Source organism: Phragmites australis, chromosome 24 (assembly GCF_958298935.1).
Source record: "Phragmites australis chromosome 24, lpPhrAust1.1, whole genome shotgun sequence".
Lineage (NCBI taxonomy): Eukaryota > Viridiplantae > Streptophyta > Magnoliopsida > Poales > Poaceae > Phragmites > Phragmites australis.
The window spans coordinates 3385180-3528539 of record NC_084944.1 but is presented as its reverse complement, the minus strand read 5'-3'; the positions used below and the strand labels follow the sequence as shown (position 1 = coordinate 3528539).

The 143360-nt window shown below is 43.3% G+C and overlaps 9 protein-coding genes and 1 long non-coding RNA gene across 15 annotated transcripts; 5 read left to right on the top strand and 5 right to left on the bottom strand.

Annotated features, from left to right (window-relative positions):
• The first annotated feature begins 15728 nt into the window (after positions 1 to 15728).
• Positions 15729 to 17299, top strand: LOC133907711 (glycine cleavage system H protein, mitochondrial-like). The gene is made up of 4 exons (XM_062349786.1): positions 15729 to 15965; positions 16268 to 16356; positions 16794 to 16964; positions 17069 to 17299. The coding sequence occupies exons 1-4, from the start codon at positions 15857 to 15859 to the stop codon at positions 17192 to 17194; spliced, it is 495 nt and encodes a 164-aa protein (XP_062205770.1). The 5' UTR covers positions 15729 to 15856; the 3' UTR covers positions 17195 to 17299.
• A 221-nt stretch (positions 17300 to 17520) lies between these two features.
• Positions 17521 to 18536, bottom strand: LOC133908007 (uncharacterized mitochondrial protein AtMg00810-like). The gene is made up of 2 exons (XM_062350141.1): positions 17649 to 18536; positions 17521 to 17541 (listed from the first exon to the last, which is right to left on the bottom strand). The coding sequence occupies exons 1-2, from the start codon at positions 18534 to 18536 to the stop codon at positions 17521 to 17523; spliced, it is 909 nt and encodes a 302-aa protein (XP_062206125.1).
• Positions 18537 to 22916: 4380 nt separating this feature from the next.
• Positions 22917 to 24957, bottom strand: LOC133907812 (salt tolerance receptor-like cytoplasmic kinase 1). The gene is made up of 2 exons (XM_062349905.1): positions 24185 to 24957; positions 22917 to 24084 (listed from the first exon to the last, which is right to left on the bottom strand). Exons 1-2 carry the CDS (start codon positions 24561 to 24563, stop codon positions 23396 to 23398), a joined length of 1068 nt encoding a protein of 355 aa, XP_062205889.1. The 5' UTR covers positions 24564 to 24957; the 3' UTR covers positions 22917 to 23395.
• Positions 24958 to 32625: 7668 nt separating this feature from the next.
• On the top strand, positions 32626 to 38579 carry LOC133907093 (electron transfer flavoprotein-ubiquinone oxidoreductase, mitochondrial). 2 transcript variants are annotated; one of them, XM_062349115.1, is made up of 18 exons: positions 32626 to 33064; positions 33161 to 33237; positions 33627 to 33733; positions 33835 to 33916; positions 33988 to 34096; positions 34318 to 34364; positions 34454 to 34528; positions 34889 to 35005; positions 35408 to 35476; positions 35734 to 35826; positions 36166 to 36268; positions 36546 to 36670; positions 36837 to 36886; positions 36976 to 37042; positions 37143 to 37222; positions 37571 to 37699; positions 37823 to 37889; positions 38218 to 38579. In XM_062349115.1, exons 1-18 carry the CDS (start codon positions 32773 to 32775, stop codon positions 38299 to 38301), a joined length of 1773 nt encoding a protein of 590 aa, XP_062205099.1. In that variant the 5' UTR covers positions 32626 to 32772; the 3' UTR covers positions 38302 to 38579. The 2 variants fall into 2 exon arrangements, with proteins under 2 accessions (XP_062205099.1, XP_062205100.1); XM_062349116.1 differs by having other exon boundaries at positions 32928 to 33060.
• Positions 38580 to 43637: 5058 nt separating this feature from the next.
• On the bottom strand, positions 43638 to 45068 carry LOC133908026 (protein CDI-like). The gene has a single exon (XM_062350162.1). The coding sequence runs from the start codon at positions 44737 to 44739 to the stop codon at positions 43930 to 43932; it is 810 nt and encodes a 269-aa protein (XP_062206146.1). The 5' UTR covers positions 44740 to 45068; the 3' UTR covers positions 43638 to 43929.
• Positions 45069 to 48276: 3208 nt separating this feature from the next.
• LOC133908027 (TATA-binding protein 2-like) lies at positions 48277 to 50836 on the top strand. The gene is made up of 7 exons (XM_062350163.1): positions 48277 to 48591; positions 49272 to 49359; positions 49512 to 49634; positions 49776 to 49820; positions 49908 to 50000; positions 50209 to 50387; positions 50491 to 50836. Coding segments are annotated over exons 1-7 (681 nt in total). The 5' UTR covers positions 48277 to 48439; the 3' UTR covers positions 50492 to 50836.
• Positions 50837 to 51674: 838 nt separating this feature from the next.
• LOC133907945 (uncharacterized) lies at positions 51675 to 57785 on the top strand. Its single transcript, XR_009908057.1, has 3 exons — positions 51675 to 52002; positions 54621 to 54710; positions 55876 to 57785. It is a non-coding gene; the product is annotated as an uncharacterized LOC133907945 (long non-coding RNA).
• A 7929-nt stretch (positions 57786 to 65714) lies between these two features.
• On the bottom strand, positions 65715 to 70343 carry LOC133907124 (trihelix transcription factor GTL1-like). 2 transcript variants are annotated; one of them, XM_062349154.1, is made up of 3 exons: positions 69268 to 70343; positions 66966 to 68550; positions 65715 to 66837 (listed from the first exon to the last, which is right to left on the bottom strand). In XM_062349154.1, exons 1-3 carry the CDS (start codon positions 69651 to 69653, stop codon positions 66493 to 66495), a joined length of 2316 nt encoding a protein of 771 aa, XP_062205138.1. In that variant the 5' UTR covers positions 69654 to 70343; the 3' UTR covers positions 65715 to 66492. The 2 variants fall into 2 exon arrangements, with proteins under 2 accessions (XP_062205138.1, XP_062205139.1); XM_062349155.1 differs by having other exon boundaries at positions 66680 to 66833.
• Positions 70344 to 104150: 33807 nt separating this feature from the next.
• LOC133907891 (uncharacterized) lies at positions 104151 to 112387 on the bottom strand. 2 transcript variants are annotated; one of them, XM_062349992.1, is made up of 4 exons: positions 111240 to 112387; positions 109926 to 110474; positions 109580 to 109847; positions 104151 to 104751 (listed from the first exon to the last, which is right to left on the bottom strand). In XM_062349992.1, the coding sequence occupies exons 1-3, from the start codon at positions 112098 to 112100 to the stop codon at positions 109737 to 109739; spliced, it is 1521 nt and encodes a 506-aa protein (XP_062205976.1). In that variant the 5' UTR covers positions 112101 to 112387; the 3' UTR covers positions 104151 to 104751; positions 109580 to 109736. The 2 variants fall into 2 exon arrangements, with proteins under 2 accessions (XP_062205976.1, XP_062205977.1); XM_062349993.1 differs by having other exon boundaries at positions 104151 to 104748.
• A 3296-nt stretch (positions 112388 to 115683) lies between these two features.
• LOC133906929 (sphingoid long-chain bases kinase 1-like) lies at positions 115684 to 123977 on the top strand. 3 transcript variants are annotated; one of them, XM_062348893.1, is made up of 10 exons: positions 115684 to 115921; positions 116778 to 116995; positions 117089 to 117620; positions 117733 to 118101; positions 119139 to 119232; positions 119307 to 119344; positions 120107 to 120253; positions 121646 to 121745; positions 121843 to 122828; positions 123205 to 123977. In XM_062348893.1, exons 3-10 carry the CDS (start codon positions 117213 to 117215, stop codon positions 123358 to 123360), a joined length of 2298 nt encoding a protein of 765 aa, XP_062204877.1. In that variant the 5' UTR covers positions 115684 to 115921; positions 116778 to 116995; positions 117089 to 117212; the 3' UTR covers positions 123361 to 123977. The 3 variants fall into 3 exon arrangements, with proteins under 3 accessions (XP_062204877.1, XP_062204876.1, XP_062204878.1); XM_062348892.1 differs by lacking the exon at positions 116778 to 116995; XM_062348894.1 differs by lacking the exon at positions 116778 to 116995 and having other exon boundaries at positions 115685 to 115921; positions 121870 to 122828.
• The last annotated feature ends 19383 nt before the right edge of the window (positions 123978 to 143360 follow it).

Sequence of the window (143360 nt, the reverse complement as noted above, 5' to 3'; positions counted from 1 at the left end):
CCGATAGCACTGAAATAGCAGCGTGAGTATGAAGTTACTCGCAAAATATAATTCATAATGGACACTTATAAATAACCCGACTCCAAAGATTATGTATTAGGATGTTAGCAAGAATACGATCACATAGTTAAATAAATTCATATGCGAAAGCAAATTTTGCATAAACATGTGTGAGCATCTATACTTGACCAAAGTAACAAACTAGCCCATAAAACATCAACTAAACATAATGTAAAAGGAACCATAATGATAATATTTGTAAAGCACCATCTCAACCCATCAACCACCTCAATCTATATTTGTAACTTTGCGACTGCGGCAAATGGACAGAAGCAAGCTTATGATCAAGAGTGTAATATTTCGAAATGTTTTTATACCCCGCAGGGGGTCTAACTTTATCCACAAGACTAGAAGACCATATGGCTTGCACGACCACACAGGTCCATACAAGGAGTACTCATATTGACATTTCTCAATAAGCTCCAACCATTTGAATCGTGCATCACTCGATGCGGAGCCCGCTTTGGTTAACTCCTGAAGCAACCACAAGTATCTCTACAAGCCCGTCCGCTCACACTGTCGATATTCAAGCCCAAATGATCATAGCTATAAAGGTAGTTTGTCAGTCTTACCATTAGATTGATATGTGGTAAGTACGGTAAGTGCTAGAGTCAACTGCTATAATGATCGATGGTTACGTGACGCATGTGGTATACGGTATCCGAGTTCCTCTCCTGACCTAGCCAGGGGAACTTCATATCCTGGCAGGAGAAACATCCCTAACACCTCCCACATCTCGTCTCATCATCGTCACTCATCCAACCAACACCATCAACCCATCATTGTGATCATTATACAAGTAATTAAAGCCTATGCTCGCAAATGATAAAACATTTCACCGCTCAACTTTTACCGAGGACTCGAGCACTTGCTAAGAATCATGAATAACATTTTAAGTTAGACAACATCATATTAAACCCAGGCTACAAGGATACGGATCAACAATTATTCATGACAGGATAATTAGTGCATCAACACTATCCATCATAAACCCGACATGGACTCGAATGCATGTAACGTACATAAAACATATTTATCACATTAAACACATGATCCAAATTAATGAGAGAAGTATTCTTAGATGCTTACCTTACTGCTTTAGGGTTTGCCTTATACTACCCGCGCAACACTTACAAAACTCGGGTAGATTAGCGTCGCCTTCAACTATGGTTGTGACACGCTCCGGTTCTTCGTTCGCTAAAGAATAACATGTGCAATGATGAGTATAAATGCAGCGCATAATGTATGGTACAATATGTATAACAACAAGCTAAAGATATAAGACATACAGAGGAATAATGAAACTTGTGACCTAAACAACATCAGAAAAGTAACAGGAGGCCGGAGACTCCGAGTTGAACTCGGAGTATCCGGGTTCCGGAACCTCCAGGTGACGGCTCTCGGTTAGCCACTTTTTAAATAACTCAGAACCTTCAGGTCGAGTCCGAATACTCCGGATTGGGTCGGACACTCCAGGCGAGGCTCCGAGTGGGGCTCTCAGCTAAATGTAAATTGAATTTACCTAGACCCTCCAGGTTAATCCGGAATATCCGAGTTCCGGCCAAGTTGAGTTCTAAAGTGTGTTCTTCGGCCGATTCAACTCACATGCTAAATCTATACTACATCAACATGTATATGCCATATACAAAAGGTTCTAGCCTTAAATTGCACCCTAAACCCTAACGATTTCAAAAACAATTCAATGGGGTTTCTTCAGGTTTACCCAGACTATACGGGTCAATTCGGATTATCTGGGTTGTCCAGAGAGGCTGCTTCAAGGGAGAAATCTCGACCGATTTGATTTGTGAGCCTCTCCAAACCAAAAAGAGGGACATATTTGAGATAGTTCATAAAGTCTAGAACTCACTCACCAACCTAGCAACATGATCCCTAACTCAAATCTCACCCAAATTCTCATTTTAGCTCAAAAGCTCAAAAACTCGGGCACTTGGCAACCGAAGGCTCAAACTCGAGATTCATCCAACCAAAACGTGCATATATACCATGGGAGCTTAGGAGACTCACCCAAGATGCTTTGCTGAGCTTGGGGATCATCGGTTGAAGGAGAAAAAGCTCGGAAAGAGGAAGAACACCGGTGCTCCTTGTGCTTCAACCAAGAACACCAAAAAGATATCAAAATCGGCTCGAATCTTCCGAGAAAACGAAAATAAATTGGATGGATAGGAAGCGTGAGTACCACATATGTACCTCAATTCAGCTTCTAGAGTGCGGATTCGAGGGCGAAAGAGAAAGGAAGCTTGAGAGAGGGGGAGTTCCTGTTCCTTGGCTTGGCCGGTTGATGAGAGAGGGAGCATGGGAGTGGAGTGAGGGAGAGAGAGAGAGATGGAGCAGTTGGGTGCTGCTCAAGTGAATGGAGAGGTGGTGAGGACGGCCAGGTGGGCCCACGTGCTAGAGAGAGAAGCATGTTTTACAGCGAAATCGATTTTGCTCTCTCCCAAATTTCTTTTTCTCGTCCGATTGACTTCAAATGAAGTGCTCTAATGCGCCAAAATAATTTTCCTCGAATTTAATCATGACACTAATGACACGTAAATAGACTTAAACGCATGATTACAGATTTGAGACGTGACGAAGGGTTGTCGCTGGTGGGGATTGTAGAGTTCATACTTCATGAGACCTGCAAGTATTTCAGGGACCGCTATGCGGTAGCGCACACGGCGATGAATGATGCTCATCTGATTTATGGGGTGAAGATGACTAAGTATACAGAAGACAAGGCGGAGACGTCAAAGATGCGCTGGGTGAAGATCATAGGAACTGCACAACACATATACGAAATTCTATGTAGGGATAAAGGAAGGAGAGTAGGCAAGCATGAGAGAGTTATCCACGTGTGCACCATCTTCGATGATAGATGCGTTTGTACTTACTACAAGCCAATGCTATTACAGAAGTCATGCTCTCATGTAATTATTGTGTGTGCTATGACGGGTATGAGAACTCTGAGGTACGTCTCCGAGTACTTCAAGAAGAAAGCTCTGTTCTGCACCTGGAACCATAAGATCTACGGTTTCGGGATTTATGGTTCTTTCACGAAGGAACATATGCTCGATTGTGTATTCATTCCTGATCCCGACAAGATGAAATAGAAAAAGGGACGCTCTAAGACTACGAAGCTCCGTAATGACATGGATAAAACAGAAGTTGAATGTCACGTGAAATTGTGCAGCAAGTGCAACAGAACAAGACACATTTACAAAAATTGCATCATTGGTGTTCCAAGTATGAACCCCGTGGAAGCGGATCCTTTCAGGTTTGGTGCAGATGAGAGATGTCCTCGGCGTCATCGGTCGTCGGCTCCGTTGGCTCATTGAGATCTATTGATGTTATAATTCGTGGTGCGATGGATATTCATATGCACAACATTGTACTTTACTGTATTAGTACTGAGACTGTCACTATGTGTGAGATTGTAATGTGTTAGATTGTAATTTGTTCATATATTCATGTACGATTTGAATAATCTATTATATCATGTTATATGTTGGATGATTACCTTTTTAGTTCTTATAAATAAAGACTAGTTTAGATCAGGTCTAGTGGTCGACACTTCTTACTTTGTGTTTGTTTTGTATATACAAATGTAAATAACTTGTGAACATGCATGTATGGCGCACCTAAAGCTGCTTGACCCTAAGCTTAACGTTAGCCACCGTTCGTACCGCACCGCAGTTCAGGCTGAGGAGCTCTTGGTATTATGACATCTTGTGTCGAATGAGCTCATGAGGATTGACAAATGTTGGATCTCGAGGTTTGTCTATTTTGAATTTAACGTTTCATACCGATTTTTATCGGTATTCGTCTCTAACTGTATTATATTTGCAGTTTGTGTGTTGCTGGCCTATTTTCGCTGTGCCAGCTAGTGCCGGCTAGTGAAGAATGTTTGGTTAGTTTTATCTGTTTGAACAAGCTGAACTGAGTTTCTGTCTAGTCGGCCAAATGTGAGGTCGCATGAGCGGATGCAAAAGTTGAGATTGTGATTGGTTATTCGCATGAAAATGATTTTATAACACTGACAAACTTGCATGAGCGGATGCAGGAGCTTGCATCAGTCGGGTTAGACTATGAGCGTACATTTGCATCCACTGAGCCAGACTGGAACGATGCATACGGGCAACCAAACACGCATCTTCCTGAGATTATACACATCTTCTAATCCATCATCTAACCGTATGGGCAACCAATCACATCCTACGTGGATACGAATGTATGACTTATCAGGAGTGCTCATTTGGATAAAGATTTATATCAGGATTGGAGTTCATCATAATAGTCTCATATCCAGCCTGTAAAGAGATGAAAAAAAGATTAGTATCATCAACAGTTATAAAGAAAAAAATAGGGCTGTATAACAGAATGTGATTGACTAAGAAAACTTGCAATATGACCTTGCTCATTAAAAGAATCCCATTTATATGGATACGGACAATGCAACTGAGGAAAAAGATGGAAACTAATGATCCAGAAACAAACCTCTCGAAGTGCAAACGAAGCATGACAACAGCAGTAGTCAAACTCGATGCCCTGGCCTATGCGATTAGGTCTGCAATTTCTGCAATTGCATGCGCTTCTCCTATCGCTATTGCTTTTTTGTAAGGTAATAATTAAAGAAAGAAATGCATGACTAGGAACTGGCTCTCTTCACTAGCTTCTTTAGAGCTTGGGGAATTTTTTACCCTTTATACTTAATAGTTCAGACCCGGAACGACAGTCGCTTGACGTAAGGAGAGGAACAAAATATCAATAGAGGAACAAAAACCGCAGGGTATGAAATTAGGGTAGGGTTTGGCAGGGAAAATGTAGGTGAAAAAAATTATAATATATGTAATAGAATCAATCGATAGATGAGTATTCAGTGAGAAGAATGGACCGTGCATGCGTAATGTGTTTTAGGTGTGAATGGTTGCCCGTATGCGAGAAATTTGGCTCGATGAATACGTATAATACCATAGAGAAGCATGTTTGATCATCCACATACACTGTTTTATTCTGACCCGGTGGATACAAATGTACGCTCGAAGTCTAACTCGGATGTAAAGCTCGATTCGAGTTTCCCTCCGCAGTCAGATCTGACGGATGTAGAATCCTACATCCGCTCATACAAACGGGTCCATTTGGTCGATATCAAAAAAAAAATTCATACGAACAATCGATCACAGTCTTAACTCTTACATCCGCTTATACAACCTCAGATTCGATCAACCAAACAGAAACACAACTCAGCATATTCTGATAGATTCAACCAACCAAACATTCTTCTTTTAAAAAATATAACACTACTAATATTTTTTCTCAACCTACCTATAAAATCCATACAAACAAAATTCATACCAGAAACCAACCACACCCTTGTTTACCTTGCGCAGCCAACGAAAGCAGCGGAGTGTACCGTCGGCAGTGCGGTGCACGTTGTCCGGGTCGGGGCTGCTATTGTACACTGGATCGGGACGCTTGTGACACTCGCTCCCTTCCCCACCTCCGAGGCACGGCACGCCCTGGCGCACTGTAGCCAATGATTGCATCGGACCAGGTACTGGATCCGTCCTCGTTCGCGACACGTGCCCGTGCTGCGTCACCCGCCTCGGGAGCATTCGCGTCGGCAGCCGTGTCTGTAAAGATGTCACTGGGTGGTTAGAAAATCGTTCCGCCCTCTTTCCTCTGAAAAAGTTGCACGCTCTTGTTGTAAAGCTAGACTGACTGCATGCATCGAGCACCGTCCATTCTTTTCAGCTCCCGTTTCGATCGATCAGGGGAAAAAAAACACGGTGCCGACCTCTGCCAAGTAGAGTTTTTGAACTGCTCCATACCGTGTCACACTGATTAAGGATACTAGGATGCCCATGAAAATGCTGCACTTGTCTCATGATATCATACATGTACCCCGTTGGAGCATGAAAAAGTGTCTTGAATAGAGCACAACGAGAGCCTGTCTCATCATAGTGGACTCAAGTTTAGAGATATGAATAATGCTTTGTTGAGAGGGAAAAGAAGACAGAGTTACCCGAGAAATGAAGGTAAGAAAAAACCATCCTTCTTGCTGATCCTTTAAGAGCTTATTTTATAAATAGAAGAGATAAAAAAAATTACCATTCTACATCTAAAATTATGTACATTTATGTACATATGAGGAGTCACTCTGTCTGAAACGTCACTGCGGCTGGACTCGACGTAGATAGGCCACGAGGAAACCCCCTTGACAACTCTAGAGGTGGAGCTCGATGTAGATAGGCCACTAGAATCTCTACGGATAGCGCCAGCTGTTGGAGCATAAAAAAGTGCTCCGAATAGAGCATGACGAGAGCTTGCCTCATCCGAGAGGACTAAGGCTTGGAGGTGTGAATCATGCTTTGTGAAGAGGGTGAAGGAGAGAGCTGTCAGAGAAATGAAGGCTAAGGAAAACCCGTCCTCCTTGCTTGTCCTTTAACGACTTATTCTATAAAGAGAATAGATAGGAAAAATTGTCATCCTACATTTAAGATTATGTTATAATTATATACATATGAGTATATTGTTGGCTACTGTATTTACCTCTTTTGCATGGATTATATCCATTTGAGAATTACAATCGCTATTATATATCATCATACACCGTCAGGTACCCATAGATTAAGGCATTTTCCTCCAACACATTCTCTCCTTAGAATGGTCATACTTACTACGCCATGAAAAGGATCTTTGTGACACACCCACCCATCTAGCGGGCAGCGGCGGATCCGTCAGGGGGCTCAAACCCCAAAAGCACTTAGGAGCCTTAAGCCATCCTTCAATTTTTGAGCATATAAGAGGAATAAGAGAAGAAAAAAAAAAGCTAAAGCGTCTCTACTTCTTAGCTATAGATCTGTTACTGTTGACGTTTTGTCCAACATTATTTAGTGCCCGGTCGACACATACCCTCCCTCCTCGTCATAAACAACACGGGAATTTAAAACGCAGCGAAAATACAGATCGCGGAGCAGATGCAAAGCGCGCAAGCAAAGGCGGCAAAAGGTGAAACCAAAGCGACGCAAAGCAAAGGCGCGCGCCCTTTTCTGTGAAGTGCAGCTTGGAGCCGTGGCGACGCGAACCAACCAACCCTTGCATGGCTGCATGTGCCATGTTGGTCGACCGGCCGCTCCGCTCTGCATCGCCGTTCGCCGAGCCCGTGCTCGGGGAGCGTGGCGGGCGGGCGCGCCGGCTGTAAAGCGAAGCGTGCGAGCGGACGAGGCCACATGGAACGCGAGGGCGCCGCATCATTGACGCGCGGGGCCCGCCGGCGAGATCGGCGACGACGAGACGTCGCTGGCGGCGATGATTGGCCGCTCGGCCACCTCGGCCTAGCACGAGAGAGGCAGTTGGGCCCGGGGTTATCATGCATGGGAGACGCATGGGCCCTTGTGTTTCCGTATTTATGCTCGTATTTTGTTCTTTTCCTAGTAGCTGTACAGCTTTCGTATCCATATTTTTGGCCTAGAAATAGTGTATCAACTATCTTTTCTCTCATTTGAAATTTAGCCAAACAACAACTCTTGAAAGTGCCATCTAGTAGTAGTACCGGCAGGTGTACAACAAAAATGATCTGGTTTTTCCAGCTGACCTGCTAGTGATTTTAATGTCTTACTTATTATATTAAAAGGTGTCATATGAACTGATACATTATTATCATTAGAAAATAAATTTTTAACTAGTAAACATGTAGATACGATCCGCTCATATAGTATTAGTACTTATATAGGACTCGCATTATGGGGAGTGGTTAGATACGTTCGTATGATCCCTGCTGCCCCGATGTGATTTCTTGTAGCAATTTTTTTGTTTCGTAATACTTATCATTTTTTATCAAAAGAGGCTTCCTAAAATACTTAGCAGTTTATGTATCCTAATGTATTTTGTATCACTTCTTTCTATTTTACCCCTATCAATTCATATTTTACATCATTATTCATGTAACTTAATATTAATTATAAAATAGGTATTTTACTAATAATTGTTTAAATCTCCATGATTGATTAAAAGTGCCAAACATTAGATAATCCTCAAGGGATTCCCTTTGCGGACAAGGGATTCTCGTTTCCTTTTTATCACTTCAACGGTTTACTTTCATAGCTTCTATCACGAAGAGATTTTTAAGGTCATTTCTTTCAGGATGAGATTCTCTCTTTTCTCTTCATGAATTCCTCTGAAGTGAAGCTGTTAGAAAAGAAAATAAGAACGAAGAGAAGAATAAAAAAATGAAAAAATGTAGAGAATATGATTAGTAATGATCTTAGAAAAAGGAGGGTGCACATTTTTCTCTTGGCGGATGGATGAGTGCTGGTCGCCGTTTTTCGAGATCCAGCTGAGTCCGTGGAGTGACGTACAGGAGCTAGGAGCGCAAGCTAGCGATGCCTCGCACGTGACGGCCATGAGTGCCACGTGCCGGCGGGCCCCGCCAGCCGTCCGAGGCGGGCCATGTCCTACGTGGCGCGCGGGGGCGCTCGGTGAGGTGGCAGCGAGGACGGGCGCAAAAATTCAAATTTCGGGGAGGGGACGTGACGTCAGCCGAGCCGAACAGAAGAAACAGCCCGGAAATCCAATCGGAGCAGGGGGGCTAGTGGTGCCAGGCTGGCGGTCCAACCCTGCGGCGGAGGTGGGTCCACCTGCCATGATTCAGGACGCCACCAGAGTCAGAGATCCAGCACGATGACAGCGTCCACAGGAAGGAGTGCACACTTTGTGCAGAATCCATCTGTCAGGCCGTGGCACTACGGGAAGGAGTGCACACGATAAGCTCAAATGGTTAGTGCTAGCTGAGAGTTTAAGAGGTAGCGCGGGTCTCACTTTAGCGTCTCTCTTCTCATAAGTACAAGTATTACGAAGAATGAGAATCGAATAAATTTTGATAGATGTACTCTAATGGTTAGAGCTAGCAGTTAGCTTTATTATTATAGCTGCTCTATTTTGAATAATCTGATTATTCACTGAATCACATGATTATATGGCAGTAAAAATATTTAACACTAGCCATATTTGGTGTAGAGTCGAAAGGTTCTTTATATACTTAAAAGTTAGCCGATGATATAAGAAGTTCTCCATTTCTAAGTTAGACATATTGCACTTTCGCTTAGTCCTTCATCGGCACAAACGGTCAATCAGTCATTCATCCGCTCATATCTATCCGACTCCTTCACATTCTGTGGAACAAGCTCTGATATCGATTATAGGATTAATGCCGATGAGTTAAATAGCTCTCCATTTTTAATTTAGATGTATTGTTCTTCCGCACCAAACGTGGAACTATTCCAGCATTTAATAAACCAAATGGAGGATACTTAAAGCCGTGTCTGACACTACTCACTGTCCAAACTTATCGTTGCACTAGCACACGGCTGATAGGACTGCACGAACGAGCAACGGAACGAGCTTCGTTGCCTTCGTCTTTGCGAACAACCAGGCAGGGAAACCAGTTTGACAGAGCCTTGGCGACCCGTGGCCTGTACTCTCAGCTGAAGCCGTTTTCGTCGTCCTGAGGCGTGTTTTCCTCCATCGGCGGCCATGTCACATGGCATGCACCCTCGAGAGCAACGTCTAGATTGACTCAAATATGTTACGAATAGATATATTTGGATGTAATCATATAATCAATTATTAAAAATTATGTTTATTAATAAGTAATGTCTCTTTAATAGACGTATTCTTCCATTATATCCATTTAACATGTATAAATATGTAAACATATCATACATAAATACAAGCATTCATTCTTTCTATGTAAACATATCATACATGAACACAAGCATTCGTTCTTTCTATTCTCTACTTTCTGTCTCCTATCAATCTTTTACTACAATACGTATCATAATAGGATATTCAGACACTAGCTATATAACTGATCATTATAATGCTAGATCAAAGACTGATTTTATGATGATATAGTTTTCTCATATGAGTCATCAAAATAGATTCTTGTGGCTACATTCACAAATTATTTTGAAATAATTACATTATACGAAGCGTCATTTGAATGCGTATGGCTTCGCATAATGATAAATCACACACAATAATCATATGATATTGGTTCTATTGAATCACCAACCATTATCTATGAAGATAATTCTGTATATATTGTTTAAATACAAACAGATTACATAAATAGCAATATAACTAAACATATTGTCCATAAATTATTCTATCTTTATAACGGGGAGATAAAAATCTTACAAACTAAATCATGTGATGATCTCGTATATTTATTCACTAAATTCTTACCAACTTTCGCATTTCAAAAATGTATTCACAGAATTGGTATGCGGCGACTACGAGATTTGTAAGGTTCAGTGTGAGATGATCCTAAATAATAACATATTCTTATTATATTGTTCTCTTTTTCTTTATGAGTTTTTCTTATATGATTTCTCATATAAGATTTTTAATGAGGTAATATCTACCTTATTTCTCATATTTTTTAAGAGATTTTTGATATTTTAATATATTTTTATAGATCATAAGAATTGTTCTCTAAGATCCCCAATTAATTTTTCTTACATAAGTTTCTCATATAAGCTTACAATGAGGCAATAATCAATATATATCATATTATTTTCTTCTTATATTTTCTCATTGGTTTTAAATGAGTTTTGATAGCATGTCAATATAATATTTTCTTCTTATATTTTTCCATAAGGTTTTAGATAAGTTTTCAACAGAAATTTACAACTGAAATAATTTATCAAGATAGAATGTTACGAATAGACACATTTAGATATAACCATGTGATCAATTACCGAGAGTTGTGTCTATTAGAAAAAGATGTATTCCCAATAGACATGTCCCTTCATCATGTATATTCAACACATATAAATATGTAAACATTGTCATCCATGAATATAAGCTATCATTCTTTCTATTCTATACTTTCTATCTCCTACCAATTTTCTACTACAATAAAATAGTACAGGGTCTGTTTAGTTGCTGTATGGATAGCCAGACTATGTGCATATAGTATCATTTTATTTGGCTGACTGCATGTCCTCAGTCTGATTGAGAAAATTATGTTTGATTGTTCACATGAGTATACGTTATTTTAGATTGAAATAAAAAAGCAAGTGTTAATATGATATTTATTTTGTATAAATACATTGTATAATATTTAATTTATCATATTAAATTTTAATCCAATTTAAAATATAATAATATAAGTTAATACTCACTAATCATACACTAATACCGTTATTAGTTGAGCGCATGATTGCATCCCGCAAACTTGGCTCTGAAGCAACCGCTAATTTATGTGTTTCTACTCAGCCAGGTTAAGGAGCCCTTTTCGGATCCAGTAAGCCAAGCCCATAGTAAATACGTGTAACTAAACAGCTGCTCTCTACGTTCCATGAGCCAGACTGAATCATAGGCAAACAAACATACCCATAGTGATGGCATCATGTTCTTGGTGGACGGGAGAGGGGGCCCTTAGTTTCTCATGGGAGCAATGATGCACTGGCCGGGCGCCATGGATAAGGTGAAGTGAGGTGAGGTCCAGAGCATATGAGCTACGCATGGGCTATCATCCTTCGCCCAGTGCGACCCATATAGCTGGGACGTGAATCATAGGCGATGTGCTCATGAAGGCTCCTGGATATGCATATGCAGCTTTCCTTGTGCTTGGAGAAATGCGTACATGCAGGCGACATGGAGCTCATGCATTATGGAGCACGTTAGCTAGGCTTGTGCATCAATTATGCTCTGTAAAATGCAGTGCCCTGGCTATTGGCTGATCAATATCTAGTATCTCCACTCAGTCTAAATAAATGAGTATATATGTCTAGTATATACAGCTAGCCTGCTCGGTTGAGCTAGCATTCGCTTATCGTCAACCGATAGATGATTAAACCAATATGATACTCTCTCTCTCGTTATAAATACATGTTATTTTAGATAAAATATGAGTTTTAAAATATAGCAGTTGATCACTATTTTTATTATACTGTATTTATAAAATCCATTGAATTTGTTATATTATGAAAGATTTTTTTCCAAAACAAATCTACACATATTATTTTAAGATTTTCAAACTAAATATTTTGAGAGTTATTGTTAGATAAATTTTTAAAGTTGAATGGAATCTTTTACAAAACAATATGTATTTATGATCGGAACTAGTGGTTAAGAGATAGCTTGATTGTTAATGTCCTGACCGATCTTTGAGAATGACTGTTCTGTGCACGCAGAAGATAGTAGTTACTACCTTATGACCCACATTGAGAACTAGTGGTTAAGAGGTAGCTTGATTGTTAATGTCTCTGATCAATCTTTGAGAATGACTGTTCTGTGCATGGACAGTTGGAGTAATTGGCAATGTTCATATACTCTTCACATGCTCCGATATGCTGATGAGTTGACCTATGGAATAAGTGACCAATGCAAGATATGCAGCAACGGGGGATGTTGCTTGTTAGGTCCTCCCCTGTCCCCCATATGGATGTCCACAACCATCTCCAACTGTCCATGCCAACCACAGCACTGCGGCATTGCCCCAGTGCGAAGCGTTTCGCATGTGCCGTGCTCCCTCTTGGTTAATCTCCATCATGCAGGCACGTATCAGTGTCTTGCATGCTAGGGGAAGATGGTTTGATGGATGGATTGGGCGAATTATAAGTTTGTTGATCAAAGATTCGAAGGGGTTGATAGCTACCTCCTTTAAAGGCCACCAGAAAACAAACCTTTTCATATTTCTTTTCTTTTGTGCATTGCATGGGGATATAATCTAGTACTCCATATGTGAATTATTTGCTTGGTAAGGAGGAGTTTTTTTAGTACTCTGCTTTCTGCTGTCACTGGTTGTTGGGGCCTTTTGCTTTTGTTGTTATTGCTGATGCTGTTGCAATGGCAGGTAGTTTACCTCAGCATAAACATGTCAGCCTCATTCTGCTGGCATTTGGCATGTGCTACGTGATCGAACTCTATGGATGAGTGAGGTAAGCTAGTAGGTAGATGTGACATTCTAGTAGTTTATCAGTTGGCTGAATAACTAAGTGATCTGTTCAAGTGCATGCAAAATGCCTCCTCCTTTTTCTTCGATGCAATCCGTGAACCGGTAGTACAATCTGGATTAGGATGGTTGGTGTTCCAGCTGCTTTCCATGAACAACCTGCACTTTGGGTTAATGATGATACCATGCAAATTATGCATGTTTGTTTGTTCAATGGTGCTCCTTTCTGCTATTGGTAAGATGTACCAGCCTTTGTAGGACAGTTAACAGCTTAGAGATACTCCTATATAGGATTCTGCAGGTAGACTTACAGGTCAGGATTTCACTAACTTCATGTTACAAAAGGCAAAGAACTTTTGCAGCATCAATAATAGCAGCATATATATATAGGTCCTATGAATTCTGATTATGCAGTACTGGTAAGCAATAAACATGCAACTGCAAGGCCAACAGAATCGCACTTAAAGAGACTTCATGTCTATTGGAATGCATGTGATTTGCTCCTGATTAGGGTATCAAAATCAGGAGGAATCGTAAGCAACCTGCAGAGTAACATTCTCTTCATTCCAAGAAAAGGCAGTTCTTGCTATCCACAGTTATTAATAATTCCAGCTGCCTCGGAAACCTTCCTTATTTTTTTTTTCAAACTTTTCGGTTTAGCATCGCTTGTAGAATCCCAGGAAATTGATAGGAACCACAATGTGCTCACACATTACTTTCTCTGCATCGCATTGCTCCCTGGCGTGCATGTGGGTAGAGCTAATTTTCTTTTCCTTTTTTTTTATAAATGGAACCGTAGAGATTGCTCACAACAACACATTCTTCTTAGAAAATTTTCATCAGAGAGCGCTAAAAAATAATTCACACTTTATTTCTCCCTTTATCATGGCATAACCTAGATGCTACATACCTTCCTTAGAAAAAGGGAGTAGCATTCAAATGTTTGAAATGAGATAATTTTTAGTTGACCAATTGTATGGCCCGGAGATCATCTCCAACCTCCGATTGTTTTCTCTTTGTGTGCTTCATTTCTCTTGTACTCGCAACCGCTCCACTCGCATCTGTCCATCTCCGATGGTAGACCCGTCGTTGAATCCGCGGTCGCTGCCCCTCCCTCGCTAAAAACTCGTTTTCGCACTCCCCTACCCCGGCACAGGCCCACCAAAAGTCCTCCGTCTTCTGTGACCAACGGTGTGCCCGTCACCCCACCCACAACCTGCCTTCTCTACCTGACAAGCCGACCTCCTCCAGAGCTTCTTCTAATTCCAGAATCCTCCTGAACCCGAATCTCAAAAATCCATCTTCCCTAACTCGGGCCGGAGTTGAACGTTTCAAGGCATATGACGATTACAAAGCGTGTTAGAAAAACAATGCATGCAAAGATAGTGGCATTATCAGAAATTTGGAATATGAGGAATCACACTGGATATGAGCTCTTCTGCTCGTGGCTGCGAATTATTGCTGGGAAGACGGAAGAGGCGAATGATTTCTTGGGCGAGCTGTGGCGCACGCATATCATAAGGATCTGATGCAACCAACATTCCAGCCCGGCGGCTCGAGTCTTTTCTTTTCTTTTTTCAAACAGGAGAGAAAATTTAGTTTAGCATCCCCGTTAGTTGTCACGCTGCCTCCCGGACCTCTCAACTGCTCCATGCATAATTCGCACGCACCTGCAGAATATTCAGGGCTCTATCGCCTCATCTCGAGGCTCTATCGCCTGCAGATTATTCAAGCTTGCCGACTGCCGAGCCTGTTGATTATGCAGAGCTTCAGACGACGGCGACGAAGCTGTGTCATCGTCCTGCGTCGTCGCGTCACGGAAGCAGGACATGTTTGGAACGTAAGACTTCCAGAGGAATTTTGGGTGAATTTCACAGAAATCAAGTTTAGTTCTTGCAGGATTTGAGAAAAATTCATGTGTTCCAAACAGGACTTAAATTTCGTTAATGTGTAGTGACGTGTTTTTTACTTTTTACGGATCACGAGCGGCAGCAAACAGCTCTAACAGCTCTTGTGTCCACCTCTACAGTGATACGGGAAGCAAATGGAAGCCGACAAATTTAGGAGGAAAACCGGCTCCCGTATCACTGTAGCCAGCGTATGTGTGTGGGCTCGAAGGGAGAAGGAGATTAATGGAAGGTAAGAAATAAAATAGCTGTTGGAGATGGAAAAAATAGTGGATACTGTAATAGTGTTAGGAGATACTGTAATAGTATTATAGGGGATGAATTTTTAAAATATCTATTAGAGATGGTCTTATACATTGTCGTCAATGAGAGAACATGCTGTGTGGAAAGGACAAGATTGATTGATTAAGATTAAAAGCGTGGTGTCACAGACTAAGACTAGATCTGAAGATTTTATTCTACCAGATGAGATATATTCGGTCTACATACAGAAAGCTTCACTTCGGTGTGTGTCAGGACTGAGTGGATTGGGTATTTTGCACCACCCCAAAATTGATCGTTGGCGGTTGATCTTGCATGGCACTAATCTAATCACTGTACACGGTTACAAAATTACTACTACAGTAATTTTAGCTCACATTTAATTGGCCCTAACCCATGGATTTTGGATCAAGTTGAGAAGAATTAACGGCTCTAGTCTAGACAAGGATAGATGAGGCTGTGCACACCCCCACAACCATACAAACCCTATCCCTGCACACCCCTCTTCCTGAACCAAACAATCAAAATCCATCCCCTGTCCTCTCACTGCTTCCCTCCACACTGAGCCACTAGCCCACTACTAGCTATCCTAGGAAGAGAGGGAAAAGAAGAAGAAGAGCAGTCAGATACACCTTGCTCTGGTTGCTACCATTGGCCATTGCACAGGATGGCTCTGAGGCTGTGGGCTAGCTCAGCTGCCAATGCCCTTAAGATCTCAGGCACCGGAGCCAGGGCTGCCGCCCCCGCCTTATCCATCTCCAGATACTTCTCCACTGGTAGCTTTCTATTTTAGCTGAAGTAGAATTCAAGTTCTTGTTTCTTTTCAGCGAATGGAATATATTCTTGCATTGTGCCATGTTACTCTTTTACTAGTTGTATGCATAATTATATATATGGAGTGGTCCTTGTAGTACATGTGGTGGTTGTTTCAAAAAGGGAATGGGAAAGCATACCTTCAGTTAGAACAGAAAACTCTGGCAGAAGAGCAGAGATGGTTATGGTGAAAGTAGTTTGGACAATGCATTCTGTGACTATATAGTTTGCAGATTAAGCGAAGCTTATGTTTGATGCGTTGCAGTTCTTGATGGGTTGAAGTACACATCCTCTCATGAGTGGGTCAAGGATGAGGGCGGCATGACCACCGTTGGCATCACCGACCATGCTCAGGTGAACCAGCAACATACTTTACATGCCTTTCATGTGCAATGGTCGACAATGCTCGCTTGGCTTGCCAGAGTTTTACTTCAAGAAAAAACCTCGCCAAAGTAGTCGCTTACAAAAGTAATAAGATGACAATATTATGAAAGTATTTTAGAGACGAGTATACCTACTCATTTTTACAACAGAGCTCGATATTCGTAAATATATAGTAGTTGATTAAAGGTAATTTAAATAGTTTGATTGCACGGTTTTTAGAGAAAAAAACATTTATATTTTTGACCGGAGAGTAGATGTAATACTATTCTACGGGCTAGATTGCAATTGTTGTACAACTATACCATAGCAGCGTACTGCTACACTTTGCTAGCTGCAAATCAACGTAAATATAAAGTTTTTTTTCGAACACTAATGTTACACACTTCCGCTTGATTTATTTGCTGCAGGGCCATCTTGGAGAGGTGGTGTTCGTGGAGCTGCCGGAGCCCGGCACGAATGTGACCCAGGGAGGATCCTTCGGCAACGTGGAGAGTGTGAAGGCCACCAGCGACGTGAATTCCCCCATCTCCGGTGAGGTCGTCGAGGTCAACTCGAAGCTGTCGGAGACGCCCGGCCTGGTACTGCCACTAGCCTCGATCACCTTTCGATATCTTGGCAAACTGATCGGGTACTGATCGTGATGCTCTTGCTGTTGCGATTCCATGTCGTTTGCCGTCGCTAGATCAACTCGAGCCCGTACGAGGATGGATGGATGATCAAGGTGAAGCCGAGCAGCCCGGCGGAGGTGGACGGCCTGCTGGACGCGGCCAAGTACACCAAGCACTGCGAGGAGGAAGACGCTCACTAGAGCCGGCATGCACAGTGTTCTTGGGTGATTCATCAGCCCGTTCGGCTTTGTTGCAAAAACTCGATCTACCGTCCATCTGCAATAACCAAACCTCAGCCTTTATCATGCCGTGCGTTCAATTGTATTTTTTTTCAGAGGCAAGTTCACTTGGTGTCTTCTTTTTACCGAACATGGTACTCGTCGGACTAAGAGAGAATAAATTTATGACATATCACCGAATAATGGTTTTGTCTTTAATATAATATACATTATGATTGAAAGAGTTTGAGATGCAACGCACAATGTATTGATCACATTCAGTGTACATATACACACGCCGGTGCAGCTCAACGAGTGCCAACGAACTCCTGATAAAACGGATCGTGGACTGAGAGTGCGGGTGAGAAACGGAAGAATCGGTCTGTAACGAACTGAACACTAGTCTATCCTTATCTCTATACACAACGTGATCAACCACTTTGACACCCCCCGCAGTTCGTGCGTCGTCGAAAACGCACAAACTGGACCGAAAATCTTCAAACAGCGTTGTGGGCAACCCCTTCGTCATGATGTCGGCGAGCTGCTGTCGAGTCGGAATGTGCGCGACGCGGATGTCCCCTACGGCCACTTTTTCCCAGACGAAGTGCACATCCAGCTCCACATGTTTAGCACGACCATGATGAACTGGATTCGTGGACAGGTAGACGGCGGATATGTTATCGCAGTACACCAGTGTGGCTTTGTCGAGCTTGACGTGGAGTTCGCTGAGAAGGTGACGGAGCCAGCAGCATTCAGCGGCTGCGTTCGCCACGCCCCGGTACTCGGCCTCGGCACTTGACCGAGACACGACGGCCTGCCGTTTGGAGGACCACGACACCAACGAATCGCCGAAGAAGATGCAGAAGCCGGACGTTGAGCGGCGCGTGTCTGGGCAACCGGCCCAGTCCGCGTCGGAGTATGCGGTGAGCGACGGTGTAGATGATCGCCGGAGCTGCAGGCCTTTGTGCGCCGTGCCACGAACATAACGCAGGATGCGCTTGACAAGCGTCCAGTGCACGTCCCGCGGCGAGTGCATGTGAAGGCACACCTGTTGCACAGCGTAAGATAGGTCCGGCCGCGTGAGCGTCAGATACTGTAATGCCCCGACAATGCGACGGTAGAACGTCGGATCACTGCAGGGCCGCCCTGTCGCGCTGGAGACTTTGGCCTTCGTGTCCACGGGCGTCGACGCCGGCTTGCAGTCGACCAGGCCCGCACGGTCAAGTACGTCGCCGGCGTACTGCTCCTGCGAGAGGAAGAAGCCGTCGGCCGTGCGGCACACTTGGATGCCGAGGAAGAAATGCACCGGGCCTAAGTCCTTCATTGCGAACTCAACCCGTAGCTGGTCGATGATTTGCTGAAGAAGACGTTGCGATGAGGCGGCGAGGACGATGTCGTCAACGTACAGCAAAAGGTGCGCCTCGTCGGTGCCGCGTCGTAGCACAAACAGGGAGTTGTCGGAGCAGGAGACACACGGCATTTGGTTGCGACGGATCAACGAACCCAGCCGGCTGGTGACAGTACACCTGCTCTGTCAGATCGCCATGGAGGAAGGCGTTCTTGACGTCGAGCTGATGCACCGGCCAATCGCGCGAGGCAGCCAGATGGAGCACCGTGCGGATGGTCGCCGGTTTGACAACCGGGGAGAAGGTCTGATCGAAGTCCAGCCCTGGACGCTGCGAGAACCCGCGGGCGACCCAGCGCGCCTTGCGTCTCTCCAGTGTGCCATCGGCATGGAACTTGTTTTTGAAGATCCATTTGCCGGTGATTACATGGGCGCCGCGGGGTCGAGGTACAAGGTCCCAGGTGCCGTTGTCTGTCAGCGCGCGGTGCTCGTCCTGCATAGCCGCAAACCACGCCGGATCACGAAGCGCGGCGCGCACCGTGGTGGGCACGTCGTCGACCGTGGCGAGGTTGGCGTAGCGAGGATTAGGCTGGACAATGCCGGCCTTCCATCGTGTCACCATGGGGTGGCCCACTGGAGAGGGTGGAGAAGCTGGCGCCTGTCGGGGAAGCTCGCGTGCCGGGGATCCGTGCGGGGTCGAATGCGGTGTCGGGTGTGTCGCGCCGCGGGCAGACAAGGACGTGGTCGCGGGGGGCACAGCGCCTGACGGAGCAGGCGTCGGTGTCGCCGCAGAGGGCATCGGATCCGTCGGAGCAGCAGATGGTGTCGACGTTGAGGAAGAGCCCGTGGCCGCAGGTGGCGCCCTGACTGGCGGTGGTCGTGGCCGTGCCGATACAGGGACCTGCTCGACGTGAGCTGGTGGCGCGGGTGACGCCGGCGGCGACGTGGGGGGTACCTGGCGGAAAGGAAACACGTGCTCGTCGAAAATGACATGCCGTGAAGTCAGTATGCGTCGAGTGAGAGGATCATAGCACCGGTAGCCCTTGGTATTGTCCGGATAGCCAAGGAAGACGCATGGAGCAGAGCGTGGTGCGAGCTTATGCGCCGCGGTGGAAGTGGTATTTGGAAAACACAAGCACCCAAAGACGCGAAGGTGAGAGTAGTCGGGCTCGGAGCCAAAGAGGAGAAAAAAAGGTGTGGCGTGGTTGCGAGGAGTGCATGGTCGGCGGTTGAGCAGGTAGGTAGCTGTGCGCAGGGCGTTGGGCCAAAATGATAGCGGCATGGCGGCGTGCAGGAGCATGGTGCGTACGCTGTCGTTTAGAGTGCGGAGTATGCGTTCCGCTCGACCGTTTTGCTGGGAGGTGTAGGGGCAGGTGAGGCGAAAAATGATTCCATGCGCGGCGAGGAACGAGCGAAAGACAGTGTTATCGAACTCGCGACCGTTGTCCGTCTGAAACGCCAAGATCGGCCGACTGAACTGCGTCTGGACGAACGTGTGGAAGGTGAGGAGCGTGGGCAGGACGTCGGACTTGCGGCGCAGTGGGAAAGTCCATACGTAGTGCGAGTAGTCATCAAGCACGACGAGGTAGTACTGGAAACCAGAATGACTCAACACAGGTGAGGTCCACACATCACAGTGCAAAAGAGAGAAGGGAAATGGAGAAACAGTAGAGGATTCAGTGAACGGGAGACGAACATGTTTGCCAATACGACAGGAGGTGCAAGTGTGATGATTACTCGGTTTACAACTGAAAGTAAAATTATTCAAAATGCGAGAGAGCGCCGGCCGGCCAGGATGCCCCAAGCGATCGTGCCAGAGATCGACGGAGGCGTGGAAGCCAAAAGCAAGTGGCGTGGCAGCGGGACGTAATGGATAGAGGTCACCATGGCTGTCACTGCGGAGGAGAACCGTCCTGCTGCGAAGATCCTTGATGGAAAAGCCAAGAGGGTCAAATTCAACAGAGACAGAATTATCACGAGTAAGGCGACGGACAGAAATCAAATTTTTGATCAAGGACGGAGAAACGAGGACGTCACGAAGATAGAGATGTGAGGAAGAAGTGGGGACGGTGGCCGTGCCCATGCACTGCACGGGTAAGGAGGCACCGTTGCCAACGATGATGCGAGAATTAGAGGGAGCAGTGGAGGTGAGCAAACCTGAGTTGCCAGCCATGTGAGTCGAGGCCCCAGTGTCGAAGACCCAATCGGTGGCGCTCGGCGGAGTCGACTGCAGGGAGAGGCCGGTCAAAGCCTGGTAGAGCGCCGGGGGAAGCGTGCCGGCCGGGGCGTGTTGCGCCAACAATGACTGCTGCGGGGAGGCACCAGGGCGAGAACCGAGGATACCAGCAGCTGACGGGGTGTTAGGGAGCCGAGCGATGGGCCAGGCCTGGACGACGCCGGTCCAGGGGTTGACCCAGGACGCCATGGGCGCGCCGGAGTTGCCAGTGTTCTGGCCATCGGTGCGGCCAGCCTGCTTCTTGCGCTTGCGGGGGCGACCGTTTCCGCCGGTGGGGAAGGCAGGGGGAGCGGTTGCAGGCGCCGTGAATCCAGCGGCGGGCGCGTTGGAGGAGGCGCCGGCGGATCGCGAGGCGGCAAGAAGAGCGGTGGACGCTGCCTTCTGCGCCCGGTTGGCGATCCAGATCTCCTCCTGGAGAAGAAAGGACCGTGCTTGGAGAAACGTCATGGGCGGTCGCGCCGCTGAGATGGTGGAGACGCAGTGGGCAAACTTGTCGTTCAGCCCGCTCAGGAGGTTGACAACGAGGTCTTGATTCGTGAGAGGCGAGCCGACGTCGCGCAACGTGTCCGCCAGAGCCTTGATCTTGCCGCAATACTCGGTGATGGTCATGTCGGCCTGGTGAAGAGCGTGGAACGCCTGTCGGGCCTGGACAGTGCGCTGGACGACGTTGTCGAGGAACTGAGAGCCAATGGCGGTCCAGGCGGTGTAGGCGTCGTCGTCCGGCTGGATCACAGCGGAGAGGAGGTCGGGGGAGAGCGTGGCGTAGAGCCAGGAGACGATGCAGGTGTCGATCTGCGTCCATTCGGCGTCGTCGAGCTTGTGGCGGGCGTCGGTTGTGCCGTCTGTGTGGTCGAGGAGGCCGAACTTGCGGAAAGCAATGTTGAAGAAGGTGCGCCAGGTGCCGAAGTTGGAGTCACCGAGATCAAGGATCACCGGAACGTGAGACTTGATGTTGATGAGTTGCGCCGTCGCCGCCGAGATGGCCACAGACCCTACCGCGAGGAGGTTGGTGTCATCGGAGGAGACAGGGCTCGACGCCATGGGGAAGAAGAAAAAAAGAAGCAGCGGAAGATGATGTAGGATCGGTAGGAAACTGATACCATGAAAGAGTTTGAGATGCAACGCACAATGTATTGATCACATTCAGTGTACATATACACACGCCGGTGCAGCTCAACGAGTGCCAACGAACTCCTGATAAAACGGATCGTGGACTGAGAGTGCGGGTGAGAAACGGAAGAATCGGTCTGTAACGAACTGAACACTAGTCTATCCTTATCTCTATACACAACGTGATCAACCACTTTGACAATGATGATATTATATAGAATCTGAACTCACCTATTATCGACACGACAATAACATATAAAGAATATAATAAATTATTCAGTGACAAATTGTGAAACATTTCTTTAAAAAAATCTGGAGTAGAGCCGGGGCGAATTGACCTAACCGAGCTCGCGTAACCGGCGAACCCATCAGGGCTGATGCGCGTCGCGTCGTCCCGCTGCCGAACGATCGAGACGGAATGCCAGTTGCACCGGGAGGTCTGCGTGCGTAATCACCGACCGGGACGCGCCACCGGTGGCGCGCCGCCCCGCGACCGCTTCCGTTCCAGCGACGTATACCTGCGCAGGCCCTCGCCGGCGTGACGACGGCGTTGTGACGCGAGGCTCCGCGCCGGCCAGCGGAACGGCGTTTTTCCGTGTGGGGTGGTCCGCGTTTCGACACGTCAACGTCCGCGTTCCGGCGTCGCGGTTTTTCTCCTCGGCTTCTTCTCGTGCCCCTTTCAACACATGTTGAAGTCAAGCTCAACCATCGGTGCTGTGCTAAACTCATAGACTAATCTTTCTCCCTGCATTATTACGGATTGTTTTTTTCTCTTTTATTTTAAAATTATTTTCCCTTTTGTTTTATTTGTATGGAAAAGTTGTCATGCTACTATACGCTCGGTTGTTTAGAGTGCTAGGGGAGGAATCTGTCCACCCAGTTTGAGTTCTTAACTCGGCAATAATTGCATTTTCTCGTGATTAAACTCTAATATACACGTGAGTGTGCATTTGCCCTATGTTTTTGTTTAAATGTGTGGTAGAAGAACATATGTGGATATGTATGACTTGTACTCTCAGAAAATAAATTTATGTTTTACTAATATGAATTGGTCAGCAATGTGGTGTACCTTCGATTGATTACGAAGGTAGGAATTCAGACTACATTTTTTTGACCAAGAATATGCAGAGTATTTTCAAAAAAAAAACAAAAGAAAAGAAATTAAGAATGAAAAAAACCTTAGAATCGTGTAATGGACAATCCATTTTTTCTCCATCCCAAATCACCGCTTTGGCATAATATGATCGAAATTCCCCATCAGCACACAAACCCTGCATTTTTCTCCCCCCACCCCCAAAGATTTTCCTAAATAAACGCTTTTTCCCACGCTTTTTTCTCCTTTTTTGATTCGTTTTTTATATGCTCGCCCAATAATAACGCTTTGTTTCCCCCTACACAATAGCTGGGCGCCACGTGTGCGACTCACATCACCAACACAACTCAGCAAGCCAGATCTGAGCGCCTCGGAGGACGCGACGACTTTCCTCGTGACTCACACATTTTCCCTGCCGTCCGATCTCTTCCCGACGGCGGAGATGGAGCCTTGCGCGCTCTGCTCGAGGGTGCGCACCACGTCAGCCATGGACGGCCGGAGGCTGGGATTCTCGCCGACGCAGGACGCGGCCAGCGCCGCCACCGCGTCGGCCTCCGCGGGGTCGTAGGCGGTGCCCAGCCTCTCGTCGACCAGCCCGCGCGCGTCGCACGGGGTGCTGGCCCTGAGCCGCGGCTTGAGGACGGCGGTCAGGAGGCGGCCCTCCTCCGCGCAGAAGGCCTCCGTGCCGGTGAGGAGCTCGAGGAGCAGGACACCGAAGCTGTACACGTCGCTCTTCTTGGTGACGACACCCGAGCGGATGTAGTGCGGGTCGATGTAGCCCGGGGACCCGAGCATGGTGCGCGCGGACGACCGCGGCCGGATGGCGGCCGAGAACCCCGTCACCGCAGACCCGAAGTCGCAGAGCTTGGCAGACATGGACGCGTCCAGGAGCACGTTCGAGGCCTTCACGTCACCGTGCACCACCTGCGGCTCGCACCGGTCGTGCAGGTACTCGAGCGCCCGCGCCACCTGCAGCGCCACCGACACGCGCCGTGCCCACGGCATCGTCCCCGTAGCCTTGCCCCCGCCGTGGAGCCGCTCGTGAAGGTTCCCGTTCGCCGCGAACTCCAGCACCAGCACGCCTTCCTCTGCAAATCGACCAAAGCCAGAACCCTTCAGCACAACGCGCACTAGTACAAAGCTGCAAGAGCAGATGCCGGAGGCAAGAAAGCAGAGCAGAGCACCTACCTTGCTGGTCGCAGAAGGCGAGGAGGCGGACGATGTGCGGGTGGCGGACGCGGAGGAGCGCGTCGAGCTCCTGGCGGAACACGCGGTGGAGGCGCTCGCTGCTGCGGTGGACCTTGACGGCCGCGAGAGCGCCGGAGAGGCGGGCGAGGTACACGGTGCTGAACCCGCCCTCGCCGACCACGGCCGAGGTGAACGCGCCCGTCATCACCTCCACCTGCGCCCACGACAGCCGCCGCGCCCCGGCTTCACAACTCTTCTCAACCTTCTCTTCGAGCCCCCCGGCGCCGGAATAGTCCGAATCATCCTCAGCCTCCCGGTCGCCAGCCGCCGCATTGGCGCCACAGCCGCAGCAGAAGAACCTGTACCTCTGTACTCCCATCTTCTTCAAGAAAGTTTCTTGCTTTCACCTCTCCCTCCTCCCTTGGGTTCCTTGCACACAACAGGAGAAGAGGGGAAGACAGCAGGGGAGGAGAGGACTTGTGATGCCTCGGGGTGATGCTACCTCTCTGTATTGTGTCTCTGTGTGCTTGGGAAGTCTTATATATTGGTAGGCGTTGGGAATTCAGATTTGGTGGGGTGAAGAACACAAAAATTCCACAAACACTCGCAAACACACGTTTTATCATAACCGTTCTAAGTTGAGATTCCGGTTAGAGTAGGGTAGGTGAAAACATGGGGCAACTAAAAAAATTAATAAATGGATGAATATTAGATAGAAGAGATTGGATTAGGACAGATCGTGCATACGCAAGGAAATACGGAGTTGTATTTCCAGAGGTGAACTGTGAAGTGCCTACTTTAGGATGTGAACTGCGGAGGAGATGAGGTAGGCAAGTGAGAAAATTATGCAGCAGTAGTAGGCTTGAAGGTGCCTGACATGTGGGACCACCTTACTCACTGGTCTCTTCTATCATGCCTCACCTGGTACGCTTCTGGAACACACCAAATGATCATTTTTCTCACTCTCCATTATCTGTGTGGAGTTCGATAGATTACAGCGAAATAATGGCCTTTTTTAGATGGATAATTGGACCGGTACACCAATATATGGATGATCATACTTATTTAACATGTCTTTGGTGAGCGAGTGAGTCCATTATGTGTGGAGCGTCCACGGGATCAGGTTACAGCTGAAGCTTAATCAGCCGAGGGCGCCATTATATGCAAAACCCAAACCATGAACAGTTGCAGTTCCTTCCAAGATCCAGGACGTCCCGCAACCACCGCTGATCGATGATCAATCGACTAGGGCGAGATGATGGCATGGTGCTCCTCCAAGGAAAAACCGAAAGCTTTTACTAGAATGTTTAGTTTCAGAGAAGAAAAGTTTTGGCATGTCGGTCGCTGCTGCCGAGCTCCGATCAGCAGACTGACCACTCACTGAAAACTTACTCCAATCTAACTGCCATTAGTACGCCTTTACGGCAACCATTTGGTGAAAATTGAGCCCTTAGCTTCGTGCCGAGCGAGGTGTTGGAGGCGATCGAGAGGGATGGCTTGGTTTGGTCGGGTTTGGTGTGGCGTACTGGTGCAGTGCGCGTCGTGGTCCGTGTGGAGCGGGAGGAGGTGGTGTAATATTATCTTTAAAATTCGTTTACAGTCTAATCTATATGTGAAACGAATTCGTATACATATAACACCTCCAGTTAAATTTTTATACTAAATAGAAATGAAAGTATAGAAAAGATGTTATACGCATGCGGATCCACGTCTATAGGTAAATTAGACTGTAAACGAGTTTTAAGGTGAGGCATTACATGCGGTTGAGGGGGGAGCTGTGGCACACGCAGCCGGTGATGATGCATCTGCAGGGAGGAGGAGGCATCCGAGAGCCGTCGTGATAAATGCGTTTTGGTTGTTTCTGATGATGAAATTGCGATCGGGGTACGAATTGCGCGTATGTGTGTTAGAGTTAGTGCCTAGCAGTGTTCATGCATCTGGTAGGTGTTTAGTCGAGCAATCCTGGTGCAAAAATGCAAACCTTAACCCTGTTTGGAACAAGTGAATTTTTTTCCGGTTCATGTGAAACCAAACTGTTTTCTGCAAAATTCATGCGTTCGAAACGGGCCAGAGATGACGGAAAAGGAGCCGCAGTTCCCTATAGGTTACATATGCAGAAGCAAGATTTTTTCTAGAATTTTGCTATTTATTTATCGACAGATTTAGAGGGAGAAAATATATCGTATTTCGTATCATAGGATGAATTTGGAGATTCATGCGGTCATCTCCTCCAGTGAGCTCCTTCAGAGTGACGTCTTCTTCTCTGGCGACGGCAAGGTTAGGTTAAAGTTTCGGGTTGAGGTTCAGGTTTTTGGAATTTTAGGGCTGTCGGCTTAGAAGGAGGCTCGGGAGGCTACCGGCTCGGTGGTGATTATTAGCGGTGGACGGGGCGGTGAGGCGGCGGGGGCGGCGCCCGCCGCGGTGGTGGTGGACCGTCGGTTGGGCCAGCAATGGTGGCAGGGCGTCGAGATTAGAGTGGTTAGTTGTGACAGCGGTCGAGAGCGGCGGGGGTGCCGCTGAAGCCGGGAGAGGTGGCGGTGGAGACGGGGGCGAGTGATAGCCGGCTCCATGGAAGAAAGAGGGAGGGATGATGGAGGAGGAGGGTGGGCCGCTCTGACGTCAGGGATGACGCCGGCGAGGCAATGGGGAGGTGGCGGTAGGGTGACAGTTCGAATCCAATCGGGAGGGAGGGGGTCGGATGGAGGCTGTGATGTGGGGGAAGAAGTTGATAAAGAGATAAGAGAGAGGGTGGGTCGATCCTGACCGTCCATGAATAATCAAATGGTCAAAAAATGACATATTTTCTCCACAGATAACAAGATGGTCCTATTTTTCTGAATACTTGGTCCTGCCTTTCACGCAGGACATTGTGCACATGCCTCATGTTTCTTCCGGACACTGTTACTTTTGAGCTGTGTTATCCTACTGCTCTGCGTGCCGATGTGTTGGAGCCACAAAAGCTGTGAAGGTTAAAGCGTCAAGCTGCTTTCCAAGGGGCATGAATACACATCGGATTCCTGAACCTCACAAGAACTCCGGGGCAGCTCGCGTTCACGGAAAAGCAATGCCCAAGTAGAAGCAGCAGCAGCAGTAGTAATAGCCAAGTCACTTGGGTCAAGAGTAACAAGTGGCTTCTACGTCTGCCTGTACTCTGTGTGTGCTCGTTAAGCTGCATCCGAATTCTGAAAAGCATCGCCGCTTCAGACACATCTGAATACTGAAACTCACGTGACATCTGGAACTCTGGATGCCGAACACTCAGATGAGCATTCTTCGCGTGACCTGGGCCGTCCGCCTGCGCCGATCAAGTTTCGGCGGTGCAAAGTTTCGGTGTGACGCGCCGCCGGTCAGGTCTGCATTCATCGGCCATTTTGATTCTGGGAGGGGACGTACGGCTGCTGCTGACAAACAAGAACGGCCTGTACTGGAAGCAAGAGGTCGCTGAGGCTACGTCATCAGGCAACAGTGCTGTCCCGAGGCTCAATTGTAGGCCAGCAACCAGCATGCAATCATTTGGAGCTGATTCGGATCGCTCACTGAACAAGAAAGATCACTTAACTGAATAAAGCAATCAGTCTAAATGTTCTTCAGGGACAGGATGCTTTTTTCAAGAACGTTTCTGGGACAGGATGCTGTAATTTATAGGCCTAGTTAGGCTAGATCCAATCATCCAAGTGGCAAAGTCTGAAACAGCTGGCTGGAATGGCAAGTAGAATAGTGTCATAGAGGACTGAAATTGCATGCCTACAGAGAAAACGGATCAGTGTCCTGTGCCACTGAAAAATTGACTCCTTTATTGTTATCAGGACTTGTCAGTATTTTCCCTTGATATAAGACGCGCAGCTCTCCTGCGGTTCTAGAAAAGAAAAAGAAAAGAAAAAAAAATTACATCAGACCTGAATCACACAGGCAATTTGCCGGAGTACTTCTTCAGCAGGCTACTCACATTTTCCATGCACTTATTCTGGCTGCTGGTGGACTGTCTTGAAATATTTTCACAAGGAAGGTGCCGAAAGAAGTAGCAATACTGAAAGCAATGGTCGAAGCAAGCTTACATATCACAGTTTGGTGAGCTGAGCTCAACTCTGAATTGATCCTTGTGCAACACATGTCCAAAAACTGTCTTGTGCTCCACTGCTAAGCTAGTTGCATAGAGTTCAGACTTATGCGTCAGCTTGTTTCCATTTGGGCGTGGCTTGTGAAATATAATATATGGCAAATGCTACCATGCTAGTGACTGATCAACAGAGGTTGCCAAACAACTTGAATGCATGAAAGCTGAAAACTAACTTCTGACAGTGCACCGCAAAGCGCTCGAGTTCTTGCTTCCGCAGTTAAGCAACTCATTAAACAACAGTTCGTTAGTGGAAACTTGTGGAGATGAATAAACCAAAGTGATGCCCTCCATGCATGTGATCAACCAAAATTCAGACCACCAATCTGCTGTTGTGGTTCACATATCGCTGAGACCAGAAACCCTAGCTCTAATATTGATATCATTCAGCCTTCTGAAGAAAAGAACATTGAAATCATTCAGTCTTCAGAAAAATGATTTTGAAATCATTATTGTCATCTGAACAATGAGCATTCAGGGTCTGCAAGGATTGGAATCATTTCTTGATGGACAGACAGACAGACACATAAGCTGAATGGGAGATAAGAAACGCTAGAGTTTGTGTGTGCTTGTCGTTCGATCGTACGTCAGTTTTCATATGTATAAAACGTATCACCGGCACTGATCACAGTTCACATCAGGATATGGATTGATGTTCATGGCGAGTACAGGTTCAGCAGCCGACTGGGCCCAACGTAGAAGACGACGTCCTAACGTAATGACTACTACTTGGTATTCCAATCCTGTCCATTTTTTTTCCATCGAAAAGATTTCGAGTTTCCTCAAGAAAGTTCTCCTGTCCAATTTCAGAAATCTCCTGCGGGCCACTCCAAAATTCCATCACATTTTTGAAAATTGCACCGCCCCAATCAATCAAGAAGAAAACAGATTAGTTAGCCACTAAAAAATTATGCATGCATCTTAAGGGCCCACGCGATGTGATGTGACTGTATTTATTGTGCAAAATAAGATTTAGTTTCCGAAAAGTATTATACAAAACAAGAACGTGAAGCAGGCGAGAAGCTTCAACAGGGCATTGAGAATTAAGACGTATCTGCAAGAGAATCAGACAAGAACTATATTCCTAACCCGTGCGTGCGGTTACTATATAAATATATGTATATATATAGTTGACGATTAAATACGAAACAGTGTCTTTACTTGCCTTGACATGCACCGGACAAGTTCAAGTTTGGTGCAATGGATATGGATTTGAAGAGAGAGAGAGAGAAAGAGTGTGCAGTGTGCTTGGAAGCTACGTGCGAGGAGCAAACGACGTCGCAACTGACCAAGACCGAGTTCTAAGTTGAAACAGCTTGCAGCAAGCTCGTGCAAAAAATACTACAAAACAATACTGCCACTCGGTCCTGTCTGTGCTGATCGCAACAGCAACGTTGAAACTGCAAATACATCGAAAGTTTTTGGTATGGTCGACTTGAAATTTTCGCATCTTTACAGGCCATTGACCAGGGGAATCGGAGTTTTCGGGCGCACGAAACGATCGCTCGTGTGGAGGATTTTGGCTTCGAAAAAACATACCCTGTGCGTGCCGGCAACAACCGGACACCAGTGGCGTTTGTTTATTTGGACCCGTCGTTGGTGCGAGCAATTTGTCGGCTGGATCGCCGCGAATTGAGCCTGTCTGCTCCGATCTTCAGGCCTCGCGCGCGAATTTGGAGCTTTTCAATCAATGAAGTATAACTGTTTGATTTAGATAGTGCCCTCCTCTTCTTTCTCATCTTTGTTTATTCTTCCCTTCGCCAACCTGAAAAGATCACCCGTCGGCTTGCCTACACACGTCTCCCACATCTCGCATGCTTGCCCCCCGCCTCCACCCATCTCCCCTCACCGGTTATTCTAAGTTGCCCGCATCTAGCGGCATCCCCACCGCCTTGTCACTCCGCTCCTACACCCACCTCCTCCACCAAATTACCATGTCATACCACCGACCCACCTTTAAACCTGCGGCCTGATGAAAAACCACCGTCTCCAACCTAAAAGTCCTAACCATGTCGTCACCAACCCATTGTCTAATCGTGCCTCCTAAATTTCAGTTGGAACGCGTGGGCGTATTAATTGTTCTTGTTCCTCCACCTGACTACTGGGACAAACGTTTCGGTCTGATGTGCAATAGAGGAGGACAGGAAGGAAACTACGTGCAAGCAGCTCAGAGTGTACTGGGAACGCAATATATTGCGGCACGTACGGCCGGGTTGGTTCATCACTCTTAAAACTGGTTCGTTAGCTCGCTGATCCTGTTTACCTTGTCCAATCCGCAGAAGGGTCCCGTACGATCGAACGAGCGCGCCAGAGATGACGGGCAGCCTGCGCGGGAATCAGGGGGCAGGAAGGATGCTTCTTGACACGCGGGTGCTCGTCTACCTCGAGAGCATTGTCGCCTGAATCATCGGCGGTGAGGCGGGCTATCATGCGCGAAGCTAGAGCTCTGCCGTGTCCAGCCAAAATTTGGCTCCGCCCGCACATTTTGGCCACCGTTTGCTTTGGAGTCAAAATTTGGCTGTGCCAAATAAATTTGGCCCTGCGCAGTGATGGCCAAGCCAAATACGCGGCAGAAAATGAGGCGAGCAAATCGTCGGCTAAAATTTGGATCGGTTGCATGGCCAGGTGGCAGCACCTATGTGGTCTGTTAAATATGTTTTTTTTTTCATTATAAGCTTTGAATCACAATATTTGCTGAACCGTGCATTCAATTTGTAATCCGTTTAAACTGTTGTGTTCTTTGCAATTAAATATACAAATTAAGTGTTAACTATATTTTGACACTAAAAAGATTAATTATATATAAATATCACATGTCATACTTACAGCTTTCAGAAATTTTGATATACCTGCAATCCAAACACCCTCTTCTATCTTAATTTTGCCACTATACTAAGTTTAGCTTGATCACGAATCAAATAATATTATTTCTAATAAATTTTGGCATTGCCCAAAATTTGGCTTGGCCACATGGGGGCAAACACCAAACAACCCCTAGACAACCAATTCAATATATTTAGATTGAGAGGGCATACATGTTTAAGATTATATGATACATAAGCGATAAATTAAATTTTTAATAACTAATTTTTTTTCTCTGATGTTAATGCACTCGGATCGACTACTGTAGCTTCCACCATTGGCTATCCCTTTGCATGGTGTAGCTTCAAGTCGTTTATAAATGGTTAAAAAAAAGTTACTCATGCTGCACGCACCTATATGATAACAGTGACTCGTGCGAATATGACAAGTCATCACTACACTTGCACCCCGCGGCGAAAACAAGGTCTTAGAGAGTAAGATTGTTGAAATAGTCCGCATTGTGGGAATAGCCAACGTGCTTCTCATCTCATTAGCGACCTTTTTGAGGTGTAGAAAGGTCTTTTGGTCATACAGAAACGTGCAGGGGATGGCTGGTAAACGGCACGCTGGCGAGCCGGGGTGGGTGGGTCTGTGGGGATTTTTTTTTTATATTTCGAAATTAATTTTTGGAAAAATAGAAGTCTTTTTAAAAAATTGAAAAAATAGGAGGGCGTCTTTCCAACAGTCGATTGGTTTAAAAATAAAAAAATATTACGTTCTTTTACTCTCAAAATTAAAAATATTATCAAAATTATCATGAATTTTTTTTAGTGATGTAGAGAATACTATAATGTACATCTAAAAAAATCAAATAAAAATATAATATGTATAATAAAAAATAAAAAGATAAATTTTATTGTACATAGTCTTAGACAAATTCAAACAAAAAATAAAATATGATTTGTAAAAAATACAAAAAGATAAATATGATACGTACAATAAAATTTATCCTTTTTTATTACCAGTCTATGTATAATGAAATTTATCTTTTTTTATTGTACAAATTATATTTGAAGTTGATTTTTTTTAGATAGATTATAGGACCCTCTACACCATATATTTTTTTAGATTTTTTTTTAATTATTTCAATAATATTTTTAATTTTGAGAGCATTGAAATGCTGTATTTTTATTTTTTAACGTGTCTTTCATGAAAAGGTGATATGTTTACTTTTTAAAACTTATCTTGCCGCCTTTCCAGTGAGCTATGGATGACTATTTTTACAATTTTTTAAACGAACACCTACTTTATAATTATTTGATTTCTGAAAGTATCTATTTTTGCAAATTTTTCACACGGACGCCTACTTTTGGAGTTTAGCGATCACCTTGCGAACGGGCCGGGCTGAAAAAAGCCCATTTTCTTCTGCACCTACTTGATCCCAACATCTGAGCCCAAACGGAATTTTAGGCCGGCCCATGAAAAAGAGCTGTTCGTCTTCGTCCTCGTCCACCTCAGCGATCTCATCCAAACGCAAACCCAACAACTGCCACTCCCGCAGTTCCGTGTCATCCCGGCCTTCTCCTCCTCGTGCTTCCTCCTTGCTCTCGCGCAATCGCAACCCAGCACCGCGGGCTCGCGAGCAGCCAGACTGCCGGAAGCTTCCTGGGCAATGCACCGAGCCCTACGCGCCGCGGCCGCGGCCGCCGGGCGAGCGCTGTCGGCGGGGGCGCCGCGTCCCCGTCGCTGCCCCCGCGCACCGGGCTGGGGCGCCGCGGCGGCGGGGGCGGGGGCGGGGGCGAGGTGGCTCTGCGGCGGTGGGGGCCGGGAGGCGCTGAACTACGACGTGGTGATCGTCGGGGCCGGACCAGCGGGGCTTGCCGCGGCGATCCGGCTGAAGCAGCTCTGCCGCGCCGCCGACGCCGACCTCTCCGTCTGCGTCCTCGAGAAGGGCTCCGAAGTCGGTGCGCCGCCTCGCTTCCCCTTCTCACTTTGGCAGCCGCGATGTGCTCTTCTCGTGGTGTGATTTGGGCTTTTGCTATTGTTTGTTTACGCTGCAGGTGCTCATGTGCTGTCGGGGAATGTGTTCGAGCCCCGTGCCTTGGATGAGCTGATTCCGAAGTGGAGGCAAGAGGATGTGAGCATTTCTGTCCTATGCACTGTGATGTTTTAACCTTTTGAATTTCTTTCATATATTTACAGACCAAGCATTGCCTGTGAGCTTGTGGTTGATTCACCTTACTGTTGGCTCAGATTCATTCAACTGATCACGATTATTTTATCAAGTTTTCAATTTGAGTGTACAACAACCTCAAATGACTGTGCTATGGATGTAACTTGTGATGTCATTAGAAATACAAACCTTCTGAGTATTTGAACTTCCAGATGGAGTACATTTTGTTGGATATATCCATGTTGCTTTATTGTCTTCCTTGAATTATGATCCTATTGGGAATGCAGATTGGAATAGTGTAGATTGGAAATCACATAAGGAATTTTTTTTTATGTGGTTATTGTGTTTGATAGGCCCCAATCAGAGTTCCTGTCTCATCTGACAAGTTCTGGCTGTTGACAAAGAACCAAGCATGGACACTTCCATCTCCATTTGACAACAAAGGAAATTACGTGATAAGGTGTGCTGTGTTCATCATCTAGATCCACACCTTTTCAAAAAAAGTTATGTTCCTCCTATTCTAAAGAATCAGCCTTTGCTAACAAATTTAGTTATGTCTAGCTTGAGCCAATTGGTGAGATGGATGGCCACGAAAGCTGAAGAATTGGGTGTTGAAGTATATCCAGGTTTTGCTGCTAGTGAGGTACCATCATTCTTCATTTTAGAAACTCTTATGCGTAAGGACTAATATTTGTCTGAATTCCTCTCTAACAGATCCTTTACGATGAAAATCAAATAGTTACAGGCGTCGCAACCAATGATGTTGGTATTGCTAAGGATGGTACCAAAAGGGTTACTTTTCAACCTGGTGTAGAACTAAGAGGCAAGTAACCCTTATATATCAGGCCACCAGGGATAATTTTCTGGTCACACAGATATATACTAATGAGTTAGTCAGTAGTCTGTCTTTCCTCATTGTTTAGAATTTGGATAGGCGGATAATACCCATTCTCTTTTTTCCCTATAATTTTGATAACTTCCTTTTCCATTCTGGTTGTTCCACTCACGTATCTATTCTCATGATCAGCTAATTAGAAAATGCAGGGCGAATAACACTGCTTGCCGAGGGTTGCCGAGGCTCATTATCAGAGGTCAGCATATGGAATGTTAATTTCACAAATTTATTATATGAAATGTTTTTATGTTTAGACCTTGATGCTAAAGCCTAACAATATTTCAGAAAATAATAAGGAATCACAAGCTCAGAGAGAGTGGGCAACGGCAACATCAGACATACGCTCTTGGAATTAAGGAGGTATTTTGATATTCATTATACCACTTCTACTTTCCAAATGTGTTGTTAGACCTCATCACGAACAAAAGATCCAGTGCCTGAATTATGTCAGTTCATGTACATTATATGGGCAATATGTCATGCATGGTGTAGGACTGTTGTGTTAACATAGCTTTGGTCATCTATGCTCATGCCATTTTCACAAATATTCATTTTTTTACCTTCTCCATGTTTTTGAGAAATTCCACTAGGTCCCTTTTATTCAGTTATTGGATTGTGTCTTATGAGCTTTATCTTTTGAAACTTCCTCATCCTTTTCCCGTAACTACTTGTCGATGAGTTAGTAACACCACTTAGAACTAATTGGATTCTATTGTTTAGGTTTGGGAGATTGAAGAAGGAAAGCATGAACCAGGTTCTGTTATTCATACTGTTGGATGGCCTTTGGACTCGAAGACTTATGGAGGATCATTCCTATACCACCTTGATGATAGACAGGTAACTCTTCTGTTTGACATGCAAACTGACACTCGATATATTCTGTATGATTTCAGTCATCTGAGTAAAGGCAAAAAGAGACTAATATCAGGTTATAGAGGTTATAGATTGCATTCTACACAACCAAAGCATCAGGAACATTATTTTTCACTGCTTGTGCTGACTGAAGTTTGCTCCTTAGTAAAAAAAAAAAAAAAACTCCTTTGTTTAGTTTGTGTTCAAAAGAAGTCTTGAACTACCAATTGATCACTTATCATAGGGGCCTTTAGTTGCAGGGTGGATAGCTGGTATGGGTTTCTTTTCACAGCAGTTACTTCCTGCAATGTTCGCTCAGATGATTGGATTACTCATGATTAAGTAGTAAGAAATTGTACTTATATATTATCTGCTCTCATTTTTCAGTTAGCAATTGGTCTGGTTGTTGCGTTGAATTATCGAAATCCTTTCCTGAGTCCCTACGATGAATTCCAGGTATGTGGTTTTTGTTTGTAGATGTAGTTTGACGACAAGTACTCCCCCAGGAGTGATAGGATGTTATAGGATTTCAAGAGCTTCCTGAAGTACCCCTACCTAATTTAGTGTATGCTACACTCTAGGATACCAGACTCTCCTTGTTCATTGGTCACTAAGATTAAAGATGGGTGGTTTACATGACAGATGGATTCTATACGATTTAACGGATAGAATGGACTGATTTTCCCTCAAACTATTGTGCAATCATATTTCAGAAATTCAAGCACCATCCTGCTGTCAGAAAACTTTTGGAAGGTGGAACAGTTATTCAGTATGGTGCTCGTACTTTGAATGAAGGTGGTTTCCAGGTAAGATGGTATTTTCAAAAGACCTGGCAATTTTGTAGCAAATACGCACATGTATATCAGCTTTATCTGTAATCCATATTGAGCATTCTGTTAGTTTCTTCCATTCCAATCATTGTACATGGACATTGCTACTGTTTTACCTGTGTCATTGGTTAACTACACAGTATGACCCTTGTGAGCTGTATAGCTCTGGTATTCATTCATTATGGTATACATTGCAAGTTTCAAAACTTGTTACAGCATTTTACTTATGTTTTTCAGAAGAGTAACATGTACTAAGTTTGTTTTTTTGTTGGCAATTGTACTGATAGACACTGATGAAGTTAATGTAAAATTCAGTCGATACCGTATCCAGTTTTTCCTGGAGGTGCAATTATTGGATGCTCTGCAGGATTTTTAAATGTTCCCAAAATAAAAGGATCCCATACGGCTATGAAATCAGGTATCCTTCTTCTGAAATTTTTAGCTTGTTTGGAATTTAATAGAGTTTGTGGTTTACTTAATTGTCAGTTCAGTTGCTTTAATTGCAACTCAGTTTCATGGTTAATTTTATATCTCTGCCTTTCCACTCAACGTCATTTGCCTGACACCCCCTTTCGGTGTTCATTTTTTTCCTTTACCGATTTCATTGCCAAATTGCGTGCATTTTTTTTAGTGCAATGCTAATATTATATTATGTTGATAAGCCTTGTACTAAAGGGAGCCATCTATAAAAAAAGGTATGCTTGCGGCGGAAGCAACTTTCAAGGCTCTTGTTGAAGGATCTTCGATGGAACTTTACTGGGAGAATCTCAAGAAGTCATGGATATGGGAAGAACTTCATAAAGCTAGGAATTATAGACCAGTATGTGATTATTTTATTATCAATTTTGCCAAACATCTTATCTTTTATATCTGGATAAATATCAAGTACTATAAAGCTGAGAGGGGGAAAAGAAGAAGCAAAGTCTGCATTTCTTTTTTTGTTAACGTAGTATGATGAACACAGATTTATTACCGTTTCCTTCCAGGCATTTGAATATGGATTTATTCCAGGCATGGCTTTGTCTGCACTGGAACGGTGAGGCCCCTATTCAATAAATTACCCAAGTTTAGTCATTCAGATATTCTACTCGGTTTGCTGACTCATTGATATTTTTCAACTTTTAGCTACATATTCAAAGGAAAGTCACCTTATACGTTGAAGCATGGGAGACCTGACCATGAAGCAACAGATGTGAGTGTGCAGTGCTGATGTTTTTGTTAAAAAAAATCAAATGCATGGCATTATTCATTTTATCACTAATGAGACTGACAGAAGATTTCCTTGTGGACAGATGGCCGATTTGCACGCACCTATTCAATATCCTAAACCAGATGGACAGATAAGCTTTGATGTTCCAACTTCTTTATACAGGTAATGCCTGCAGCAAGAATGAAAACTTTAACTTCTCCATATTTCGCCTTTTAACTATTTCTTTGCTATTCATGGGGTTAGAAGTATGGCAAATGACCTAGCAGTATCTGGACATGGCATAGAGTTGATTACCCAAATCTGTATCACTCTGAGATTTACCTAAATAATAATTAGTAAGTTATTTTCTATCAGACAGTAACTTGAGCTGAACCTTGAGAAGCTGTTGTATATTCTGGATGTGTATATTGTACTTTTACTTTTTACAGGTTGGAAGTAGTCACTATAAATGTGCTTACAAAAATACCTTTTCAATATGTACTTTCATCATCAATCATTCCTTTGGTACAGGAGCAATACAAACCACGAGCATGATCAGCCTCCTCATCTCCGCTTGAGGGATCCTACAATACCCGAAAGAGTAAATCTTCCACTGTATGCTGGACCAGAATCACGTTATTGCCCAGCCCGAGTTTACGAGTATGTAAATTAGCCGTGCCTTGTTTAATTCTTATTGGTCCCTAGCTGCATCAGCGATGATAAAGTACTTTGTTACCAAAACAGAGTCTGCTGATCCTATAGATCATGCATGTTTCCACGCAGATATGTCTCCGACGAGAAAGGTGACCCAAAGCTCCACATAAATGCTCAAAATTGTCTTCATTGCAAGGTAACTTTTTTTTTCCTGTCAGATTCTCATGTATCATGCATTTTGATTGAAAAATCACAAAGGAAAGTGTATTTATCTCCATTCACTTTACTATAGACATAATGTATTTAGCTTTTCGACATCAATGAGTATAATATGCACATTTCTACATTAACATATCTCATGAATCAGGGTAGTATGTTGTTTCTTGATTATTAATTTCAACTGTGTTTGCTGTGATCTTGATGGCAACCAGCTTGAACTTCCTAGGACTTGCCCCCTTTTCTGTATCTGCCTGTAGCCTCTGCTCGTCCTTCCTACCTGAGTGACTTGTTGACTGTATATGCAGGCTTGTGACATCAAAGATCCGAAGCAGAATATCGAGTGGACTGTTCCTGAAGGTGGAGGCGGCCCTGGTTATACAGTAATGTAGATACAGAAAACCGTGGTGTCTTGAAAACAGTAACAATTCATCCGGCATGGGTCACACACTGAACCAAATCCTGAGCCAAAACCTGTCGACTCGAGGTAGAAGTTGCATCATGTATCTAGTAATAAGCATCTTCACTAGCAGTAGACAGGATCTTCATAGGGCTAGGTACTGGTCATGATGTGGTGTACCCAGTTTATATCTTCTCTCATTACAGGAAAAGAATTAAAGAAGGGTTCATACACACTTCATATGGATATGGATGGCAGCAATTTGTCAGACGTATCACGTATTTTATGCATGTTAGGCAAACTGAGATGAACGAATTTGTCAATAAACGTTGTTTGTAAGAGAGATGTGGTCACTGTCCTGTCCATTAGCGAAGCCCAACGCCCTGCCCCTGCGCTGAAAAAATTCTTACTGCGGGGCTTCGACGTGTCACAGGAATGCCCACGAGATGCACGACGCCCATCGAAACGCCCAGGGGAGATGGAAGTCTCTGTACAGAAACAGAAGTGCAGGTGTTTGCCCCCACATTTCTGTGGCGCGGTCACGATGACCCGACGACGCTTGTGACGTTTAGCAAGCAGCAGTCATGGCCGCAGGCCCACAAGCTGTCGCTCGCCGTAGCATGCCGGCACCGAGCTCTCGGCCTGCATGCAAGTGCGAGAATTCATGCAGCTGAGAGCCTGAGACTGGGATTTTTACTCTACGGCCGCGCCGGACGGCTCAGCATCCGTGGCCTACGGCCTGCCGACACACCCCAAGCATGTACTTTCCTTCACCTGCAGGTGCCGACGGCAGTGAGCACTCACGAGTCATACATGCAAATGGTCCAACAGCAGTAGCACAGGAACATCTTGTAGCTGAAAAACACATTCCACATCACCTGGCTATCTGCGCTCAGCTAGCATATCGATCTTTCTTGCAATTAAGCTGGAGCACACAACGCGTTTTCTGATTTGCACTGTACGTGTGTGAGCCTCAGAGTGGCATGCAGAGCAGGCTGAAACCTCTGATCGAGGAGGCCATCTCGGACCTGTGCGGAGCGGCCGTCACGGCTGCCTCCGGGTTAGGGATGTCAACGGGGCCCCGATCCCCGTTCCCCGACGGGGAATTTCTCTATTAGGGGATGGGGATGGGATCAATTTTCCCCCCGCGGGAGGTTTAATGGGGGAAAATTCTCCCCCGTCGGGTATGGCGGGGGCGGGGACGGTTCCCTGTCCCCCGTCCCCGTTTCCCCGCGGGGATAATTCTCCGAAATATTTAAACTCTCCATGGCCCATATATGCAAGAAACGGCCCAACTAAAGCTCAACCCACCAAAGCCCGTCAGCCAGCAGGCCTTTCATCGTGCTAGCGTAGCGGGAACGGAGAACCCGTCGGGTATATTTCCCCGCGCGGGGACGGGGATGGGAGAATTTTCTCCCCCGCGAGCGGGGACGGGGACGGGGACGGGAAAAAATTCCCCCAATCGGGGCGGGGATGGTTACCCATTCCCCGCGGGGAATTTCCCCGTTGACATCCCTACTCCGGGTAGACGACCTTGGGTGCTCGTCGGACCCCGAACCGAACGCTGTGTTCAAGGAGGTGCCGTCGTGGCGTCCTTCCTGCGGAAGCACAGGGAGGTGGAGAGCGGCGGCGGCCCGGCCGTCATGGTGTTCGGTGCGCCGGTCCTTCTAGGCATTTACAAGATCGCTCGGATCTGTCAGAACTCATTCATTTTATATCTATGTTATAAAGGTATAGATGTAGATACTATTATCATATGGATGGGCTTCTATGCTGTACTGTAACTACGTATAGTGTATACAGTAACGGACATGGGATCGACCTGCACTTTTGTGACGGCCGCCTTTCTTCCAGGCGTTTCGATGGGCGTCGTCGTGCATCTCGTGGACGTGCAGAGATCCCGAGAGCGAGATCTAGGCCGGACAGCTCTGCTTAGCATCTGTGGGCGATGGCAGCATGTGACGGTGGGACAGAAAACGATATCCGCAGCAAAGCGTGCACCGGATGCACACGGACCAAAGCACGCATACGTTACAGTGGGCACGACCGTAAAAGCCACAAACTATTTGTCACTTTTGACTATTTTATTTGTTACACGTAATTTTCAATTTTACCTTACAAAATATCTCTTATCCGCTTATTTACGGTAAATTTTAAATATTTTAACTAGTTTTTAAAAGTATTTTTTATTTTATATTTAAAATTTGTACTCTTTAATATATATTGGTATGCGTGTTTGATTGACAAGTATTAAAAAATGGAGGGAGTATGTTCCTACAGCTGCTGAGTGCCGATGCCAAACGAGCTGTTGCCGGCTTCACAAAGAATCAGATGCTTTCTCTTGTAACCTGAACTTCGACTAAAAAATTCAGCAGCTTAATTCTTTGCTTGCTTCCGCCGAAGAGGATCCTCAGAACAAGGCATGGCTTTGTCATGTGACAGAAGGAAGCATCTGTGAGTGACATTGGGAAGTTCAGTGATCTGAATGACCAACGGGGAGAGAGAGCACTCAGACGCCGACAATGGATTCTATGAAAAGGACTAGAAATTCTGGTGCGCATTTTATGAGGCAGCTCCGGGTCCATACATCCTCTGCTAATGGCGTCCAAAATACAGCAAGCGCAGCTTCACAAGTGCCGCACGATGAGTTGTTTCGAGAGGCAATTTCATGGTTTACATGTGAGTGAGATGGGAGTACAGACACCAGGTCACCGCTGGTATACAGTTTCCGGATACCTGTCAGGTCCTTACACAGTTTCAGCGCTGGCTCACGACTGAAGAACACGCGCACAGCTGCCGTTGTGGTTTGTTTAATTGAAGCAGAGAATTCGAAGATCTCCCCCGAGTCCCGACTATATATCTATTCACTCGTTCAGGAGCATTCCCAGGTACCAAATGGACTAATGTAGTAGTGCACACAGGAAGGTCACCAGTGGAAAATCCATCTCCCGATCAAAATGCACAATGCTCATCACTATAATACCACTACGAAAAATCAAATTAAAATGTATCCTAATTTATATTTGATGAGTGATTGGTAAGTGTGTTGATTTGATTTGATAACTTTTAGATTGCACGAACATATATATTTATTACAATTATAATCATAACTAATCAAAATTATAGAGAAAATGAAGTTAACATGTTGGATGATTCAGCGCTGGGAGTTTTATACATGCTAAATAATCTAGTGCCTGGAAAGACTACACGCCGGAGCATTCAACTCAGAAGAAAAGTTGAAGTACATGCTGGATAGTCCGGCGATGGGCAGTGAACGTCGGAGCATTTCTTACAGAGATGTTACAAATTAGTTCTGGTGGACTTATATGCGCCGGATGGTTCAGCAATAGAAGATGTGAACGCCAGAGAATACACTGTACCATTTATTGCATAGGGATTGCAAAACGGTTGTCTAGTGGGATGAACTCGGCAAATGGTCCGGTGATGAGAAATTATGTACGTTGGACTATTTCTTGCAGAGAGAATCTTAAATGATAGGTCTGGGGGGTTGAACACGCTAGGTGGTCTGGCGCTCAGGAGGCGTGGACGCAGAATCATCTGGTGTTCACGATTTTTTCTGGGATGTGTCTTAAGCCGATGATTTCAATTTGGAACTAAGTGGAGATGATTTGAGATATGTGTTTGCTTGTCTTGGGTTGTGTAGGTGATGGATGCAACTTGACGATCGACAGTGGGATGATCAAGACCAAGCGGGATGCTGGGTGCTGGACGATCGAGGATGTCGGACGGAGTCAGAGGTGGTCCTAACCGTGCACATGGAGATCAAGCAAAGCATGGTAAAAATGATGAAGATGTCATGTTTGATAAAGTTAAGCGAAAGGGATACCGGTGCAAGTGACAAGACGGTACAGAGGGATTGAGAGCTGGAGAGACTTGCCGACGGTCAAGATTGCAAGACAAAGTATACGCGCTGACATCAGGATACTTGCTTGGGATCAGAGTAAGCGGCAATAAGTCATGCTTTGAGAAGCGTGCAAGATGGTTTCAGTGGTTGGCCTCAAAATCGTGGAAGGATGGGGTGCACGTAGCATCATCGCGAAACTTGCGTCAAGGCGAAGCTAAATTATGAAGAAGTCACGACCGTTCGATGAACAGAATAAAAAATAGACCAAAATACTCCGATAGTAGGTATGAGGCTATTGAAAGATAGATGTATTTTAGAAACCAGGAAGGTTAAAGGTTAAACTACCTCTCTAGGCCTATAAATAAAAGAATATGATCGTGTGAGAGGGTTAAGTCAGCTATTTAAACCTTGAGAGCTATGTTTTAGAGGAGAGAAAATAATAGCTTAGCCTTTGTAATAAGTAAGAGCTTTTTATAAAAAAAAATACTTTAAATCTGTCAAAAGAGGGTATTTATCTGAGCTTAATAAAGAGAGTGTTTTTACTTATATTTGAGTTCATCTCCCTCTAGTCTTCTATTTTTAGCTCCTGTATTTTGGTGTAATTTTTTTTTGTTTGCTGGTTGATTTTCGTTTTCCTTGAGAGTTGCACCTTTTGAATCGTGTAAGAGTATTTTTCTTGTCACCGAAGGGTTAATCTTCTCATATAAATTGATCTTAAATAATCTCAATCCTCTATATCAATCAACTTAAATAATTCTTTTTTTTACTTGTTCTCTTGTGTTTAGAAGTTTTTTTTCTAATTAATTATTTTTTTACGCTATGAAACTTAATACGACCTTAAATAGAACATAGAGTTTTCCTCTATCGAAGATGAGTGTTAATTTTGAAAGTCTTACAATATATTCAAATATCTCTTGCTTCCGCCTATTCACTCTCTAGTCGCCGTATTTTTAAGATGCGTTGGGTTAAAGAATAGAAAAAACTATTAATTTTGTAAGAAATTTATTTAGACGATTATTCATCTACTCTGTTCGCCGTTATCAGTCGCGCACACTAAGAACATAGAGTTTTCCTCTATCGAAGATGAGTGTTAGCTTTAAAAGTCTTACAATATATTTAAATATCTCTTGCTTCCGCCTATTCACTCTCTAATCACCGTATTTTTAAGATGCGTTGAGTTAAAAGAATAAAATACAACTATTAATTTTGTAAGAAATTTGTTTAGAAGATTATTCATCTACTCTGTTCGCCGTTATCAGTCGCGCACACTAAAACAGTAGTGAATTGTCACATGTACTGGAAACAACCAAAAGGAACCAAATTTCAGCAATGGGGCACAAAGTCTAAAGTGCAGCAAGCAGCGAAAGAAAAGAATCACATTCCCTTCGTGGCGCAACAAAATGCAACCAAATTCCCCGTACCATATCACTGTAGCAGAGGAAGGCAGTAACTCAGCATGATCAGAAACGGAGCTTCAGGATCAACTGATCCTATTATCATAGGCGCAATGCCGAAAAAATTCGACTAATATTCCTTAACAATGAGCATTCATAGACCGATTGCTTACTACCACCAATATACTACTCGAGTTATCCAATCATAGCCTACCACCCTCCTAATCTCCCAACATATCAGTGATAACAGGTGAAGGAAACTACTACATTGGTGCGTGAAATGAATAGATTGAGGAGAAAAGGAATGAAATTTCAGCAGCACAAAAAGAACCAATCCAATGCAGTATATTTCACCGATCAATCAATTCCCTTCCTTGTTGTCTTCCTCCTCGGCGTCGCCCTTGAGCCTGAGCTTCTCCTTCTCGGCCTTGAGCTCCTCGGCCTCCTTGATCCAGAGGTCGGCGAACTCGCAGTCCCTGTACCTCTCGAACCACGGCCCGCCGCAGGTGTAGTGTATGGCCTTGGGCCGCGTGGCCGGGTCGTCGGGGTCGACCCGGTTGTGGCCGACGAGGAAGTTCCAGACAAAGGGCACCTCCCCGATCTCGTCGTCGTCGAGCCAGGCGAAGCGGTGGAGGAAGGCGCCGGTCTGGGTGCTGACGGCGTCGGGGGTCAGCGCGGCGACGTTCTTGGGGTGTCCGCAGTTGTAGAGCACCATGGAGGACCAGTTCTTGCGCGGGTACACGGTCTGGATGGCGCCGTCCATCTTGGTGGCCTCGGCGGGCTTGTACTCGTGCTTGACGCAGACGACGGCGAGGCGGTCCGCGTCGGCGCCGGTCGGGACGGCGGCGGCGAGGAGGTCGGCGAGGTCGGCGAGGTAGAGGAAGTCGCAGTCGACGAAGAGCGCCCAGCCGCGGTAGCCGGCGAGGTAGGGGGTGAGGAAGCGGGTGAAGGAGAACTCGGTGCTCTCGGTGGGCCCACGCGCTCGCCAGTAGAGCCCCGCGGCGCGGAGGTCCGGCTGGCGGATGGGGCGCACGTCGAGCGGCACGGAGGCGTGCCGCAGCAGGCTGCGGCGGCACACCTCGTACGCCTCGTGCTCGCGCGGGTCGTACCCCACGAACACGCGGAACGGCTCGCCAGCCGGCGGCAGCAGCGGCGACGGCGACACCGTCATGGTTGATTGGAGGGTCGGGTGGATCTGGCGAGGGGGTGGGGGTGGTGGATCGATGCAATGTGCGCGGGCTTTAATGGTCGGGGACGGGAGATCGGGAAGGCGAGGTGAGAGGAGCTAAAGATGGCGAACAGCGGAGAGATTTCGGTATTTCCCCTTCGGGTGGGCTAAAAATAAGGCTTTTCTGTTCGCCTTCACCGCATGGGTCAATGACGTGCGGAGCTAGGAGGGATCACGTCCGATTCTGGGCCCACGAGTCAGCGACGAGCGGGGGCGGGATCGCGGTGTGGGAGGCAGCTGGGGCGGTCTCGCGCTGGCAAGCCGCGGAGAGCATGTCGGTGGTGGAGCGGCGGGCGGGGCGGGGCGGGGGCGGCCGTGGGATTCGCGGGGGGCTGGATGGGATGGGCGCCGCACCCGGCGGAAGTGGTGCGCGCGCCTGCGGCTGCTCGGCTGCACGGGCCATGTGCCTCGGTGGCGGTGAAGCCGTGTGTGCCCAGACCTGACCAAGCGGGCCTGACCGGCTGGTCCGGTACAACACGTCTACACATGATCTGGTTAGGGTATGGTCCGTTAGTTCCGGCTATATAATCGTAGATTTGTGGTGTCGGCTCACGTGCTGTAGGCTCGGTCCATGATACGGCATGTAAGTATCACGTCAGATCATGTTGGTCTAGGTATGATGGGGTGGTAGCAGGGCGAGGCAACAGGGCTAGGTGGTGACTGGGCGAGTCGGTTCATACATGTTCTGGTTTGTCGTGTTGTGATGTGTCTAGATCAGGCTAAAATCATTATTGACTCATGTCGGTTCACATGTTAAAGGCTCGGTCCATGATACAGTATGTAAGGTATCATGTCAGGTCAGATTGGTCTAGGTACGGTGGGGTGGTGGGGTGGTAGCAGGGCGAGGCAATAGGGTTGTGTGGTGACTGGGCGAGTTAGTCTAGATATGGTCTGGTTTGTCGTCTTATGATGTGTCTAGATCGAGCTAAAATCGTCGTTGACTCATGTCAGCTCAGTTAGCCAGCTCTACTCGTGTTGTCGCTGTTGCTCCAACCATTCTAATTGCTAATGTGAGGGTTTCTATGTCTGATTGCTCAAATTTATCTTAATCTGATATGGTAAATACGTATAATCTTAAAGATAAACGTGTTTAGTTATCTGTATCTACTATTTCAGTCCGATTCAACGGATACAAATATACATATTCAGCTTGATACGAGAGTAAAACTCGATTTGAGCTTCACTCTAGAGCCTGGTCTAAAAGGTGTGCCCATACATACAGACCTACTTATCAGTATCACAGAATCATCTAATATAATCAATCAATCAGAATCTCAATTCTTATATCCGCTAATATGATCTCAAATTTGATCAATCATACATAAACTTAGCTTAGAATATTCAAACAAATTTGATGTTTTTTAATAAATATGATACTATTTAATTAGACTATAGGACACGATGGTACAAAACTGCATCGGATAAACAAACGCACCCCTGATCGTCCAAGGAAGCTTGCTTGCAAGACCTGGTGTAACGCATTCCAGGCATAAGCTGTGGGATCAAATTGTCGTCTAGGAATCAACTAATTGTAGGAAAAAGGAATCTATACCAAAGCGAAGGACACAGATTGACCAAAGTTACCGGATATTGGTATAGTGAAGTTTTCATCCACGCGTTTCACAACTATAATTATTTGAAAAATAGATTTTATATCTTTCTAACATAACTTCACTAAAAATATACTCATACAATTTTACATCAAAGAACCAAACAAATGTTAAAAAATTTACATCGAACCAAAATTTTCAAAACAATAACCATTATCGACAACTATTTACATAACTAACATTTCTTACGGAATGAATATGCACTATTTTCAAACTACCGTATAAAAAAATAAAAAATAAAAATAAAAAATTAAAAATTATATGGACATATCACTCATTCAACGGACGAGATCAATTTCTCACCCGCTGAACAAGGGACATGTAGATATCGCATGTTCAACGGGCGAGAACAAAATATCAGTCGTTGAATGAGCGAGATTTTTCTCTCTCTCTCTCTCCAGTTATTTAATTCATTAACCGTCGGGACCCATAAAATCTCATCCGTTCAAACGAGCAAGACCTTATTCCCACCAATTGAACGGTTGACGATAGGTTAAACCTACAATTTTTTAAACGGGCATGTATACTTGATAATATTAAAGAAATTATATATATATATATATATATATATATATATATATATATATATATATAATCTACGATAGGCGAACTCGTCCGTTTTGCAAGCCCACAACGACCCATTCCGCTTCGTCCGGTCGGCCTTCCAATGCGCGCTCCTTCAATAAAGGACACCTTTAAAAAAAATAAAAGATGTCACTTTTTCAACGAACGATATATTAAAAAATAAAAAATATTACATCATTACTTAAAAATTTAAAACACTATCAAAATAGTTAAAAATAGACATGTATATTGTAGAGAATACTATAATCTATATAAAAAATTCAACTCAAATAAATACTTTTAAAGTGAGAAAAAATAAATTTCATTGTATACTGTTTGACTCAGTATATAAATAATATTTTTGTCTATATTTTCTTAAGAACTAGCTCATAGTATACTCTACATCATACATTTTTTTAAGATTTTTTTATGACTATTTCGATAGTGTTTTAAATTTTGAGAGTGGTAGGACACGATGTTTTTTAATATTTTTATTTTTTTAAAGGTGTTGCTTATTGGGTGGATGACATCTTGTTGTCACTTAATCAACGGACGATGATAGTCTAGATATGTAATATTGTTAAAATAAATATGTAGTTTTCTCAATATTAAAAAAGACACCACCTTTAAATGCCATTCACCTTAAGAAAGCCCAAACACATCCGCACCCCCTAGAGATTTTTTTATTTGAAATTTCAAATTTAGCAATTTTATGGTGGGGACAGACGCTTATAATTGCCACTAGCTAAGTTCACGCTTGTTACAATAAAAATACAAATATTAGATACCATAATAGTAAACACAAACTCAAGGTAGAGAGATGCGGATATGTTATGAAAGTATCAACAAATAAATACGTTAAGAGCGATATCATAGTTTGATTTCAGATGTAATTAAAAAAGGAGAGTAGATTATCCACTAATGTATCTCTTATTTTTTATTTTTATTAGTAAAATAGTTCCTATATCCGTAGCAGGTAATAAGGCGGGAAGATTAGAGGATGAGGTTGGATGACGAAAGTGAATAAATTATTTAAATTTTAGTAATTTTTATTAGATGAGTGGAGACGAGATGAGAGTAATAGTAATAGGAACAGTGATGTGAAAATAAACTCGTGTTGAGACCTTAAAATTGCTAAATTTGAAAAATTAAAATAAATAAATATATATAGTCCTCAGCTAGAGGCCGCGGAACCGACCCGGACGCCACTCCTTACCCGGCGGCCCGCGTCCGAGCCGGACTCCAACCGACGCCGCCTATAAACCCAGAGACCCACGTCGCCTTCTCTCTCCTCGTAGCCAACCAACCAGCGAACAACTACCCAACCAAATCCAAACCCTAGCCCGTCCGCGCCCGATCCAATCAACGCCGCCGCACGTCCAGCCCTCTCTCTCGCTCGTCTCTCCTCCGTATAAAACCCGCCCCCGTTCAAACCGTTTGCCTTCGAGCTCCGACTCCTCCGCTGAGCCATGGCCGCGCCGGCGGGGGTGGATCCGACGCTGCTGGGGCTGGGTCTCAGGAGCGGGAGCGGGGCGTGGGGAGGAGGAGGAGCCGCGGCGCGGGCGCAGGAGCCGGTGGTGGATCGCGGCACGCACCCCTCTGGCATCGTCCCCACCCTCCAGTGAGTCTGAGTCCCCGCCGTGATCATATCGGATGATGCGTGCGCGCTTGCGCTGTGCGTGATTAAAACTTAAACGCGGGACCGTAATTGGACGGCGTTCTTAGGTATGGAATCGTCGGCGGGGTTTGTAGACGTGGAGTTAATCGTGCCGGTTCTTGGTTTGATCTGTTAGGATTTGCGTTGGTTTGGATACGAGCAGTGGCGTCTGCTGAAATTGGGAACCGATTTGGGATGCTGCGTGCTGCGTGAGGGGGCAATTGGTGTCTCATCCAGCCAGGGTTTTTGACTCGGATTTGTATTCTTGGTTTCTCGGTCGACGATCACCTTTTGAATTTCCGTTTTCTAGAACGTTTTTGGGTCGAATCTTGAGAAGTATGTATACAGAATCGAGTAGTTGCAATGTGCAACCGTGACCTTCTTAAAATACGGGAGATGCGAGTTGTGTGATTCGGGTACATGATGATGGGGGAGAATGAAACAATATGTTTAACCAGAAGGAACTAGCACGAGATAGTTCTTGAATTTTGAGATGGCCGTAAAATAGTTACTGGCATATTTACCTGTTGCTTTGCGATGACGAATTTTTCCCGATTGATAAAGGATTGCTGTATCATTGGTGCCTTGCTGCTCAGTTTACAATAGAGTTCCGAGTTCTAACCAGTCGTTTGTTTGATTTTCAGGAACATTGTCTCAACAGTCAATTTAGACTGCACCTTGGATCTGCAAATGATTGCTAACAGGGCTCGTAATGCAGAGTACAACCCAAAAGTATAATTCTGTCTGCTTACGCTTTTTGTCAAGTTTAGTTATCTATTACACTCGTCGATTAACTGGAATCTCACCATACCTTTAATATCGTTTTGACAGCGTACTCGTCGATTAACTGGAATCTCACCATACCTTTAATATCGTTTTGACAGCGTTTCGCTGCGGTTATCATGAGGATAAGGGAGCCGAAGACAACAGCACTGGTATTTGTTTCAGGGAAGATGGTTTGCACTGGAGCAAAGAGCGAAGACCATTCAAAGCTTGCTGCAAGGAAGGTAAAAGCCAATAATCATGTTACATCATTCCATGTGCAGGAACAAACTGTTGATGGATCCTAAATTCCTAATTAGTATTTTATCTGAATTGTGATACGTAACAAGCTTTTATGTGATATTGATCTTTTTTTCCTATTCCAGTATGCACGGATCATCCAAAAGATCGGGTTCCCAGCTCAGTTCAAGGTAATGCTTTTGTCACTTCGATTCATTCATTCAGAACATGATTTCCTGATTTCTCCCCTTGACACAATGGTTTCTGGTGACAAGCAGGATTTCAAGATCCAGAATATGGTCGGCTCATGTGACGTCAAATTTCCTATTCGTCTGGAGGGCCTTGCTTTGATCAGTGGCATCTTTTCCCGTGTAAGTTTGTAGCTGTCCAATCTGCAGTATCCAGAGCTTGGTTCTGGATCCTTTGTTCAATTCAAAACCTGTGAAATGTCTACACTTCATCGAGCATTACATTTATCCTAGCTTGGTCTAGTTTGTCTCCCCTTGGGCCACCCTTGGAAACAATGCATGCATTCACCTGAAAACTTGATTAACTTGTTGTTCGCTTGATGTTTGACAGTACGAGCCGGAGATCTTCCCTGGGCTGATCTACCGAATGGCGGACCCGAAGATCGTGCTCCTCGTCTTCGTCTCTGGCAAGGTTGTCCTCACTGGAGCTAAGGCGCGCGAAGAGATATACACCGCCTTTGAGAACATTTACCCGATGCTGACCCAGTTCAGGAAACAGCAGCATTATTGGTAAGCCTACCACACTGCTTCTTGTTACCCATAGCAGAGATATACAAGCCGGTTTTTATTTCTCATGGTATATATCTGACACGAATTCCTGTTGCATCAACAGAGAGGAGAAGGTCCATCTGCCCAATGGCGCAAACACCTCGTATGCTTCAGCACTGTACATAACAGGACCTTGGTGCCAGAATTCTTAGACGCAGGCCGCTGGCGCCTGAATTTTTTCCCACGCTCTTTAACTTTTGTTCTTTGGAGGACGAGGGGATAGGAGGGTAAGGCAACTGTTCCACGAAAGAGCGTGTAACCAAATCTGACCGCCACTATTCCACGAAACGAAAGAGCGTGTAAACGGTGTGATATAGTGTCCTGGATAACTGCATGGTGATGACTTACGAACAATGCGTCTTGAATCATGTTAATATGTTCGTACATTACATAGATGCTGCTGAGAGGAATTGAGGGCGTAGATTATGATTACAATCTGTAAGCTGAAACAAACAGATTAGATTATAAAAGTTGAATTGTACAATTTAGCTCTCAAATTATAATAATTCAGTAATCTGTCTTCCACCAACCTCTGTAACAGAATTGGGGTTAAGAAGAATTGTCTACTATTTCTAATTATTTTAGACTTTTGGATGAGTTGTCTGTTACATACAGCTCAATGAGAAAAAAATATGGGCTATCCGAGAGAGTGGTTCAGGTGACTACCGGAGTCATTGATTAAGCAGGTCAGATGGGCTTAGTAGGGCTCGAACCTACAATATCACCGTTATGAGCGGTACGTTTCAACCAATTAAACTATAAGCCCAATCAGATCTCTACATGCCGGGAAGAGCGGACAGAAAGAGGAGACCTTTGCTCTATCTCCTTCTTCCTCTTCCCGGGGCCCGGAGGGGTTCTTTGGCAAGCCCTATTAAAGAAGCTAAGTGACTTTCGTCACTCAAGTAGTGAGTTTCATCAAGTTCTTGTTTGATCTGCCGCTATTATCACAATATCCCTAAAATATAAGTGAATTATCTATCATTGCTTATCGGTTTAGTCTTTTAGATGAGTGGGCTGATCGACCTTTTCCAAGTGAACTTCCCAGCAGAACTCACCACCTGGACCTAGGTGACCAGGCCGACCGAATCTAGAGCCCACTGGCCCGTCGGTCCTCCTGCGTGTTACGTTTCAACCTTTCCACGCGCGGCCCGCCGTGCCGACACAGTACAACAGCCGCCGCACCCACGAACCAAACACCCGAGCTGCAGCCAGGGCGGGCCTTTCCGCCGGGCCGCCCCCACTGGGACGCCCACCGCCCACGGCTTCCACGCGACCATCGGCTCGCGGCGCGGCATGCGCCGTGCCACACTGCCACCCCAACCTCACGGCCAGCGCGCACGCGGGCGGGCGAGCTCCCCTCGCTCGCCCTCCTCCTCGCCATCTAACCCCCTTCCTCTCGGCTCGATTCGGTGCGGCCGGAGAGGAAGGGAGTGGACGCCGCCCCGACGTAATCCACATTACGGGCCTCGCGCGAGGCAGCCACCGCCGCCACGGGTGGGACTGGGTGCGTCAAGCTGATCTTCGTTGATTGCGCAGCGCAGGTCCTGTGACCGCATCATGGCATTCGTCTCGCGGTGTGAGTGATTATTTCACCCGTCTCTGGATCATCATGCGGTTCACCCTTTTTTGTGGTGACTGATGGATGGCTTTGGCTACCTTTGTTGTGGGCTCGGGGGATCGACGGTTAACTACTGTTATCTGTGCCTGTGCTTATTAATGATTGACCCTACATTTTTACTACCTTACAGTCAGATTAGTTCAATTGTAAATTGTTTGTTGGTTGACCCTACATGGATAGTAGTTGCAGCCTTGCAGGTTATGTACAACGGGAGTATGCCAAGTGAAGCACATTTGTGCTTATGTATTGGACCTCAGGAAAACATTAGCTAAAGAATGGATTCAAACATAGTTGGTGTACAACAAACATGCTTTGGCACGCAACGTTTTCTGTTTGTTTAGCTCGATACCTTGGTTCGCCTGCTAACCATATTGTGATGTGAAAACTTATCTCAACTTTAGTCATTGGCATATGTTGCGGTAATGTTTATTTGCTTGTTCTAATAGACTATTGGGAGCCAATCCGGGCTAACAGTTTCTTGACTTTACCACTTTGGCAATGATATGCTGAAACTTTTCAGTGTGTTCTGAGATCTGTATAGTTACATTCAACAGTTCATCAAAATGTACTATCGATCACAATAACTGAAACTGTCCAACTATTCATGGTTGTAATTTTAGTTTTGGTGATGAACTGATGACAATATCACAATACTCTGCCGTTGTGAAAGCTCTGCCTCTACATATTTGTTTGTTTTATGATTGTGGCAATAGCAAATGTTTTGAAAAAAAAGGCATTGGGCTCCCAATTTCCAAATTAGTTGTCCTGTATCAACATTTTCAAAGTATTAGGCTATTAGCTCAATCAAATTGGATGGTAGGTCTCATCTCCAAAACAGAAAACTACAAAAAGAAGCAGTAACAAGCAAGTAACATGGTGCAGCAGCATCTGACCCATATATCGATGGTAGTGGTGCTCAACTCCTGTAATAACTATGGAAGCTCTTTATGTACTCCATGCAACACTGCAAGGCCTTAGTTTACTGATGGGGCAAGCAAATACGGTCCAATATGTGGTGGTTAACCTGGAAGGGTTTTTCAAAAAAGGGTCGTGCAAAATTAATTAAACCAAGGTAGTACTTTAATTTATGTTATAGTTTGGACACAAACCATTCTTTATTCAAGTTTATTAGGACCTTTGTCCAATTGTCCTACCCAGTTTTATTTTGCTCCTTTAGATGAATGGTGAAGTACCGAAGTACAAAGCGTTGCAATGATGTTCCTCCCTAATGGAGCACACACTTCAGTTTGAGTCAATGAGCTATCCATTCCCTGTTTTTTGGCAGTTGAATTCATGTCTGCTCGCAGTGTTTTCCAGCTTATGCTTAGTACATCTCTTTCCGGACATCTTTTGTGCTGAACTCAACAAAAAACTTTCCATCAAATGAATAATGAGAAAATATGCTTAGGAACTTATCAGAAGTAACAACTAGTCTCTTTCCGGACATCTTTTCTGCAGAATTGATTTAGGAGCTATTCAGATTTCAGTATCATTCTTAATTGTAATATCCCTGATTTGCAAATCTATGTAAAGCATTGAAAACAATGACATGTCTGTGCATGAACTCTTTTTTTGAGGGGGGCTAACAGTAGAGGAAACCCCTACTATGGAAGATATATATTAAAAATAAAAGGAAAGAACTGTACAAGAACAACAAAAACCAAAAAGAAGGGAAGCCCCCAGACTGTACAAGGAAGCAACAACTCAAGAATAGGAGCGCAGAAGAACTAGTTGAAAAAAAGAAGAAATCCAGTCCAAAAACTCAGGTCTTTTGTCTTCTTTAAATCTGTGGGATTGCAACAGAGATTCCTCCTTGAAGTTCTTTTGCCAAAGTTGGAAATTTGGCAGTTTTTGTTCAAAGATGACTGCATTTCTGGGCATGAACTCTTCAATGTGTTAGAAACTCTTTCTAGGATGGTTATTAAATCGATGTGAGTGAATGATTATTCTGTTCTTGAACAATCCTGCTGTGATCATACCCAGCTTGCACCGTATGACATCCAACATTTTTTTAGGTCAGTAATCGAATTGTTATAGGACATGTAAGGTTTCTTTCATTCTTATCTAAAGCAGCTTATGCAGGCTTTGGCACATAAGGCAAGTTATGTCGGGTGAAGCAAGGATAATTTATTTGAAGGAAATATCCTTTTGACCATGATTGAAAGGGTGGGTTGTATTGTTTGATGTGACATATGCATAACTTAGGATAAGGAGGATGACTGTGTGTAACTCAAATATAATAGTTTCTGGACATCGATTCTTATCCAGCTATTCTGTGCTTACTTTTGATCTCTTAAAGACATAAAGAAATTGCCTGGCTGTTCCTACTGATTCCATTAGAGCTGATTGCAAACTCTGTGGTAGAATTGTGCTCATTGCTTCCAGTATTGAGCTTCTGAATGCCAAGCATCTGGTACAAACTCAATATACTGTAAAGAGTCAAGACAGATAAATGTAATGATCAAATAACAATTTATCATACATGATATGATGCCATCTTTACAACGATTTATTTATTTTCATCTGTTCTAATGAACTGAGTTTATACCTCAATGCTGTCCAAATGTTTATTTCAGGTGAAGAATCTTAAGACTGGCATCTGCTTTTTGGGCAGCTGTTTGCTTCATATCAGAACTCTGCTATATTAATCCATGAGGCCCAACTTGGTGAGCATCTTCCTGTTTTGGCCTATGCAGCGATGATCAAAAGGTTTCCTTTAATGGATATATGTGAGCTCGATGATTTCTTATCTAGCTTCTAATTTACATTATCACAACCAAAGTTGTGCAACTGTAAGTATGGCCTGTGAAAATGGCCCCTTAAAGGCCCACTCGTATGGCTGGGAAGTTGCAAGAATTTTTATGCTCATACGTTCCTATCAGTGAACAGTAGATTGCTATATTTCAATGGCATCAAGATAATTTATCGCAGTTCCTACTATAGTGTTCAATTCTCTTTTGGGCTCTAAAGCCAACCCTGGAGTAAACTAATTAATCACCTGGCCCGCTAGCCCAAATACGTTTGTCATATCTTACTAAATGATAGAATGACACCTCCAAGATTGGCCTGACAATGAATGATGGTATAGATAGGAATCAAAGTGAAATGATAAAACATGTTTGCTTTCTAAAGAACTGGGAGCCCACCAATATGGAATATTTATCTTCAACATCAGCTCTGGACTTACTGAACTCAAGTCTCAACACTTCGTACTAGATGCTGATTAAAGATTCCCTAATCTTGCAATTGTTTGGCATTTTTAGCACCTATGAATTTGCTTGGAACTTTTGTATCCTGTAGCTGAGATCCTGTTCATAACAAGGCTAGTTTTTGCAAGCAAATAGTTCATGAAAGCCTCTGATTGGATGCCGTCACGAATTTCTTTTATTATAGTAGAGATATTGCCGCACCATACCATACTTAAAATAAAGCACTGTTTGAACACAGAAGTATAGGGTAGTAGGGTACAAAGGAACGGAGAAAGGAAGGTGGTGATAATTGTTCTGTGAGGGAAGGGGGTCCCATGGCAATGTTAACTATGGGAGAGGGCTGGAATGGTTGGTTACAAGGCCATGTGCAACGGGAGGGCTCAAGTGGGGAACAGGGGTTGCACGGGATAACATGGGGGCCATGTCTCTCCATGTTGTATAGTGTGTATTTGTGTATAGCTTTCACTATTGGCTGGACTCCTCTGGCAAGGGAATAACTAACAACAACTCATAATTCCTTCACTTCGACTTTACATCTCTTACCCTTTTCCTACCTCTATTAGCAACCAAAGAAATGAAAGCTTTACTATTTCCTCTTTTTTTTTCCATTTTGCTTTTGCAGATCCTATTCCGATTGATGGTCATCCTCGTGGCCAATGGGGAAGAGAATTCATTCTCTGAGATGTGATAATTTATTGAGTTTATGTTTTTAACAAAGTGAATCAAACTGATTCCCCAAAAGCTACCAGGTAGTCAGCTTTGAGTTTGAAGTATTTGGGCAACTTGTTGTCCTATTATTTCCTACTGAAGGGGAGACCTTGCGTGCTATGGTCGCAGAGAAAAGATTTGTACATGTTGCCAGCGACAGCGACTTCTACTCATTGCATAAAGTTTCTCCACCGTTCTAATGAACTGGATATCTGGAAGAGTTTCTAATGCACTACAGCTTTGGTTCGCTCACTGAATCATAAGGCATGACAGACAACCAGAGCAGTAACACCAGAAATATCCACCTTACTCTACAGGTAACTAAGCATGTTCAGGTGAAATGGACTTCTGACTAGCACTATATATGACGTTTTGGTCACTTTCTCTTGCTCTGTAAGGACAATCTCATCAAGTATGTTCTTTATGTGATGGTACCTATGGGGAATCTTTGCAGTAAAACCATGTAACGTTGAAAGATGGCACTTTAACCTAACCAGAAGGAAGTTCACAGCTTTGATTGTCACATGGGCAGGAAGCTTATTCAAGTGTAGCCAAATTTTGTCATTATGAAAGTTCAGAGGTGTCAAAGACAACAGCCACTTGGAGATCAAAGCCTATCTGTAAGTTTGGTGATTGCTTTGGTCCAGCTCAGATATACTTTTACATCAGTGTCCGGTTAGTTCCCAGGCCAATGGTCAGCTCTTCAATTTGCTCACCTTCACCTAGTGGCACCAGTCTGGCACCTTTCTGAGAAACGTTGAGCGAGGTACATCAACATTTCTATGCAAGATTGCTATCTTTGTGTTGCATCCACTGTGCTTTACCGATTAGTGGCGCCAGATATTGGAGTATAAACATCTACAATCTGGTATTCTGATGGTATCAGGAGGCCGGTGTTATCGTGGACTACCAAATTGGCCGGCTATGTTTCATTGTGGCCGTTGAAGCATTGCTGTCAACAGTTGGTCCTAACTTCACTTGTTGGGTAGGTGCATGCAGCTTAAAAAGGTTAATGGAGTGCATCATATAGCTTTGTACAGATGCACACCACACACGACCAGGGATTATAGAGGGCCCAACAGTTGGCAAAAGTTAACATGTCGAGCCAATTAATGACAGCTCCTATCTTGGACAGAACAATCTTGGATGTTTGCTGCAACAGAATGGTCCTCCCAGGCACAGCCTAAAGCCACTGCAGTCTTTTCTCCCAAGAAAGAAGCTTCCTTTTTCTCTAATAAGGCCAGCTTAATCTGCGGTTAACTACGCGCTTGGGTAAGTAAGATCAGGAGAGGTTGAAGGACAGGCAGGGAGAGGGAATCCAGGCTCTGATTTGCTGGGATGCTGTTCCTTCAGGCGCAAGCTCTAATTATTCTGCGAGCTTAGGAGTCACGTCTCGGCATGTGATTCGATCGAGGTATGCGAGGCTTATGGCTAACTCTGGTACGTGGTCCAGCTTGATTAGTCACTTGCAAGCTTGAAGAGGACAGGGGGGAGGGGGATGCTTAGATATTGGTCGCCAGCAACACGGGACCATGTGTGTTTCGCTGGACCATTATCGATCACCGCGACTCACCGGCACGCAGTAGGTGCTGGTGGACCATAATCACTACTCCCTCTAGTGTGTACAAAGTTAATGTGCTGTTTTAGAAATAGCTTGGAATGTAAAAAGGCTTATGATATAGGGGATTGCTATTTATAATTGGCACGAATAATTCTATTATTCCACCCATTTTTCTGTCCGTGAAAGACGCTTCAAGATTCGATCTTTTGATACGTATGGTTATTGTAAAAGCTCTCATTAATCTACATCCTCATAATGTGGCATCACCGAAAGATATATATAATTTGTTCTCTTTGTTTTGTCTTGATTAGTACATAATTTTCTTAGGGCTTTCATAGGATACTATCATGTAGCATGCGATAGGCTTTTTTTTTTCTTCTCAAATACGCAGAAAAGTTGCGCATATTTGTATTAAGAAGATAGAACTGATATCAAGTCGTACACCATGACCATTAGCAGGCCATGTTCCAGAAGTGTCCTATAAGAACTTATACAAGAAAGGAATCAACTAAAAACCCTTGAAATCGGCATCATCTATAGAACTGAATTGAAACTACGCACACTCCAATACAACGGGGAGGTTCCTTGCACCGACAGTGCACCATCGTGCGGCCTTCTCACAGATGAGGGCTACCAGGGAGTCAGACGAGATGCGGCGATTGTTGAAGACGATGTCATTGCGTGATAGCCAAATATGCCAGCAAGTGAGGAGGATTAGAGAGTCAAGCCCTTTCGATGGTCTGTGGCCACGTGCCCGCGAAGGTCAGTCTACCAGTCCAAGATAGAGATGTCCTCCTCCGAAACTTGAACACCCAGGACACGTCACCAAATTTCACGCACCAAGGTGCAGTGCAGGATCGTGTGATCGATGTGCTCAGATAGCTACGAGCAGTGTGTGCAAGAGTCGTCAGATTGTAGTCCATGCGGTTTTCTCCTTGCCTCAGTCCACAGACGTTTATTGAGCATGAGCCAACTAAAGAATTTCACCTTCGATGCTGCCTATGCCCTCCATACCAGTCTGGCTTCTCCGAAATGGACCGAGCCTTGAGACATGAGTTGATATGCCGAGCTAGCCGAGTATTCACGAGGAAGAGTCTATTTCCAAATCACTCTGTCTTCTGTCTTGCTCGTTGCTCAAGTTGATTGGTTCGATCTGCGACAGGCCTTTAAAGGGTAAATCGAAATGTTCATTTCGAAGGCTTCTTTTGGTAATTCTTGGTGCAAGCTGATGCTGCCATGCACGCACGCACAAGTAATCTCAGCCATGCATTCTGCTTTGTGCGACACTGACGCCACAGAACACGACACACATAGCTCCCGGCGTTGGCGGGACCCTTTTATTCTCCTTTTTCTTTCACCTCCCCTTTATTTTTACTTTGCGGTGCTGCAGTGGAAAAGCTGCATGGAATCGCCGCAACTTTCCGGGGTCTTATTTATGTCGTGTCAGTATAATACCCTCTTGATATTAAAGTAGATGATATTTTAAATTATACATAAGTATTAAGTTGAACGACAAAATGATCATTTTATCCCTTTAATACAATTTATTGCGTGAGAAATGAAATTTACATTAGGAATGAAGTTATTTAATGGAGGGGGTAAGATTAAAAAACTTGCGCTAAAGTTACCTTAAAATCGTAGAACGTCATGTATTTTGAATATTGTAGAAGCGCTAAAACGTCATCTATTCTGAAATGAATGTGGTAATACCGAAGTGCTCACTCCGGTTATAAATACATATAATTTAGGATAGGACACGGTCTTTAATTTATAGTTTTGAACATTATTTTTTATTAAAATATGTTTATAAAATCTGTTGAACTTGTGATATTATGAAAGTATTTTTCAAGATATATATATATATATATATATATATATATTTGTAAGGTTTTCAAACTAAATATTTTGAAGACTATTGTTAGTTAAAGTTTTAAAATTTTGATCAAATCTTTTTCAAAACAACATGTATTTATAATTGGAGGAAGTAATTTCAGAAAATATATATAATAACAGATCAAAAGGAACTGGCACATCATGATGTCGCTATCAGGCGGCGTAACAGAGCTATTAAGAAATTCATGCTTGCGCACTTGTATCGCTTCCAATGCATCTCTTTCTTGCTTTGGTTTGCATGGTTTGATCTTATCATTTGCGTCGCGACCCAATCATTTTAACATCACCTTTTTTGCACTATGGACGATGCCCTTTTTTTTCTCTTTACCGGTTTGTCACCCTAGGACGCACGATGCGATGCCTACCCCCTTTGCACCCTAGCTACTCTCCTCCTTCGCACCGACATTCATGTGTCGTGTTAGATTACATTGTATTCGGTTTGTTTAAACTCCATCAAATTTTGTGAAGATATGACATATTTACATCGATCATAATTTGAAAATGAAATAGTAAAACCGTGTATATATACCAAATTCCTACAGGAATCCAATCCTACAAATTTCTTTATTTAAGCATGACGTGGTAATATATAGTAGGAATATATATGCGTATGTACACGTACACCGCCTGATATGACAAAGGGAGCACCTTTTTAATTTGCACACTTGCATATATTAACATTTTGTTCCTTAGTCCATGAACAGAAGGAGGTTTTATATTGCTCCAAAGTTAAATGAAAAATTGAACTACTATTTTTTGGCAATTAAGTGATTATATATGTCCTCGCTGGCCAGAGGATCAATTAGATATCGACAAAAATGCCAGTTCATCCTAACCTAATGATAATACTCCATACGGTCATAAATACATGTTATTTTGGATAAGACATGTTCTCCAATATATATATTTGACTACTATTTTCTATTAGAATATGTTTATAAAATTCATTGAATTTGTGATATTATGAAAGAATTTTCAAGACAAAACTATACATATGATTTTAAGGTTTCAAACTAAATATTTTAAAACCTATTGTTAATAAAAAAAATTAAAAGTTTGATAGAATCTTTTTTTCAAAACGACATGTATTTATGAGTGGATAGAGTATATGCAATCATATAGGTGTCGCTTTCAGTTAACTACCTGTGAGGCATTAAACAAAGAAGGTCACTTGGTATAACTACAGACATCCAAGGATTAACTAAACCGATGACTGTAATCAAACGGTCCCCAAATTGATTAAACGGCATCACCTAACTTAGAGACCACCATCTGAATGCAAAGTACCATCTGCTCGATCAATTTAAGACCAGAACAAATCACAAAAATATCAGCCTGCTTTGGGGATGCTAAGCTATAATTCCTTTAGGAGAAAAGAAAGGCATTTCGAGGCCTCAAAAACGCTGGAATTGCAGCACTGAAGTTGGGATCGAGATCTAGCATTCAAAATCTATCGTAGATTAGATTTTACTTGCTGGCTCGTCACATGCATGACCTGATCAAGTGATCCAGATCGACCCATGCGTGCATGCATGCAGTGTGGTAAAAAAAAAATTGAAGACCATCAGTGTGGTAAATTTACAACGTTATCTTTAGGAGTAGATCCAAGAGTTGCCTACGCTATGCTATGCTATAGCATATCTAGCATTGCATGGATGTTTGGAAAGAGCTCAAAGTCTTGGCATGCGTGAGCGCGGGCAACCGTACTTCTGCTGCCATACATCCCTGCTCCCCAGTACGTACTGATCAGGATAGAGTATCGGGTACGGTCGTGATGTTTGCATTACGTAACTGGTTGCGCAAATATTTCTAATATTTATGAATTTAGAGTGTACCGTCTTCAACGGAGACGGTATCCGCTGCCGCAAAATACTGTAGAACTTGATTTGCCGATTCTAGCGTTTGCTTTCCTCTCCAACAGCTACAGTATAGTTGCTTTTTTCATGCTACAGTGAAGCGGGTCGGGGATGGGAGCTGACAAATTTGCGGTCGGATACGGCTCATGCATCACTGTAGCTAGCATATGCATATGGATCCGAGGAGAGGAGGAGAGTAATAGAAGGTAGAAAATATGGTAGCTGTTGGAGATAAAAAATAGAGGATGCTGTAATAGTATTATATGGGATAGATTTTTAGAGTTTCTATTGGAGATGATCTAACATAGCTCTCAATTTTTTTAGACTTCTCCAAAACATGCGAGTGGGCAAGATGCTATAATTTTCACAAATTTATATGCTACTCCTCTCCGTTCATAAATGTAAGCCGTATTTTGATTTGGAAATATAAAACTTTGCAAGTTTTGACCAAAAGCTAGTCAAAATATATGTATATTTAGTGTACAAAAGTTACATCAATATATGCGTATTCAAAGTGCATTTAAGATTATGTTTGTTTTGTAGCAATTAACAATATATTATTAGATAAATTAAAGATTAAAATCCACTTTTGAAGACTTTCTCCATCAATACACGTCTTATGTTGATAGACGAAAGGAATAAGTTTCGCCCGAATTACACATTAACTTAGTAAAAAATACATAATTCAGTTAAAATAATAGAAATTGTTGCATTCTAAATGGAGTCTAAGCCTAGTAACATTTCACGTGGCTAAAACTTGCTAGTGACCACACAATTGCGCTGCCGAAGAGTCTGACGCCTCATCGCAGCTCCAACATGAGAGGCCTGTGTAACTCTGGGGTGTTCGCCTAGCCAAAACCCTCGGGGCCTTCGTACCCCTGCCCGCCCCGCCCCGCCCTGGAGTAGCAGCGCCTCGTGATCCGTGGAGTCACCGCACATGCTGCCGCCCAGTGAATCCGTACGCCGTGCTTTTTTTCACCTTTTTACCATGTACCCTCGCCATCTTTTACTGCTACTCCTGCCCCTGCTCCTACCTGAATGACCGTCTCTCTCTCTCACTCATCAAGAGAATCTTGTGCAGCTAGGCTCTGCGTGAGAGTTTGCCTTTGCCACGCACAACTCTCAGTCAGTGGGATCCAATTCCTCACCGAAGTTAGAGAGGAATAGTACTAAGTGAGATATGATACAGCGTTCTATTGTAGGGATGGTACTGTTCATGAGGTATGGCAGTATACTGTAGCACTAAATCTTATAGTTCATTTACAATCGGCTTACAGTGTAATGAACCGGGCTAGATAATGAGTCAGTTCGGTTCGTTTGGCACATTTTATACAACGAGCAGAAAAGATAGCTCGGTTCGGTTCGTTTGACTTGCAAGAATCAGCTCATTGACTCGCGAGTAGTTTGTTACCTTTTTTTTAAGGGGACAGCTTGTTACTAGGATGAAAAGAATATAAATATACACTAAAAAATGTATCGATAAAATCATACAACAATAGTAATGATATCTACAAGTACAATATTTCTTTGCATAGTTTAATTAGAGGTATAATTGTTGTAAACTAAATCTTTTCTGAAAGTTTTTTAAACTCACATACAACATAATAACAGATAGATCCACCTATATATGTTTTGTTACTAGAACAAAATATTAATCTAAAAAATATATAAAACAATGTTCCCCATATATCCGTCTATACATACAAAGTCTGAAAGAATGATAAATAGAAGAAAAAAATATAAGAGCTGCATTGTAACGAGGAGCTAACCAGTAGAAAGCCAAGTAGACTGGCGATAAGTCTCTCCATCAAAAATGAAAATGACCAATAAACAAATTGATGACTATATAGAAAAGAAGCGATATGATGCAGACGATGACCCTGACTCATTCGACTCGCGAGCTGACTCATTATCTAAACGAGCTAAAACTCTAATTCGGCTCATTAAATTTTAAAACGAACCGAATTGAGTTGAACAAACATAAGCAAATATAGCTCATGAGTTTTGAGATTTTCGTTGAGCCTAAGAGAGAAGCCAGGGATCCCATCCCAGTGTGTGCATCCAACAGATGGGAATGAGAAAAGGTAAAATTTACCGGGCTCGGAATGTCTCTGGCTCAGTTCTTGAAGTTTGTGTGCATGGCTTGGCTAGCTTTTCTAATCATTAGAAAAGCTGCCAGCGTTAGTTACCGCTGAACGAGTGACATTCTGATGTTACCACTGGTAGTCTAGTTCTGCACTGCTACATGTACAAGAGGTACACATAACTCGTGCATGCCATGTGTGGGTACGGTTCACAATTTACACAGATCAAGAGGTTGGCAATTGTAGTTCTTTTTTGGAAAACGTTTGGCAATTGGACCTTAGATTTACCATGGCAAGGTGAAAGGTCAATAGCAGCGGTAAAAACACAGAACAAAAGGGGGGCAAGATGGGGAAGCAGGACTGCAATGTGGGCTCCTCTGAACATGTCTGATCCCTCCCCCCTTCTTTTTTTACACCTACATGTACCCTTCTCACCTTCTCATGTGCATCATTCAGCCTGCAGCCACAAGAAAGTAGAGCCATGCCCATCTCTTCTCATGCTAATTGCCCAAGCACGGAGAGAGAGAAAGAGAGACTCTTCCAAAGAAAAGAAAACACAGAGAGGGAGAGAGTACGGCACAATGTTACTATTTTCTTTGAAAGAAGGTACGGACTGTTGCATCCAGATGCAGGATGCAGTGTAAGATGGTGCAGTAGGCCAGTAGTAGCAGTACATGGTAGGCAGGCATCTCTCAGTCTATCGAGGCATGCATGCATGCATGCATGAAGCTGAAGAGACCCTGAAGCTGAGATGAGCGGCGATGCAACAACACAACACGAGGCGCCGTCCAATCCATCCGTCCGTTTCGAGGAGGTAGCAGCCACTGCGCTAATATAAAAGATTCTCTTTCACGTGATGATATGTATTTACTTATTTTTTCTATTCTTCAACCTAGTTATTAAATCACGAGATAAATATCATGAATGGAGTCTTACGAGGGTCCATAAATATCATGAATAGAGTCTTATGAGGGTCTTTCTGGACCGGGTCTTATAGAATTTGCTAAACGGGGGGCGTCAATCCCATAGTGGGTGCCATTTTTAACTTTTCATGGTAGGCGACACGCCACTCCGCTCCAACCTTCTGCCCGCACGGCTGCACCCCAAAACTAGTACCGTACTCCTTCTGTGTACTTCTAAGATTTCGAGATAATTTTAGCCTATTTTTTTTTGATTTTATCCCCTTCATTAAGTAACTTACTTCCCGATGCAAGTCATATTTTGCACACAATAAATGATATTAAATGAGAATAATATGATTATTTTATCTTTCACCTTAATACTTGTATTTAACTTTAAAACATCATCTATTTTAAGACGAAGAGAGTACTCCCTCCGTTTCATAAATACAAGGTGTATATTGTTTTGGCTTGGTCTCCAAAGTTAGACTTAGACTATTGTTTTCTCACAAAATATATAGCTTATGGCTACAAAACTAATATAGTCTGAATGAGTTTTAAAATATGAATTTGGTTGTATAATTTTTATACAATAAATATACTTATAATTTAACTAATTGTTGATCAAAATATATAAAACTTGATTTTTTTTTCAAAATAAAATATGCCTTATATTTTTTAAAGGAAGGAGTATACTAGAAACCCAGACGCCTGGCTCCAAGGCATCTCAAAGTTTTCAGATGAAATATTTATATGGTATAAGTAGTATCTCAAGTACTAGGAGCAGATTAAGTAGAGGGTAGAATATGTTTTAGTTTTCAATAATTGTTTGTGTAACAATTAATCGAGAACTTTTTGCTTGTCATCCTACATCGAACTAGGGTTTCGTTGTATAGGAGTTGAGGCTAGGAGATTTTTCAACCACCATGTGCATTGGCGTTTAAGTTGGGGCGAAATAATAACGTGAATATGTGTATAAGCCAGCCAAGCGCAAGCTTATATGCTATACCATTTTTTGTTTGTGGCGGGTTGGGCGGTTGGCTACCATCGCAAGAGATAGCCTCGCTCGTGGTTGAGTTCATATACAATTAATTTGATCAAGATTTTACGTTAAGATTTTTATTTTGTTGAGTATAATTAAGCTATTGTTCATGCATGGTTATAGATTAGCTTTGAGAAGCAGTGTGCCTGATTTTGGATTTGATCCTTTTCTTTTTGCATATTAGTATTGGCATGCATGTGAGGGCAACCTCTCAAAAGGAATACCAATTTGGCATGTTAGTGTTGATATTTTGGGGAGATCCCTTATGAGATCTAAAACCCAAAAGTTTACAATAAATTACACATTGGATCCTAGAGTATAATCAGAACTGAACATGTAGTTTTATCTTACACATCTGTCTTTATATTTTTTTAATGAAAGACAGTTGACATAGAGAATCACACTCGTAAGAACTTCGTGATACAGTAATAACAAGAATTTAACATATAATATGTCTCAAGTATACACTGTAAAAGTTCGGTAACAACAGTTTGAGAAAAAAAGAAAAACTTAGGTAATACATAATGGACAGTTTAATTAATTGGAAAATAAAAAGAGAAGGTAGAAAAATAAAAAAAGGAAGGGGGGAAAATCCCGCATGCACCAGCACCGGCTCTTGACTTCTTGTTCATGCCACTGTAGAGTAGTAGCCACATGCACAAAATTTACCGAAGCACCAGCATCTGCTTTTTTTTTGTCTCACCTTGTCTGCATGTTCTCTCGATCGAGCTCTTATTACCGCCTTCACCTGCCGTTTTCACCGCACCAATTCAACCTCTCCGTGAGCCCCGCAAGCTTGAGGGTTCTTATTAATTACCACAAGAAATCAATAAATAACCACAGCGCCATTTTTTTTACTGTAACACCTAAGACGCGACCACTGTAATTTAACACAGAAACGAATCAAGAAATGGATGCAGCTAGTTCGATCTCTAGCTTGGACAGGGAGGAGGAGGATGAGTAGAAGCAATGTCGACGACGACATGGATCGAGGTGTTGCTACGTGCATGAGGAATGGAGAATTGCCGCAGCTTCGAGGAGGGGAAGAGTTCTTGAGGTTTTAGGTTTTGAGGTGTAGAGATATGGACGAGCATGGAGGCGACAGGTAGGTAGATACAAATGGTACGGGAGAGAGAAGAAGCCATTGAGAAGAAGAGTCACCAGGGTGAATTAATGTTTGGGTTCCGATGGATCGATCACTGGACCATGGCCAAGAAAGATCCTGCTGTTGTTGTAGCGGCCGCCGCCGCGCTGGGAGCGGCGGCGCCCGTCGTGTTGCCACCGCCGGTGGAGGCGGTGGCGTTCGGCCTGACGACGTTCTGATGCTGCTGCTGCTGGTGGTGGTGCTGCTGCTGCTGGAACTGGATCTCGTACTGCATTTTGTTGGCGTCGACATCGTCGTCTTCGTCGTCGTCGTCATCGTCGTAGCCGTCGTCGTCCTCGTCCATGTTGTCGCTGTCCGCGCCGTCGATTCGGTTGTAGCTGCTGACCACCGCCTGCGGCTGCCTCTGCTCCATCATCTCCTTCATGATGTCCTCTGGCTTTAAATGTGCAGCGTTATGCAATCAGCATTGGATCACCAAAACGAACAGCAGGTACCACATGTACGTGCAGTTTAGCTAAGGCCGCACCAAGAACGCACATGCATGTGTATGTCTGGCTGGCTTACCTTCTTCGCCGCCGAGGCCGTGCCGCCTTCGCCTTCGCCGAAGAACCTGCCGGCGACACTGCCGTTGCTTTCCTGCATTTGCATGCCCCCGGAGCCGCCTCCGCTGGAGCCGTGCTCTGACGCGCCGGTGCCGTTCCCGTTGCCGGCTCTGGCGTTGCTGCCGCCGTTCTTGTCTGCGTGCTGGGACTGGGAAGGCTGCGGTGGCGGCGTCTGCGAGATGGGCGCCGCGGCCGTTACCGTGACTGGCTCCTGCGGTGCTGACGATGCGATGGCGTGCACCGCCGCCCCGCCGCCAGACGAGCTGAGCGCCGCCTTGTTGCGGTAGAGCGCGTCGAGCTGGTGGAAGTAGGGGCACGTCTTTGAGTCCTCGGGGCGCTTCTTGTTGCTCTCCTTCACCTTCTTGAAGTACTTGTTGATGTTCTCCCACTTCTCCTTGCACCGCTTCGAGCTCCGGTTGTAACCCATCCGCCGCATGCCGGAGGAGATCTCCTCCCAGAGAGGGCCCTTGGGCCCGGCCTCCTGGTACCGCGTGTCAAGGTTGCTCCGCAGCTGGATCAACGCGTGAACCTCCGCCTTGGGCCACCGCGACGACGTCGCGCCGCCACCGGACCCGTCGTTCCCCGGGGCGTCGTACATCACAATGTCCGTGCTTTGCTGCTGCGGTGGTGGCGCTTGCGACGGCGTCGCCGTTGGCGACTTCTGCGGCTGAGGCGAGGGCTGTGGTTGTGACGGTGGAGTCTGCAAAGTTGGTGGCTTCGATGGCGGCGGGGCTGGCGAGGCGGGGGTGATGAGTGTGGGGTGCGGCTGAGACGGCGGCGGCTGCGGATGCGGCGGCGGCGGCGGCATGACGTTGATGGCGGGCGCGGCGATGGACGGCATCGGGATTGTCTGCCCGGTGATCTTCTGTATGAAGGAGAGGACGGCGGCGTCGCGGGAGGCGGCCATGGCGCGCTCCTGCGCGAGGATCTCCTGCTCGCGCGCGAGGCGCGCCATCTCCTGCCGCCGCCACGCCTCCTCGCGGATCATACGGTCCTGCTCCCGCTTCTCGATGGCCTCCAAGAACCGCTGCTGCATCGCCTCCTGCCGCTCCATCACCTGCTTCATCAGCCCCTCGAAGAACCTCATCATCTTCCCGCGTCCGCTCTCGCCGCCGCCCTTCGACAGCCTCTTCCTCTTCCCGCACTCGTCCGCGCCGCCGCCCAGCTCCTCAGTTCCCTCGTCGTCCGAGTCCTCCTCATCCGAGCACTCCTCCGTGTTGGACGTCGAGAAGCTCATGTTGCCCATTGTCACCGGCATGCCCGAACCCGCGCCGGCAGGCGGCGGCTCGGCTGGCACCCGCACGGCCGAGGGCCCAGATACTCCAACGGCTGTCGTCGTCGGCGCGAGCGACGCCACCGGACAGGGAGCCGCTGGCGCCGGTGCCCCGGTGCCGTGCAGCGCCTCGAGCTGCGTGAAGAATCGGTACATCTTGCCGTCGTTCCGGCCGGCGCGGCTCTCCTTGGTGCGCTTGTAATACTTGTGCACGTTCTCGAACTTCTCCTTGCACTTCTTGGCGCTCCGGCTGTACCCCTGTTCGGCCAGCTTCCTGCCAACCACCGCAACGATCGCCATTAGCAACAAGAACAAGAACCTTAATTACCTTATCAATGGTGTACTACCACCACCAACTACCACAATTGCACGCACACATCATCTAACTGTAGCCCTCACACAAAAGTTGCATGCATGTAAAATTTTACTCGATTTGGGCACCCATGGAAAAGATAAAGAAGGGCATTTGTGCACATACATCCATGCAGCACTAGCAGTGGTAAATCCCAAGAAGAATGCACAGGCGAGAAAGAAACTGGGAATAAAAATTCCATCTTTTTGTGCAAAATTCAGAGACCAAAGGGATAATATAAGTTTTGGATTGATGCGTCCGGATCTGAAGCTTGTGTGGATGCAGCTACTGTCTAGTGTCTACTGCTACCGATACGTCGTCTACTTACTCTTATCAAAGAGATGGATAAATTGAGGGGAATTTTTTCTGGAAAAAAGTGGGGAGGGAGAGCGATATCGTGTTATTTTAAAATGGAAAAGTCACTGTTCTGGTGGAGGATGGTTAAGGAAAATTAGGAAAGAAGTGTTCTTTAGCTGGCTAAGTAATTAATAAACTACGCCTATCTAGCCAAATCGCGCCAGGACCGGTCCCGGAGGCTGCCGAGATTTCATGCAGCACTCCGCTGATGAGAATTCCGCCGCCGCGGCGAGCCGGGACGCCGGCGCGCGCGTGGTGAGTGATTCTGATTCGTGGTGTTACCTGGAGACCTGCTCCCAGAGTGGGCCCTTGAGGGTGGCGTCCCGGAAGGCAGCGTCCATGTCCGACCGGATCTTGAGCAGCGCCAGTGTTTCCTGCCGCGGCCACCGGTTGCCCCCGGAGCCAACGCTCGAGCCTTCCTCGCCGGCGGCCGCCGCAGCCAGGCCCTCGGCGTCGAAGCCTCCGGCGGCGGACGCGCCGAGCTCGTCGTACTGCTGCGCCGGCGGCCGGCTGTTGATGGGCGACGGCGCCTCCGCCAGCGAGATCCGCTGCCCGGCGCCGCCGGCCGGCGAGAATGGCGGCGGCATCTCCACCTGCTGCACGCCGAACTGCTGCGCCGCACCACCTCCTCCTCCTCCCACTCCCCCTTGGTGGTGCTGCTGCTGCATGTTAACACCTGCTCCCGCACACGCGCGCACTCGTGCACGTCGCCCGGTGTTACCACTGGGGAATGGAGGTGATGAGACGATCAGTACATGAGGGTGAAAAAGATGGGAGGCAAGGACAACAGGAAAGAGGAGAGAGAGACAGACAGCGGTAGAGAGAGTGGAGGAGGAAAGGAGGAGAGGGAAAAAGGGAAAGAAAGGGGGAAGAGGAAGTAGCAAGGGAAGAAGGGGATGAGGCACTAGTACAAGAAGGCTGGCAAAAAAAATGTACTCCGGCAAGAGGAGGAAGAAGAGAAGAAAGGAGAAGGGGAAAAAGAATTAAGATACCACCAATAAGCTTGCAATAAATAATAGGGAGGATGGAGGAGAGAGAAAGAGAAGTAGAAGGAGAATATGATAGCTGTGATGAAGGGGAGGATGATGGGTAGGGTGAAGGAGAGAGAAGATGAGAAGTGAAAGTTGAGAAATGTTGAGTACTGCTGCAGGAGAGAGAAAGATGGAGTGGAGATGATGAGGGAGATAAAACAAACAAGATGCTGCGCTGTCAGTGGGCTTTACCTCCCTGCCTGCCTAATACAACTTGTTACTTAAAACCGAAAGGACAGAGGAGTGAGAGAGGTGTAGGGGGAAAATGGTAGAGAGAGAAACATGTGAAGGGGGGGAGAGAGGAAGGAACGGAGAGCTGGAAACTGTGGGTTGAGATAGAAGGGGGAGGGGGAGGAGGAGGCTTGTATTAAAAGGGAGAAGAACACAAAACTCCCCTGCCTCAATCCCTATGGAGAAATGTGTTGGATACTGTGACGATCTTAGTTATTTTCACACAGAATATCTAGTCATATGTTATGCATAAGATTACCTTAGTTAAAAGTGTAGTGAATTCAGTGTGTATTGCCTTTGCAAATTGTAGAAATCATCATCAAAATATTTCTTCGGAATAATATATTAAACAAGAACAAAATTAAAATGGTAAGAAACAATTTGGTACTGTGCAAGCGGTGACCTAGCCTGAGCTAATGAGCAAAATTACACCGAGGTTGATTTTACAGAGGAAAATAATTCAAAATCATAAGAGATGTACTAAATTACAAAACTAATTTTTTACTATTAGATGTACACAACAAAATTAGTTAGTGGAAAAGGAAAAAAAATAAAGGCAGTAGGAGTGTGAAGAGGCAGACAAGACCACATTATAACAGCTGTCATGTGGGCCCTCCGGAGAACGTGCCCGGCGATTAACGCGGACCCCGTCCCCACGCTCCCCGAACCAACCCACTTATGGGACCCACACGGAGCTACCACTGCCTTGTGGGGTCAGGACTTCTATAGGCCCACGTGTCATGTTTAGTGGGTGGGGTTGGATGTGTGCCCAATTGGAACAGAGGAGTACAGAAATGGCCATGAATTGGCATTTTGCGGTTAATCCCTCACTTTCCAGGTAATAAATGCTCATGTGGCATTTTTTTAATGACTAGGCAAAAAAATCTGGGTGATTAATTAAGTTAACCACCCAATTATTATTCCTATGCATAAGTTAATGTATGGGTTGCTATTTCGTTTCACATGGGAATAATTTTTTAGAACACGGAGGATAGAGAGTTGAATTAGAGCGCTGCTATGGTCACAAGATATTGGTACCATAATCCACAAAAGATGTGCCTTGTACAAATCAATTTCCTATATCAAGGAGCCTGTTCACTGCATCTTTGTCCATGCATGGATTTTATAAAATCAAAAGTCAAAACTTTGAATGATACCCTTAATTTCCATATTTTTGCACATGTTTGTTGCATCAAAAATTTTGAGCAGTACCTAGATATTACTATATCTTCAAGTCATCTACACATGATTTGTTATGTCAATCTATCCATAGGCATAAATGTAATGTGCTGCAGCCTCATTGCACATTTTCAATGTTTTTTTCATCTTGAAAATACATGTATGATGTAGTATTTAAAAACCATGCATGATTTGTTGTGTCATCATATCCAATGGTATAAATGTAGATGCACCATCTCCTGGTTTCAATATATATATATATATAGGAAAACTAGTTTGTACTCTCGGGAGTATATACTTCCTAATATGATATACCATATAAATGAACTGTATATACTCTTCTATCATTATGTGTATACTTATATACTCATTCTAAGATACTTCAATATTAATTACATGAAAAAATTGAAAAGAAGTCTCTCAATTTTAATAGATTTTGATAATACCTTCATATTTATATATAAAATGTAATATACTAAAAAAATATGTACAAACCACCTAAAAAAGTATACATACCATTTGGATGATTTTATATACTTACATGTCGCATGTACACACCATTTATCATATGAGATACTCTCTATGTTATGAGATACGTATATGAGAGTACATACTTCCGAAAATACCAAATATGCTTTATATATATACGTGATGCATGTGGTATGTTTTTATAGAAAAATACCCAAACAATCGATGGACCTCGTTTATAATCAAAACTACTATATTGCTACTGAGTCATTGTATCCTTTTCCATGAAATAAATAAATGTTCTTGGTTTTTGCATTATTTACCAAATAAATAATATAACAAAAATGTTGGATCCAATGTTATATTAACTTTAAGCTATGTTCTTGGTTTTATACTATTCATCCAGTAAATCCATGAATAATAAGTTGCAACATAAATGATGGAGTCTCATGCACAATCCACACTTTGAGCGATTTAAATTTTTTTTTTTTGCTGGTGAATATGCATGCATTATATACAATTCTATATCTCTATGCATTAGCATAAATGAGGAGGTTTCTACGTAGTAGAAACTTTAAGCGTGCCCCTGGTTTGAACATTGGTATATGCATCGCGCATGAAACATGTGCCGAGGCCCTTTTACCATTCCATTAACATGAACAGTACAACTCACACAAACATAGTGTGGATCTCCTTGTCTGACTATATTTGAATTTTCAGTTAATCTATGCTAAGCATGCGTGACGTAACTTAGGGATAGAAATTGGTGTATGTCTTAAACAACTAAATCTTGAGCTCAATGCGTATTCATCTAGAAAACACAACCTTTATTGTATAATCTATTTGGCTCTCTATAACACGTAATATACGACGTGGTATATTGTGTTGCATAGAAATGTTTGGTGCTGCTCTCCTGAGGAGTAGAAACTTTGGCGCACGCTTGAGCCTGGTCATGCACGATACTATGACATCCTGGGTGCGTATAGCATTACTCTAGGCTTGTAATATGCTGAAATTAAGGGTGAGAGAAAGAGGAATCTTCCCCTCCAGGTGGCACACGATCCCACCTGCATCACCCATGATCTGCCGGGCGAAGGATAATGATTGATGATGCCTCGAGGGATGTAAAAGGCACCCTCCCAAGTCACCACGTTAACCACATAGTATATTAGTATGGCTAATGCTATCTTAATGCATTAAAATACTCAAAGTAGTACAGCTTCACAGATTTGCTAGGTTCCCTTGGATCATCTCCAGTAGAAAAGCTATTCGGCTCGTTATTGTTAAAATTGGTTAGAATACTGAAAAGCACAGCTCTAACAGAAGAGCTAAACAGCGGGTCATCCCTGTAACATCGCCATCCGGCTCTGCACGCTGGCCAAACTTAGTGTTCGCCTTCCCACTCGCCAAATTCCTATAGTGACTCCTGTAGAGAGGCGAGAGAAGCTAGCTAGTTTTTGCTTCAAAACTCCATTTTTTCTCCTCTTTCATAAATTCAAAAAGTGACTTTATAGAACTTCTAAAATCACACCGATTTTTGTGCTCATAGATTAAATAACAGAGAACTCATTTTAACTAGTTTCAACTAAAAATCTCTTACAAATTTTAAATGAAAATTCTCCAAATTTAACTACTTTTGTAGTAGGATCATAACTCCGGTTACGATGCCTATGGCAGGATCGTAACTCCGGTTATCATACCTATGGTAGGATCATAACTGCTTCTATAGTAGGATCGTAACTCTGGTTACCATGCCTGTGGTGGGATCGTAACTCCGGTTATCATACCTATGGCGGAATCGTAACTGCATTTATGGTGGGATCGTAACTCCGGTTACCATGCCTGTGGCGGGATCGTAACTCCGATTATCATGGCTATAGCGGGATCGTAACTGCTTTAGTGGTAGGATCGTAACTCCGGTTACCACGGTGTGGCGGGATCGTAACTCCGGTTATCATGCCTATGGCGGGATCGTAACTGCTTTTGTGGTGGGATCATAATTTCGGTTACCATACCTGTGGTGGAATCTAACTCCGATTACCATGCCTGTGACGAGATCATAATTGTGGTTCCACTTCGGTAGATTTTGTTACGAGATCATAATTGCGATTGCCACACAAGCACACGCATTGTAAATTTCTCTACCACCTGTCCACATGCATGTGGAGAGTGAGATTTAGCTAGTCTGCTGGAGTGTACAGAAATATATAGAGAAAATATTTTAGAGTGGATAGCCAAATGAAGATATAGAAGGTGAAATTTGGCTAGTCTACTGAAGATGCTCTTAATTTGGTAAGCGTCGTCTCGTCGCTGGGAGCTTTTTTTTTTAGCCGGTGGCGAAGGTCGGCGGCACGATGACGTCCTTGAATTCAGATGGTAACAACCACAGTTAAGTATGGTTGAAAGTTCAAGCAATGCTCTTCCCATGTGTTGGACCTTATTTAGCCGGCTGAGGGACGACTCAGGAGGTAAATTCTTCAATGTCGGTGAACCCTAATAAGTCATAAATATATATCGTTCTTGATAAAATATAGTCTTTAATATATAGCTTTAATTACTATTTTTATAAAATATATTTTATAAAATCCATTAAAATTTTAATATTATGAAATTATTTTTCAAGACAAATGTACATATATGATTTTAAGGTTTTTAAACTAAATATTTTAAAATCTATTGTTGGTCAAAAATTTTAAAGTTTGACCAAAACTTTTTCGAAACGACATGTGTTTATGATGAGAGGGAGTATATTGCTTGATAGTGAACTTTTTTACACTCAATGCTTATGGATTTATTTTCTTTTCTTGGCCATCTTGATGTTTTTAAAGAGTCTTTTGCGTTAATGGGGTCATTGTCAAGAGCTTGTTCCAACCTAGACACCCTCAAAATTACCTTATGTTGGATTTAATTTTATTTTAAAAAGAACTTATGTTGAGTCAACGAATTAAAAGCATTTTGAACCAACTGGTCGATTGAACTCCGAAGTCAGACCTGAACAATGACAGTTAGACTTTGACCATTATGGCCTAATCCTCTCCACACAAAACAATCTCAGGCTATCCCAAACGACCATATATCATGCATTCTAATGTAGGTAAAGTGAACGGGCTTGTAGTCTAGTAACAAAACTTTAAGGGTGGAGGAAGTCGGTCGGGGTTTTAACCATTGTCTCGCACACCCTATTAAAAAAGGTCTCCACCCAAGACCCGGAGAAGAAGATATGGTGTTAAAAATGTGTAGGTAAATTCATCTGTAATCTCATATCACCATATTCAGGACCGGTGTTACAAGGAACCAGTGTCATAGAAAATCCCCCTATTTAGTGTTATTTAATTATATGATATCTAATCCCATTTTCATTAATCAAGTGGGCCCCCACACATCTGCAAGTAGACGCCAACTTCCCTGACCACATTTGCGGCGTGTTAATCCACGACTGTTGTGACTTTAATTGGCATTTTTTTTCTAGCTACTTCATCTTCTTTCGAACTCACCCACTTTGGTCTGATACAAGGTCACTTTCTGATGGGATGCATGCATGTCGATGGAGGTTTACCATAATAACTCAGCTCAGATCTAACAGATTGTGAATGATAATGTTAACCTCGATCGCAAGCTAAAAAGTGTGATTGGATTTGCAGGAAATTAGCATGGAATATTTATTTCTACGCACAAAAAAACGAATAATTTAGTTGCCCACAACACCACCTAGCTTGCGGCATCCATCTTATCTCAATACTACACAAAGACCTTTCATTACCCCTTTAGCACTGCCGGTCCTTATCCAAAAATCAACAATAATAATCTATTTTGGAAAAATCAACAGCGATAATAAATATCACCGCCAGTTCATATAAAAAAAACAGCAGGTTCGCTTACCACGTCTAAGTCCTCAGGTACCCATTGTCTCCCTCAGTCTCTCCTCATTTCTCCTCCAATGCCTCTCTCTCTCTCCCTCTCCATGGAGGGAGCCCGCCAATCGACAAGGAGCTTCATGGAGGGAGCTTGGGCGACGATTGATGAGGAACATCATGGAGGGAGCCATAGATCCATGGAGGAATCATGGCTGCGGTGGAGAACCAATCCCATGGAGGGATTTATGGCGAGCTCCTCCATGACACATGGATCCCTCTTGAGATCTAATCCCCTGGCATGCGTAAAGATCAATTCCCATGGTGGCCGCAGGATCTATGGTGAGCTCCTTCATGACGAAGGCGAGGTTGGGCCTCCTTGTCTAGCTGAACAACGACGTGCGGGTTGGAGTAGATTGTGGGTGGTGGTAGTGGTGGTGATGATGATGGTGGAGCACAGGCCAGGGCACACATGACAACGATGGAGGCGAGGGCAGATGAGAGGGTGGGGTTTGGGTCATCGGATCCTGTTCTATGGTGAGCTCCTTCATGACGAGGGCGGGGTTGGGCCTCCTCGTCTAGCTGAACAGCGACGTGCGGGTTGGAGTAGATTGTGGGTGGTGGTAGTGGTGGTGATGATAATGGTGGAGCACAGGCCAGGGCACACACGACAACGATGGAGGCGAAGGTAGATGAGAGGGTGGGGGTTTGGGTCGTCGGATCCTTCTTCTCCTAGGTGGACACCGAGGTCGGTGGTGGCGGGTGCCGACAACGTCAGGTGCTAAGGGTGCCTTTTTTGTGCTTGGGAAACGCTATCACTTCCGATTTTAGAATCGATAGTGACATCACTGATGTATTACTGCCAATCAACCAGTAGTGATGGCCCTTTGGAACCAGTAGTGATGGCTCTTTGGAACCAGTAGTGATGGCCCTTTCTTTGCTATTATTTGTTTTTTTTTTGGTTTTTACATCCCAACATCTTCTTTTTCATTGTTTCTAAAATATTTTGTTGATGCCTTGGTCTCATTCATATTCTCTTAGAAAAAAAATTAAAGAATAAAACGCACTAGAGGTCTGAAATTTGTCAAAGTTGTGTCATTTAGACCCACAAACTTTTAAACTGCAGATTTGGACTATTAATATTGTTAAGTCGTGCATCCCAGGCCTATAATCATTCTCGTCATGTTTTTTTCGTTCTATTTTTCTGATTTTTTAAAATCTATTTTTTTGTTATTTCTGATTATTTCTATTTTTTGATTATTTTAAATTCTATTTTTTATTTTTCCTGATTTTCCTAATTTTTATTTTCCTAACTTTCCTGATTTTTTTTTCTAAATTTCTTCTGATTTTTTCGATTTTTTCTGATTTTAAAATGTTTGGCACCCCCCCACAGTCTAGGTGGCATGCCACGTCTGCACCAGACGGTGACACGAAGTGTTATGTACTTGTGATGTACGACTTAACAATATTAATAGTCCAAATCTTCAGATTAAGAATCTATAGACCTAAATAACACATCTTGACAAATTTGAGAATCTCTAGTACATTTTGCTCAAAATTAAATTATTGTCAGTCTCGTCATTTTCTAGCGAGTTTCCTTTAGTAGTTCAGCTTGTACCTGACGTGTAAAGAAAGAGAAATGCTTATGTTCCTATCAACTAAGCATGATAAATCACAATAAAATAATTCCCCATGGCTAATCGGCTTACCTGATTACCTCCCGGCTCCTTCCACACTTTGAGCAAATCAAGCATAGCTACCATGGTTGATGTACACGTTTGGAAATCAGGACATGCTTGGTAGTAGGAAGGATTAGAATCCAGGTCCTTAGGATTTAACTCAAATGTTTGACTAATCCTAAAATTCACCGGAGAAATCCTACTGTTTCAGACAGGGACTCAGTGTTTGATAGGGAACAAGCGAATAGCGCCGAGGTTGGTGGTAAAAGTCTAATCAGATCATCGGATACAAACGGATATCGTTGATCCTATATTGTATCTCACATTTTTCTTTAGAATTAGAGCCAGACACAAATAGTATCGGGTACAAATACAGATGCGAATAGTCTCGGTCATGAATAAGGATCAACATGGATCGAATTTGTGACGAGTCGGATGCAGACAATGTTGATCACTGATATATATATTTAGGTATTGAGTAAAAGCAACAACCATATATATCACATATGCTATGATTGTTTGACCACTCCATGTATCCAAAACTCAACTACATTAAAGGTTCAACAAGTAAATCAGTAATATACTCCTATGAAAGGAGTTATGTTAGAGCAAAATTAGATAAGTTATGAGTGTCTAATATGCTGATTGAAGCTTATATTAATTATTTAAATATATTAATAATTTTAAATAAAAAGGTATCGGCTACAAACTTGTAGGTCTTGTCGAGAACAATAATTTTCATATAAAAATTGTCTCTATATGACTCCGTATGAAAAAGTTACAAGCTTCGGAAGATAGTCTCGGATAGTTAGCGGATAGTCTTCGGATATATCTAATTTTATTCTCGGATATCCGATATCCGACAGAAGCCTGGCTCTCTACATCCGAATTCAATACAACTATCCGAGATCCAATCCGATATCCGAGATTTTTTTCGAATATTCGAGATCTGAATAGCATCTAAAACAGTTTGGATGATCGAACGGGCCAAAAAAATCCGACTCATTTTGACCCTATAAAAGTGACAGGCTGGTCACAAGAGATTCCGACAAAAAGTAGCCCTTACTTGCTTCGAGAGCCATTGATTTGCGATCTGATGGCTCTTACTACATTGACCGCCTAAAGTGTATACCAACAATAATTGTTGGATAGTGTTGAGCTACTATCCACCATACACAAATAATTGATTCTAAGAGCTTAAGCTGATGAGTAAAGATGAATAATATATTTATACATCAACAATAAATTGACCTATTAAATACAAGATTTTTCCCGTATGAACTAAATTGTTTTGTACCTACGTTTCAAGCATACTGTGACGTCAGTTATGTTTTGAAACATGAACAACCTAACAACCTTATCAGCCTCGGGCATAGAATGGAAAACCCTAGGCTCCTTTTTTGGAATGGCCAAGGTTTTTATTCATGATGAAACTATCCACTAGCAGCCATCTCTACCCACTACCCAGCAGCACTAGCAGTGCAGCCGGGCAGCACCACCATGACGTACAGAGTGACCTTAAATTTAGCAGCAGCAGCCCTGGAAGATGCCTTTTGGGACGAGACGGGCGCGACATCCCGAGGAAGCTGACACCGGAATGCTCCCAGACTCGCCGTTGCCAAAGCTGACGACGATGATGCAGCAGGGCGGCGCGCGTCCGGCGTCCGGGGGAGAAAAGGCTGCGGCCACCTAAATTATTCGCCTGCACCCTGCAGCGTCACCGAGAACGCCGGGGTATGTTCTCTCGTGTTTTCCTCTCTGCAAAAGGGTACTGGAGCACTGAAACCTGTGAAAAATGAAAATGTGTACGCCGGCTGATCTGCGGTTCAGAAATGGCACTCATGGTCTCTGCTAGCACAGCTTCTTTTTTTTTTCCTTGTCATTTGTGTGTAAGAATTATTATTTTTATTTTTAAAAAGAAAATCGAATGTTAGGTAAGTACGTCGAAATTATCTCGTTTTCTGAGCCGCCCGATTAAGAATTATGTACTGATAACTTACTTGAATTCGGATGATCTTTTGTGTGTTGACCGTTGGCGATTGTATTTGTGACTTTGAACACTTTTATTGTTTGTTTCCCTTATGCGAAGTAACCGTATATGCATTATTATAGTACAAGCTAAATGGTGCATTCCTTGGGGAGTTAAGTTTTATCAATTCATAAGTAAGCACACGTCCTTATCCAAAGCCCTTCCAAATGGCAGCCATTGCTGGTTAGACGACAGAGGATTACATTTCACATCAAAGGAGGCGCCGCCCAATATCTAATCGAATCAATGCGCAGCAGTGCCTGGATCATCCGCCCATCTTCGATTCCAATCCTTTCACGTTTGGAGACGCCTCAACATTCCGACGCGTGATTAAACAAACACCTCGCAGTTGCAGCACATTCTCTTGTTGCAAGCAGTCCAGGAGCAGGCTGCACATGAAGCCACTGCCGTTTGATTTGTAGGTAGCTGCTTCTCTACAGGGGCGGGGTTGGGGTGGGGGAGGGGGCTCGATCTCCTCTACCGGCTAAAACTCTATTAAAGATTAAAAGTGAAATAGGTGAAACGAGGAGAGAAAGAGGAGGATAAGATTAAAAAAAGAAGAAGAGAGAGTTTACACCTAATAGATTTGTGTCTGCCACTGTTTATATAGGGTTTTAACTCTCAACAGCAGCTGAGCATATTACAATTGCACTATAGAATCGAGCTTATATGCTGGCTCATCACTGTTGTTTCCTTATAGACCAGTAGTGATGGAGCGTCACTGCCAGTTCATTAGCTGCGTGAGAAAAATCAGTCATCGTAGCTTATGAACGTGCAGTGATAAGAGTCATCACTGTCGGCTGATGGATTGAACTGGTAGTGATACACCCACACCTCATCACTGTCGGCTTAATCTACTGACCGACAGTGATATCTCTACATCACTATTGGCAGATTATATGAACCAGTAATGATATCATCCTCTTCCCCACCTTCTTTTACCTCGATCTAACAGAGTCATTTCAGTACTCTCTCCCACACAAAATTCATATGGCAACAACCACTTCATCCCTTCTCTTGTATTGATTCACGTACTTTTGTTAAGATAAAGTAGCTAAATTGTATTAATTAATATGTATGAATTTGTTTTAGATGCAATTATACCTCATTTTTATTATAAAAGCTTCAATTTCTCTATGCACGCGCGAAACTAAAATAAATTTTTTGCACCTGCGGTATCAACAGTGAAAGGGGTTTCACTGCTGGTGGACATATTAGGCCGGCAATGAAAGTAGTTTCACTGTCGATCGTCCTATTGAGCTGAAAGTGAAGGTACTCTTTCAAATTTAAATAAATATGTATTAGGATTTTATGTTAGCATAATGTTATTAAATATAGATAGTACAAATTTAATTGAAAATTCTTGAGCAGCCCAGCGGTTTGCTCATTCTTACTTGGCTCAGGTCGTGAGTTCGATTCTCTGGGCGCGCATGCGAAACTAAAATAATTTTTTGCACCCCGCGGTGCCAACAGTGAAAGGGGTTTCACTGCCGGTGAACATATTGGACCGGTAGTGAAACTACTTTCACTGTGGACTTATTGAGCCGACGGTGAAAGTAGTTTCACTGTTAGTTGTCCTATTGAGCCGGTAGTAAAAGTACTCTTTCACTGCCGATGCTCATATTGAGTCGGCAGTGAAAGCCATCCCCTATATAATTACTCGACACCCATCCTCTAACACTCAGAAAAAAATTCCGGCATGTGCCCTTCGCGCCGAAACACCTCCCGTCGCCTCCTCCCTGACGCCGTTGTCCCTGCCGCATCCTCCCCGATGCCGCCATACCTGAAGCCCAGTCGTCCCCGTCCCGGAGGCCGCCATCCCCTTCCCCGGAGCCTCGCCGTCTCCGTCCCCGATGCTGCCGTCCCCCGTCCGCTCGTGCCGTCGTCGTTCGCGTCCGCCCGCCTCGCCGATAGATAGAATAAAGGTAAATTTTATCATCACCTCCCTCTATACTCTATTAACCTGGACAACAAGTTACATGTGCTTTATGCTCTGTAATGAAAGAATGCACTGAGACTGAGCTTGATTTCTGAGTACACTAGCATAGACATGGATGTTACTTTTGTATGTTCGGTTCTGTACCTGTACACTGAGAAATTCATGTTAGTTTGGCTATCCAGTGCAATACATGTTAAATTGATCCCTGGATGTGTGCTGCTATGAGTTCAAAGTCTGTCTAATATACTTGATACTTGGTAAATTGTTATATTAGCTTCTCTGAGCAGTCATTTTGCAAACTGATATTCAGTTCTCCTACCTTAGCACTTTCTTATTTATTCAGTTCAGAATTTGTGCACTTTGTTGGCATAAAAACCATGTCCATGATGATATCTTAAATTTTGAAGAACTAGATCAGGTTCTATTTGCTAGCTGAAATCTCCGAAACATTGTCCTGTCTATGATGTACTCACTAGAAAAATTAGGATCAGAACTTAAACAGTTCTGGGGTCAATTGTTACTCAATATCTGATAGTACTTTTACACAAATTATGTTCCTGTTGTCTATTACTTTCTATATACATGATGAGAGATACTGTCCTTTATGGCTTGTTGTCTTTTTATCTCAAGATCATGTGTAATGAATACTCTTGAATATTCTCTTGTATTTTGATATATCGTATAATATCCATACTTTTGAAATACTAGTTGGTTTGGCTATCCAGTGCAATACTAGTTCAGAGAGTATTAGTGTGGTTTGTAGTATATTATTTTGGTATATTCTCTAAAATTTAGGACTATTATGACATGGTATGTTGTTCATCGTGATCAGCAAAGCGGAGTGTTCTCCAGTTGGGAGGAATGCCACGCACAAGTTAATATAGTTAAAGGAGCATGTTACAAAGGATATAGTCAAATCATCTAAGCCGAGCTAAAATTGGTTAACTTCGAAATTAAGAAGAAGTGTGATGTCAAATGTAAAGATGTTATAATTATAGTTCTAGTGTAATCATCATTATTTTGCTATATAAGTTGATGTAACTTGTAAGATCAATACGTCAATTATCAGTATCTTTATACATATTTTGCTTCATAAGATATGATATCTTTTTGTTAAATATGGTCATAATGTACTCAATTACAATATTCTATCAATTACAAAATTATGTTCAGAGTCGAACTTCGATGTCTTTGACTCGCCAGCGAGGCTGGAGCTTAGGTGATGCTGCGATCGATCAGGCGTGGTCGGGTCCTTCGCTCCTCCCCCCCCCTGCGCCCCCGCACGTACAGATGTCATCAGTCGTCCGCACGGAGACGTGGTCCTCATAGCGGGAGAGGTAGAGAGATACTAGACCGACTCAACTTGACTGACTTTTCGGGGGTGACATGTGAGAAATATTATGTATATTTGTGTGATATGAATTACTATGTATTAATGAAGGTGTCTTTATTATTGATTTACATTACATATGCCTCATTGTATGCATGTATTGAGTGGGAGAGAGACGGAGAGATCAATGAGGGAGAGGGAGGACAGGGTTAGAGTAGAAGAGGGGAGGCACAACACTGTCGGCTGAAGCTTTCAGCCGGCAATGATATCTTGAGAATCACTACCGGCTGAAACCACCAGCCGACAGTGATATCCAGGGTATCACTGTCGGCAGAATCCTTCAGTCGGCGGTGATAACCCTTTTTTACTATCGGTCCACAGAGCCGACAGTAATAATATCCGACTATCATTATCCGTTAACTACTGCTGCTTTTAAAATTGACAGTGAAATAGATTTTAAGCCGATAGTGAAGAGAGTTTTTTTAATAAGTATTGGCAGCAACGTTGTTGACTTGCTGTATTTGGATCGATTGGGCTCACATCGGTCACTTATCGGTGTTCGTATCGCCCCAGCATGCGACATGCATGCTCATGTTGAACGAGCAAACATGCTTATGGTTCTGTGCCAGCTTTAACTCTCATACAATAGTCGTGTGTGTACGTATCTGTTTACCTTTTGATTATCGTTGCTATGTTTCATCAGAACCGGCACAGGCAACAAGAGCACCATCGATTGGAGCGGATATGAGATTCCCGACACGATTCTGGTGACTTACCTCATATTTTGTAGCTTCTGTCGACATGTACAAATAATACTACATCTTCTTCGTAACGATAGATTTTATTGAGTTGAGAAAACAAAATGAGACGACGCTCACACTTAGTGCAAAATGGCACAAAATGGATACAAGCTCATCCATGTGTCGCCGCCAAACATCCCCACACCTCCCTATCCGAAATTCTACCACACGTGGTCCCGTGTCAGAGACGCGTGGATGGTAGTTTATAGAGGTACTAAATTTTGATACATAGATATTAAGATCATGTTTGGCATAATTCTAGATTTAAGATTTTTTAAGCGATCAAACTACCTCTTGTATATGTAGACAGATTGACGATATTTAGTTAAGTCATCTAATTTTTTATTTTAAACTAAAAACAAAAGTTTAAATCACTTTATTTTATTATATAAACTACAAATTCAATATAAATCTTGTAGCTGGAGCTGTATCAAAAAAATCCTAAAATTTGGTACTCCAAAACTATAATATGATGGTAGCTCATGATACATCTAAAGATAGTAAGAAATCTCTATTTTATAACTTTTACTATATAAAATACGAGTTAATTCTCGTATCACCTCTTTTCCACACCTTCCTCCTATTTGATAAAAAACTATAAAATTTGATAATTTATCTACTTTTATTGTCCATCATTGTCCTCCGATCTCTCCACCTCGTTACCGTCTACGGATATAACACTTGTTTTACTAATAAAAATAAATAAAGAAAATATAAAAAAATTACATATAATCTTCTTCTCTTTTTTCGATCCTATCTAAAATTAAACTGTAATATCGTTCCTCACGTTTTCGTTCGGCCGTACAATATCTTATATTTATGTTTAATATTAATATGTACAATATTTATATTTTTATTGTAATGTATGGACATATAGCTATGTATTTTATGTGTATCTCAGTTCTTTGCGCCTCAGTTTTAAACAGAGGCACCACTTGTTTCCGTTCCCAAATATCCTAGCAGCCGCCTGCAGCGCCGAATTATCTGCTGCTGCTCATGTCATGGATGAGCCTGCAACTGATCCGCACGCGTTCGTTGCGTGCATGACTCTCCGAGCCTCGCGTCGCCGTCTCCCACGCGTGCGCAACCGCACGCGCGTGAAAAAAAAATCCGCTGCACGCGCGGCGCTCCCACGTGCAGCCGCGTACGCATGCCGCGTAGCTCGCGTGCCAAGTTTTCACTGTAGCGTAGCGTCTGAAAGTTCTCGTTTCTGGTTTCCCCTTCCATCTGGTGGAAAAGTCGGAGCTTCCTGTTGAAACACTGCTACTATCAAGTGTACTCTAATGGTTTTACGGAAAAATAATTACAAAATAGAAATATAATATAGGGAAAGGCAGTTTATTTTTTATTAATCTTTATTTTACAATGAGGGATGTTATCCGGTACATATAGTGTTAAAAAACTCTAAGAGATAGAATTGAATCTTTCAAAAGATCGAGACGGATCCATGTTCAGTTGTGAAACTCTAGATTTTCTAACACTCCACTTTGACAGTTCCCTATATTATGTTTCATCAAAACTTGCTAAAATCTCAGTAAAAAAAAAAGAAGAAAGAGTACATAGCTCACGACATAATCACACGAATTGACTTATTAAAAACCTTCCAGAGAAACTTAAAAAAAACTTATTTAAGAAAAAAAGAGTACAATTCACCAAAAATATTTCATATAATCTTCATAATTAACTTTGGACACTTAATATTCTTGACTAAGATTTAATTTTTCATATCGGTGTTATGAGAAAATTCCCCCCTGAAATGTGCAACTCTCTGTGTTTCATCATCACAATAACACGAACATATCTGTCAAAACTAAATGCAATGAGATACTTAGTGAATAAATCTGCAAGATTTGCAAGATTTTCACAGGATTTCGTATGCATTACCTTCATTTTGTTCATCTCATACATTTCATGAGCATGAAAGAATTTGAGGTTGATATGTTTCGTTAAGTTATTTTTCACATATCCCGATTGTACCTTTGTGACACATACAGTATTATCTTTATAGATAATGACAGGGGTGTTAGTAGTATTCAAACCATATGACTGCTAGATATGATTGATCACTCTTCTAAGTTATACGTATTACCGTACTGTTTCATATAAAACTATTATTTCTGAGTGGTTTGTCAAAGTATATACAAGACTTTGCTTTGACGATTTTCAGGAAATTGCAGTTCCATCATATAGGGAAACATATCCAGTCTGTGATTTCGCTGTATGCGGGTCTGACAAGAACCTAACATCTGCGTATCCAACCAGACTTAGGTCCTGATTCTTTCTGTACAATAGTCTCATATCTTTGCTACCTTACAAATAGCGCAGAATATCCTTCAAACCCTTCTAATATCTTTTAGTTGGCACTGCACTTTATCGTGCAAGTAGGTTTACTGCAAATGCTATGTCTAGCCTAGTGCAATTAACCAGATACATCAGCGCACATATTGCACTTAAGTATACGAACTCTGGTCACAATACTTCCTCCCCCTCTTCTCTGGGTCTATAGGGATCTTGATCTGCTTGCAATGATCTTTCGATCATGAGGGGTTTAGCAGGAAATGATTTTTCAAAATCAAACCACTCTAACAATTTCTGAGTGTAGTTTGATTGATGTACAAAGATTTCATCTGTAACATGCTCTAGCTGCAGGCCCAAGCAAAACTTGATTTTACCCAAAAAATTTATTTCGAATTCAGACTTCAAATATAACCTTGCCTTTTCTATTTCTTCTTTTGTACTGATGATATTTAGATCATCTACATATACATATATAATGCTAAATCTATTATGAGACCGTCTTATAAATACACAGGAACAATCTGTGCTATTTGTGTAGCCTCGTTTTCTAAAAAAATTACTCAAACGATTGTACCACATTCTACTTGACTATTTCAACCCATATAACGACTTCTTCAACTGTACGCTATAAAGGTGTCTATTTCCTCTATCCTGATTCGGCAATGGTATTCCTTTAGTTACCTTCATATAAATATCCGAATCTTGGCTCCTATAAAGGTATACGGTCACAACATCCATTAATTTTATTTTCAACTCCAAGTTGATTGTCATTGAGATTAAATATCTAAAAATAATACCACCCATCACCAGGGAATATGCTTCTTCATAATCAACGTCTGGTCGTTGAGTGAAACCTTATGTCACTAGTCGTGCTTTGTACTCACAATTTTATTCCTTTCATTCCTCTTACGAACGAAACTCCACTTGTATCATATTGGCTTGATGTGGAGAGGTGTTCGGCATACTTGCCCAAAAACCTCTCTTTTATTCCGGTACAACAGTTCAATTGTTATTGCCTTCTACCAGCCTTCCCAATTTGACCTCATTCTACATTTTGTGAGTGATGCAGGCTCAGGTTTATGATCTATAATTGTAGCAATTTTGTTTGCGAAGTATGTGTCGATTATTGTGGTTGTTCTATTCTAGGATTCTCGTGAATTCACATAGTTTATTGCCATTTCATCACTGGCTGCACTTTCAAGCGCTTCTTCATCTTGCTCTTCATAATTTCTTACTATTGGAGCAAGGTCCTTTAGTTACCAGTGTCCATTTCAATGTGCGTATTTTTGCTGGTTTCTTCCTGCGCGGGAAGATTCAAATCCAGTATGCCTACTTCCTGAGGTTTCATACCATCGCCAGGTCTCAACTGGCTCCTCTTCTTTTTCCTTTGTGGCACTCTTATGATCAGATGTGGTAAGCTCTCATTTTCCACTTTCGTCACACGTCTCTGGTTATTTGGGACTTGAGAAACCGAAATTGTTGTCCTTTTATTGTTTTTCGAAGCTCCTAGTACAAGATGAGGGGTACATTTCTTTGGTACTTCCACCCTCTCCGGTGCATTGTGTGCATTCACATACGACTTAGTCATCATGCTCTTCAAATCACAAAAATGATCAAGCAGATTGTTTGCTAATTTCTGCAAATCGATGATTTTTGTACTTTATCATTTGCTTCACTAGTGCAAAGATCATGTGCTGTAATTCCTTCAGCCTACCATATGTTTTCTCGACATTTTTCATCCAAGGGTATATTTTCTCCCCCTAACGACAGAAAATTATTTTCATAAAAAATGCAGTCAGCGAAGCGGGCCGTATGCAAATTTCTAGTTGTTGATTCTAAATATTGGATTATAGATGCAGTCTCATAACCGACATATATTCCAAATTTTCGCAAATGTCCCATAGCGGTTCGTTGTGGCGGTGGTATTGACACATAAACCATATATCCAAATTTGAGTAAATGGGAAATCTTCGGAATTACCTCTTGCACTAGTTCCATAGGTGAATGAATTTATAGGAGGATGGTCTATAATTAATGAGGGGATTTGCATATAAGACTACATGTCCCCAATATTTAGTAGGCAAATTACAGTGCTGCAACAACGGTCTTACAATAAACTTTATTTTCTTTATTAGCGTCTCGCCTAGTCCATTCTGAGTGTGGACATGCAGTACAGAATGTTCAATTTTAATTCTCATACCAATGCAATAATCATTGAACGTTTTAGAAGTAAATTCTTCAGTGTTATCCATTCTATTGGACTTAACTCGATGATCCAGAAAATTATTCCTAATTTGTATGATCTGCGAGATCAACTTTGTAAAGGCGTGGTTATGGGTAGATAATAGACATACATGCGACCACTTCGAGGATGCATCTATTAATACCATAAAAAACAGAAACGGGTCAGAAAGTGGCTGAATAGGACCACAAATATCCCCCTAGATTTGGTCCACGAATGCAAGGGTTTCATCTTGTACCTTCAAGGTAGACGGTCTTATTATTAATTTCCCAGTAGCGCATGCAGGACGTATAAAATCTTCATGATTCGGAAAATTCTTCATATTTTATGCTATGACCTTTTTAGTTAGTAATTATGTTCCTCATTATTCTAAAACCAGGGTGACTTAATCTATCATGCTATAGGAATAATAATTCTACACTACAAAACACACTCTTTAAGGTAGTGAACACTTCAGGTACCCTAATGCGAGTGTAGTACAAGTCAATGCTCATGGAGGAAAGTTCTTCTAGTATTCTCACTTCACTACCATCTTAGTGATGTATAGGTACTCCCTACCATCTTCTTCACCAGTTTCTACACGGAAATCGTTAGCGTGAATGTCTGTAAGCGTGAATGTCTGTAAAACTTAAGAGATTCCTTGTAGATTCAGGGTACAACAATGTTTCTTCAATGTACAAAATAGTTCTTATAGGTAGTATGATTGTGACTCTTCAAGAACATACTATACATTTATCACTACCGGTGACAGTCATTACTTTTTCAGAGCTATTTTTAATAGACTGAAAATACATATTTTCTCTTAAGATGATGTTTGTGGTTCCACTATCCATAATACACGCTTCCTCTATGCGGGAGACACTAATATTCTATAAATAAAACATTCAATCATTCACATGAGAGAAAGTAGCAACAAGACTAAATACTTTATTAACTATCGAAACAAATTATTTGCAGCTAAGATTGCTCTTCTTGAGCTTACATTTATTCACTCAATCCTTCTAAATTCTGCAATTAAGTAAATGGCCAATTACTCTAATTCTAGATAGAGTCTATGAAATATCTGGCCACTTTATCTTCAATGGCTTTCTTTTCCACTTCATCCATTACGACATCATCTATGGCAGTGGAGGAGGGCAAAGTAGAGGCCTCTGCATCTTTCATTGGGAGGTCTAGCATTATCAACTTACATATGAGATGCTTCGCTTTCAACTACTGTTGCTTTGTCCACTTTCATCCCCACTGCAATGGTGAGGTGTGCTTCTGGATGCTGCTTATTCTTCTTCCGGTATGTTTTCACAACATGCTTTGGTGCTTTGCAGATTCGGGAACAATGGACCCAAACACTACACTTATAGCATGTCTGGTTCTGCTCACTATATGGCTTGACTTCTTTCTTTTTCTTGCCATTATCATCATCAGGTTTAACTGTGTATGTCACCACTTTATTTCCTCCATTTCTCCGCTTCTTATTACAGTTCTTGCGTGCTTTGAAAGAGTTGTGATTGACTTCTAGTCCACTGCTCTTCCCTTGCGGCTGGGATAATTTTTTTTTATTTATGAGTTCATCATGAAATTCATGGAGTTGTAACACATCAATCAATTCAGAATACTTCTTATAATTTGATTGACGGTGATTGCGTATGGATTCTGCCACATTCGGGTGGAAAGTGGAGAGATTCTTCTCAATTTTCTCCTCTTATGTGATCTCTTTCCCACAGAGACATAATAGTGTGAAAATATGGTGCAGCGCGGAGTTTACTCTCTGACATGCTTGAAGTCATAAAAACGGAGCCGAACCCATTCTTACTCTACGAGAGGCTTGATGTTGTACTTAAGGCGCTCAAAACGCTCCTGTAGTGCGTCCTATAGTGCCTTAGCGCTGGTCACTGCTATGTACTCATCCTTTAAAGTGGGAGAGAGATGGTGATGGAGAAAATAAAGTACCTGATCATTCTCAACTTCCATGGAAACTATTGCACTACTTGTTCCTGGACCAATTGCAACGTGGAGTCTTTTCGCTCCCAATACAATCTAGACATATGATGCCCAAGTGAGATAATTACGACCATCAACACTTAGCTCAGCGAACTCCTTGTTCAAGATGCCAGCCATCTACATATTTAATAACGCAAGTATTACTACTAGTAAAGTTGTATCATATTGCTAAATTGGATTAATACAATTTTTTTGACATTTTTTATGCTATTATTCGAATTATATTGGATTTAAACTCATAACAAGCAGTTTAAATAGTAAAAACAATAATTAACAACATATAAACAATAATAACATAATTAAGTATTGTATAAATGCTAAAACAAATACAAAATCGAATTCCATGGGTACTTCTATGCAAAAACAGGGCTTATGGATAATTTTCAGAACTAACAGGGGCCTAAACGCAAAATTTTAGGGATTACGCTCAAATACTGGAAAACCCAAGGGGGCTAGAAGCATATTTTGGGTGTTTGTTTCTTTTTATTCTCTTTTCCTCTTTTTTTCTCAGTTTTCACCTTTGTTGGGCTGGCAGCAGTGCACGGTTCAGCGACGCATGCAGCGCGGCGGAGCTCCAAGAGGCCACCGGCTTCATGCCGGCGGTGTACTTTTCCTTTTTTTTTCTTTCCTTCTTCCAATTTTATGGTTGTGGCCATCGAGCCACCGCATTCGGTGCGGAGGATGGCCGCAGGGTCTGACCGGTGAGGTGTCATGCCTCTTCCTTTTTTGATTTGTGCAGGGGGTTTGGCCGCCGGTTTGCCGACTGGAGGTGTGGTGGTCGGCGGCTGCGAGCCCCACCATCTCGCCATGATGCCTTTGCTATGCAGATCGATCTCGCTTGCTACTGTTTATTGCATACTCGATACTATCCATGCATACAAGATGCTATATATATGTTATATACTGTTCATGGCTACTAACTATACGATTTATATATCTATTTAGTTACGAAAATAGTAGCATCGAGAAAACGTACCGGAATATCTCATATATTTCAATCCTTACGAGCGAGATGATCCGATTCCCTAGCTTATCTCCGGGCAGAGTCTCATGCTGATAACTTGTTGAAAAATTGTTGCTACCAAACATAGTCCAGTGATTTTACAAGAGAACCATTGTAAAAGATAGACACAATATAGGGAAAAGATTATCTATTCTTTATTAATCTCTGTTTTACACTGAGAGGTACTATCCTGTATATATAGTATCAAAAATCCTTAAAAGATATAATCGAATCTTTCAAAAGATCGAGACGAGCCCACATTCGGTTGTGAAACTCTAGGTTTTCTAACACTTCCGAATACGCCTTGGAGAGGGTGCACGTGCAGAGTGCAGACTTGACCACGAGATTTCAGCTGCGGAATTCGTGTCCTACTAGTATCCCCAATTATTGACCGGCCGGTTTGACAGTCGGGCGGCCATCATTAGCAGTGATGCTTCGCTAATTGTAAACAAGTCAGATGGGCGTTGTTAGGACGAGAGTTTTTGTTACGGAGCGACACCGTTAAACATGATTTATCAGATATATCATATAAAATTCAAATAAATTTAAACAAAATACTAATAAATATGATAATTTTTTTCCACTGAGTCCACTAGTAAATCCGGTAAATTAGATATATCGGATATACTGAACCGAATATTTTTCCCTGGTTACAACAGGCGATGAACTCATCTGCCGCCTTTGTAGAGCTTCTCCTTTCCTGCAAGCCAGCCAGCAACAGATCTTAGGCGGATGGAGCGGAAGGGGCTCAAGCCCTCCTACCACATACCACTCCTATAGCCAAGATGATGAGGGAGATAAGGTAGAAGAGGACTAGATAAGGAGGAAAAAAATGAGCCCTTCCTCCTCTGTGACTTTGCTGTATCCACCACTGAAGCCAGCTGCACTGTTTTGCATGCCGGCGAGCTAACGACCGTTACTGCTGCTAATGCTGCACTTGGACAGGGTCATGCCGTATACGCGTAGCAAATTAACAAAGGAAGAACAGGTCTCTCACTTTTGGTTTTCGAAAGCAATAGGTCTTTTACTACAAGTGGTAGCTAGCATTCGGCTGTAAAATGGCAATTAGGAGCGACAAGCGAGGCGAGGTCGACATATGCATGCATCGTGGCCTATCAGTATGACCTGTTTCCGTCGCTTCCCGTTTGTGGCGGTGGTCTCTTCGATCTAATTTGTAGTGTGATAGGTGTTAATTTATTTAATTTATTATTTTGTTATATATTTGTTTTTATTGTAAATTTTATAGTAATTTTTATCATGCAAGTCGTACCATGCTACTGACTAGATCTAAATTCTAAATACATAAAACTAAATTTTATATGATTATTTTCCGAAGTCTAGTATGTCTTCGTCCTGCTTGAGGAGGACATGGGATGTTAATGCCTCGGTGTGATTTATTTATTTATTTGCGAAGAGGTGCAGATTTCAATTGCATACCGTATCTTTTGGAATCAAGATTAAGTGTATTGTCTGGCTGCCACGAACATTTAGACTGTCTACTCCGCTAATTAAACTAATTTAGGAATGCTTTTTTAGACGAAACAAGGACCAAAGTTTAAACCTAAGTTAGCACGGATGTCGATATGCGGTGCGCTGCACTGCACATAGCCGCCCAAAAGCGACGCATTTTGCACTTATAATAACATATATTAATAGTAACCAGATTAAACTAAGCCTCAAGGTCGCAGTCACCTCCCTGTTTTTAGTTCCAACAATGGTGCCTTCCATGAACAAGAACTGAAAGCGTCGCCTTGTCAGCCTGCTAGTGGCATCACTGTTGCCACCCGCACAGGAGCAGTAGCACGGTTAGCTTCACTGGCCACACATGTGGCTCTGCTTGGGCCAAGCTTCACGCGGTTACACGCATCAAAAGCCAAAATTCACGTCGGCCGTGTCCAAACGAATTGGAGGGAGGAAAACAGCGTCGTTTCGTTTCCCGTCAAAATGCAGCCACGAGTCCTCCAAAGAGGACAGACTCCTCTCTCATGTGAGAAGAGAGAGAGAGAGAGAGAGAGAGATGTCAGCCTGTCACGGCATTCCATGCACGAGACTTGCAGACACTGATTGGGGAGGCACCTGGTTACAGAGATGCAAACGGTCCAGTAGAGTTCAGAAGAGTACGAAGGCCAAAATCTGTGCACTCCATATTGTGCTCCATCTCAAGATTGACCCTGCAACTGAAGCAACGCTGAAAATGCTACGGTTCTGAACACCCTGCAACTGAAGGGTCAGACTCCATCCCATCCCATCCCACATTTACAGTACCACACAATCTTTTAGTAGTAGCATCCAGGACTAGGAGACTTCATTGCTCAACACCCGAACTCATGTAACGTTCAGATGGAAGGTAGTACAGTACGTTACATACCGGTACTGCAACGCTCCGGGAGACTTCATTGCTGATCACAGTTCGCCTTCTCTCTCTGTCTAAAGACTGACCCTGCACCCGATGCGTTTCTGAAGAACGATACGGTTCTGAGCACCCTGCAACTGAATGCTCGTCAGACTCCACCTCACATTTAACACGCGATCTTCGAGCATCCGTGAGACTTCGAGTCTTCACCGCCGAACACTTGAACTCGCACAAATGTTCAGAAGAGAGAAGGTACTCTGGTAACAAGTCTATACAGTCGCATGTGAAGATAGACTGTTGGAGCCAGCACGATCACCACACCCTGTTCATCTGCCGTTTCTAACAGTGCGGCTGCCGGCCGGTGTTAAGTGCCCCAGCAAGGAGACGTTCACCTCCTGCCACTGGTCTGGCGCCTGCGCGTAGCATAGGGGCATTCGCTTATTTGCCACAAGATTCTCGGTGATATCCTATTTATCATCATGTTTCACGGGCATAGATTAGAGAATCCGTATGTCAGCTTCAACAGTAATTGTCACTACTGAAGATAGCAAATGAGCAAATATCACGTAGCCATCAGAGCCCATCCGTAGTGGCTGCCGCTTTCTGAGCTTCGGGGCGATCTGCCCGAACGTTTCGATTCTTCACGTAAGCGAGGTGGCGGTCAGAGTGATGAGAGTCTTCAGTTTTTTAACTGCAGTTGTTTGAGCCGGTGGGATTGGGAAACGACGGCGTACGGCGCGGTTCAGAGTCAGAGATGGACAGCTCCGGCCTCCGGCGTGTTCCGTGATTGCTACGAGTAACTAATTATTAATGACTCGAGGTAAGTACTGGTTGTACTAGTGCAGGTCGTGGTCATCGACAAGATTAGGCGCGGCTAGTTTAATTCCAATCGCTGGTACGCAAGGCAAGCCATGCATGTATGCTGCAGAATGCCACAATTATTGGTGAAGCACTTCCCTGAATCTGTGGTGCTGAGGAATTGTATGGTGAAACAGCACTTGAGCACTTACAATATACAACTTAAATTTGAAATGGAGTAGGATTCTTCCTTGCATGAAAAGAAAAGAAAATAAATGAAGTAACAATTTCAGATGCGTTTTGAAAACACCAGTATAAGGCAAACTTCAGCAGAGTCTGCAAATCTAATAGTACAGTGTTTTCAGATTACTGTAGCACCAGACATCTTCAGATACTCTGTCAAGTGCTACAGCACCGCACAATACTGCTACAGTGTTGTGAAGAGAATATGTTGCTGTATTTTTTTCCGGAGTTACTGTAGCAGTACGCATCACTGTAGTAGTACTGTTTACAGAGGCTGACAGTGGACCGTGACAGGAGGAAACACTGCGGTAGTACTGTAGTAATACTGTAGTAGTACTGTTTATAGAGGCGGACAGTGGATTTAGATGGAAAAAAAAAGAGTAGTAGAAGTAAGGAAATAAGGTAGCTGTTGGAGATAAAAAAATAAAAAATATTGTAATAGTGATAGGGGATGCTGTAATAATGTTTTTAAAGATAAAAATTTAAGCTAATTACTATAAATAGCTTAACTCGTCTATACACGCACATACTCACACCACTAACCGGATGCATGCTCAGATAACGTTTGTTGAGTTTGTTGAAAACCGGAAATAAGAAACTCATAGATTGATGAAGTTACTACCGATACGGATCTTTGAGTTTCTGATGCGGCTTCAAGGTGCAAGTAGGACAAAATTGGTTTGGAAGGCTTCGATAAGAACGCAATTTGACAGCGTGCCGATAATTGACACTTCGGTGGATCGACTGACGATTTGTTGACGCGTTTCCGTAACGATTGAACTGTCTTTGCTTCCCTTCAGAATTCTACATTCACGACGCCGTTTAACACTACCACCTACTATTATTACCACCTCTAGAATTCTCTATTATGTCTCTTCATCTAGGCCATCCATTTCGCTGTCACGCGCCGAAGTGTTTCTTACCGTGCGGTCAGCTGGTTTGACAATCCACGACGCGAGTACATACGTGATACGTGACCAGGCTAAACAGTGAACGATCAGTTACTCGCTCGCTCCGGCTGGCCGGCCGACCGGCCGGTCCAGCTTCAGCTAGCACACGGCGCCGGACGCACGCCGGGAGGGGTGCAACGTGCGAGGCAACCCACGGCTTCACGTCACGTGCCACCAGCCAGCTCTCGGCGGTTCCGTCGTACGTAGCCGCGTCGGATGAGTGATCCGATTCCTCTAACTTTAGAGGAGGCAAGTCAGAGGGAAACAGTAGTCCAATTGTGGGGAGAACTATGATAGCCTAACATCGTACTATAGCAAAGGTATTATTTATAATAATACGATCAATATTCTACTGTATCAGTATTACGGTAGCAGTATTATAGCACTAAATCTCATACATCTATTTACGATCAACAACTTATGGTAGAGTGAAGTTACCTGACTCTACTACACCGTGAAGTCAGTATCTCCACGGAATAAGAAAATGAGCTGAGATTTTCTGTTGCGGCACACATCTAATTCTATGGCTTTTTTATTCTAGACTCTAAGAAGCCAGTGGCTATGCTTAAATTAAGCTCTTCCCATTTCTGTTAATTCACAACGTTACCGACCACAATGTACCAAGGATAAATAAAGTAGTGTTTGATTTGAGGCGAAGATAAAATTTTAACTAGTTGTTTTAGACATCAAAATCTCGTCTAATTTATTGTAGAAAAAATTTAACCGATTTTTTAGGATGTAGCTAAATTTTAATCTTAATCTAAATGAAAGCTAAATTTTTTAAACGTGATCAAAATTTGATTTTTGCCTGCCAGAGTCAGGAACCAAAGAGCCCAAATATCTCATCTAAGCGTCTCTCTCTTCTCTGCCAGCGGTGGCCGTTCCAACTGCCTTGTCTCCACGCAAAACATGTTGGGTTGCCGCTGCCGGTGCCTCTGCAGTTGGCTGTCCGGCGCTGCGAGCCAACTGCCGCCGTAGGCAGAGCTCACTATTCATCTACCAGTTTTTTTATTTTGGATGGGGTACCATCTACGATTTTTTTTCTAAAAGGGAAGAATTTTATATTAAAAGTGAGCACAGTATATCCCCTTTTTGCGAGAAAGACCCTAAAGAAACAGGAAATAGCAACCCATTACACCCAGGACCTTGCAACCTCCACGTACAACTCCGATGACCTGCGCCGTCAGAACACGATGGAGCCAGAGCTGAGTCCCACCATCAAGTCGAAGAGAAGCCCCAAACATTAGACCTGCTGAAAGGATCGAATAGTTCAAGAAGAAAGTGAATTAGGCACTAATTAAAATTTCTACCGCTTTCTAAAACAAATAACAAACTTAGTCTAGATAAAAGAGAATGTAACTATGTGATTTAAACTAGGACAAGATAACTAAACAAACAAGATAACTAAGAGAGAGAACGGTAAAAAGAAAGACTTGTAAGAACCAAGATACTTAAAGTAAAATGCGGGAATGTAAATAGTTGGAGAAGAGAACACCAATTTTTTTTCGAGGTTTCGAGAAGTTGGCACTTCCCCCTAATCCTCGTTGGAGCATCCACCAAGGATGTAGCTCCCCCTTGAGTCACCAAGACTCAAGTGCTCTCTCTTGATTACTCCTTCTCCATCTCCGGATTGACGGACATCAAACCAAGTACATCATCTCTTTCCGGGGCTCCCACAAGTCCTCCAAGAGCCCATCGAGAACACCTTCGATCACCAAGACCGTCTAGGTGTTACCAACCACCAAGAGTAATAAGCTTCAAGCTTCACTTGATAAAGACAAAGCCTAGACAACAGCTAGGTGCACACTTGTTACTCTCCAAGCACTAAAGATGTCCTTAATCTTCAACTAAGAACTTAAAATTAAACACAAGTGCTCTCTCTTGCTTCTAAATGACACACCAAGTGTATGAGCTGCTATAGGGTCGCAAGAGCCATTTATGAGACCAAATGAGTGGGTATTTATAGGCTAAGGATCAAGAATTAGCCGTTGCCTAACAACCCAGAATTTTTCTTAACGCGAAAGGTCCGGTGTGAATAACTCACTCCACATCGGAATATCCGGTACTAATACCCCTGACAGAATAGCCATTAACTGTTCCATTAGCCGTTAAAGCTCCGGCGTTTCATCCGGACTAACGCCGGATCATCCGGCGCATTAAAACCAGCCAGATGATAGTTTGTAACCTTTCTGTATAAAATCATCCGGCGTTTACTCTTCACTACGCTGGACCATCCAGCGTGTAGAATCAAGCCGAGACTGCACTGCAAAGATTGCTCCGACAATCTCACCACTCGAACGCCGGACCATCCGGCGTGGACTTCAACAATTTTTTAACTCAGAACTCTTAGAAAATTGCTCCGGTGCTGACAACAATTTTGGCGCCGGACCATCCTGGATAAGCTAGAGAATTTTGCTGACCTCGACCAAAGTAAATTCCGGTGAGTACACTCTTCATACAGAGGATCATTCGGTGTGTTGAATATTCGCTGAATTCATCCAATTTAAACATTCTTGAGTTCTAACTTCTTAGATACTCAACCAAAAGCTTGTATGAGCTACCTAGCTCTAGAGATTCACAAGTGTGCATCAACTATGTCTAGACTCACCTAGGTCAAGCTACAACTCTTAACCCCCCTTTATAGTACGGTCAAAAAACTAAAAAGAAATAGAACCTATACTACTCTAAGTGTCCTTCATCTCTTTGTGACACTTAGAACTAGAAGATCCTTAATCTTCATGCACATTTCCTTTGATTGTCCATATAAACGCTTAAAGGGCCAAGAGTATCAAAGTATCATTGTGAACTAAGTTTTTTCTTTTTCTTTGATACCGTTCAAAGCACATATGTTAGTCACAATGATACAGTTGTCATTAATCACCGAAACTCTTACCACTTACTTAGGGACCTAGATGCTACACCTGCCGCATCATCCATCGCCTGCAGGACACCCCTGAGACGAATCTGAAACCACTGAAAACAAATCGGCCTTCTTCTCGCCGGCGATGATGGGGGGAAGAAGCTGGCGCCATTAGCCACGCCAACCACGAGTAATGGCCCGAAAAAGACACATGCCATCAGCAATACGAAGACTACTGATGCGGAACAAGCTCTCACCAAAGGGGAAAGCAAAATCTCCCTCCTTTCCTCAAGGAGGAGATAAACTAACCTCCGATTTGCAGCGCCGACGACCTTGACAACATCGTCAACAGCATCGAAGATGCAAAGAAAGATCCTAACCTTCACCAGACGCCAAATCAGTAGCGCCAAGAAGACAACAACATGCCAGACGCCGGAGTGACGCCACCAAAGCCAACCTTACCAACTAGCTAGGCAAAAACTACCTAGATATATCTACACCAGCGTCCCGGGCCGGCCAGTCGGAAAGGGGAAGGAAGGGGAGTTGAGTCTTCCTTGCCGTCCGTTCCATCTACCAGTTTTCTGGTCATACGGTTTACAACGTAGGGCTAACACGGACTATGCCATCTATGACGTGGGTGGAAATCATGCATATATGAGAGGATTGTATATATGCATTGATATTTCCTTTTTAAAAAAGTAGCCAGCACATTATAACTCTGGTTTCCAATCCTGCACGGACTCTAGCAACATATCATGTAGTCGTATTCTTGAATTTGAATCGAAGTCAGGACCTGTTTCAGGCTTTTGCTTTTGTTAGAAGACTAGAAGGCAGAACTCTAAATAAATAGATTTGCTGAAAAATAGTTCCTGAAAAGGTAGAAACCAATTTTTAAGAAAATAAATTAAAAGTTGAGCAACTAAGATGAGATTAGCTTTTTTAGAAATAGTATGCTGAGAAACTAAAAAATTATTGTAAAATTCAACCGCTAAAATTCAAAAACAGATTTTCAGAAAAACAAAAACACAGCTTTTCAAAAAATACAAAAACAAAATCCAAACAAACGTACCCTCAACTTTCCTTAATAATGAAACTCACGTTACATGGCTAGATTTGATCTGTACTCAGTCCCACGGTGAATAGGTGGCCAGATGTTTTTCTTTTTCTCTGGTTAATTTGGAAATTTTCTCGTAGTTTCTGACTAATCTAGATATAGATCGATTCGTGGTTAAGTTCCTACCAACTGCAGAGATTCAACGACAGCGGTCAAATATTCAAGATCATATGCGAAACGAAATTCTACTTGCCATTGGTGCGGTGGACAGCAGCATCACCACTAGTCCCCAGGCTGCAAGCAAGTAACAGCGTTCTCTCTCTCACACACGCACAGACACACACTGGAATTCAGAAATTGGTTACCTACTGGGGCTAAGCAGTAGGATGATGAAAGGTAGAAGAAGACTTGTTAGAAAGTGTTGCTAGTTAGGTAGAGAAGTTGACAGAACATATAGCCTGGACGCACATTACCGGACAAGGGACAGCCTGCAAATCACTGCTAGGAATGAATGGAGTTCTTCACACAGAAACTTTCATGCCCTTTTTTTTTATCAGAATCAGGTGTGCCATACATACAAAACTATGAGAAATTATCTAAACAGTATTTAATTAATCATTAAGTCAATTATTTTTTAATCACGACTTTAACGATTAATCAGAATACTACTCTGGTAGTTCTGACACGTGTTTTGTGCCAAAAATCGTAACATATGTCTTTCTAATATGAAACATCACAATAAAAATTAAGAAAGAGCGAGTAATTAATATTAAATTATAAGTATTTAAGTATTTACTAAGTTATTACAATTTAAGCAAAAGAGAGATAGTAATAGACTAAAACATACTCAACTCTTAACCAACAAAAGAAACTGCGCAACAGAAAACTAAAAACTATACAACAAAAGAACGATAGATCCATATGCCTGACCATCCCCAACCATATTCTCTTCATTTTGTTCCTTTCCCGATTTCCTTCCCCGTTCCCATTCCCTTTATTTTCTCTCATCTCCAACAGCTTCCCTTCGAGGGGAATCGCGAAGGGAAAGGAGAGAGAATCCCGTCCTGAAGGGAAGAATCCCTTCACGATGGGAATCTCGCCCGTGAAGGGAAGCTGTTGGGCGTGACCATCCCCAACCATATTCCCTTCATTTCGTTCTCTTCCTGATTCCCTTCCCCGTTCTCATTTCCTTTATTTCTCTCTCATCTCCAACAGCTTCCCTTCGAGGGAAATTACGAAGGAAAATGAGAGAGAATCCCGTCCTGAAAGGAATGACCTTGAGAATCCCGTCGTGAAGGGAAACCATTGTAGCGCTGAAGGGAATGAAAATCCCTTCACGACGAGAATTTCGCCCACGAGGGGAATCCCTTGGGCGTGGTCTTAGGCTCCATCACAAAAATACGATCTCCGAGTAGTTGCCTACTCATATCCGTCACCACCCTCAACAGGCGTGAAGTAGCTAAAAACCAACTCCCCATCGTCGGTATACGAAGATACTCGTAAAACTTAATCCATAATAGGCACTTATAAATAGCCCGCTCTAAGGATTATGTATTTAGATATTAGCAAGAAAAAGCCACATGATTAAGTAGATTTCATATGCGAAAGCAAATTGGGCATACACATGTATGAGCATCTATACTTAACCAAAGTAACAAACTAGCCCATAAATATCAACTGAACATAATGTAAAAGGAACCGTAGGAATAAAATATATAAAGCACCATCTCAACCGATCAACCACCTCAATCCACATTTGCAACTCTACAACTGCTGCAAATGGATAAAAGCATGCTCATGACCGGGAGCGTAGCATTTCAAAATATTTGTACACCCTGCAGGGGTACTCCTTTACCTACATGACTTGAGGATCATACGGCTTGCATGACCACACAGGTCCATACAAGAGGTACTCATGTCAAACTTTTTCAATAAACCACGATCGTTTGATCATGCGATGATAGGTGCAGAAGTCATCCAGAACTACTCCCGGAGCAAACTGGATACCCCAACTGGCCTCATGCCTCACATCATCGACCCGCACGCTAAAAAACCACAACTACAAGGGTAATCGACTTATCGTTCTCATATACGACATGTAGTAAGCACGAAAAGTGCTAAAGCCAATTGCAACAACGATCGATGCTTAAACGATGTAAGCGATCTACGGTGTTCAGGTTACTCTCCCGACCTAACCAAGTGAACTCCACATCTGAGTAGGAGAAACATCCCTAACATCACCCAAATCTCGACTCATCATCAATCCATCATTGTGATCATAGTGTAAGTAATTAGGCCCATGCTTGCGAACAATAAAATATTTCACCGCTCAACTTCTACCGAAGAACCTAAGCATGGCTAAACAATTCGATTAACCTTTAAATTAGACACCATCAAGTTAAAGCCTGTCCACAAGGATATGAAATTTCAATACTCAAGACGGGGAAAGTAATGCTTCGACATAGATTCTACTCATACCAAACCCAACAACAACTTGAACTTATACACAACATACATAAAACATATCTATCAATTTATATCATACAGGATCAAGTATGCTTAGATGCTTGCCTTGCTGCTCAGGTGACCGCCTAACACTACCCACGCAACACTCGCAGAATTCTAGTAGATTGGCATCGCCTTCAACCACGGTCACAACACGCTTCGGTTCTTCGTTCACTAAAGAAGAACGTGTGCAATGATTAACATGAATAAAATGCACGATATATGCTACAACATGCATAACAACAAGCTAAAGGTTTAAGATATGCGGAGGAATAACAAAACTTGCGATCTAACATCATCGGAAAAGTAACAGGAGGTCGGAGACTCCAGGTTGAACTCGGAGTATCAGGGTTCCGGAACCTTTGAGCTATCCTCCGGACTGGGGTCTCGGTTAGCCATTTATTGATTAATCCGGAACCTCCGGGTGAGTTCGGATACTCTGGGCCAGGCTGGACATTCCGAGTGAGGCTTTGAGTGAGGCTCTCTGCTAACTCCAAAATGAATCTACTTAGACTCTCTGGGTTCTCGCTGAGTTGAGTTCTAAAGTTTTTTTCCTCGGTCGATTCCACTCGCATGTAAATCTATGCTACACAAACATGCATATGTACTACACAAGTGAATCTAGACTTAATTTGGACCCTAAATTGACATGGTTCCGAGGACAATTCAATGGGGTTTCTCCAGGTTTACCCGGACTATCCGGATTAATCCGAATTATCCGAGTTGTCCAGAAAGGCTGCTTCGAGGGGATTTCTCGGCCGATTTGATTAGCGAGCCTCTCTAAACAGAAAAGGGAGACATATTTGAGATAGTTCATACAGTCTATAACTCATTCAACAACCTAGCAACTCGATTCCTAACTCAAATCTTATTCAAATCCTTATTTTAGCTCAAAAACTCAAGAATTCAAGAACTCACAACTTTAGCTCCAAACTCAAAATTGACCAACCAAATCATGCATCCTTGCCATGGGAAGCCTAAGGGACTTACACACGGTGCTTGTTGGGGTTGGTGATCGTCAAAAGGATAGAGGAAACACTCGAAAAGAGGAAGAACGCCGGTGCTCCTCGTTCTTCAATAAAGAACACCAAAACGAGTCAAAACCGGCTCGAATCTTTCAGAAAACGAAAATGAATTAGATGGGTGAGTAGCTTATGAGCTCGTGATCGCGTGAGTACCACATACTTACCTCAAATACTTCTCTTAAGGTTGGATTTTGGAGAGAGAGGGAGAGAGTGCTTGAGAGAGGGAGCTCTCAGCTCCTTGGATCGGTTGGGAGCACGGGAGTGAGAGAGAGGGGGGATGGGTGGGTGAGGTAGCTGCTGCACATGAGGGAGAGAGAGGGGTGGTTGGCCCGCTCCGGTGGATCCATGTGTCAGAGAAATAAGACATTTTCAATGCGATTTCTATTTTTTCTCTCCCAAATTACATTCTCTGATTGACTTTAAATGAATTGTACTAGCATTCCAAAGTAAATTGCTCTGAAATTAATCATGACCTTAATAACACATAATTAGACTTAATTACGTGATTACAGTTTCAGGACGTAACAGAAACTCTTAATTTCAAACAACTTGGCTAAGGCACTTACATAATCATGCCGAACGTGTGCTAAGGATTTCGTGGCGCGCCACTTGACTTTCTCGGGATTCTCTACAGGTAGTCACTGACACATCTTTGCGACAAACTGTAGTCCAAACATCCAAACCATCCACCAATTTGAATTCCTGTCTTCAATTTTGGAATTTATACTAAAATACGAAGGTTTCATGCTATAGCTTTTCAGATGATATCTGACATCGTCAAGGAAGAATTACAAGGTGGAAAACAAAGCTGTGTGGACCTAGATGGGCCTTAAAGATTCGATCTGGTTGAAACATGTAAAAGATCTGAGATCGAGAAGATGATATCAAAGAAATAAGAAATGGAGAACATAAGAGCACAATTTGACCAGAACGAACAAGCGATGTAGATCTAAACCAACCTGCACTTAGAGATATATATTGTTGGGGCCTGGGGAAAACCATGAGCAGGAAACGGGATCATAAGAGCACAACTTCAGAACTCAGAAGTAACCAGCAGCGGGTACAAAGGTTGCTGATACTTCAGTTCCAGGCAAAATTTACTCTACTGAAAATAATACTGCAAAAGATTTGCTGGTTAAACCTTTGTTTGTGACTAGCAAGCGCATAACATACAGCATAGTTCAGAGGATAATTCAGCAGAAGCTTTCGTTCAACAATCAGCAAGAACTGGGAGAAAAACGAGCAGCAGCCCTCAAACAAACTGACTAGATCAAATGGCAAGCTGACTAGATCAGGCAATTGAAAAGGGAGTTGGGTCCATGTTCATTCTAAACACTCAACACTAGGCATGCCCCAGTAAAGTGTCCCTAAACCAGATGAAGTCAGACACAGCTGAGAGCATAGAGTGGAGCTTCAAGGGTCTGTTCTGTTTAGATCATGGGATTTTCACAAGAAAGTGAAAAGAAAATCCTTGTTCCAAAGTGGACCTAAATGACACTAGGACTAAATAAGCCTAAATTCTGAAATCAATTACTCCTAGGATCCTGACTGGAAACCTGCTGCAACTCTTTAGGAAATGCTCCCCTTTCACAGAGAAGGCGTAAGATTGTGCTTTACACTGTTTCACAATTGGGTATGAAGTGTTACAGCCCTACAATGCACAGCTAACACATTACTATTGTTACTGATTTAACGCATTTTCAAGGAGAATCAATGAAGGTAAGTACACTGGTCTCAAAGAATGAAGCCAGCCAGTAATTTCTGTCAGACTAACGCAACTTCGTTAAATGTTTCTCTTCACTCGGCCTCAGTTCACAAGTATCATACACCAGCCGCATAGAAGATTCCACAGCAAAAGCATCCAGTATTCCTTTTCAGCAAATTCTTCTGTCAGCAACTGCTACAAAAGGCGATTTTGCAACTTCAAGTCAATCTGGCAAGTGGCAAAATGTATACTTGTATATTGCACTATGATAAATTAATCTTTCCAATAAAGCCAAAAAGACAGCGCGGAACCTTGCTAAAACATGGAAATGTTTGCAATCACAGCATGAAGCATTACAAGGAAGCATGAAAAATAGAAAACAAGGTATTAAGATAAACTAGAATATGGTCGAAACCCAATAGGCAAACATATAATTCCTTTGTTACTTCCAGGAAATAATTTTCCAAGATAACTAATGTCGTTTATGCACTTAATCCTAATGTGGCACCTTGTATTTCTCTTCCCTCCTTTTGCATATATTTTTTAATCCATAATGCAGATTTGCTTGATGAGTTCCACTTTCTTTTATCAATTATGACCCATGAGATTAAAGTCTCATGCAAACTCAACATACAGCAACAGCAACAACAATAACAAAGCCTTTTAGTTCCAAACAAGTTGAGGTAGACTAGAGATGAAACCCACAAGATTCAATTAAAAAGATGATGAGAAAATAGCAATAATAATAAAGATACTAAGTAATAGCAAACTATAGTAAAAGTAATAACGATATAAAGAGACCGATGCATAAGTTATGGTTCTAACACGTGGATTGCTAACTTCCACGAGCTTCTATCCACGAATAGTTTTTCGGGGATATTCCATTCCTTCAAATCGCTCTTTACAAACTCCTCCCATGTCAAGTTTGGTCAACTCCTACCTCTCTTCACATTATCAACGCGCCTTTGTATCCCTCTATGCACATGCCCGTTGGATATGTTCAAACCATCGGGCTCTGTAGACCTCCGTTGGATATGTCCAAACTATTTCAATCGATGTTAGACAAACTTTTCCTAAATTGGTGTTACCCCTACCCTATCACGTATATCATCACTTTAGATCCGATCCATAGTTATTACGGTGGTAAGACGAGGCGAGGTGCCTGACCACCTTCACACCTTTTAGGCGAGTATGGCATGAGGCGAGGCGATGCCATACTCACTTCACATGAATATACAAGCACCAGCTGAGCAGGAGAGCACAAGCAAGTACGAGGAGGCATGGAGGAGCAGAGCACTAACAAGTAGTCAAGTAAACAAACGCAACTAATAGCAAGTACTAGCAGAGCAGTAGAGCACTAGCAACTAGCAAGTACCAGGAGGCATGGAGAGCACTAACAAGTACAGTAGTACACAAACACAACCAATAGCTATTTAGCACTAGCAAAGCAGTACCAGCCACCATGAGTCCATGAGGCATGGAGGAGCAGAGCAAGTACCTTTGTCGGATGATGAACTCCACAAGCGGGGATCCGAAGGGATCCCCTTTGAGATTCGACCGGAGGATGATTCTGAATCTACCTCGTATATGAAATAAATAGGAGTAAATGAGATGCAGGTGGAACGGATGATCGGATGCAGGAGGAAATAAATGCTCTGGGGATTTTAGACAGGTTCGGGCCGCACGAAGCGTAATACCCTACTCCTGTGTGTATGCTATAAATGCTCTGAAAATGCCTCTATGAGGATCTCTCGTGTTACAAGGATTTTTGTCTAAGTCTAGAGCTTCGTACTTCTTGTTCTTCATCAGCCTGTCTCGGTCTTAAAGAAGCTGTTGTCTTCTGTGTGGTCTGCAGTGAGCTCGATCGTTCGATCCCTTTTCTTCGGGAAGCCCGCCCTCCTTTTATACCCGTCGGGGTGGTTAGCGTGCCCAGAAAGGATGGAGCGAATTCCAAGGCGCCATAAATGGAAAGCAACCATCATAGGCTGCAGTTTGATGTGACGAGGGGTTGAAAACGCGCTCCCGTCCGGTCCTGTCGTCATCATTCCGCTTTTCAGCGGGTGCTGCGGGGAGGGCCCACCGGGCAGCCACCGAACAACCCCGCATGCTCGCCCGGTCAGAGCGAATCTGACACAGCAGAGCGGCAGGCGATATGCCTCGAGCCCTGCGACGTTATCCCGAGGCGCACCGGATGACGCGCGATAGGACCCGCCGCATTAAATGCCCCCACGCCTTCCTGCCAGGCAGTGGAAGGGACTGACAGCAAGCGTGAGGGGAGTGGTTGGAAGTGACAGGCCACGCGCCCTCTTAAATGCAGCATCGAGCCTCTCGCCAATTGACACCTCACCGCTGAGCCCTTGTGAGGACCACCGGCGAAGGACTTCTCAGGTCCTCAGGGAACTGTGAGTGCTCGGGGACTACTGTTCATAGTCCCGAGCACTCTCTCCCGAATATGCCATTTCTTCGTCCTTGGGGAACTCGGGTGCTCGGGGACCACTGTTTATGGCCCCGAGCGCCCTCTCCCGGAGCTGTGTCTGCTCGGGTCATCGGGGAACTCGGGTGCTCGGGGACCATTATTCATGGCCCTGAGCGCTCTCTCCCAGAACTTGTACTCATCGGGTCCTCAGGGAACTCGGGTGCTCGGGGACCACTGTTCATGGGCCCGAACACCCTCTCCCGGAACTTGTTCATGGGCCGGGAGGGCGCTACGTGGCACTCTGCTGTCCTGCCCTCGAGACTCAGGGACCCCTGGTTCACATGTCACCGACAACCTCCCATACGGAAAGAGCCCAGTCAACGGTGGAAGAGGAGCCGCGCGCCTGCGCCGGAGCTGCTATGGCCTGCGGAGGAGTCCATGCGCCGCTGCAAGGGAGCAAAAGCGCAGAGCACAGATCTGCCAGGTCTAAGGCGCAGCTGCATAGGGTAGGCGGCGACGAAGGCGAACAGGCGGACGACAAGAGGCGAGTGTGAAGCAGCAAAGGAGGTGGGGACTGGGCAGGCAGGCAGGTGGCGATAGTGGATCTGGTGTCGAGCGAGAGTGATGGCGGCACGCCCTAATGCTCTGGCTTCAGGTCTGGATGTCTGGTCCCGCGCTTTGCCTCTCTGTCTTCTTTTCCTGTGCGCGCGTTCTCTCTTCTTTCCCCCGCGCAGTCTCTCAGTTTTTCTCCCTCTCGTGTGCTTTCCTTCGACCATGCGGCGTCCGCCTTGCGCAATACGGCATTGCAGCACGATAAGGCGACACTTTGGCGATGCCATATCCAGCAAGGCGGACGCCACATCGCCATTAGGCGAGTTGATGGTTGCGGCGATCGTCCCGACGCCTAAGCGTCAATTAGGCGATGCCTTAATAACTATGATCCGATCCTTTCTTGTATGGCCACAAATCTATCGCAACATATGCATCTTTGCTCTACTTAACTGTTGGACATGTCGTCTTTTAGTTGGCCAACATTCTGAACCATACAACATCGTGGGTCGAATCGCCGTTTTATAGAACTTACCTTTTAGCTTTTGTTGCACCATCTTGTCAAAGAGGATGCCAAGAGCTTGGTGCCATTTCATCCATCCAACTTTGATTCCATGACTAATATCTTCATTGAAATCTCCATCCCTCTATAGCCTCAATCACAAGTATTGAAAGGTATCCTTCTTGGGAACCACCTCTCCACCGAGACTAGTATCTTCCCCCTCACGCCTAGTAGTACCAAAATCGCACCTCATATACTCGGTTTCGGTCCTACTAAGTATAAAACATTTCGATTCTAAAGTATGACCTAGTCGTGCACAATAACTGTTGATTCTATATGATAAAATACGATATACTGGTGTGATTGTGAACAGTGAACACACTATCTGTAGTTAGAAAAATACCGGGAATTGACACTGTAAATAGGGTGAACCCATCTGAGCATACATCATGAATTTGAATAAATATACCTGAAACAGGTAGTCAAGTTGCAGTCTCCTAATCCGGCAACTACTTGCGCTTTTATGTTTATATTACTAGTTTCTTTTATAGCTTTTTCTAGTAGTTGAGCTTGAGAAAAAGAACCTTGTGCATGCTATTCATGACTGGAAAACATATACTGGCGAGAAGACAAACTTTAGTGTTCTGCACTCTTTAGTTTAATCTTGTTCTCCACTAACAGGAATCTTTACAACTAAATGATTGTATTACTCCAAAAGAATACCCCACCCCAAAATCTGCTTGGAAAACTGGGTTATAATAAACGATATGACTGGTAACTAAACCAGTGATCAGCTTTTGATGAGCACACGCATGGATTAGACTGAATCTATGCGAAGCAACAACATATCACACAGTTAGTCAGCCTTCTGAACTGTAATATTTTAAGACTACACTGGAAGAAGAATAGAAGGCAGGCATTTATTCTAAGGACAGAACCAATCAGCAGGCATACTGATCTTTTCTGCAAGTTTTAGAAACATGCACATCTACATATCCCTCTGAAGTCCTGTTTCGAGGAAAGGAAAAACAGAGACAATTTGAACTACACTCCAAGGTTTAAAACGAAGTTAGAAGGTTTATCCTTCTACAGAAAAGGGTGAAACAGTTTGCATAACCCCAAAAGAACTTTTGGTCCTACGAATAAAACAAACAAACAAGTATCACTGGATTTTCCAATGTAAAAATCAGCAAACAAGGATTTTCCCATGTAAAAAGGAATCTGTTAACTTTACCACATATCATTTACATACCTCATTCAGTAAAAGCAGAAAAAAAGTAAGGTTGCCATTTATGCTGGGAACCTACAGTTGACACTTTGAACATGAAGCTGTTAAAATTTAAAAACATTCCCCATGATTGACTAGGGTTCAATATATCTGTTCTTTAAAATTGATCAATGTAGGTAAATAAGTTGCAAGAAACAATAAAATGCTTGCATTGCGCAAAGGATAGATCAACAACACTGGAACAAAAATCATACTGCTGGAGTTCTCATGCTTAACACTAACAAGCTATTTTCAAATGTAATTTACTAAGAGAAGATACAGAAACTACCTTCAGTAACAACCAAGTATGACAAGCAGTTGGTAACTGTCAAGCGCTTGAGGCAGAAAAAGAGTCCCCAGAACACTTGGTTCAAAGAATCTAGGGCGGTAACTACATCTTTCACATATCATCTTGACAAAAAATATACATCTCTGTTTTCAATCAGTCATAGAGAATCAGAAGCTGAGCCAAAAGCCCCTCGTCCACATTGCCGAACAAACATAAACAGAGTACCATTAATTGATCCTTTAAGTGAACTGCACAACCTTCTTGGTGCCTACAGCAGCAGAATGATGATCTTAGCACTTAGTTTAAGAGAGGAAATGAGGTATTGCTAAGGAATGGTAGTACAAACCAGATGCCAGCGCTTGCTTAATGGAGACGAGGAAACTTGGATCTCATCTATGTCAGGTAAAGGGGGTGACCGGAAGCAAAACACCTTTCTTTTGAGGTCATCCCTACCACTTGATCGTACGTAAGAGCCCCTAGTTATGTTTCCATCCTTCCAGACATCCTTCAAGAAAAATAAGATCGGTTTCTTGCACAACGATTTCTGAACATCTCTAGTATCAAAATCGAATTCATTTCTCTGACTCATCCTATTATAAGTAATGTAAGTCCTTTCCGATCGCTCCAATTCGGGAGGAAGAAGAATATTGGGGTATACTTCAACAACATAGCCCAACGAGATAGCCAATGTAAGCTTTTGGCTTTGATCATAACAAATTGAACGCTGCAGGAAGCTCATGGATTCCATTTTCATAGCTTTTGTAAAGAGCTCCAAACTCTCAAGAGAGCTCAGTCCAGGGTATATGGGGTCCACAAGCTCCAAATGGTGAATACTGATGAAAGGGGCAATTGGATGAGCTGCCAATATACCATGAGCATTGCCTCTGATATCCCACTGATATGGCAAAAGGGGAAAAAATTTAGAAGGCTAGATGGATTTATCAACATATATGATAAATATACTCATTGATGAAGCAGAAAATCAATCTAATTTTGCAGGATGATCGCAGAGGCAAAACAAAATTTAATAATAGGCTATTATCTTTGTGAAACACATGCACTGCCTACTTGAAGAGGGGCATTGAGAGACAGTACTGTAAAACAACCAAGCAAATCCTGGCAAAGATGTCCAGGGTCCAGAAAATGTTAACATTCAAGTCCTACCAAACTTCCTTTCACTATCATAACCACTCTGGCAATACCCTACTTTTGTTCACGCACTGCATTCAATGATATAAACAGCGCAGCTCAGATGGCACAGCATTAGAAAGTAGCACCTTCCTTTCTGTCGTAACGAATCAATCATGACAGATACAGTAAAGTTTCAAACATTGCATCAACAAAGGCATCCAGGATCTACAGCCAGCTCTGCATTGTGACAGATTGAACAAAATCCCGGCATTTTTTCTGTTAACATAAAGAGAATGCGTCACTTCGCACTGACTAATATATGGAACGGGGGCACAATCCTCAAATGCTTGTCATCTTGTCACTGCGAACTAGTCTATGAGCAGATCCTGTATAGCAAAACAAGCTAAGCACTCCAATTGCTTGATGAGACACCAACTATTTGATAAGATCCCTCACATAGACTAATAACAGGATAAGAGCTTATACAACGATTCGATGCCCGCAAAATGTTGAAGAATAAGCTAGGTACCTGGTGGAATCCATACTCGCGGGATAAGGGCACGCCGAGCTCCGTAATGCAAGCATGGAGGCGGTCGTCGCTTCCATACAGCCTGGGGTACCTCTCGATGCAGACGTCGAGCGTCTGCGCGAGGGCGGCGGCGAGGGGGAAGCTGAGCGCGACGCCGCCGCCCCCGAACGCCATGCTGTGGCTGAAGTACGTGTTGGCGGAGTGGCTCTCGGACGGCGCGCCGACGTACACCATCTCCCTCCAGTCGTACTTGCCGAGCACGGCGACCAGGTTGTCCGCGCACAGCACGGTGTCGTCGTCGACGAGCACGACCCACCGCGCGCCCCCGCCGCCGACGAGCCGCACGGCCTCGGCCGCGATGCGCGCGATCCGGAGTCCCGACGGGTGGCCCGTGGGGTTGGTGTACCGGAACCGCGAGGTGTCCTCGGACACCCGGATCGGCGGGAGGGAGCCCTCCCCGGGGGCGCTGGGCCCCGGCGCGGCGGGCGCCCCCGCGTCGAGCCAGACGTGGCCGCGCATCGCGGCTGGGTCCCACCACAGGCGGACGTACTCGCGGCGGCGCGGCCAGAGGTGCGCGGAGCCCGCGATGCCGAAGACGATGTGGCCGAGCGCGAGCGGCGAGGCCGCGTCGGGGCCGGCGATCGCGGCCGCATCCGACAGCGCCGAGAGCGCGGCAACGGGCGGGGCCCCCTGGGACGGGGAGAGCACGAGGAGGAGCCAGAGCGCGGTGGCGAGGAGAACCGAGAGCAGCGCCAGCACCGAGGCGGCGAGCGGGCAGTGCCGCGGCGGGAGGAGCGCGAGCGGGAGGAGCGGCGGCGGCTGCGGCGGCGGCGAGGAGGCGGCGTGGTGGGGCTTGGGCATTGGGCACGGGGGTGGACGCCGCCGCCGCCGGTGGCCACGGACATTGAGGGGGCGGCGGGACGTGGCGCTGTTTTAGGGGCGGACGGTGCGAGACGGGCGGCTGCCTCCCCCTGCGGTTGTAATACCACACGCCGTTCCATTTCGAATTCCATCCGCTTTTCTTCAATCCAATCATTTCCCCCTTTTTAAATTCATTTTTAATCTCTATTCTTGCTTGTGTCTTAAAATATTCAGATGGTTTGAATTTGAATTCCTGATCACAGTGATAAGTACCAGCACTAATTTATTAACAACTTAATTGACAGATGAGTGAGATTTAAGCATGCACGTGGAGGATGGTGCCTCGAGTACTGATTCGATGAGAGAGAGAGAGAGAGAGTAGAAAGAACAATAGGTTTCGACTTGTACTGTAGTGTAGGTGAATGGCTGAATGGTATGCTGTCTGTTTGGAACGAAAGAATACAAAATAGGTTTGGATGAAAAACGCAAGAATATGGTGCAGTGAAAAACTACATAAATTCAAACACACAGGAATGAAAATTTTGGGACCTTTGGATCATAGGAACAAGAGAGCAGCAGTGAGAGCCAAGGCTCAGAGTGAATGTTTCGTTTGCTCCATTTCGTACAGGAAATCAAGACTTTCCAGAGGAACGTGTGTCTTCAATCCTCCATCCCAAATGCTGTGTGGCGTCAACAAAAATATATGAACTGCTTTACTGTAATTCCTCTGCAAAACCAGTCCAAACGGAGTCCCAAAAAAGAATATATTGCTGTAGTGGACTAGTGGTTGATAATGTGTGGAGAGGTAGTGCAATGCCATGTGTCTAGATATTGTGATCGGAGGAATTTTTTAAGGCCCCTTGTGGAATATGTTCTCTCTTCTCATCAATCATTGTTGCAATGTTTGTGAAAAAGCTTGGTTACTGTCATGTGATAAACAGCTAGCAGAGGTGCGGTTGGCTTGAATTTACAGCAAATAAATGGGCATCAGTGAAAATTACCTTCACGATGCAGTAGTTGTTTCAGCTAGCGGTTTGACAGGAAAGTAATTCCGTACTAAATCCGATCGATTACTGCAGTGAACTTTGAAGGTGGTAACAGGTATGAAAATGAAAACGGATGGAAGAGCTCTATAACCGTCTTTATTTTCATATTTATTCAATTGGACGGAAACGAAAACGAGAAGATCAGAAACAAAAACGAAAACTGTGATAAGTATGTTCATGTGAAATAAAAAGTTTGAAAGCTGCACACATGTTTTTCAAAAAAAAAAAAAGACAGGAGAATTCGGCTGCTCCATCGTTGTCGTCGTTCCCTGTTCGTTTGAAGATTCAATATCATCCATCCATTCCTCTTTCCCTCCTGTGTATTTTGTGAGGATTTCCTATCTTTTGTTTGAGACCCGCAGCATCCATATCTTGATAAAACTCTGAGGCACTGTGCTAGCCTACCACATATGCAAGCACCGGAGTTTCGGACGCAGATCCTCTGCTGTTACAGCAGAAAGGCATTGCTCGAACAGTAGTTTGAGGCTACTGCTGCAGTGTTCTGCAGCAAATCGTTGCATCAACAGTACTCGTGTTTACCGTTGGACTGTACTGTCCTGTAGCACTGGTGCTGTTGCAGTTGATTTGAACTATCCAATGGTTCACAGCACTTTCTAAGATCAATCTTCAATAAATATTTAAAAATTTATCCTCTATAACACTATTACAGTATATTCTTACATTATTATAGTATCTTCTATTTTTTTCATTTCCACAGCTACTATATTTTCTATCTTCTATTACTCTTCTTCTCCACCTTCTAAGATCATCTTCAATAGATACTCTAAAAATTTATCCCCTATAATATTATTACAGTATATCCTTATACTATTATAGTATCCTCTATTTTTTTTATCTCTAACAGCTACTATATTTTCTATCTTTCATTACTCTCCTTCTCCCTTCGGACCCACATGCAGTGCTCCTTCCCAAATTTGCCGGCTTCCATTTGCTTCTCGTATCCCTGTAGAGATAGATACGGGAGTTGTTGGAGCCGTTTGTTGCCGCTCGCGATCGGCAAAAATTAAAAAACACATGCTACAGTGATTTACGGGAAGGAATCCGATTCTGTTGGAGAAGGCCTAATGCAGAGTAGTGTAGCACCTCTGCATTTTCTTCTCCACTGTAGACATCATGTTAACATTGCAAATTTAGTAAATGAGTGTAAATGTACAAATAACGAATATTGTTTGTCTGATTTTCATTTGGAGGTTGTGGTTGATCTCACTATTACACCAATGGAAAGGTTAATTTGCAAAAAAACTTCCGTACGGCTATGAAATATCACAAAATAATCATTCATTGGTAAGATAGTAGGATCAACTGTAACTTTCAAATGGGGATTGGATGGACGACATTAACTGTTTATACGTTTACACTAATTTACTAATTTGCACTAAAGATTTTCCGTAAAACAAAAAATGAGGTATTTCTTTTTTTCTTATTTTTGTCAAAAAAAAAAAGGGACGAGAATGCTCTTCAATCTTTTTGGATTGGAGTTGTGGTTTGACCAAAAAAAAAATGGTCTTTTACAACAACCTTGGAACCTTACTTGATTTAAACCTGATCTGAAGCATACTCTAATTCACATTTTTTATGGAATCATTTGGATTCTTTAGTTGCTCTTATTTTTATGAGAATTCATACTCGGCCCATAATAAAATGAATCGAACAAATGAAAAATTGGGCCATGACATCATGCAAAATATATAGATCAGCCTAGCCCAACGTGCCAGCCATCTTTAACAGGCTTCAACATCCTAGCCCAACTATGAAACTTCCACTCCTTCGACCTGGGCCGAGCCACCCATTCGCAAGTGCAACGACACACTCCGAGTTTTTATTTTTACATTTTTTAAATCGAAAAATTATAAAAATAAATGTCCATTTTAAAAATCACTCGTTTAAACTCGTGAGAGCACGATCTAGCTCTCCAAATATTTTCAACAAAAATATAATCTGTTAATAAGAAAAAAATACAAATTTCATCGTATAAGGAATTGTCTGAGTTGAATATTCTTAGAGCTAAATTATAAAAAATAAAAAATTCAGACACTCTCACCCCTGCCGCTACGCGCGCCACGACGAGTGGGCCCGCCGCCGCGCCCGTGCGAAACGCATCGTGCGGCCGCGGGAGGCGAGCGGATGAATCCAAGGGAAAGCCGGCGTCCTACACTTCCCTGATCTGTTCGTGGAGGACGCCACGTGCCATAATTAGGACGCAGTTAATTAACCAGACGACACGACTCAACTACTTTTTACAATTGACAGGGTAGCTCGGAGGTCAGATGAGACGGCTTTCGCGCTAGTTGCTCAATAACTCATTAATTAAATATTAAGCGAAGCGAAGAAAGCAAACTCTACTATGGACCTGTTTAATAGCAGCTTAATTGTATGAGGTTTTCTGAAATCAGAAATTAAAATAAGCATCTAATTTATGATTTTTCTGATAAGTAATTTCTGACGGGTTTTCTAAAAAGATAGTGTGCTTAGAAACTTCAGATTCATATGTAGCTTTTTAAGAGGGCCTATATCGTTGCCGTGCTGTCTGTCTCCATTAATAAAATTTTCCCCTCCTCGCCTCTTCCTTCCTCGAGCGGTAGCCTCCTCCCCGCGCCGCGCCTCTCCTCCGCCTGCTACGACCGCTGCGAGGCCGAGAGCTAGGGCTTGGTTCCCCCGCCGGATCGAGCGCGGGGGCTCGGGGGTTCGGGCTCCGCGGCGGGAGGTCTCGGTTAGGCTCGGGCGGTCGGTCAGGCACCGGTTCGATCCGATTTGGTGAGCGTCCCCCACCTGCCTTGTCTGGATGTTTGGGCTCGGGTTGGGCTCATGGGCGACGTCCGGTTTGACGGAATTATTGCGAATTTTGGTTTTGGTTGGATTTGGGATTTGTTGTTTCGCGGGAAGGGATTGGGTTGTGAGCGTTCTGTGGTCGCCAGCCACAGTGGTAGTGCTCCCATTTCGGCGAATTTGTCCGAACCCTGTGGAATTAGGCTTCTGTTTTGGGAGAATTTATGTTGCGTTGCTCGCGCAACAGTCCGGTATTCCGATTGGTGTTGATGCTGGAATTTAGGTGTTAGAGCTAGTCGTTTGAATTTTGGATAAGGCGTCCTCGTGCTGTGGCCTAAGTCGATCTAAATTGCGGGTTTGGATATGTTTTTATAGTGCGAATGTTACGAGTTCTATTGGGAGTGATCGAATTGGGAGAAATGTTAAACTAGCTTTGTTCAGAAGTCAGAATAGCAAGTTTTTCAATTTGGATTGAGCTACTGATCTGGCTACCGCTCCTGCTGTGGGCAAAATTAACCCTTTTGTTCTTGCCACGAGAGTTTCAACTCAAGCTGTTAGTTTTTTATGGTCTCAGTGTTACACTACACTATCAAGAAGATATTGTCATTCTCGTGCTTCTCAAGCAATACTGTTGCCGTTCATCTGTCTTCTAGTTGTACCTGAGTTGTTAGCGACACTTATAAAGCCTGAATGGGATACATCAGCACTGTTTGTTTGGAGTTGCTTGGTACCTTCAATATGAATCTTTTGCCTTCTGATTTCTGAAGTTAGGTAGAAGAAGATTTTCCCTTTTAAACTTTTTCAAAAGCCAGCCTGTGTTCTACCTAACATGTTGCTCTCTTAGGTTGATTTGTAATCTTTTCGTTAGTCACTGTCTGTTGGTTAGAGATCCTTAGAAGCATTGCCAAATTGCTTTCTGAGTTTCTGTCTACCCTTTCAAGAGAGTGGACAACGGGAGTCGATATGCCTCATGCACTTCCTGTAGTATGCGTGTAGAAGTCAGCTTCCAGGGTTAATCAGGAGCATGTAATGCCATAGGATAGTCGTTTAATAATATAGAAGGTATTAATCAGTTATATTACATGTGTATAGCATTTTGTTTAATAATACAGAGATACCATTTTTATCAAGTTGATGTTCAACTACATTTTGCAGGCCAAGTCATGAGTGGCTTCTCATGAGCTTCCAGGAGTGATGGTTTGTTGCCATAAGTTTTTTTCTTAACATGTAGCATTTCCCGATGTTATTCATGTACTGGATTTACCCTTAGAAGACAGAGATGCCAAAGTCTGACCATCATGAGCAGAATCTTACTTCGCCAAGAGGGCTAATCCATAAATTGCTTCGTCGTACAAGTAGCAGGCGTTCTCCCACTGCAGCAGAGCAGCAACCTTCTCCTGTATTTCCAGAAACAATCAACTCAATATTCTTAAAAATAAAGGATGCTGATGATGCCATCAAGGATCCAGAAAAGGCGAACACACATGGTATCAGAATTGAAGATGAGAAGTCTGATTTGTTAAGATACGAGATTTATTCTGGGAAGCTTACATTAGATAACAAAGCTAGAAGTGCTTTGAGTGAGCAGTCTGGATCAGGGTCCAGTAGCAATTGCTTTGATGCTAGACTCAGCACTGAAGCCCTTGTATGGGGCTCTAACATCCTTAAGCTTGAGGACATTATATCTGTAAGTTGTTAGCTCGTTGGCTTACGTGACTTGCATTAATGTGTTTTTCAGTTACACTTCGAGTTCACAACATTTGGGATCAATTCTAAGATCTATCAAAATGACGTTACAGGTATCATATAATTCTGGTCTGCGGCATTTCACCGTGCACGCATGTCCTTTTGAAAAAAGATCCAGTGGACTTTCCTGCTTTATGAAGCCTAGAAGAACCCAAAAGGACTTGCGGTTCCTTTCCACTTCTCCACATGAGGCCTTCCGGTGGGTTAATAGTTTTGCAGATCAGCAGTGCTATGTAAATCTGTTGCCTCACCCCATGGCGTCTAGCAAGAAGCATTCTTCTGAACTCATCCCATTTGATGCCATGTTTGATCCTTATGTTAAATGTCGGTCTCCACCAAAGATACTTGTCATCTTGAATCCTCGATCTGGACATGGTAGATCTAGCAAAGTTTTCCACGGAAAAGTGGAACCCATATTTAAGGTATGTCTAGCTGAGAAGAAGCATGTATCTTATCTCAAGATCACATATTTGCTGTCTGTTGCTTCTACTAGCAAGATTAATAAAGAGAATCTTAGTCAACTTATAATTATGCTTTCCAATATCAGATTTAGGGTGTCTCTCGTGTTCAAAGACGAATGTTAGGACAATCTCCACTCAACTTAAAACCTTTTGCTATGCCCATGTTTAATGTTCCCTTGTTTACCAATTATACTGCTCGATTTAAGATATCTGTTTTAATTGACAAAATGATAAATTACACACTAACATTATGACACTATCTAGTCAAATACAAATAACAATATAATTTAAAATTCGGATAGATAAACAAAGACCAGCTTGCATATAGCTTTTAATATGAATACATTTCTATGGTAGACAATATCAATGTCTATGGTGTCATTATCTTACTGAGATGAGCTTTTTTTTACTGTAAATTCGAGTTGGTATTTATGCCGTACTTTAGTAGCACAAGGATAACGTATATTGGCTGGAATAGAGTTGGCAAGGTGTGTTGTGGGTACTATTGCTGAAGTTTTTGGCCTTTTGGGAATGAAAATTGCTCCGCGCTCCTTCTATTTCTATACTTGTAGTCTATTGTTTAACTCTTCTTTCTCTGGAGCAAAAATTTATGCCAGTCCCCATCTGTGCCGTTCAACATTGTATTGGAAACACCCTATTAGACTAACCTCTTTAAAAGCCAGGGTGTCTAATTGAATTAAGACCTTAATGTCATTATGTAGATGTGTGTGATTCAAGCCTACTTAGCACTTATTATATGTTCAGACATTATCCTCCTCTGCCTTACTGTCACTTAGGAATATTCTTGGCATGTAGTATCAGTTATAGAATGTAGATTTTTTTTCTTAGAGGAATGCTGAATTTATTAGCCTTTTCTGTATAATCGTTGACAACTGCAAGGGAGTCACTTGTATAAAAGTATCGCTTGTTAACGCATACTGCCTGTTTTCAGTATCTCAGTTACTTAGGTTAGGTTTAATAATAAGTGTTAGCGACAGCTTGCAGGTTTCAAGATGGAAGTAGTTAAAACTACACATGCTGGTCATGCAAAATCTTTTGTATCGACTATTGATTTTAGTACCTGTCCAGAAGGTATATACAATTTCACATCTTACATGAGTGTTTTATATCAATCATCTGATTCACTTTTTGGTTTCACTTGCTAGGTATTGTGTGTGTCGGTGGTGATGGAATTGTAAATGAGGTTAGTATATATTAATATCATTCATGCATATATTCCTTTCGTCTATCTCTATGCATCTTTTCTTTGCTGTAGCATATTTGATAACCTAATAGAAAAAGTTGATCTTAATGGCTGACTTTCTATCCTGATTTCTGACATTTCCTCAGAAATAGCACCATCAATAAATTAAGAAAATTTCCTATGTACTTTTATTCTCTAACCAACCTTGTAGCTCCCCAACATGACCTACTCTGTTGGGCACAACTTGTTCGCAAGCTTGTCTTGTAATGTCTGGTCCGATTGGAGGTGGCCCATGTGTCTCAAGCAGAGTAGTCGTGGTGGGATAGACCCAAGTTGTATGTTTAAAGTGAGTAGTATGAGCATACAGTGCCTCTTGGCCCAAGCATATTACCTGTGCATTAGCAGGTCACTAGTGTGTGTGTATGACTATCCCACTTGGGGCTGAATTTTGGACCTTGGGTAGTTACTTGTCCTGTTTCTCTTTATGGGAGCTTATCTAGGGTCAAAAAAGAATTGCACACATCATATGTTATCTCTCCTGGAAATTTTGGAACTTTTTTTTTAAAAAAATCATAGCGTTCGAAATTGTTTTCAGTCGTATTACTTAGTGTGGTTACTGTTGTACCTTGTGTGTTGCCACGCCATTTAGGGCCTTGTACGTTTGCTACTTTTCTGAAGTTATTCTGTCTCCCTTTTCATGTTAAAAATGGTTATTCTTATGTCAACTACAGGTTCTGATGCAGTAATCAACTCATTGTGTAGGTTCTCAATGGTCTTCTGTCCAGAGATGATCAAAATGTGGCAGTCTCCATTCCAATTGGTATAATACCTGCTGGGTCTGATAATTCACTTGTCTGGACAGTCTTGGGTGTTAAGGATCCAATTTCTGCGGCATTGTCAATAGTCAGGGTAAAGGACACTTCTTTGGTTCAGCTCTCTTCATCTTCTGTATTAGTCTTACACTCTCTGTATAGTTGTATTTGCATATAACTTATAGTCATTGTGTTTTAACTTTTAAAAGATCTTAAGATGCTATTAATCATGCTGGGTAGGATACCTTGTGTTCTTAGTCACAATGACAATCTGACATCTTTGGTGATTCATTTCGCTGCTGTAAAAATTCAACTGCGAATTGGGTTGAGCTAAATGCCAAATTTGTGGTTGATGGTGCTTTTGCATTGCATAGAGACAAGTATCTCTGATATCTCTCCATTGTTCTGTCCCTTTATGCCTCTGTCGCCATCCTACGATTTGCTTCACTTCCCTGTTGCACATTAAACCCAAATCTACATGACTAAATAATGTGATGATCTCTTATTGTCTCTCTCTTGTCTCATCAAACGAGCTAACCTTCCTACATGGTCAATCTTCTGCATCTCCGAGTTACCATCTTGTCATTACTTGTTACCCATTAAGTAGCCCCGTCTTGCTTCCACCTACATTATCATGGCCTTGCAATACTGCCCTTCACGTCCATGCTCTATGTTGCATTCCAGCAATTGTGTATTGCCATCTTTGAATCTTTCTGTCAGAAGCATTCATGTTTCCTCAGATTAGTTCCGTTAATTGGGTTGCCCTGTGATCTTGACTTTGGATAGCCTAGCTAAATTTATCTCCTGTATCTCTATCCTTTACTGCCACATTGTTTCTCCAGTGCTCAGAGGATTCGCCTAGTTGAGTGGTTGGAACATTGCCATTTTGTGCAGGTCTTCTCACTCACTGAGTGTCAAATTGCCTAACCTTGCTATTGTGCCACTTTAAGAGTCAAATGTGCTTGCCTTTGTTGATGCTTGCTGCTATTTGAGCAGCTGTGTATACGCACCATGTCACAAGAGATAGTAATAGAAAGGCAAGCCTGATGTATTCTAAATTGATTGTAAGGTAACATCAGTCATGTCAAAAGGACTTCTCAGAGCAACTATGCTTTTGAAAGCACATGTTAGACATGGCAATTTTTTTCTATAGAAATTTTGAAGTCTTGTTGTAATAAGGCCAAATTTGGACAGGAACCCACCATTTGAAGCTTTCTTTTGCTCTGCTAAGAATTGCCTTACAAGATGAAAAATTATTGATGAAGCATATTTCACTGTTTTGTACCAATAAAGTTTGGTATGGCAATATATATAAAGTGATCTGTTAAGTATACCATGTGATTGCATCAATACATGCTCCCCAATACTTATTTTAAGTTTTCCTTTTAATTCTTTTGTGGATAATAAGAACTATTAAGCTTGCAATTTGATTGTCGACCATTATTTGTTTTGATTCTATGTAAATAATTATTGAATCACTTGGTTGCAGGGAGGTCTTACACCTATTGATGTTTTTGCTGTTGAATGGATTCAAAGTGGGACTATCCATTTTGGCACGACCGTCTCATATTTTGGATTTATTAGCGATGGTAACATAACTGTTAACATTTCAGACCATTTTCTTGTCTTGTTGGTTCTCTAGATTAGCTTCTTGAACCTGAACTCCAGTTTTTTTGGAAACAACAGAAGTGACGTTCCATGTATCTCTTGCAGTTCTTGAACTCTCAGAGAAATATCAGAAGCGTTTTGGTCCTCTCCGTTACTTCGTAGCTGGTTTTCTCAAATTCCTGTGTTTGCCAAAGTACAGTTTTGAATTGGAGTATCTTCCAGTATCAGATGTTGATGGTGCTGAACATAAAATTGTGGAAGAACAAGAAAAGGTTGATGCATCAGACCTATATGATGATGTGGTTCAGAGGTCAAGAGCAGAATGTTTACCACGTGCCTCAAGTTTATCTAGCATTGATTCAATCATGTCTACAGGCATAATGTCTGGGGGAGAGCTGGAGGTTTGTAGTCCACATGCAAATAACGAACCCTCTGAGCTTGTTCGTGCGCTTGACCCGAAATCAAAACGCCTATCACTAGGGAGATCAAGTACTTTGAAAGAACCAGAAGAAGTGCTCCATCCTCAGGCCCATGTTTCATCTACTCCCAACTGTAGAAGATCCAAATCGAAGTCAAGGACAGAAAAGGCATGGCCAGGCTTGACTGCTACAGACGATACAAAATCTTCTAGGGGTAACACGACACATGACATAGAGGACACATCATCCACAGTTTCAGATCCTGGACCTGTGTGGGATTCGGGACCAAAGTGGGACATGGAGCCTAAATGGGATAATCAACTTAACTGGGAACCTGAGACTCCAATTGAGCTACATAGTCCTTCAGAGGACATTGAGCTTGGTCTGACTAAGGAACTAGTACCAAGCTTAGATGAAAGATGGGTAGTCAGGAAAGGGCGCTATCTTGGTGTACTGGTATGCAACCATTCATGCAAGACTGTGCAGAGTTTGAGCTCTCAGGTTGTTGCTCCCAAGGCCGAATATGATGACAATTGTTTGGACCTGCTGTTGGTTGGTGGAAGTGGAAGACTGAGATTACTGAGATTTTTGGTGCTTTTACAGTTTGGAAAGCACATATCTCTTCCACATGTAGAATATGTAAAGGTATGCTATGGCTGCTTCTCTTGGTCAACCATCCAATTTTTTTTTTCTTTCATTCATTTTCAGGGAATACTGTTTTGATCTTGGCTTGTCATGTGTTTTTTTTGTCACTCATATATTCTTCTATGATTACACTCTTGATGTTCATGACATGGATCAAGGCAAGGCGTGTAGTAGATTTATTTATGTTCCCCACGTCGTCCACTGTTCAACCATTTGGTGGTACCTCACATGATAAAACAAACCATATTAGAAAGTTCTAACTATCACATCCTTCTTTGGAAATTGCCATAGTTACTTATCTCTGTATTATTCATTCTTCCAGAAGCTTTCATGCAAACTTTTTTATTCCTTAGTTTGCTGCTGTGCTAAATTTCAGGTAAAATCTGTGAGGCTCAAGGCTGGCCCGAATACACATGATGGATGCGGTATTGATGGCGAACTACTCCATGTCAAGGGGCAAGTTCGTTGTAGTTTGTTGCCTCAGCAATGTCGATTGATCGGCCGGCCTGCCAAAAATCATCCTGTACAATAGCTGTAAATACATTATTATGCAGCTCGGAGGTCTGCCCAGAATCTTTCACCTGTACGAGCGGCAAACTGTGGGATTTTGTCGCATCCACACATCCATAATTATTTTCAGAAACCACAACAGCCTTGCTGACACTCAGCACCAGAGATGTACAATTGTACTTGATGAGTAGAAGTGCTGTGTGGGTGATATTTATCCAGATGTAAAGTCTATCTCTACAGCAACCTGTTGTGCACCTCCTGGTTTCACCTTTTCTTTTGTCTGATATCTAATACATGTACTATAGAGCCATCCTGTTCAGCGTACTTGGGTTCAGAACATGATGCCCACCCCCAGTTTGTGGGGTTCTTTGGAGGTCCCTGATGCCGGCCATTTGATGCTCATTACCCTCATTAAAGGGACAACACCCCAGTGCTATGTCTTGATCAACTTGTATTGTCTACAGAGTGTTAATAAGACAAAAGAAAAGGATGTGTAGGGTTTCAACAACAACAAAAAAGGGATGGGGCGATATTTGTGGCGCTCCTGCCCCTTTTTTCAGAGTAACATTTGTTCTTTGTGATGTATGAGTTGTAATTTGTAAACGTTTTTCTGCCATACAAGTTCGAAGTTTTGAGATATGTTGCTTCTGTTCGGGAATAAGATGCTTACTTTTGGGAGGCTTTTTTGTATGACAGCAAGCAATGCTTGCCTTGTACGATGAATTATTGGATACTAACTGTGAATGGATAGTTGCGACTCTGGAAGTCATTTTGCGGCAATATTGGTCCCAAGGAACAACATAGTAGTTGCTTCATTTCGATCGGTAGAATCATAAGGTACATGTGCTTACCTAACAACAAGTGAGCACTCTCCAGACAGATAGTTGGAACTTGGAACTGGACAACACAGTTTGGTCGGACACCATGCATGTGCGTTCAGAACTCAGGAGGGGTCGGCACTCGGCACCTATTCAGGTACTGCTTGGAGGAGAAAGGTCAGTCCGAGGAGGAGAATTCTGATGCGCCTACTTGTGCAACTGTCTGTGTTTCAGTGAGCTTTTATTTCATACAGCTGATCAGGAATTGATCTGTAATAAGCTTACTCATCCGAACCTTTAGCCTTTACCTAGTCGCACAAGCAAATGACCAATGCATGTTGGTACTTCGCATCAGTTCGTAACAATCAGCAACATGTTGCTGGTTGAAAAGCTAAACGAAAGGTAGACAGACAGAGAAGCAAGCGACCAAAGGGCAACGGACGATTCTTTCTTTGAGAGAGCAAACGAATTTGCAGGACCAAGCACACATCGCACTAGTGCACTACGACGAAGTCACCAGATCGAAACAACGAGAGCTCGATGTGATCAGCTCACTGCCTGCATGCCCATTTATTGCCCGCCTGCCGCTGCTTCTCGCCAGCAACTCAGCGCTGGCAATGGCAGCCCCGTCCCCCGGCGAGCCGCCCGGGGGACACGCACCGCCCGCCGCGCCGGCACCCGCCGTAGTGGCACATGTCCCTGCACGCGCTGTTCGCCGAGGCGTCCTCCGGGTCGCACTGCTCCACCGGGATGGTCACCCCGCACGACACGCTCGACGGGTAGTCCACCCACGCCGACCGCGCCGGCGCCGCAAGGAGAACCACTGAAAACCACGCGAAGAACCACCGCGCGGCGCACGGGGTCAGATGCATGCCGCGTCAGGGACACCTGCGCTCGTGCACTTACCGGTAAGCGTGGCCACGAGGACGAGGACGCGCACGGGCGCCATAGCGACCGCCCAGGCCATTCTCTCTCTGGACGAAGGATTTGGCCGCCGCGCGCTCTGCTCCTGCGCGATGGGAGGCGATGGATAAGTTTGTGTGGCGGCTCTGCGGCGTTTGATGTGCGTGATATAGAGGTGATCACGAGCAGCGAAGGCTAAGAGGGGAAGCACACATGACATGACACCTAGGGTTTTCAATTTTGTTTTATGATTTTTTTGGTTCACTGAAGAGACCGAAATTCGTAAAAATTTGGATTATTTTTCGTCCAATGCTCTATGAATCTTATATGTCAATGAAAGAAAATTCTAGAATCAAATATTTTGTTCTCTTCCAAATTTTTTGAAATTCCTGAAATTTCACCGAAATTTTAATCCCTGGTGACACCGATACGGTTTGCTGGTATGGTGGGTCATTAACATATATAATCCAACTGTCAACTTGCATAATGCAGTATTGATTGGTTGCCTAAATTAGGACGTGCATATCTTGGCAGCGTGCTTTTGCAAGATATATTACCGCTAAAACATACCTGCTCTTTTACCGTGCACCACCTTAATTACCTCCTATGCATGGGGGCTATTTTAAATCAGAGCCGTTGATAAATGAGTGCTTAAAATACTATTAAGTGCAAATTATGTGCCACAGCAGGCTATCTTCTCTTTCCAAATTAACAGGTTATACCATGCATGCATGCTGTATTACATGTCGAAGGTGTCAAACATGTGCGTTTTAAACTTTTGATCTTTTTGTATGAGCAGGTTGTCATGCATGCTGTGTAGTCTAGAGATAGGTGTCAAATATTTGTCTCTGGACAGATGGTTAGAACTTGGAACTAGATCGTACATGGTTGGTGAGACATCGCGGAGGTTCACAGCTTTAGAGAGAGCTTAGAATCTATTTCACTGTTGCTTAGGGGAGGATGGTGACAACCTGAAGATTTTTCATATGCCAAGAACTTATCTCTGTTCTTCTTCTTTTTTCATTAAACAATGGCGCACACTATACACACCACCACACAAATACGTTGCCTATCATTACGGTAAATAAAACTGCTATAAGTACCTGCATGTGTATAAATTGTAGTTACGAGAATTTGTGAATTGAACCTTGTAGATAGAATAACCCTCGCATCTGTCTCCGCCACCATGCCCGTGCATTTTTAGTGATAAAGTTACGGTGTGCATGTCTAGCTGTTACTCTGTTAGCAGTGTCTCTGCAAGTGCGTTATCTTGTAGCGGGAAAAAATGCCGATACACGGTAGCAGTTCGTAGCAACTACGAAACAGCTAATTAGAAAGCAAAACAAGAGGCAGACAGGCAAGCGAGCGAAAAGCATCTAAAGATACTCTCTCTCTCTCTCTCTCTCTCTCTCTCTCTCTCTCTCTCTCTCTCTCTCTCTCTTCCCCTCAAAGCTCACTTGTAGTAGGCTGTGTACAAATGGCAGAAAAACAAGCAAAAGCAAACGAAATGCGCAGTATCGGTACACATACAGTACTACAATACTACCAAGTCACAGAAAAAAGGTCATCAAAATCAATGGGCAAATACTCGATCAGTAGAAACCCGGAATCACCATCCGCAGCTTGATTGCCTGCCGCTGCTTCTGGCCAACAGGTCGGTCAGCTAGCACTTGCATTGGCAGCCCCGGCCCCGGCCGAGCCCGAGGGACACGCACCGCCCGCCGCGCCGGCACCCGCCGTAGTGGCACATGTCCATGCACGCGCTGTTCGCCGCCGCGTCCGCCGGGTCGCACTGCTCCACCGGTATGGTCACCCCGCACGGCACGCCCGACGCGTAGTCTACCCACGCCGCCCGCGCCGGCACCGCGAGAACCACTGCAAATCACACACACACAAAAAAGCACCGCGAGGCACACCGATCAGCATCAGTGTCCGCCCCACCGAACTCACATGCGAGCAAACCGGCAAACTCACATGCGCTCGTGCACTTACCGGTGAGCGTGGCCACGAGGACGAGGAGGGCGCGCCCTGGGAGCGCCCTGGAGATGGTGCAGCATGCAGCTTCACGAGCCATTCAACTCTCTCTCTCTCTCTCTCTCTCTCTCTCTCTCTGTGTCTCTCTCTCAGGAGACAAGCTGGCTGGGTGGCGGCACCGCGGCGTTGGTGTGCGTAATATAGAGGTGATCACGAGCAGTGAAAGTTGGAAAGCGGCCGGCACAGCAGCTGTCGAGATCAGTTTAAGCAATAAACAAATCCTATCTATATATTGAGTTTAGGAATCAATTTTAACATATAGTAACTTTATTGATTATAATCATTACAATAGATATATCTTAATTGAATAAAGCGTCTTATAAAAATGACATTAAGTGTCGACGAACCAAATAACTCTGCAGTGGATCTTAAATGGACTATGAATACCTTCTAATCCTTTACTGCTCTTTCACAGGTATGATCGATGTAGAAAGCATTTTAGAACAATTCATCCTCAGCGAACTCTTCGATACCTTCTCCAATTGAGTGTTTGGTGATAGCAGGAGTGATCACTTATCGTACTCAACAAGTTATGGAGAAAATAATATGTACATGAAGGCTTTAACAAGAATATGACAATATGACTCTTTTGCATAAATCCATATTTACTTTAAAAGCATTTGAAAAGCAATAGTATTTAAGTAAATAACTGTAATTGACCAAACACATCAAGATTCCAGCCATCTTGACTTAACCAACTTTTTAACACCTTAATCAAGGTTCTCACCATCAAGGTTGAACACAAATCAATCATATTTCCCACTACTATGATTGACAACACCTCAACTATGATTCCCACCATCACAGTTGATTAAGCTAACAAAATCATCAAGTTCTAATTATGGTAGGTTTTCCATATCACTCGTAACTATGAACATGACTGATTAATCAGTTTACACTATGCATAAGTCTCACACTCGCAAGACGTTTCATCGAGCATCCGTTAGCTGACGAAAAACTATTACACACTTCCGAGGTGCGCGTTAGGAATCCTCTACAAAGCCTTTACAATACCCCTCTCAGCACGTGCATCCCCACTAAAGTTTCACCGCCACGTGAATACACCTCAACAACGGAAACCCCTTCTTACACCAACATAACATACTAGAATTACACTTTTCCGTTCCACACCCACCAAATGGTCTACACCACGTTGAGAATATAAAAATTAATTGGCTAGCCCATCCCATACAAGAAAAAATCACCTCACGAACCGGTCCTTAGATTTGAGCAAGACTACCACAATCCCAATTGTACATCCTGTATCGGTTTCATCATACCACATGCTCAAATCTCTATGCCATGTTGCTACAAAAATTATTGCATCATATTTTATCATTGTTGCACATGACCGTATCAAGTTTTGTAGAGCAATTATCATGATGACTATCCTAAAGTAAGGCTAAGCATCATCTATCATTCTATAACCCAAATTATAACTCTGGTGACAAGGATGATATGGGAAAAACTAGGGTAAAACCTAATTCTTGGATTCCCAATAAAATTATTAGCATGCATGTTTTTAAAATAAAATATTTTGAAAACTAGGATAAATATGTTTAAGAACACAACTTGCATTCACTAAACTCAATTGGATCTTCGAAGTCTTCATCCTGCAGTCCTTCTAGCTCTTCCGAAAAGTTGATGTCTACTCGCAACATACGTAAAAAGGCAACAAATAAACACCAAGATCTAAAAAGTACCAAATAAACTTAACAAACATCATCACACATAAGATCACACTTTCCTAGACAATCTAGCAAAAAATAGGTCAAAACGGAGATACGATTGACAAGCTATGATTTTGTAAAGATCAAAATAGGACTAAAAAGATTAACTACAGATGAAATTATGTTTCTATGATTTTTCTATGATTTTTTGAAGTCATTTATGATTTTCTAGGACTTTCTGGAATTTTCTAGCTTTCATTTGAATTATTAAACTATATAAAACTACTAAACATAATTAAATAAACCTATAAAACATTATTAAAATTATTTTCAAATTATTTTTAAACTAAAAATCTATTTATTGCGCAATATATAACAATTATGACATCAACATCAAGAAATAAATAAGAAAAGAAAAAAAACTGGCTAGGCTTGACACATGGTGTAGATATCCGACGTGGCACTGCTACGCAAGCAAACATACTGACATGTCTTAACAGATGGCGTTACAGTCTCTAATGGCACATATAAGTTTATTAAATCCTAACCGCTCATCTTAGATCGAACGGTTCAGATCTATCAAGCGAACTGGTACGCATCCATCTAATCACGACCGTTAACTTGAGATCGGATGGCTTACCATGATTGGCTTCATCCTCGACGCTAAGAATGACAACGAAGAGAGCTCCCGTGGCGGCGTGTCACTAGCAAACGGTGAAAAGCTCATTGCCGTGCTCCAAACGCTCCAACTAGCGGCGGACAGGACTACATGCTCACGATGAACACGGCTAGGCTACAGGTTGTCATCAATGATGCGCGGTTGAGGCTAGCGACGGTGAGCGGTGGCTTGTAGCTTCGGCTCTCGCTGGAGTTAGGGATTTGGTCACGCTAAAGGCTCAGTGAGTTGGCAAAAGCTACGCAATGCTCTGGGGAGGCTCTGGGGTCGCATATTTACACATGGGCATCTCTATTATCTCTTAATCGACTTGGACTTGAAAAGAGGCGGCAGTGATGGGTCAATCTCAATTCCGATGATTCAAATGATCTTGTTCTCTTATCCCTTAGCAAAAGCTCGCGTATGGCCTTTGGATTCTTCCTCCTTTTGATCCGTAGCTTACATCTAGCTTGATATTGCAAATTTGGTTGTGATACCGTGCGACTGGCGGATTTCCTCGCGAGCTCATCACAGGTTTGGCTTAGGCATTGGCAAATCTAGCATAGACTTGAGATTCTAGAGTCCACGATGATTTCGTTTTGGTGGTTAGGCGCAATCTTTGACTCGGATTCGATGGCGTCCATGCATGCAGCGGCCAGGGCTGGCTTTTGCTGCTGCTGAGCTGAAGCAGGGAAGAGAGAGGCCGACATGCGGGTCTGGCTGGTTAGAGAGAGAGAGAGAAGAGACGGGAGAGGGTGGGTTGACTGGTTTGGCTGGCCAAGCAGCCCGGAGAGAGGGAAGGGAAAGGGGTATGGGCCGGCCGGTTGGTTTGAAAGGTTTTGGCTCAAAGCTCTTCTTTCTATTTCTTAACATTTTCCATCACCTTTTTCTCACACAAATACTAGTATACACATGTACATATACTTGTACAACATATACTCCTCTTAATAGAATTCAACCAATCAATATATATAGATATACTTAATAGAAAAAATATCCCCAAGATATACCTATGTTCATATAACACATATACTCACATATATGTATATATGCACATATACACACTTAGGATTTTTATTTAGTTTTTGCAAAGTCCTTTTATTTTCTTTAGATTTTTTATTTTCTTAGTTTTTAGAATTTGGGCTATTACAATAGCTAAGCAGCGAAAGAGGGGAAGTACATGCGATGTGCGATGTGACGCTGATACGGTTTACCGGTATTTTTTTAAAAGGAAAGCTTTATTAACTCTTATAGTTATATCAATATGATACAACCAATATATGATAAATATTTCGCTTTGGGGTATTAGTAAAAAAATTATAAGCCAATATTTTGGCAACAACAGTATGAGAAACTGATCAAATAGTATTCTAATTAATCATCAGGACAATCATTTGCTTAATCACGACCATAATAATTAACCAGAATACTATCCCTATAGTTCCGGCATATGTTTTGTGTCCAAAATCGAAACACATGTCTTTTTAACATATAACATCACAACAAAGCTTAAGAAAAAGCGTGAATTAAATTATATTACAAGTTCTAAACTATTTAACTATTTACACAATTTAAAATAAAAAAGCTAGGAGGATAAAGAACCATTCATCTCCTAATCAAAACTAAAAACTACACAGTAAAAGATTAACATCTATTAATCAACAAAAGCTAAGTAAAGCCATATACCTCTTAGGCTCCACCCAAAAGCCTTGCCCCATGAGAAGTTTGTACTACTTATTCCTGCCACCTATATCGGCAAGCTTGAAGTAGCTAGAAACTTAATTCTATTCCCCTTTTCTATTCCCCTTTTCTCTAAGATATTTAAGATTTTTCTAAAGGGCTCTAAATTATCTTCAAGTACTTTTGAAACATGTTTAAACTCAAATTATCAAACGAATATGCATAAACATAATGTCATGATAATTATAAATGCTTAATCATGTTATTAGCATTTTAGGACATGGCAAGCAGCCACCTTTTGTTGGTCTATATGGCTGTGCAAAAATGATATTGTCTTTAATAAGAATAAATTTATTTCTCCATTGCAGGCTATTTTTACATATACACACTGACTCCGCTCGTGGTCTGTGTTACACCAGGAGCATCGCGAACTGGTTACTACGACATCATAATGTTTGGAGCGAGTGTCTAGGGAGCTCTTCAGCCGGTTTGGATGGCAGTCTATGATACGTATTGAAGCCAATAACAATAATCGTGCTTAAGAATTTTTGTTCTAGCTTGTTGGATTCCCATTTGGATTTGGATGCTTTGTTTTATCTTATTTTGACTATGTGTATCTTAATTATAATATTAAAAGTTAATAAAACTTCCCTATTTCATAAAAATCAAGATGATACTAAGAGTCACCCCAGCCTCAGCATCTTAATAATGCACACAGCCAAATAGTAGGTTGATAATATACATAATCCAATTGTCAACCTGCATCACTAGCTAACGTCGAATAATTGGTTGGTTAACTAGGACGCGCGCTCATTCTTTGTAGCATGCTTTTGCACGATACCCCATATTACTAGTAGTTGTAGTAGTAGGCAATGCAAAGTAATAAAATTGTGAATGAGTATTGCTATTCGATTTGGGGTACTCTGAACCAAATTAAGGTGTGTATTTTATTTTGTTCATCTATTAATTCTTCAAGTGCTTCAAATCAACATCCAACCATTTGAATCAAACACGTAGAACCTATTTACGACAGACCCGACTCATCTTAACGTAAACAGAAATCGGATCACAGATCAACAAAATCCTTCACATATATCCATTGCATACAACTTTGTTACAACGATGCATTTAAATCATCGGATTCGTTTACATGGCACGCATCCAAGTGGTTGCAACCATCCGGTACATAGCTATCCGATAAGCCGACATGCCATATATTTCCAAATCTGGGGGCAACTGAAACCTTGGTAAGTCCCGTAAAAAAGGTAATAACGCGTGCCCCGGTTCGATCAATTCCCTGCTCTAAAGTACTCATGCAGCTATCTAGCTAGCTGCTTTCTGATCTAGGTTGTCAGATCTGATCTGATCTGACCCCATGAAGCTGTGAAGTGCGTGCATGCCCTCGACAGAAGCCTGACTATGCTTTGCCACCATCGGCCTCAGCCTTCATCAGGAGGCCAGTAGCTAGCATAGCTAGCGCGCATGCCGCGTATCGATCGATCTACAATGGAGCTGTCATGTTCGTGCTGCGGCATCTTCAATTCAGCACAGACCAATCCGATCAGACACCAACGATGTTTCGTGCGGCTATCTTTCCTGACAGTGGGAAGCGCAAGTTGCTAAAGGGGGCCCTATATACAATTACAACCATGATCATTTCGTTACGTAAAGCCAGGTTCGACCGACAATGTAATCGATCGTCTCACTTGCCCCGTATCACGCATGCACAGTGCCACCTTTTTGTAAAAAATCGAACTTGTATATACATACTTGTTTCTTTCGCGAGAAGAATTTGTGCGTGTGTGTATATATATATATATAGCAGAATGCAGATGATGATCTCCCTCTCCTGAATCAACCGGTGGCCTCAGTATCTTGTGCCAATTCAATCTGCAGATGGGATGCAGTACTTAGCGCCTGTTTGTATTTCTAACTCCATAAATTTATGAGCTGAAGCGGTTAGTACATCAAAAATATTTAAATGAGTTTTTTGTTTATATTTTAATCTATAAATGGATACTTAAACCACTTAATTTAAACTACAAACATAAGATATAATGTGGTCTTTGTTGAAAGATAGAGTCAATACGTTTGGATTGTAATATCTGTACTAACAGAATTAGAGATAGACATCTAGTTCAACAAAATTAGATTAGATAGCTTTGGATAGGTGTTAGTTCAACAAAATTAGAGATAGACATCTAGTTCAACAGAATTAGGTTAGATAGCTTTGGATAGTTGTTATCGGTTAGTTTGTAATTTGAAAGCTATCTATAAATACAAGTCTCCTGCTACCGATCAAGGTATGCAGTATTAGCTTATTCCATTGTGAGTTTCTATAAGGCATCACAGCCTCTCTGATCCGCAACGCCATGTTGATAGGATCATCCACAAATGTCACCAACGGCAGTGCCAATAACCAAACCCTATTAATTCCATCCTTTACCCACATCATCACAATTAAACTGACGAGAGAGAATTATCTGTTGTGGCGAGCACAATTCCTACCCTATCTCCAAAGCAATCAGCTGCTTGGGATAGTAGATGGGAGTTCATCATGAAGGCGACGCATGGCGGCGCCGTGCAAGAACCAAATCCAAACTATATGACCTGGCAGCAATAAGATCAGATGGTACTGGGGGCATTGCTCTCTTCTCTGACAGATGGTGTGCTGAGCCAGGTATTGCTCCTCAACACCTCCCACGAGGCATGGAGCGCTCCGGAGACAATGTTCTCTAGGGCATCACGAGCTCGGTCGATGCAGATACGAGTTCAATTTGCACACTTCAAGAAAGGAGGCATGTCTGCAATGGACTACTTCAACAAGATGAAAGCGCATGCTGACACTCATGCCATGATTGGTCAGCCACTCCGAGAAGAGGAATTTGTCTCATATGTTCTCTCTAGTCTAGATGAGGCATATGACTCATTGGTCAGTTCCATGACTATCAGCACTGAACTTGTGTCATCTAATGATCTGTTTGCACATCTTAGTCATGAGATGCGCATTGAATCACGACACTCGGGGTTGAAAACTGAGGAGCTCTCGGCCAACTTCACGCCAAGTGATCGAGGTCGCGGTCATGGATGAGGTGGGCGTAGCCATGGTAGAGGAGAACACTAACAGAATCAGCATCACCAGCAGCAAGGAGGCCATCAAAACCAGAGTGGTGGAAGGACCACATGCTAAATTTGTGGCAATGTGGGACATGAAGCATCCATTTGCTGGAATCGTTTCAATCAGGGATACAAAACTTCAGATGGACATACTGCAAACTACGCTGCAACACCGAGCTACCCCATCGACACAAGCTGGTATGCCGACACCGGTGTGATAGATCATTAGACAATTGATCTGGAGAAGCTCGCGATCAAGGATAGGTATCCTAGGAAGGATCAGGTCTCTACAGCTAATGGCATAGGTATGCATATTCATCATATTGGCCAATCCAAAATCAACAAAAAACTCATCTGTTACACCTAAACGATATTCTGCATGTACCTTCTGTAACCAAAAATCTCTTGTATGTTCGTAAGTTTGCTTGTGACAATAATGTCATGTTTGAGTTTCATCCTAACCACTTCCTTGTTAATGATCGAGACACGATGCAAATCATAATTAGAGGTCACTGTTGAGGGGGCTATATATATGTTTTGGATGATTCCCAAAGCTCAAGCAAAGTTGTGTTTCAGATTTCAAAAGTTCCTCAAGCACGGTGACATGCTCATCTTGATCATGCCTATCCTCAAACAATTCAACGCACCATCAGTCGGTTTAGTCTTCCATTTCAACCTAGCCAAAATAATAATGTATGTGATGCCCGTCAACAGGCAAAGAGTTATCAATTGCCATTTTCCTTATCAAATAATGTAGTCTCTCATCCTCTTGAATTCATATTCTCTGATGTTTGGGGGCCAGCCCGAACAACAGTAAATTGACAGAAATATTATGTTTCCTTTATTGATGCCTATAGTCTATTTACATGGATATACCTTCTTAAAGAAAAATCTGATGTGTTTCATGTGTTCCATCAATTTCAAAGACATGACGGTGAATACCATAGGCTTCGTTCCTTTTTCACCAATATTGGCATTGCTCATAGGGTTTCTTGTCCGCATACACATCAGTAGAATGGATCTACAGAGCGCAAACATTGACATGTAGTTGAAACTGGCCTAGCCTTGTTAGCACATTCCTCTCTTCCCCATTGATTTTGGGGGGGGGGATGCTTTCCTTGCAGCATGCTTTATCATCAATCATCTCCCAAGTCGTGTCATTAGTTTTATTACTCCTCTTGAGCGCCTCACCGGTGCCAAGCCAGATTATGGAATTCTCAAAACTTTTGGCGGTGCATGATGGCCACATTTGAGACCATACAACAACCACAAGCTAGATTTTAGATCAAAACAGTGTATTTTCCTCGGTTACATCAACTTACATAAGGGTTACAAATACCTTCACATTCCTATTGGCCGGGTTTACATCTCGAGAGATGTTATCTTTAATGAGGATGTGTTTCCTTTTGCCATGCGTAATGACAATGTGTCCTCTGTTCAGCACCTGGATGAGTCACACATTCTCCTTCCATCCATTCCATCCATTCATTCTCCTTCCCCGAATGGCTAATTTGATGATAATGCACCTGCACCAATTATTGTTATTGACTTGTCTTATCTGCAGGTGAAACCAGCACTGCCTCACCACTGCAGCTCTCTGAAGAAAATGTTGAAGGAATTGGACCAGTGCAACCACTGGCCGGGGGAGAAGAAAAGCAAACAACAACAACTACTGCTCCAGGAAATGGAATGAGAACTCAGCTAAATGACAATATAAGGCAACCCAAGAGGAGAACTGAAGTATTGTAGCCTATCTGACAAACCATCAAGCAACAGAAGATACAGAACCAGGCAATCATTTCGAGTGCATTTCGAACCATTCGAGATATTATCAGTTGCATTCCAGTTTAATCGCTTCGCAAATTTAGTTCAATTCAAATCTTGGTTCAAGTTCAAATCTCATAATTCAAATCCTTGTTGATTTCGTATTCGAATGCAATTCAAACCGTTCAAGATTTAATCGAATGCTTTCCAATTTAATCACTTCACAAATTCAATTCAATTCAATTCAAATCAAATCGGGATCCAATTTCAAATCGCTTAAATTAATTCCTCGTTCCAAAATCATGTCAAGTTTAATTCAAATTCAATTTGAATTATTCCAAATCTAGTTTCAAATTCAAATGCATTTATTTGAATTTAAATATTCTCTCTCTCTCAATATCTTTTCTCATCTATCTCTGTTCTCTCTCACTCTCTCTCATATCTCTTTGTCACTCTCACACAGCCACCGCCCACGCCATGTGCCTCTCATCCCTCCCTTTGACCTTGCGCACCGGAGCAGCAAAAGCAACCTTCTTCCCCCCTGCCATGCTCCTCTCTCTTCACTCCACTTGCAAAAGAGCTTCCCCCCACCACGACACACAACCAGGCATACACACACAAGCACCCCGAGCACACCATAGCAGCCGTAGCTCCTCTGCTCCACTGAGCACCCCGCTACCAAACGCCCCGCAACAACAGCAGCAACGCAGCCTGAGCCGTCCGAGCTGACGTGCGTCGCTGACCAGCGACCGCAACTGGCACGTGCCTGCGAGCACCCGCACCGCGCTGACGCGCCACTATCATGGGGTCCCCAGCATGCTGCCATGCGCGCTGCCACCGTTGTCGTAGCGTCGTCCACTCGAGCTTCACCGTCGTCGTGAGCACCGGCCATCCTCGATGAGCCCATCTTCTCTTGCCCCACTCTGTCCCTCTCCCCCACTACGAGCAGCCACGCCCTTCCTCCCTGCACGAGCGTGCGTCCTTCCGCCGCTTGGCCTCAAGCCGTGCCGCCGCCCTGCACGCGTAGCCATGCCGCGCCGTTCCGCGCATGCCACGCTGCGCCACTCTGCTCACACAGCTGTAAGTTCACATCCCGGCTGCCTCGGTCATGCTCCAGCTGCCGTCGCCACTCAGCCGAACTTGGTCATCAGACAAATCCGCCGCGGCCGCAGCGACCGGCCTCCAACCGACATCGCCTCCCTCCTTCGCATCCTCTCTCTCTGGCCGGCTCCCCTTCGTCGCCGAGCCGTATCGTCGTCCCGCTGTTGGCGAGCCCCGCGCGACCTCAAGCCTCTGCCGCACCCTAGCCTCACCAGCTCCCATCCCGGCCAGCCTCCCTCTGCTCCCTCCGGCCATCTCCCTCTCCGCCGGCACCCTCCCTCTCTTCGGCCGCCCTCTGCCCTCCGGTCTCTCTCTCTCTCTCTCTCTCTCTCTCTCTCTCAATCCTTCTCACCCTCTATGGGCCGCGCGCACAAAGGCCACCGGCCCCTCTCCCTTATCCCTTAGCCCCTACTCACTGTCGTGCGGGCCCCATAGTTCGGACCAGCCTTCGGTACACTGGCCTTAGGTCCATGGTGGACCACACACCCGAACTCCCTCCGGTCCACCGACCCATGAGCCGTGTCCTCCACACAATCCCCCACAAGCCCATTAACTTGGTCCACCATGCTCCACTCACACAAACACCCTCCGGTCCACAAGTTTCGCAGACTGAGTTCATAAAATGGCTCCATTTTTCCTTTTTTCTAAAATCTTTTTTCTGACAAATCTTCTAAGAGCTATAACTTCTCCGTTTTTAACTTTGGCTTCAGCGATTTTTCGCTAATATTCCTTAAAATCATAATATATCTCCATGCCAAATCTTGTAATTTTTGGAGCTTTTGAATTATCTTGTTCAGTTTTTATTTCGTATCGCAACGTTCAACCTAGAAATAGTTTTCGTCTTTTAATAAATAAAGCTGAGTTAGTTAATTCAATAACCATATTTTGGCTATAATCATAGTTTAGTCGTATATGTTAACCTAGTTCAAGTGTAGGTTAATCCTTTTGCTAATTATAATATTTTTTAGAATAACTAAAGAATTAATATTTTAATTTGATGTTTAGAAATAGATTTTTATTTCATGCCTTAGGCTATAAGTTTCATTATTAGTATAATTAATGTAATAAGTTAATCAGTTCAGCTGCTAGATAAATAAATATCAGCCATTAAAATATAATAGGATAATTTAACGTTGACAATTAATTAATTAGATTTAAAGAATAGTTTAACCTAGTTAATTAATTACATGTATGATTTTGCAATAAAAATAGAATATAGCTTAATTAGAGTGGCAATTAAGTAACACTAGGTAATTAGAAATAATTACTAGATAACCTTGAAATAGTACTATAGATTAGATTAATTAATCAAAACTTAAGCGCATATAATCCCCTAGATGTATACTTACGTATATATGAATACATGCTCACGTGCATATAGCTGTAAGTATCACACACACGTATAGTTCTATACATACGCACTAACATAAGCGTAGAAACCCTAACTGTCGCCTTCCGACAATTAAGCTAACAAACGCTCACCTAGTTGGTAGTAACTTAATTAGTCTTTCTCTTAAATTAATAAAAACAACTAGCTTAATAACTTGACATAGCTTCACTAGATAACCCCGCTAGACTCTGTATGTTAGTTTTGCATAGCTAAGTGTTGCTGATTGTGTTCCCGCTAGGTTAACTTTTGTTGTTTCTCCTAGTCGTTTTTCTTTCGCTTTGGTGTTCCTTGGTTTTGTTCTGGAGATCCTCTGCTAGTCACTGTGCGTATTTCATCATTAATCTGCGTAGGTTTAAAGCCAAGACATGAGGAAGGAACTAAAGGCGAGACCCGATGATGAATAACTCGGGAGACTCAAATGACATGACCAATAAAGATTTTTTGACCTTCATCTAGGTAAGTCCTAACTCCTTGATCATATTGATCCCATGTTTCGTAATATAATAAAATGACGAACTAAAACCTGGTAGTTATACTTGCATGCTATACAATAGTTTCTCTTTAAATACTGGTATTAGTTATAACCCATTTACCGAGCCATACTACAATCACTACACGTAATATTAAAATGATAACCCTAGAATACTCCCAATACCTGATATAATGATATTGGACGAAACCTTTTTCAACTTGTATGCTTAGCGCTGGTTACTCTGCTCTCTTCGGAGACGCTTGATCTCTCCTCGGAGAATATTTAATCACTTTTTACTATGATCACTTGCTTTGCAAATGAGTTAAATGTGTTGAGGTGCTTGATAGTGTGAGTGGTGGAAAATAGTTCGGTGTTATGTAAACCCTGAAAACTGCTTTGGCAGGGGCAAGCGGGATAGTACTCTGCGAGTTGGAGGCTATCTCTTGTAGGTATTCCTTTTGAAAGGATGCCTCCTGGTAAGCAAGTCCTCAGGGGAGGATTGCTGGTATGAAGATACTTGCCCTGGCCGTGTAAGGACCGAATCATTGAGCTGCTATGCTAAACCATCCCATGCAACCATGCATCTTGTACTGGCAGAACTTGATCTCACACCCCATTAGCTGAGCTTGGTATCCTCCTTGGAGGTAGGGGATGCAACATGAACTCAGGAAAAGACTTGTTACTATTCACAGTACGAGAGCTAGCTGATGACATTACAATGGTCGTTGAGCCGCAATTAATCTAATGCTCCAGATCCCTATTTTTCCTGTGGGTGGTTATCGTGTAGCAACATGCTTGATGGGTACGGGATCTCGATATGATTCACTGCTCCGCTTGCAACGGCTGGAGGCTAAACATATCGCATGTGTACAATGTATAACCTTTGCAGAGTGTAAATCTATTCGAATAGCCGTGTCTACAGTCATAGACATGCGAAGTTACAATTTCACAATGGTTAGTTTTGTGGCATGCGTACCCCTTGATATGTGAGTGGGCAGTGTGCCCGTGTTTTGGAGAAAGTTAGTTGTATGCCGTTGAAACTAGTTGGACTAGGCATCAACTAGCTAAAAGATGGGAACTGCTGGGGAACAGATAGCTTTCCCCTAGAGCCAATAACCTTTATCAATCAAACCTGACTTTGTTCAACTGGTTTAAACTAAGTGTTACACCTTAATTCATATAGCATGTAAAACTTGTTTTGCACCCAAACTATTGCCCTATGGCTTTATCCTTAGTTACCTCCCTTATGCATCTACTCAACCTCTTGAAGTAGAGTTAGGACTTTAAGTACCTTCCGTACTCAGTCTTGTTGCTTTCAGATTGTTGAAATGAAGATCAACCTCAACACTGAAGTTAAAGAGAAGAAGTCTGAGGTCACATCCGCACCCGAGTTGCCTGTGGTATTGGATTGTTCCGCTTCATGCCACTTCGTTCCGTTATAGGCTCTTCTGCCTAGCTGATATGCCGTGGATTCTAGTCTATAAGATCATCCATAAGATCATCGTTCGCTCTATTCAGGTAATTATTTTATTCGAAGTACGTATTTAATATTATTCTGTTGAATTATATACGTATCAGCTACTTGATCCAGAGATTAATACAAGAGGCATAGAGAAACTCGAGATCGGAATTCTAACACCCAATCTCAACTAATTCAACCTAAAAAATATTGAAACTTTACAATTTTATTGTGCTTAAAAAACTTATTGATTACTTGAATAAAATAAAATAAAATTTGTTTGTAAGAAATTATATATATCATCAGCCTTACTATCCGACCAAACCAAACCTACTAATAGAGCCGGGTATCATGATTTCGAGATCAAACAAACGAGCTTGATTTGAGATTGGGCAAACACAATTTTAAGAGGAAGAAAAAAGAATCCAAACCACTTGTAACCTGAGGCAACATGCATCTTATTAAGCTTTTGCACCAGCCAATCGGTGTAAACTGAACAGCTTGTACAGAAACTAAGGAAAGCCTTATGCGTGCTTGGCCGTTTGGCCGACTGAAAGCACTCGCGTCACTGCCCCGGTTGTGAGCTGCCTACTACACTACTAAAACCTACAAAGTTCAACAACAAAAAACGGCCGAGAGGAATATTCTTTTTAAAGGAACCTAACAGGCTGCAGGCCCGTCCATCCAAGCTAGGGCTGTTAACCAGCTAAGCTCCAGCGAGCTCATCAGAGTTTGATAGAAACTCTGAGTTGATTTCGATTCAAATATCTAGTCGAGTCTACAACCAGATTTAAACTTAGCTTGTTAGGGTCTCAAGTCGAGCTCGAATAGAGCCTAGAGCGAGTCAAATTCGAGCATCGAGTTTTTTGGTAGCTCTATCTATGAGCTACATCTGTATATAATCATATTGCATTGAGTTTAGATGATTGAATTTTTGGTTGAATAGTGAGTCAAAAAAAGAACTTAACTAAAATAAAAAGACATTGATTTTGCTCCATAAAAAGCAGTTAGAGTTAGACAAGTTTTTAACAAACTATTCGAGCTTGAGCTCGACAGGCTCTCAAGCTTGTGATTAAGTTTAGACTTGGCTTATTAAGATCTCAAACTAAAGTTGAATCGAATCTATAATAAATCGAGTTCGAATAGCTGGCATCCCTAAAACTTGTTTGACAGCACCTAAGCCAACCTGTGGTCGGCCGACCAAAGAGACACAGGGTGACAGGGAGTGATGGAAAACCTGGGCTCCGTGGGCGCAGCCGCCACCCGTGCCCCCCGATCTCACCGAGCCGAGGAGTGCGCGCGCACCCGCCAGTCCGACCAAAATCTCGGCCGCAAAGCGGGTCCCCGCGCCACGCGTTGCGTACTTGCGTGCCATCCCGTCCGTCCGTGCGCATCGGAATAGTAAAAAAAAATCATGACTATTTAAATATTATTTTGAATTTTGAGAGCATCGAAATGTTGTATTTTTATTTTGTTAACAAGTCGTCTGTTGGAAGGAGACGGGTTTATTTTTAAAACCTATCACCCTAGTCTAATTTTACAATTTTTTCAAACGGATGATTAGTTTCGTAGTTTTTTTATTTTCGAAATAAAAAAATCTGTCTTCTCCGTCCGTTGGGTATGGGGCGGTAGGCTCGGCGTGGACCGGCCCGTGTCCTCCTGGCTTGGGTCGAGAACCAACTGGCTAGCCATTGCAGTTAGAGGAGAAAAGCCTCCTACAGCGTGCGTAACTCGCAGCGGGCATAATTCGATCGCAGAAGAATATCCAAAGCAGAAACAAATTTACGTGCCAGCACGAACAGCGCAAGCATGCTACGTACGCTAAGCAACATCCAAATCACGCAAAGGAACAAGCTAACACGAGATCGAGAGTAGCATGTGTGGTATGCTGCTTCACTGTCACATCTAGCTAGCGGAGGAGAGGGTTTCTTTCGATAGGAATCGTGAAGAAAAAAAAGAGAGAATTCCGTTCTGAAAGAAATAACTCTGAAAATCCTGTCGTGACGAAAATCATAAAAAAAAAACTATTATAGTGCTGAAGGAAACAAAAATTATTTCACATACGTGAAGTATGAAGGGCGTAAGTTGTAAAATTTTGGAAGGGTTTGGCAGCCTATGGGCAGCTCGGATCTGGATCAGATAAGCCATGAAGGCCGGCAAGGACGTGCGTAGTAGGCACGCAGCAGCGAGATGGATCAAAGGAAGGCCCACCCATGTGCAACTGGGCTTACTATCACGTACGCATGCAGGCACGGTTTTTTTCCTTTTCTTTTTCCTCATTGGTCGTCGTTCTTCTTTTTCCTTTTCTTTTTCGAGAGCATCACCGACTGTCCATCTCCGATTCTCCACAGTGGTCGTGGTGCTTTTGTTGAGAGGATAATAATAATCATTAGGCTCGACAAATTTGCATAAATTAACATAGGAGTAGGAATGATGCAGGTGGCATCACCGTTTCTTGCGTATTGACATAAGGGTTAGTTCGTTTTTGGTATACATGACTTGTGGTTTCAGTAAACTTGTCAGACTATTAATGTGAAGTATGATTGCTTAACAAGAGTATAGTTTGTCCTCTCAGAAAGATATAGTTTGTGCAAACGTAGTAGTACAGTATTACTATGTGACGTCGACATGACAAGCCGACCTAACTCATTTGAATTAGGACAGAGTTAAGTACGACCACTCAACCCCATATGGACCGCACCCCAGCTAGCAAATCCATGTCATAGGGCCCAGACGAGGGTTTGAATAGTTGTTGGACATCGATTACACTTTTTTTTTTTTTTGCTGTTTGTAAATAGGGCTAGCAGAAAAGCTTAAGACTCACGAGTTGGTCCGGCTTGGCTTGGTTCGGCTGAGCCTTTTAAACAAACCAAGCCGAGCCCCTCGTTAGGCTTGATAATTATGATAATCTCAAATCCTCAGTTCAATAATTCATTGATTTTATTATGTTTGACCAGGC

Bases quoted from the DNA above. Each gene is read 5' to 3' on its own strand.
- LOC133907093 (XM_062349115.1), top strand. From the start codon at position 32,773: ATGCACCGAGCCCTACGCGCCGCGGCCGCGGCCGCCGGGCGAGCGCTG. The intron at 33,917-33,987 runs GTACCATCATTC...CCTCTCTAACAG, and splicing joins CAGGTTTTGCTGCTAGTGAG to ATCCTTTACGATGAAAATCA. The intron at 34,365-34,453 runs GTCAGCATATGG...ACAATATTTCAG, and splicing joins GCCGAGGCTCATTATCAGAG to AAAATAATAAGGAATCACAA.
- LOC133907124 (XM_062349154.1), bottom strand. From the start codon at position 69,653: ATGCAGCAGCAGCACCACCAAGGGGGAGTGGGAGGAGGAGGAGGTGGT. The intron at 68,551-69,267 runs GTAACACCACGA...GGTGGTTGGCAG, and splicing joins CTCTGGGAGCAGGTCTCCAG to GAAGCTGGCCGAACAGGGGT. The intron at 66,838-66,965 runs GTAAGCCAGCCA...GCACATTTAAAG, and splicing joins CGGCCTCGGCGGCGAAGAAG to CCAGAGGACATCATGAAGGA.
- LOC133907891 (XM_062349992.1), bottom strand. From the start codon at position 112,100: ATGCCCAAGCCCCACCACGCCGCCTCCTCGCCGCCGCCGCAGCCGCCG. The intron at 110,475-111,239 runs GTACCTAGCTTA...TTGCCATATCAG, and splicing joins GCGAGTATGGATTCCACCAG to TGGGATATCAGAGGCAATGC. The intron at 109,848-109,925 runs GTTTGTACTACC...CTGCTGCTGTAG, and splicing joins TAAGCAAGCGCTGGCATCTG to GCACCAAGAAGGTTGTGCAG.
- LOC133906929 (XM_062348892.1), top strand. From the start codon at position 117,213: ATGCCAAAGTCTGACCATCATGAGCAGAATCTTACTTCGCCAAGAGGG. The intron at 119,345-120,106 runs GTTAGTATATAT...CTCATTGTGTAG, and splicing joins GTGATGGAATTGTAAATGAG to GTTCTCAATGGTCTTCTGTC. The intron at 120,254-121,645 runs GTAAAGGACACT...ACTTGGTTGCAG, and splicing joins CGGCATTGTCAATAGTCAGG to GGAGGTCTTACACCTATTGA.
- LOC133908027 (XM_062350163.1), top strand. From the start codon at position 48,440: ATGGCCGCGCCGGCGGGGGTGGATCCGACGCTGCTGGGGCTGGGTCTC. The intron at 49,635-49,775 runs GTAAAAGCCAAT...TTCCTATTCCAG, and splicing joins CAAAGCTTGCTGCAAGGAAG to TATGCACGGATCATCCAAAA. The intron at 50,001-50,208 runs GTAAGTTTGTAG...GATGTTTGACAG, and splicing joins TCAGTGGCATCTTTTCCCGT to TACGAGCCGGAGATCTTCCC.
- LOC133907711 (XM_062349786.1), top strand. From the start codon at position 15,857: ATGGCTCTGAGGCTGTGGGCTAGCTCAGCTGCCAATGCCCTTAAGATC. The intron at 15,966-16,267 runs GTAGCTTTCTAT...GATGCGTTGCAG, and splicing joins CTCCAGATACTTCTCCACTG to TTCTTGATGGGTTGAAGTAC. The intron at 16,357-16,793 runs GTGAACCAGCAA...TATTTGCTGCAG, and splicing joins GCATCACCGACCATGCTCAG to GGCCATCTTGGAGAGGTGGT.
- LOC133907812 (XM_062349905.1), bottom strand. From the start codon at position 24,563: ATGGGAGTACAGAGGTACAGGTTCTTCTGCTGCGGCTGTGGCGCCAAT. The intron at 24,085-24,184 runs GTAGGTGCTCTG...GTCGATTTGCAG, and splicing joins CGCCTTCTGCGACCAGCAAG to AGGAAGGCGTGCTGGTGCTG.
- LOC133908026 (XM_062350162.1), bottom strand. From the start codon at position 44,739: ATGACGGTGTCGCCGTCGCCGCTGCTGCCGCCGGCTGGCGAGCCGTTC.
- LOC133908007 (XM_062350141.1), bottom strand. From the start codon at position 18,536: ATGAAGGACTTAGGCCCGGTGCATTTCTTCCTCGGCATCCAAGTGTGC. The intron at 17,542-17,648 runs GTTGATCACGTT...CCGTTTTATCAG, and splicing joins CTGCGGGGGGTGTCAAAGTG to GAGTTCGTTGGCACTCGTTG.